The following is a 120,995-nucleotide window of genomic DNA, read 5'->3' on the forward strand; positions in this document are numbered from 1 at the left end:
CACAACCCACTGAGCCAACCTTAGCCACTGGGGACAGACACCAAAAACAATGGAAACTACGAACCTGCAGCCTGTGAAAAGGAGACCCCAAACACAGTAAGTTAAGCAAAATGAGAAGACAGAGAAACACACAGCAGATGAAGGAGCAAGGTAAAAACCCACCAGACCAAACAAATGAAGAGGAAATAGGCCATCTACCTGAAAAAGAATTCGGAGTAATGATAGTAAAGATGATCCAAAATCTTGGAAATAGAATGTAGAAAATACAAGGAACGTTTAACAAGGACCCAGAAGAACTAAAGAGCAAACAGACAGAGATGAACAACACAATAAATGAAATTAAAAATGCTCTAGAGGGCTTCCTTAGTGGTGCAGTGGTTGAGTTGGCCAGCCGATGCAGGAGACATGGGTTCATGCCCCGGTCCGGGAAGATCCGACATGCCACAGAGCGGCTACGCCCGTGAACCATGGTCGCTGGGCCTGCGTGTCCAGAGCATGTGCTCCACAACGGGAGAGGCCACAACAGTGAAAGGCCCGCGTACCACACACACACACAAAAATGTTCTAGAAGGGATCAATAGCAGAATAACTGAGGCAGGAGAACGGATAAGTGACCTGGAAGATAAAATAGTGGAAATAACTACTGCAGACCAGAATAAAGAAAAAAGAATGAAAAGAATTGAGGACTGTCTCAGAGACCTCTGGGACAACATTAAATGCACCAACATTCGAATTATAGGCATCCAAGAAGAAGAAGAGAAAAAGACAGGGACTGAGAAAATATTTGAAGACATTATATTGAAAACTTCCCAAATATGGGAAAGGAAATAGTTAATCAAGTCCAGGAAGCACAGAGAGTCCCATATAGGATATATCCAAGGAGAAACACGCCAAGACACATATTAATCAAACTATCAAAAATTAAATACAAAGAACAAATATTAAAAGCAGCAAGGGAAAAACAACAAGTAACACATAAGGGAATCCCCGTAAGGTTAACAGCTGATATTTCAGCAGAAACTCTGCAAGCCAGAAGGGAGTGGCAGGACATATTTAAAGTGATGAAAGAGGAAAAACCTACAACCAAGATTACTCTACCCAGCCAGGACCTCATTCAGATTTGACGGAGAAATTAAAAGCTTTACAGACAAGCAAAAGCTAAGAGGGGCTTCCCTGGTGGCGCAGTGGTTGAGGGTCCACCTGCCGATGCAGGGGACGCGGGTTCGTGTCCTGGTCCGGGAGGATCCCACATGCCGTGGAGTGGCTGGGCCCGTGAGCCATGGCTGCTGGGCCTGCGCTCCGCGACGGGAGAGGAGCACAGCAGTGAGGGGCCCATGTACCGCAAAAAAAAAAAAAAAAATGCTAAGAGAATTCAGCACCACCAAACCAGCTTTACAACAAATGCTAAAGGAACTTATCTAGGCAGGAAACACAAGAGAAGGAAAAGACCTACAATAATAAACCCAAAACAATTAAGAAAATGGTATTAGGAACATACATATCCATAAATACCTTAAAGGTAAATGGATTAAATGCTCCAACCAAAAGACATAGACTAGCTGAATGGATACAAAAACAAGACCCGTATATATGCTGTCTACAAGAGACCCACTTCAGACCTAGGGACACATACAGACTGAAAGCGAGGGGATGGAAAAAGATAGTCCATGCAAATGGAAATCAAAAGAAAGCTGGAGTAGCAACTCTCGTATCAGACAAAATAGACTTTAAAACAAAGACTATTACAAGAGACAAAGAAGGACACTACATAATGATCAAGGGATCAATCCAAGAAGAAGATATAACAACTGTAAATATTTATGCACTCAACATAGGAGCACCTCAATACATAAAGCAAATACTAACAGCCATAAAAGGGGAAATCGACAGTAACACATTCATAGTAGGGGACTTTAACACCCCACTTTCACCAATGGACAGATCATCCACAATGAAAATAAATAAGGAAACACAAGCTTTAAATGACACATTAAACAAGATGCACTTAATTGATATTTCTAGGACATTCCATGCAAAAGCAACAGAATACACATTCTTCTCAAGTGCTCATGGAACATTCTCCAGGATAGATCATATCTTGAGTCACAAATCAAGCCTTGGTAAATTTAAGAAAATTGAAATTGTATCAAGTATCTTTTCTGACCACAACGCTCTGAGACTAGATATCAATTACAGGAAAAAATCTGTAAGAAGTACAAACACATGGAGGCTAAACAACACACTACTTAATAACCAAGAGATCACTGAAGAAATCAAAGAGGAAATCAAAAAATACCTAGAAAAAAATGACAATGAAAACATGACGACCCAAAACCTATGGGATGCAACAAAAGCAGTTCTAAGAGGGAAGTATATAGCTATACAATCCTACCTCAAGAAACAAGAAACATCTCAAATAATCAACCTAACCTTACACCTAAAGCAATTAGAGAAAGAAGAACAAAAAAACCCCAGAGTTGGCAGAAGGAAAAAAATCATAAAGATCAGATCAGAAATAAATGAAAAAGAAATGAAGGAAGTGATAGAGAAGATCAATAAAACTAAAATCTGGTTCTTTGAGAAGATAAACAAAATTGATAAACTATTAGCCAGACTCATCAAGAAAAAAAGGGAGAAGACTCAAATTAACAGAATTAGAAATGAAAAAGGAGAAGTAACAACTGACACTGCAGAAATACAAAGCATCATGAGAGATTACTACAAGCAACTCTATGCCAATAAAATGGATAACCTGGAAGAAATGGACAAATTCTTAGAAATGCACAACCTTCTGAGACTGAATCAGGAAGAAATAGAAAATATGAACAGACCAATCACAAGCACTGCAATTGAAACTGTGATTTAAAATCTTCCAACAAACAAAAGCCCAGGGCCAGATGGCTTCACAGGTGAATTCTATCAAACATTTAGAGAAGAGCTAACACCTATCCTTCTCAAACTCTTCCAAAATATAGCAGAGGGAGGAACACTCCCAAACTCATTCTACGAGGTCACCATCACTCTGATACCAAAACCAGACAAGGATGTCACAAAGAAAGAAAACTACAGGCCAGTATCACTGATGAACATAGATGCAAAAATCCTCAACAAAATACCAGCAAACAGAATCCAACAGCACATTAAAAGGATCATATAGCATGATCAAGTGGGGATTATCCCAGGAATGCAAGGATTCTTCAATATATGCAAATCAATCAACGTGATACACCATATTAACAAACTGAAGGAAAAAAACCATATGATCATTTCAATAGATGCAGAGAAAGCTTTTGACATAATTCAACCCCCATTGATGATAAAAATCCTCCAGAAAGTAGGCATAGAGGGAACTTTCCTCAACATAATAAAGGCCATAAATGACAAACCCACAGCCAACATCGTCCTCAATGATGAAAAACTGAAACCATTTCCACTAAGGTCAGAAACAAGACAAGGTTGCCCACTCTCACCACTATTATTGAGCATAGTTTTGGAAGTTTTAGCCACAGCAATCAGAGAAGAAAAGGAAATAAAAGGAATCCAAATTGGAAGAGAAGAAGTAATACTGTCACTGTTTGCAGATGACATGATCCTATACATAGAGAATCCTAAAGGTGCTACCAGAAAACTACTAGAGCTAATCAATGAATTTGGTAAAGTAGCAGGATACAAAATTAATACACAGAAATCTCTGGCATTCATATACACTAATGATGAAAAATCTGAAAGTGAAATTAAGAAAACACTCCCATTTACCATTGCAACAAAAAGAATAAAATATCTAGGAATAAACCTACCTAAGGAGACAAAAGACCTGTATGCAGAAAATTATAAGACACTGATGAAAGAAATTAAAGATGATACAAATAGATGGAGAGATGTACCATGTTCTTGGATTGGAAGAATCAACATTGTGAAAATGATTCTACTACCCAAAGCAATCTACAGATTCAATGCAATCCCTACCAAACTACCACTGGCATTTTTCAAAGAACTAGAACAAAAAATTTCACAATTTGTATGGAAACACAAAAGACCCCGAATAGCCAAAGCAATCTTGAGAAAGAAAAATGGAGCTGGAGGAATCAGGCTCCCTAACTTCAGACTCTACTACAAAGCTACAGTAATCAAGACAGTATGGTACTGGCACAAAAACAGAAACATAGATCAATGGAACAGGATAGAAAGCCCAGAGAGAAACCCACGCACATATGGTCACCTTATCTTTGATAAAGGAGGCAAGAATATAGAGTGGAGAAAAGACAGCCTCTTCAATAAGTGGTGCTGTGAAAACTGGACAGGTACATGTAAAAGAATGAAATTAGAACACTCCCTAACACCATACACAAAAATAAACTCAAAATGGATTCAAGACCTAAATGTAATACCAGACACCTTCAAACTCTTAAAGGAAAACATAGGCAGAACACTCTATGACATAAATCACAGCAAGATCCTTTTTGACCCACCTCCTAGAGAAATGGAAATAAAAACAAAAATAAACAAATGGGACCTAATGAAACTTAAAAGCTTTTGCACAGCAAAGGAAAACATAAACAAGACCAAAAAACAACCCTCAGAACAGGAGAAAATATTTGCAAATGAAGCAACTGACAAAGGGTTAATCTCAAAAACATACAAGCAACACATGCAGCTCAATATCAAAAAAACAAACAACCCAGTCCAAAAATGGGCAGGAGACCTAAACAGACATTTCTCCAAAGAAGATATACAGATTGCCAACAAACATATGAAAGAATGCTCAATATCATTAATCATTAGAGAAATGCAAATCAAAACTACAATGAGATATCATCTCACTCCGGTCAGAATGGCCATCATCAAAAAATCTACAAACGATAAATGCTGGAGAGGGTGTGGAGAAAAGGGAACACTCTTGCACTGCTGGTGGGAATGTAAATTGATACAGCCACTGTGGAGAACAGTATGGATGTTCCTTAAAAAACTAAAAACAGAACAACCATACGACCCAGCAATCCCACTACTGAGCATATACCCTGAGAAAACCATAATTCAATAAGAGTCATGTACCAAAATGTTCATTGCAGCTCTATTTACAATAGCCAGGACATGGAAGCAACCTAAGTGTCCATCAACAGATGAGTTGATAAAGAAGATGTGGCACATATATACAATGGAATATTACTCAGCCATAAAAAGAAACGAAATTGAGTTATTTGTAGTGAGGTGGATGGATCTGGAGTCTGTCATACAGAGTGAAGTACGTCAGAAAGAGAAAAACAAATATCATATATTAACATATATATATGTGGAATTTAGAAAAAAAAATGGTCATGAAGAACCTAGGGGCAAGACGGGAATAAAGACGCAGACCTACTGGAGAACGGACTTGAGGACACGGGGAGGAGGAAGGGTAAGCTGGGATAAAGTGAGAGAGTTGCATGGACGTATATACACTACCAAATGTAAAACTGATAGCTAGTGGGAAGCAGCCGCATAGCACAGGGAGATCAGCTCGGTGCTTTGTGACCACCTAGAGGGGTGGGATAGGGAGGGTGGGAGGGAGACGCAAGAGGAGGTATGGGGATATGGTGATACATGTATACATGCAGCTGATTCACTTTGTTATACAGCTAAAACTAACACACCATTGTAAAGCAATTATACTCCAATAAAGATGTTAAAAATTAAGAAATTAAAAATTAATCTAATTAAAAATGGTTAAAATGGTAAATTTTATATTACGTATATTTTACCAAAATTTTTAAGATAAAAATACACAAGGATGGAATGAGTTTGGAGGTAGTATTTTATATGGAATGGCTAGAGAAGGCCTCACTGAGAAGAAGTAAGGTGGGGCCCTGTAGATGTCTAGGGGATGAGGGTTCCAAAGAAAGGACAGCACACACAAAGGCCCTGAGTCCCCCTCTTGCAGGGAGGGCCGTAGGGCAGTGTAGCTGGAGCAGAGAGAGGGAGGCAGCAAGTGGCTGGAGATGAACTCACTCCAGTGGGGTAAAGTGCCACAGTGGTGAATGTAGGTGAGGGTAAGATCTTCAGTGCCGCGCGAGCACACGTGCACAAACATACACACACACACACTCCCCTAATCATTTCCACACAAACCCCCTCACTCCATCACACTCAGCTCTCCTCATCGCCTCTTCTGTGCTCCCATCAGTAGCAGGAGCTAGGAATTGGCACCCTCCGGTGACGTAACATTGGAAATGCCCAATCCAAATGACTAACTGGATCCCAGATGGTGACTGAGTTAATGAGGAATCTTAGCCACCCATTGCAGGCCCCTTGCTTCCAAATAAGGAAACAAAAGTCCCTGGGAATTCCCTGGCGGTCCAGCAGTTAGGACTCTGTACTTTCACTGCCGAGAGCGTGCGTTCGGCCCCTGGTCAGGGAGCTAACATCCCGCATGCCACAGCACGGAAACAGAAGTCCTAACTAGGAACAGGACTCATCCGAAGCCACGCAGTGAGTAGTCAGCTAGAACCCCACTCCCTGGCTCCCACGCTACTGCTCCTTTGTGTAATCCCAGCCGCTGACCAATGGGGTGGGGGCAGGCTCATCTTCCTATTGGCCAGGCTGAGAGCTGCCTAGGGCAGGCTGAGCACACTGCCGTGACCTCAGCCTTGGGCCACCTCCAGGGTCTTTGTGAGAGCTGGGCAGAAAAGCACAGAAAACTGCTGGTACCCCATCACTTCTGCTAGGCTGGGAGAAGCCACTCCAGGAGGGCTGAGGGTGACAGTGTGAGAGGCAGAAGGTGGGAATCACAGCCTCATCGCTACTCTGCACCCCCTTCCCCAGAGCCCACTCCACACTCTGCTCCTATTGGCCACCTTACCAGCTGCTTAACTATATGACAGCTCTCTTTCCCCTCCACTAAATAGTTTCTTATGGGTAGGGACAAAATTTTTCTCAACTTTGAAAGTCATGGTGGGTTATAATTAGAAGAGTCATAGACAAGGATTTGAATTATAGCTCAGCTTTTATATTAATTATATTCTCACTGTGTTACCCTGGGCAAGTTAATTAACTACTCTGAGCAACTATGTCTTCATCTGTAAAATAGGCACAGCTTGGCTCAGTTCTTAAGATTAGAGATTCTGTCCTTGAACCATTAACATGTGCCATAGAGGCAGGCATTATGTACAAAGTACAGAACTGGTCCTGGAGGGAAAGTGTCAGGGACCTTTTTTCTGAGGAGGTGATATCTCTGCAGGGTTTTGAAGGTGCTATAGGAACTTTCCAGGTGCCATGGCTGCGGAGAACAGTCCATGCAGAGGCATAGAGGCCTGGAAGAATGTGGTAAGAGGATGCAAAAGCACTTGGTACTATGAAAGTGTGGCATGGTGACTTTCCACCGTGTCAGCTTAGCTAAGCTGGAACTTGGTTTTCCAGACTTCTCTTCCCTATGTGATTCCAAATTAGGGTTGTCCACAAGAGAACGAGGGAGATTTGGATGGCAGATATGAAGCGTCAGCCACGATGCACTGAAAATGTAGCAGAGAGCTGGATGCTGCTGCAGCACACACACAGTGTCCCTGGGCTGCTGGTTCCCGCAGTTGGCTCAGGGCGAAGACCATCCAGCGGCTCCTGCAGGTCCTCTTCTAGCCTCTCTGAGCCCTGGGATAGGTGTGTATTTACAATACATATGTACATATACGTGTGTATATATGTGTGCACGCACACACACATATTCCCCTCCAGAGAGCCGGTTGTTAAACCCTTACCAGCACACCTGCTCCAGTCCAGCTTCCCCAGCTTCTCTTGGACCATCTCCAGGCTTACTTGTGGGGATTTAGCCCGCAAATCTTTATTCATAAAATAAATAATAATCTTTTTATGGCCCATTTGAGAGCAAAGTATCAACAAAATCTTGGTGAGTCTTGGTCACAGCACTAGGTGGGCAGGCTCTGTGGGGTCCCCAGGGCCTGCCTTGGCAAGGTGAGAAAAGAGATGCATTCTGGGTGACCTCTGAGGGTCCCTTGGGTGCAGTGGCCTCAGAGCACAACAAAATGCTTGCCACTCACCAGGGTTTAATAAATTCTAACCAGCCCCACTAACAGTCACAATGAGAACTTGCATTCTTTGACCACCTCTAAGATGCCAGGCAGATGAGGTGCATGTATGTTACAACATTTCATCGCACAGCAATGTCACAAAGCAGATACTGATGAAGAATCTGAACTCAGATGTAGTAGGTAAGTTGCCCAAAGTACCAGAGTGATGATTTCAACTCAATCCTGGTTATGCAGTGCCACTCACTCTTCCTGCAGGAGCGTGTGGTCAGAGGCGTGGCCTGCAGGTACACAGGTACCTGGACTGCCAAGCAGGATGTTCATCACAAGGTGTCACCTACAGGGGGCTTGGTGGCAGGGGGATTGGATGTGGGGTAAGGGCAGAGGGCCAGGGAGATAGATATGCAGCCACCTTAGAATAGGGGGTAAGAACAGGATATTTGGGGCCACAGAGGAGCACAGTCAAGTCACAGTGTGTCAGGAAAGGTTGGCTACACTTAGGTTTTGAGGCCCATGCAGTCCAGACAGGAGCAAGTCCATATGCAGCTTCATGGTATTTCATTTATTTCACTCTTCACTAAAGAGTAGCTCTGGGGGAGGGCACACGCAAATTCTACCTGTGCTGTTATCTGCCAGCTTCCATTCTCACACCTGAGACTTCCTTAGTCCATTTCTTCAACTTCTGAGCTTGGTGCCCACCACTGTGCTGGGAACTGAGGATGCAGAGCTGGACCAGAGGCACCATCTGTGCCCGGGGGCTCACAGCAAGGGCCCAGCATCAGCTGTGTGGCTGGAGGGTAGGTAAGTACGTGGTGAGTTCTGGTTCCCTTACTACCTGGGCCCTCACCAGCATGGAGGCATTTGGTCAATTACTTCATCTCATTGTGCTTCAGTATCCTCATCTGAGAAATGGGACATGCTAGCAGTGCTTAGCACTGAGGGTGTCTCTGAAGTGTAAATGAGATAAACAGATGAGGGACTTGGAATGGTGCCTGGCTGTAGTAAGCACTCCGTGGGTGTCAGCAGGGATTGTCCCAGGAGAGTCTCAGTGGCTGGCATCTTCATCTGGGGTCCCCATTAAGATACTCAGAATCGCCCCGTCTGGAGGTGAGCCAGGCATCTCTGTGGTGTGCCTGGCTCTCCTGGCCTCCTGCGATTCCTGGGCTGATCTGTGATATTCTACAGCCCCCTGGTGGGCCTTATGGGAGTATAGCAACTAATTCAATAAACTCCATGATTCTGATTCTAGAGGGAACCAAGTCTAAGGGCTGGCATGGTGTAGATTTCACTCCCCATGCATTGCTCAGGGCCTATGTTATCCTCATTTCTCTTTAGTAAAGGAGAAACTAGTCAGCTGCTATTCCCTTGGCTTATCCATAGTGGGTGAAGACAGGGCACGGAATAAACCCTTCCTGTTCTGCTGCTTTGCTCAAGTTACTGCCATGCAAAAATAGATTAGGTGGAGAGGAAACATCTGGCTGGAACCAGGAGGCAGGGGAGGGGTCTCCACCAACCCCACCCTGAGTTCCAGAACCTTCCATCCAGCTCAGTGGCTCTCACTGGCCAGGGTTCCAGGGGTCCCAGCCAATCCAGCAGGGGGTGGGGGCACTCTGCAGCTTTGGACACCAGAAGCAGGGGACATCTAGGGAGCCACAAGCACAGCTCATCCCGTGGATGTGTTGACAACCGCCTGGAGTTGCCTTCTCAGTGGATGTTGGATATGGGATGCCCAGAAACCCCCCAAGCGGAAACCACCGACACCACCCTTGGACTTGTGCTTCCCCAACCAGGACCAGTCCCACAACTGCTACCGGAGCGTCCAGGGCACCGCGCTGGATCCAGCACATCAAGGATGGCACTTTCACACACTCTTGGAAGGATCAGCCCCAGCAAACCCCAGCCTCCCTTCTGCCAGGGTCCCCGCCTCAGTTACCCACTTCCACCCCCAATCTCTAAGCCACAAATAGAGTCATGTTATTCCTGCAAACACAGAAACCAAGAAATCACGTGGGAATAGAATACTTTAAAGTGGATTCTAAATGCACCAAGAAGTCTAGCCATCTAACGGCATTTACTAAACAATGGTAAATCTGATGGTCTTTTGGTGGTGAATGAAACGTTTGGGTTCTTTATTCAGATTATGGTCATTCATTCAGCCAATTAGCATTTATTTAGGGTTAATTCTGTGCCAGGAACTGGGGACACCACAGTGAACAAATACAGACAAAATCCCTGCTCTCCTGCAATTTGTGTTCTAGTGGAAGAGACAAAAAATAAAAAGTAAGGGGCTTCCCTGGTGGCGCAGTGGTTGAGAGTCCGCCTGCCGATGCAGGGGACATGGGTTCGTGCCCCGGTCCGGGAAGATCCCATATGCCGCAGAGCGGCTGGGCCCGTGAGCCATGGCTGCTGAGCCTGCACATCCGGAGCCTGTGATCCGCAACAGGAGAGGCCACAACAGTGAGAGGCCCGTGTACCGCAAAAAAAAAAAAAAAAAGAACACCACATAATGATCAAGGATCAATCCAAGAAGATATAACAATTGTAAATCTATATGTACCCAACATAGAAGCACCTCAATATATAAGACAAATGCTAACAGCCATAAAAGGATAAATTGATAGTAACACAATAATAGTAATACCACATTCTCATCAATGGACAGATAATCCAAACAGAAAATCAATAAGGAAACACAGGCCTTAAATGACACATTAGGCCAGATGGCCTTAATTGATATTTGTAGTACATTCTGTCCAAAAGCAGCAGAATACGCTTTCTTATCAAGTGCACATGGAAGATTCTTCAGGATAGATCACATATTGGGCCACAAATCAAGCCTCAGTAAATTTAAGAAAACTGAAGTCATATCAAGCATCTTTTCTGACCACAATGCTATGAGATTAGAAATCAATTACAGGAAAAAAAAACTGTAAAAAACACAAACACATGGAGGCTAAACAATATGTTACTAAACAACCAATGGATCACTGAAGAAATCAAAGAGGAAATCAAAATATACCTAGAGATAAATGACAATAAAACATGACAGTCCAAAACCTCTGAGCTGCAGCAAAAGCAGTTCTAAGAGGGAAGTTTATAGCAATACAATCTTACCTCACGAAAAAAGAAAAATCTCAAATAAACAACATAACATTACACCTAAAGCAACTAGAGAAAGAAGAACAAACAAAACCCAAAGTTAGTAGAAGGAAAGATATCATAAAGATCAGAGCAGGAATAAATGAAATAGAGAGGAAGAAAACAATAGCAAAGATCAATGAAACTAAAAGCTCGTTCTTTGAGAAGATAAACAAAATTGATAAACCTTTAGCCAGACTCACCAAGAAACAAAAGAGAGAGAACTCAAATCAATAAAATTAGAAATTAAAAAGTAGTAACAACTGACATCACAGAAATACAAAGGATCATAAGAGACTACTATAAAACAACTATATGACAATAAACTGGACAACCTAGAAGAAATAGACAAATTCTTAGGAAGGTACAACCATCTAAGACTGAACTAGGAAAAAACAGAAAATATGAACAGGTGAATCACAAGTACTGAAATTGAAACAGTGATTAAAAAATTTCCAACAAACAAAAGTCCAGGACCACATGGCCTCACAGGAGAATTCTATCAAACATTTAGAGAAGAGTTAACACCTATCCTTCTGAGACTCTTCCAAAAAATTGCTGAGGAAGGAACACTCCCAAGTTCATTCTTTGAGGCCACCATCACCCTGAAACAAAATCAGACAAAGATACCACAAAAAAAGAAAATTACAGGCCAATATCACTGATGAACATAGATGCAAAAATCCTCAAATCCTCAACAAAATACTAGCAAACCAAATCCAACAATACATTAAAAGGATCATACACTATGATCAAGTGGGATTTATCCCAGTGATGCAAGGATTCTTCAATAGCCGCAGATCAATCAATGTGGTACACCACATTAACAACCTGAAGAATAAAAACTGTATGATCATCTCAGCAGATGCAGAAAAAGCTTTTGACAAAATTCAAGACCCATTTATGATGGGTCTCTAGAAAGTGGGAATAGAGGGAACTTACCTCAACATAATAAAGGCCATAGATGACAAACCCACAGTTAACATCATTCTAAACAGTGAAAAGCTGAAAGCATTCCCTCTAAGATCAGGAACAAGGCAAGGATGTCCACTCTCGCCACTTTTATTCAACATAGTTTTGGAAGCCCTAGCCATGGAATCAGAGAAGAAGAAGAAGAAATAAAAGGAATCTAAATTCGAAAAGAAGAAGTAAAACTGTCACTGTTTGCAGATGACATGATACTATACATAGAAAATCCTAAAGATGCTACCAGAAAACTACTAGAGCTCATCAATCAATTTGGTAAAGTTGCAGGATACAAAATTAATACACAGAAATCTGCTGCATTTCTATACACTAACAACAGAAGATCAGAAAGAGAAATTAAGGAAACAATCCCATTTACCATCTCATCAAGAAGAACGAAATATCAAGGAATAAACCTAGCTAAGGAGGCAAAAGACCTGTACTCTGAAAACTATAATATGCAGATAGAAGAAATTGAAGATGACAGAAACAGATGGAGAGATATACCATGTTCTTGGCTTGGAAGAAGCAATATTCTGAAAATGACTATACTACTGAAGGCAATCTACAGATTCAATACAATTCCTATCAAATTACCAATGGCAGGCTTCCCTGGTGGCACAGTGGTTGAGAGTCTGCCTGCCAATGCAGGGGACGCGGGTTTGTGCCCTGGTCCGGGAAGATCCCACATGCCGCGGAGCAGCTGGGCCCACACGGCCTGCGCGTCCGGAGCCTGTGCTCCGCAACTGGAGAGGCCACAACAGTGAGAGGGCCGTGTACCGCCAAAAAAAAATTACCAATGGCATTTTTCACAGAACTAGAACAAAAAAATTTTAAATTTCTGTGGAAACACAAAAGACCCCGAACAGCCAAAGCAACCCTGAGAAAGATAAACGGAGCTGGAGTAATCAGGCTCCCTGACTTCAGACTCTACCACAAAGCTACAGTAATCAAGACAGTATGGTACTGGCACAAAAACAGAAATATAGATCAATGGAACAGGATAGAAAGCCCAGAGATAAACCCACGCACATATGGTCACCTTATCTTTGATAAAGGAGGCAAGAATATAGAGTGGTGAAAAGACAGCCTCTTCAATAAGTGGTGCTGGGAAAACTGGACAGCTACATGTAAAAGAATGAAATTATAACATTCTCTAACATCACACAAAAAAATAAACTCAAAATGGATCAAAGACCTAAATATAAGATTGGACACGATGAAACTCTTAGAGGAAAACATAGGCAGAACACTCTTTGATATAAATTGCAGCAGTATCTTTTTGGATCCACCTCCTAGAGTAATGAAAATAAAAACAAAAATAAACAAATGGGACCTAATTAAACTTAAAAGCCTCTGCACAGCAACGGGAACCATCAACAAAATGAAAAGACAACCCACAGAATGGGAGAAAATATTTGCAAATGATGTGACCAACAAGGGATTAATCTCTAAAATTTACAAAAAGCTCATGTAGCTCTATGTCAAAAAAGAAAAAAAAGCAACCCAATCAAAAATGGGCAGATCTAAATAGACATTTCTCCAAAGAAGACATGCAGATGGTTAAAAAGCACATAAAAAAGATACTCAACATCACTAATTATCAGAGAAATACAAATCAAAACTACAATGAGGTATCACCTCACACCAGTCAGAATGTCCATCAAAAACTCTACAAATAATAAATGCTGGAGAGGGTGTAAAGAAAAGGGTGTTACATGGTGGGAATGTAAACTGGTGCTGCCACTATGGAGAACAGTATGGAGGTTCCTTAAAAAACTAAAAATGGAACTACCATATGACCCAGCAATCCCATTCCTGGGCATGTCCAGAGAAAACCATAATCCGAAAGGATACATGCACCCCAATGTTCATTGCAGCACTATTTACAATAGCCAATATATGGAAGCAACCTAAATGTTCATTGACAGAGAAATGGATAAAGAAGATGTGGTACATATATACAATGGAATATTACTCAGCCATAAAAAATGAAATAATGCCATCGGCAGCAACATGGATGGACCTAGAGATCATCACAGTAAGTGAAGTAAGTCAGGCAGAAAAAGACAAATATCATATGATATCACTCATATGTGAAATCTAAAAAAAAAATGATACAGGGCTTCCCCGTGGTGCAGTGATTAAGAATCCGCTTGCCAATGCCGGGGACATGGGTTCGAGCCCTAGTCAGGGAACGAAGATCCCACATGCCGCGGGGCAACACAGCTACTGAAGCCCAAGCACCTAGAGCCCGGGCTCCGCAAAAAGAGAAGCCACCGCAAGGAGAAGCCTGAGCACCACAAAGAAGAGTAGCCCCCACTCGCCACAACCAGAGAAAGCCTGCGCGCAGCAACGAAAACCCAACAAAGCAATAAATAAATAAAATTAAATATTTTTTTAAAAATGATAACAAATGAACTTATTCATAAAACAGAAACAGACTCACAGATATTGGGAACAAACTTATGGTTACCAAAGCCGAAATGTGGAGGGGAGGGATAATTCAGGAGCTTGGGATGAACACACAGGCACTACTATGTATAAGATGGATAACCAACAAGGACCTACTGTATAGCTCAGGGAACTCTACTCAAAATTCTGTGATAACCTATATAAGAATCTAAAAAAAATGTATATATGTATAACCGAATCACTTTGCTGTACACCTGAAACTAACACAACATTGTAAATCAACTATAAGTCAATTTTTTAAAAAAAACCAAAAACTTAGTTTCAAGTTTCCAAAATCTGGAGAGGTTATTTTAGATAGACATTCCCCAAACGTAATTATTCCTGTAGAGTTTACCTAAAAACTTTTTTTCCCTTTCAGTCTTAGAGATCACACATGGTTAAAGTTCCTGAGAGCCCAGGTAAGTCATTTACATCTCAAAGGCACAAGAAGAGAAATACCAGTTTCTTCTAGAGCGGAACAAATTACTTAAACCAATTACAAAAGGCTCACTTGGATGCAATAGCAGAGCCATTAGGGGCCACTGTTCTCCACATCTCTTGGCAGCCCCCATTCCGCAAGGATAGCCACCACAAGCCCCACATACTGGTGGACGGCCACCCTGGGACTTCCCCCGCAACTTTCAGGATCACCCCTGGAACTTCTGGGCCACAGGAGTTAGGGGACGGCCCTTGCAACATTCCATTCCCCGTCCGGTATTTCCCCACATCTCAGCGCTCACAGGAGCTTCCTCGGTCTCCTGGCTGCTCCTCCAATTAATGGGCTGCACCCCGCGGGCCTACAAGGCCTGTACTCGCCCAGCTTCAAGACCGAAGAAAGAGCCCGGGGTCAGCGACAGAGACATCAACGGTTTAACCGAAGGGGGAGCTTACTTGTCTGGAGCAAGGTCCTGGAGAGACACCCCACCGTGTGCGACCAACACTGAGCAGGGCGGAAGCAGGCTGCGCTTCCGGGTGGGGAGGGAGACGCTGGTTATAGGGGGACTGACAGCAGGTGCGCTCATTGGTTACCAGGGAAACCGGCAGAGGGCACGCCCCTCACTGCCCCCTTGATAAGAACAATCCCCAGCTGGGGCCTGGGGCGAGTATGTAAAAAGATCAGTCAGGTAAGTAGAGTACAGGTGAAGCAGGCATTGGGCAAGCAGAGGTTATACAGAGATCAAGAGAACAGCCATCTTGGGTGGCCTGACCATACACTGGTGAATTATGAAGATTATTGTGAAGACTGCCTGCTAGTAAGATAGCTCATAATAAATGTTAGTCATGATTACTATTTTGCAGTGATACACTGGTGTTAATGTTTCAATTCCCCTGGGTTCCAGTGGTGTTTCTTTTACCTTCCCATAGTTCTGCAGACAAAAAAAAAAATGTTGCCTGCCATTTCAGTAAACAAAGAATGTTGCCCGCCATCAAGTCATCAGTCACTGCAGCTGACCCTAATTGTGAGCACTGAGGAGAATTCAGGGTGGAGGAAAACAGGATACTAGCTCTAGACAGTTAAGATGCCTATCTAAGGAATACTGTCAATGGAGCCCAGAACTTTTCATCTTCTCACACATAGAAAAACACTGAAATCATTACCTTGAGATGTCTGTTTTTTGTGATCAGTCAGTAGTAATCTTTTGATGTTGTACTACATGTTTTTTCCAACAAAAACTCGTATATACCCTGGCCCCTACCTTACCTCTTTGGAACAGTCCCTCAGAGCTATGAGAAGCAGGCAAGAGAAATGTAACTTTGCATTTATTATTATTATTGTTGGTCTGTCCCCCTCTCACCACTCAGCATTCTCTCCTCAGCACCTGGCTCACTGCTTGCTACTCCGTAGCTCAATAAATACCAGCTGAATGAATGAGAGGATGAAAGCTCCTGCAGAGAGAAATGGAAGAAATGTGGTACATTCTGGCCCCAGACTTGGCTTCCCTTGCAGAACCCCAGAGATGAAAACCGTGTAAACAAAGATGGCCTTGTCCAGGCCACTAGCCTCGCCCACCCTTTGTTGTTCTCTTCTGCATCCAGCCGTGCCTGGGGGGAGGTAGAGATGCATTCCTTTATTCTGCTTCCCCAATTCCTCTCCTGCTGGGTGGAGGCAACAGCTACCCCTTTCCTCTGCCAGTTCTTCCTAATCCTGAGGGATTCACCAAAGCTTGAGGCCTTCTCGGTGTGGGCTTCTCTGCGAGGGGAGCCTTAGCTGTCAGCCACCCTTGGAGACACGTGGGTGCAGAGGGAAGGGTGTCTTCCTGCCCTCCCCTTCCCAGTCCATTAATCCCTCCCCATCCATCAATGTCCACACAGAATCACACAGAACTAGGAAACTCAGGCTAGAATGAGAACCCCAACCAGAACCACCTAAACTGTGGGCTGCACATGAGCCAGGAACTCTTTGTTCCTGGTCCCTAACAAGAGCAAGTTCAGATTGAGGGTGTTTTGAAATGTTAACTGGGTAGAGTTCTATTATGACTATTGAATCTAATAATTGAATAAGGGGGTTGAATGAGCCACTGAGCCACCGAAAGATATGGAGGAAACAAATGCATATAGACGAAGTCCAAGAAGCCAATCGGAAGAAGCTCTCTGCTGTGTGCTCCAACTATATGACATTTTGGAAAAGGCAAAACTATGGAGGCAGTAAAAGGACGAGTGGTTGCCAGGGGTTCCAGGGAGGGAGGGATGAATTGGGGGAGCACTGAGGATGTTTAGGGCAGAGAAACTATTCTGTATAATATTTTAATGGTAGATACATGTCATTATTCATTTATTAAAACCCACAGAATATACCACACCGAGAGTGAACCCTTGTGTAAACTATGGATTTGGGGTGATGATGATGCATCAGTGTAGGCTGGATTATGACGCATGTACCACTCTGGTGAGGGACGTGGACTGTGGAGGAGACTGTGCTTGTGGGGGGGCAGGAGGTCTATGAGAACACTCAGTTTGGCTGTGAACCTAAAACTGCTCTTAAAAATAAAGTTTATTTAATACAAGGTTGGGGTGGGTTGTATTTTGTATGTCTTTTTTTATATTACGGTTATTTCTTTTTCCTGGCAAATCAGTGCTATGGACTGGATGTTTATGTCCCCTCAAAATCCGTATGTTGAAGCCCTAATCCCCAGTGTGATGGTTTTTGAATGTGGAACCTTTGGCAAATGACTGGGTTTAGATGAGGTCATGACGGTGAAGCTCCCATGATGGGATTAGTGCCCTTTAAGAAGATGAAGAGACCAGAGCCCTCTCTCTCTACCACATGAGGACACAGCAAGAAGGTGGCTGTCTGCAAGCCAGGAAGGTGGCTGTTCTCACCAGATGCTGAATCTTCCAGCACTTTGATCTTGGACTTCCCAGCTTCCAGTACTGTGAGAAATAAATAATTCTGTTGTTAAAGGCACCCAGTCTACAGTATGCTGTTATAGCAGCTTGAGCTAAGATAGCTTTTAGTCAGTTTGTTATAGTTTACGAAAGTTTTTGGTCTGTGACAGATTGGAGGGAAAAAAACTGATTCTTCATCGCAAATAGTGAGAAGCTCTGACCTGCACCAACAGCCCTAGTCCAGGAGCCGGAAGCACTGGTCTCCTGCTGCTGCTCTGTATTTAGCTCTCTGCCTCAGTTTCCCCATCTGCAAACTGAAGGGGTAGAGTGACCAGACCTAGCAAATGTGGCTGTTCAGCAAATGCTGGTTCTTTCGGTAAATATGGGCTACCTCAGGCAGTTAGGGGCCATGGACCCCTTCCCTACCCCTCACCGTTTGTTGGGACATTCCAGAGAAAGCAAGTCTTGGGGAAATTCTGCCAGCCAGACACAAAAGCTCACTGGCAAGTGTGCACGAAATAGGTTGTAAGCTTGGGCAAGACTTGCTCTGTCTAAGGACACTGGGACACACAACTTGCATGAAAGGCTGAGGTAGAGGCAACAGTATTCTGGAGGAGCAGCCTGTGTCCTGCTCCATGCCATGACAGTCTCCTGAAGTGGGGACCAGCCTCTCACTCCGCACTGGTGCAGAGGTAACACTGACTGTCCAGTGCTTCTAGCTAGCAAGATCTTGAACATCACTTACTTCCCCAGTGAAAACATATTCCAAACACCTCTCATACCAATTAGTCAACCTTCTGGTGTAATTTTTTTTTTTTTTTCGGTACGCAAGCCTCTCACTGTTGTGGCCTCTCCCATTGCGGAGCACAGGCTCCAGACGCGCAGGCTCAGCAGCCATGGCTCACGGGCCCAGCCGCTCCGCGGCATGTGGGATCCTCCCGGACCGGGGCACGAACCCCTGTCCCCTGCATCGGCAGGCGGACTCTCAACCACTGCGCCACCAGGGAAGCCCTTGTGGTGTAACTTTATTTACTTATTTATTTTTGCAGTACGTGGGCCTCTCACTGCTGTGGCCTCTCCCATTGCGGAGCACAGGCTCCGGACGCGCAGGCTCAGCGGCCATGGCTCACGGGCCCAGCCGCTCCGCGGCATGTGGGATCCTCCCGGACCGGGGCACGAACCCCTGTCCCCTGCATCGGCAGGCGGACTCTCAACCACTGCGCCACCAGGGAAGCCCTCTGGTGTAATTTTGATAAGTACCTTTGAGATGTTTTGTTACCACGTCTGGACTGGATTCTTAAGATGCTCTAAGTGCAAAAGAGCTGCCCTCCGTGGTACATTCAGTTATACATACACGTAAATAGCACATTATTAATGCCTACGTATTTTACAGTATATTACAGGGACCTATACTCACTATTTTATAATAACCTAAAAGGGAAAAGAATCTAAAAAAGAATAAATAAATAAATAAAGGGGACTTCCCTGGCGGTCCAGTGGTTAAGACTTCACCTTCCAATGCAGGAGGTGTGGGTTCAATTCCTGGTCGGGGAGCTAAGATCCCACATGCCTCACGGCCAAAAAACCAAAACATAAAATAGAAGCAATATTGTAACAGATTCAACAAAGACTTTAAAAATGGTCCACAACAGAAAAAAATCTTTAAAAAAAATCTATAACAATCGTTTTTCTATACACTTGAAATTAACACATTGTAAATCAACTATACTTCAATAAAAAAGTAAAATTAAAATTTTTTTAAAAATTAAAAATAAGAATAAAAATAAAATAAATAATTTTTTAAAGTATATTACACCCAGCAAATAGAGAGATGAATTGCATGGCCTCTAAGTTCCCTCCCAGGGCAAATATATATTGTAATTTATAATATATATTTTTTACTTTAATATTCCTTGAAGACAAAAGTCAGTTTTCTGAGTTCACCAATACCTTCAGACCATGGAAATACATGGGACTATCCCCAGGCTGAGGGACAATTCTTCAAAGCTGAGATAGGTCTTCACTTCCTGCTGATGGGCATCAGGTGATGCCCTCAGTTTCTGTGTTCCCCCAGAACACAGAGGCACCCCAGCTCTGTGCCTCCGGTCTTTCCCCTCTTCTTTACTCAGTGCCCTGACCTCACCCCAATTCCCACTCTGGCCTTGTTTGTTGTCTTGGAGCTGGGGAAGTCTGTGCTTCCACAGACCAAGCCAGAAGTCTGAGCAACCACTTTCTCACAGAAACATGAAATGGCAAACTGCTACTATTTGGGAGGTCAAGGAATGGAGTGCTTTCTGGAGACGGGCGGCTTGGGTGAGAATGGTGTCTCTAGCGCTTAACTTGTGAGTGATCTTGGGCAAGGTACTGAACCTCATTTTCCTCATCTTTAAAATGGGGACAATCACAGCTTCCACCTCTTAGGCTGTTGCGAGGGTGACATGAGACTGTCAAGCCCCCAGCACAGTACCCGGAGCCCAGGTGGTACCCGACAAGGACAGCCAGCTTCACAGTGTACAGCCTCTTTGTTTAGCTCCTCACTGCCACTTTATCCCATATCCTGACCTAAACTAGTCCCCACGTGGCATGGTGATCATCTGAAATATAATTAAATCTGCACTCTTCTGTTGTAAACTCTTCCATCATATCTCACTGTTAGAAAAATCCAGCCTGAGGCTCCTCTCACCTCTCCCCTCGCTCGGGGCTGCAGTTACCGTGGTCCTTGCACTGGCCATTCTCTCTGCCTGGAACAGTCTTCCCTGACCCTCAAAGTCAAGTCCAGTTCAAATGTCATTTCCTCAAAGAAGCCCTCTCTAATGGCCCCATCCTCCTTAGCACTAATCCTCAATCTGTAATCACTTTACTGATTTATTGCTCACGAGCCCACGAGAAGGCAGCTCAGGGAAGCCAAGCACTGACTGAATGGATGAAGGATGCATTGTTATCCGTGGGGCTTGGGTGCTTTTGAGATTAAGCTGCTTTGGTGGCCTGCCTGGACCTGACCCCCTGGCCACCACTGTTGCAAGTTCCAAACCCATTGTAAGGTAAGGCCTGGCCACCTAAGCATAAACAAATGTTGCACAGTGAGCCCGGAAGTCCAAGGTAAACACTTTTATTCTCAGTTCTGCCTTAGCTGTCTCTAGTTTTGCAAGCATGAATAAATGGAATCAACAAGAATCCTCTCCCTAAATGTCTTTCAATAAAATTTGTCACCAGACAAGTTTCCTGTCTTTCCTAAAGAGAGTGTGATTTGAAAGTGACCTCACACGAGGCTTGATCATCGCAGTACATCAGGGTTAATCATCCTGCTTCCGTGCCCGTTCCACTCTCACTTGGCAGCAAATAAAGAGCCGCCCCGCAGATCTGCCCTTCCAGCCAGGTAAAGAACTCAGTGAGGAAGGAACCGCGAGGGGCGCGGCGGGCACAGAATCCTGAGCCGTTTCCGCCCACAGCAGGGCAGACCCGGGCAGAGAAGGAGATGCGACTTCATTCACGGCCTCCAACTCGGCGCGTCCAAAAGCCAAATGGGTCCGGGATAACTTGTCATTCCCCCTCGAGTGCCCTTGGCCGGCATAAAGGGGAGCCAAAGAACGGGAATAAATGTTCTCCAGAGTGCCCCCCTTTCTGAGGAGTACCCAGAGGGGGACCCCTACTCCCAGCCAAGAAACTACAGGGTTAGGAAGGGGATCCATCCCCTCAGAGGCCCTGGGTGCCTTCCAGGGCCCATCTTTCTTCCTGCTCCTCAGAAGCCCGGGCCCCGCAGCTTCACAGGACAGTCTCTCGGATGACGCCAATGAGGCTGTGTGGCCTCTCAGCCTCCGCTCGCCGGGGCCTCCTCTCGGCTCTCGGCCTCCCCGCGGGGACAAAGGTGCTCAGGTCTCCGCAGCTCCGCAGGTGCAGCAGGCCAGGCTGTCTCCTCGAGGGCAGCACGAGGGCCCTGGAAGTGCTGGGCTGCATCGGGCCCATGATCTTTGGGAGAATAAACAGGGTGACAAAGAGATTAAGCTTCACCAGATGTGGTCCTCAGACCTGCCTCCTACATTAATCCATGTAATATTTAGTTTAGTCGCCTTGGGAGAGAAAAAAGGGTGTTTTCCCAAGGTGGAACCCACTTGGAATTCCAGTCTCTTAACATGTTGCCTCTTTCCTGAAGTTCCTAAGAAATACCCCAAATTTTCTATTGTTTCAGCTGTAGACCTACCATGCTTAACTCTTTGTCTGTTGCAATCTCCTGCTTTATATTTAACGTTCTTCTCATCACTTTTTCCCCAACTTCCCCGTGGTCTAAGCCACTGATTCTCACTGGGTCTGCACATCATGAGAGGGGAGGGGAGCCTGTCAGAAAAGTAGATTCCCTGCTCCCCCCTAGCAATTCTGACATGGGAATCTGGAACGGGGCTTGGGCATCTGTAGTTTTAACAAGAACTCAGGTGATCCTGATATACTTGAAAATTGTAAAACCACCGGTCTGCTTAAGTTTCTAAAATGTCAGCGAAAACTAATGATGCTTCTAATTGATCTGATAACTCTTCAATTAAGAAAAAACATGATAAACAACATAAAAACTAGGCCAATTTATTTGTAAAAGCTGTTAAGAATGTTTCTACTGCTAGATCTATTTTGCAATGCAGCACATTTTAAATATTAAAATTGTAAAACATTTTAAAACTTTAAATATATCATATAACAGCAAAAATGGGCAATCCCCGATCCAACTGAGATTGATAAGAGGAGAACTGCTGTGTACATACAGTTTTTAAAATTACACAGTCATGTCTGTATGACCTATATTGCTGTTAGCATGTTGGGAAAAATTCAAGTGATTTACTACCATCTAACAGCACAGAACGATCATTGGGATGTCTTTTTGTTTAGTTTCCACCATTCTGAGATTTTAAGGTCATTAAAAGGTTAATCCCCCCAAAAGATGGGACATCAAATTTTTCTAACACTCTGTTATTATATTTGTCTTTAAGGCTGTTTTTGTTTCCTGAGTAAGAAGCAAATTCCAACATTCATAGATGTCTACTGTTATTACATGGTAAGTTAGGACAAGTGGTTGGATATTGGTAAAAAATTAAAATGGATATAAAAACACATCCCAATAATACTAGAGAAGGTGAAAATGTGCAAAGCTGGGTAGAGTCAGAAATAAAAGCTCCCTTGCCCTTGTCCCTGCCTCCTTCTGTCTGGGGGATGGTGTGGCATTATGATACCTCACCACTGGGACCCAGTTCTGGAAGCCCCGGCAGATGGCCCAGAGTCTACTGCAACAATCCCTGTACCTGAATTTTGATCCAGTCTGTGCACAAAGACCTCGCAAACATTTATAGCGATAGCATCTGTTGAACCATAAGTGCTTGTTCTCTTTCCCCAAAGCTACTTTCCATCAAGCAAGACTTTGCAGAAGGTCCAGACCCACAGCTCTGCAGATGCTCCAGCTCTTACCTCACCAGAACTTGGCAGCTCCAAATACTTGCTTCTGTTTTTCAGGCAATTGGGGTGAACAGAGGGAAGGAGGCAGGGAATGACATCTGGAGGAGACCAGGGACATGTGCGTGTAAATCTCTCTCCTACACAGGCTACCAACTGGAGCCTGACCTAGGACTACTGGTTGACCACTTTTTTAGAAAGCAAACAACAAAAGGGCCCATGGTTCATGTACCTCTTCACACGAGTAATCAGACTGTTCTGCTCCCCACGGTCCCCTGAGGGATGGGACAGAATCTGGCTTCTGGCTTCCGTAGGAAGAGGCCAGCAGGTGGGAAGGGGAACAGAAAGGAAAGTGAGGTGGGGATTTGTTCAATCTGCCTGAAAAACGTACCTAGGATCCAGTATCTGGCAATGACCCTGAGAATCAGGCCAACTCCACTCAAGAAGTATTTGATGGGCACGTAATACCCACAGGCACAGCCGAGTAACCCCCGTGAGCCACTGCGCACTGAGGTCTCCAACGGCCACCCCACAGACATGGAGCTACAGAGCAAACACCCAAAAGGTAAACGCTGCTTTTGAAAGAGGTGGGCGAGGAAAGCTGCGACCCATTCCCACTTCTCGTCAGAGGGAAATTCCATTCACTCAGAGATACGGGTGTAGAGACCACCTAGTCCAACACTTCACTTTAAAGACGAGAAACATGACACGCAAGTGGAATATTTACGTGCCCGGTTTTATCTTTTCACAGGCTACTTGTTTGGGGATTGCCGTGTGTTTTTTAATAAATGGAAGGGAAAAGGTGTTCGTTCCTTTAAGTCTCTCAGCTTAGGTAATCTTGCCAAACATTTCATGGGAACGTAAATGGCTCCCAGAATCTTGCCAGTATTAAAATTCACATATGTCCATCATGGTTGAAGGGCTGAAAAAACATGCCAGATCAAGGGAAACGTTCAACTTAGGAAATGGAATGTTAAATGTACTCCACACTGCCCATAGCCCTTGCTTTCATCCCTGAGCTGCTCCCTTTTCTTTTTCCAAGCATGCTTCCATATCTCGGAAAAATCGGTTTCTCTTCTCTTGGGCCAAGAAGGCTGTGGCAAAGTCACATGTGAAAAGAAAGCACGCAACTTCCTCCTCTCCTTCCCCACACCTCCTAACCCCATTCCCCTTGATACAGTGACCATGGACCTTCTGTGCCTTCGACAGGAAACCAGAGAAGCCGCTTCAGCTGCTATGGAAACAAGTCATCGGATTCATGCCTGATATTAATAATAAAACTACCTGTTCTAGAAAACTGGCACTTGTGATGGCTTCCTCCATGTACTCCTCATCGGATTTCAAAACAGATTTAATGTTTTCTACAAGTTCATGGATGTCCGGGGTCATGCTGCAGGAGGACTGCTCCAGGAACCTCGCCACCAGCAACTTGGTGTCCATGTAAGATTTGTAATCTATTAAAGACCTTGGTCTGCATCTCGAAGCCCGGGATCTCAACCCTCTTCTCAAGGTCACTGAAGCCAGGTCTGGTCTTCCCTCAGTCTGAGTCGCGGCTTCACAGCTGAGCACGGGGACAGCTGTGGGCAGAGACAAACAACACGCACCTTTTGGCCAAGCCCCGTGAACACACATCTGTACTTGAAACAGCACAAACCACGAAATTCCATGTGGAAAACATGTGACAAATGCTGACGGCCATGCACATCTTGCTTTTCCTCTTGCAGGAGGAAAAAAAAGAAAAAAAACCCCTAACACCTACGACACGAGCTTACTCCTTGAAGTGTAATTTCAATAGGACACGTCCCCCAAATATTTTATTGTGCCACATAAAACGCAACCATCAAGGTAAAGAGAGATGACAGAGAAGAGCATCCAGAATGCAAATCATGATGGAGCAATGGTTTCATGGGGGTGATCACCAATACATAGGGATGGTTTGGGCAGGCAGAAAAAACACAGTTGACTGATGGAAGAATGTTCTGGGGAGAGGATGAAGAAGCCACAGGAAGAGAGGAACTGAGGAGAGATGAGACTTGTGGCATGAATGGAATGCTCTGCTCACACTGACTGTACCTTTGTCCTAAACATCCTCAGGGGCACTGTACTGACTTATAGTATCGACGTCACACCATGGCTGGGAGGCGGCGCTAGGGCTGACTATTACAGAAAGAGAAATCTAGTGCAGAAAAAGTACACGTCATTCTGGAAGTCAACAGAGGGCCTGGGAAATCCACCACAGGCTAATTTCCACAACTACTACTTCAGCAAGGGTATAAGGACTGGCAGAACATTACTGCACTGGCAGATGGGTAAAGTGAAATCAGGCCTGGTCTCCACATGTTCATAAGCCAGCCAGCAGCCTTCAGGGTACACGACACTGGAGATTTCAGTCTGTGAAGGTCTGACAAGCAGGAATTTAGATATTCAAGGAAGAAGGGAGGCAGGGGGTGGGAAAACAGGTGGAGGAAGGGGAGCATTCCTTTTCCTCTGGAGAAAGGCAGGCATGAGGAGTTCTAAACAGGGGTTGGCAGCCGTCTTCCTCGGCTGCCACGTGCACATCACAGAGAACCTGACTCTTCGCGGAACACTCACTACAGACACTCATGTGTGAGGACAGAGTCAGGGACTCCACTGTCGCTTGAAGGCGACCTGGTCCCTTCCACAGCAGAGGACTCCAACAGGTAAACACGTGTCATCCTTGCCCCTGCAGCGCTGCAGAAGGGGAGCGGGTTCTGGAAAGATCTCGTTAAGCTGTGTAGACAGCCAAGTTCCTGTGGAAGCTGCAGGTGGCCATCCTGAGTCCTCAGCTTGCCAGGTGGGGCAGAGAACCCCACGGTGAAGACAGGTTCGGGGAGCTGAGGGGCCAGAGGGCGCTCAGTCCCGGGCAGGACTCCTCCCCACTCAGAAGCCGCTGGAGAGACAAGAGGAGTGTTCCCTCTGGCTCCCACACGGTCAGTCCAGAGCTGTAGCAAACAACACAGGCTGTCAGGGGGACAGAATACAACTAGGAGGTGACGTGGGGCCCGGGACAGAGCAGGACCAGAGGGTCTGCAAAGCTGTATTTGCACAGAGCTTGAAAACAGCATAGGCAACTTGTTAGGACAAGTCACCGAAAGAAGCCTGTGCTGGCGGGATTACAGACTTTCATTTTCTTCCTTTATTTCCTCTATTTTTTTACAATTCTCTACAAGGAAGAGGTATTTGAAGATGTTCAGGCAGTCATATATTCAGAAAAGAAGATGCAATGTTATTTTCAGTTAAAAATTTTTTTTAATTAAAAAAATTTAAAATTATTCAAATAACATCTATACACAAACAAACTCAAAACAGAAAGGGAGAAAGATGGAGTGTGAGAGCTTTGCTCTATCCAAAGTTCTTAAAGCAAGGTCAGATTTAAATAATTCAATCTACTCATACACAGTAAAAAGATAACTAGTGTTGAATTTCAGAAGAGGGCGGTAAAAAATACACCCCTTTGACTTTTTCCTGGAGAGAGAATGTTCTTTCCCACAGGACTGGGAGCATCTAGGAATCAGAACTAGGTTTGCACTGTCTTCTTCGTGTGGTACCCAGCACAGTATCACGTGCAACCAAACGCTTCTGATGACAGTGACTTGACAAGAAAAATTCTTAGCAGCCTTAAAAGACATGGTAGATGTCTACCCTTAACGTGCATGCAGAATACCTGATTTTCCCAAGACCTGTCAGCCCCCCTCCAAGCTCTCTCTTGAACCCCAGGGCCTTGGGTGGCCAGAGCCACTCGGCACCTATAGGCGAACAAGCACAGTGCCCTGCGAAGAACTTGGGAAATGACATCACCTCTCTCTGCAGAATGATGAAGCACAGGGTCACTCTTGGATCTCGTCCTCGGGGGCTGGAGAGCTCTCCGGCTCCTCGCCGGACACAGCTGGCTGGAGCTGGGAGTTGAAATGGCTGCGCCTTCTTCTCTAGGTGTGTTAGGACTGTCCCCACCTGGTTTTTTTTAAAGAGGAGAAACAAATCACTTCTGTTCAGCTGGCACCTTCAACATGCTGGGCAGGAAACACCTGTGAGCCCAAACTTTCTGGGACAAGGGTAATACAGTTCATAATATTTGCTTAGGCTGCGGGCCCAGTAAGTTTTTATCTTGCAGCACCGTGAGAAATGCTGCCTCCTCAAACTACCCCTCCACACCTAAAACAAACGAACAAAAAGCTCTAAATCCAGGAGCAGAAAAAGAAGCCATGCTAAAATGCCTAAAGGTGCTTGGCGTCTTCTCCAGTGGAGCAGCCTCGTGCAGCATCGGAAAGGTCCTAGCCGTTTTACCCTTTCTGACAACTCAGGCTGACCTTGATTAGGTGGAAGGTGATGGGGGTACAGGCGGGGTGGCTGCCCTGGGGCTGCAGGCCAAATGCAAGCAGAGGGCGTGTCTACGGGCTAGGTTGGGAAACTCCCGGAAAGCCAAGTTAAAGAGCCAGTGGCCACTAAATGAATCAAAGCACTCTGGAACTGGATGACTGCTGTTGAGGAAAATAAAGTCCCATCACTTGTGAGCCTGACTCGTGGTTTGGGAAACTTTTTTAAGAAATGTAAGAATTAAAAACATACTTAGGAAACAGAACCCTGCTGCATAATTCTACTTAAGACGGAAGGTGAACAGAGCAGAAATCCATTCTAAATGGCGCTGCTGAAAAATTACCTCCACCTAAAATAGCTGAAAGTTGATCCATTATTTATCACCATTTGCAATTTTGTCCTGTGGACAGTTCTCTGGGCCATTTAAAACCTCTCCAAAGAGAGAAAGCAGTAACAATGTTCCCTTAGGTTACAAGGATAACTGTAAATGGACTCTAGTATTTAATGCAGGATTGCAAATCAGCATTCAGTACATGTGAAGGTAGTACGACCTGGGTCCTTAGTTATAAATCAGCAAATCACTCTGCAATAGGTAAAACTCTTTTTGTCTCTTTACAAGAGCTTATCTTATTTTAACAGGAGAAAAAAAATCTTAGATCAGAAAACACAGGAAAACCAAATTAAACTCTGTAATCCATTTCTGAAAAGTCTGGTTATTCATAAAAGATTCTAAAGAGATCTTTATTTCTGTTCACATATTATTTCCTACTTGTAAGCCCTAAGAGTTGATAATATTTTTATACCCAGAAAAAAGGATATAGCTTGAACCATTTGCTCCAAGAATATTTGACCTCCAACAAAATATCGTACAGATGATTATTTTACCATTTTTAGTCTACTGAATCATGAGTTTGGGCAGCAATAATGTATTTATTACCTTGAATCACTGGCATGCAGATCGGTTCCAAAGGGCTGGTGGCAGCTCCTGATCCTTCTGGCATTTGGAATGAAGATCCCTGCAACACAGGAAAACAGAGCGTTGTCTGCTGATATTCAGCTCAGCCATCATCTGGACTGGAGTGAACTTGAAAAGATCTACAGGGCATGGTCCCTTCCCCACCCCGCTCTCTGTGTGGCTGCTTTTCCTACTTGCCGTCAATGTACCAAAGAGAAACTCTATGGACAGTACCTGCTGCTGGTCCGTCTGGCTCACCACAGCTTCATAGGGAGGCGGGGGGTCCAGAGGACAGAACACTTCCACGCCTTTGATTCGCGCTCCGTAGATATGTGGCAGTGGTATAACATCAGGACCAACCATCCTAGGAAGAGCATCCTGGCATCAGGAAGCATGTTCTGGCCATCTGACGGTAGCGTCTCCAGCATACTGGCCTTCACCTCTAGAGGGTTATCCACTGACAATGGGGAAAATCACTCGCCGCTCCACGCTACAACCTCCTGGTCCAGGAGCAGGGGAATAACCTAAGCTGCTCTCGGATGGAGTGCCCAGAATTCTTAGGCAAGTGACAACATAGAAAATGCAATACCATCATTCCTTTTAAATTTACTAGTCAAAGAGCAAACAACAATCCAAAAGAGACAGAAAGCGAATTAGTGGTTGCACAGGGGCTTGGGGAAAGGGGGGGACGGGGAGTGACTGCTTAATGGGTAGGGGGTCTCCTTGGAGGTGAGGAAAATGCTTTAGAACTAGACGGAAGTGATGGTTGCACCATATTGTGAATGTACTAAATGCCACTGAATTATACACTTTCAAAAGATTAATTTCATGTTATGTGAATTTTACCTCAATAAAAAACAAACAAACAAACAAAGGATTCAGGGAAACTCAATTATTTGTTACATTAGTACATGACAAAAGTTTCTTGCCCGGGTTTCCCTCACGTCTGATTCATGGTAGAAACTCACTATTTGTTAAATAAATGTTTGAAATAATGAATACATTTTTCAAAAAAAAAGTGAACAACATCACAGCTCAGAGACAAAGCAGCAATGCTGCAGGAGGAATCACACAGTGCCTCTTCCTAAAGGTGGTCATTCAACAAACACTGATGGAGCGCTTGCTGTAGCTGTGGCTGTTGGCCTGTGGGTGAGAGACCTTTGATAGCAAAAAATAAAAACAGAAAACCCACAAGATTTTCCGCCAGCATTCACAGAAGGTTACACACACACACAAATTATCTAGATAACAAAGAACCTAAATTTGAAAACGACAGTTAAAAATACATGAAAGTTTGTACCTTAGGACAAAACTTCCAGTTATAAAATACACGCAGATAAATCCTGGGGATGTAATACACGGCATGGTGACTATGGTTAATAATACTGCATGGTGTATTTGAAAGTTGTTAAGAGAGTAGGTCGTAAAAGTTCTCATCACAAGAAAAAAAAAAACTTGTAACTATATGTAGTGATGGGTTAACTAGATTTATTGTGGTGATCATTTGACAATATATACAAGTGTTAAATCATTACTTGTTTACCTGTAACTAATACAATGTTATATGTCAATTATATCACAACTTTAAAAATACACAGAAGACAAAAAAAACTGTACTCAGGCCATGAAGTGTTGGGGAATGAAAAAAAGATAATAGCAAAAGTTTAACATTGGTTCTTGAAATGCAAAAATGGACATAAACTAAAGGAGACTGATGAAAAGACAAATTCTGGGACCAGTTGCCTACAAGGGACTGCTTTTGTTTTGTTTTGTTTTGTTTTCAACTGCATTTACGGTTGTTTCATTTGTGCCCATTTACAAAAATGCAATTGGTGGAAAAAAAAATTGAAAAAGATGTGATATTCTGTCTTCCTAACAATAAAACTTCTGGAGTTCTGGGATTTAGAAGGATGAGACTCCTACAGCCTGAATGAAAAAGTGAGAAAGTGCTCCCCTTTTTTCCTGCATCTTTATTCAAAAACAAGACTCTCAGCTCGTGCTTGACCTGAGAGGAAGGGAGAAGGTCACGTGCTGACACCCCAGGCAGGGATGTGTGCAGGCTCAGCACATCTGAGGAGAGGCACCTGCAGGAACGGTCCCTCCCTAGCCTGGCTGGGAGGGGTCCTGGTAAAGTCATCAAGAAAGGGATATTCTTCTCCCTTAGAGGAGGACTTGCCCACGGGTTTCACGCCAACTCTCCATTCCAGCTGAAGCTGTTGAAGAACTATAAACACCAAGTGACTCCAGGAATACAGACCCTTCGTGGACCTGACTTTGAAGACTTCCCTGACCAATGAACAAGGCAACTTGTTTTACTCACTGAGACCTATGCACTCCTTCCTTCGGCTCCAGAGGGCCAATCTTTAATCCTTAATTAGCATAATCCTGTGAGCATCTTTCCGGCATTTACAATCCCCCCTCAGCCAACTCCCCACGTGTTTCTTCACTGTGGTGTCCTTGACTGGAAAGTTCATCCCCCAGCTTTGCTTGTTAGCTCTGGTGCTGTATATTTCATATTCCCAACCCAGTGGCTACCTATATGTTCCTATAGAAGAGAGAGGGCTTGCTTAGGACCAAGAAGTGGGAGGAACGGGCTTCACTTTAGATCCTAAACTACTACAGAATCTCTTCAAGAAGGAAAACTGGGGGGAGAAAGGGGGTACACTTTATCTAAATTGGCTGAAAAATGAATGGCTTCTATGGTGGTTATTACAATGACCAGCAAAGCCTCATTTAGATGGAAGATGCTGCTAGAGTTGATGCAGCAGGAAAGTTCCTTTCCTACTAAGCAACTTTTCCTTATTTGTACCACTTTTGGGTAAATAAGGATCCATGGAGGGAAACAGGTCTGTTTGCTACAGGTTTTGTTCGTGATCCCTTATGGTACTCAACCCAGCTATAGAGCAGAATCACCCAGGAGGGTTCCTAAACTGGGCATGGCCCAGGCCTTACCTCTAGAAACTCTGCCCTAGTTGCCTGTGGTGGGGCCCAGGTATCTGTATGCTGTCAGTGCTCCCAGGTGGTTCCAAGGCACAGCCAGGACTGAGACCACTGCTAAGCAAAATGGATTATGGTGGTTGAAATCAAAACCCTGTTATAGCTGGGAAAGGTGATCAAACTTTTACTGAAAATGAGTGTCTTTAGAAAACTGTTGCCTGATAAGGTAGGGGTAAGATTAAGGGCTAAATGTTTCTTAAGAGTAAGAAACATGCCAAGAACATCTGAAACCATGCAACTAACAATGGTAGAGCACGGTGTAAAGCTTTTGCCTGTAGAAAGATTTTTTTAGCCCATTATCTCATAACAATCCTCTCAGGAGTCACATGACAAGGCAGGTGAGTGAGGAAACTGAGGCTCAGAAATGGTAAGAGATCCACCCAAGGTGACTCTTTTAAGAGACTCCAGAGCCTGGGCTTATTCAAATTCATCCCAAAGTCTCCAGGAAACCTTCGCTGGTTCATGCTCATGAGACCTCAAGATGAACAGGAAACCCAAACAGATCATGCAAAATACGTTCTGCTTTGATGCTACAAATAGGCCCTGAGAACTTATCTGAGGCTGATGGAGCAACTAATATGACCTTGACCAAAGAATGATCCTCCTCTGTGTGCTGAGAGAGCTTGGCCCTTCCACGGGGCACATGTTGGTAGGGGTGTGGGAGTGGGGAGTGAGGCAGGGTCGCCCAGCCCAAAGCTGAGCACAGAGTCAAGCCTAGGCATAGCCCAGCTCCACTTGAGTTTGGGTTTTGAAGTTCATTTGGAAAGGAAATGGGTGGGCCTTGTTGCTTTCACCTTTAAGAAACGCCCGGGTCAACCTGGCTCCCATGCGCTCATCTTCAGTTTTCTCTAGCAGGTAACATCCCCACAGTATAACCAGGTCCACATTCACGAATTAGGTTGGAGACTTTCCTTTTTGACTCCTGGCTCAAGCCAATTTCTGAGACTGGGGGGACTCCCTGGAGTAGAGGAGATGGGGTACACAGCCCCCTCCAGTACTTACAAATTGATTCACAAAGTAGATAACCATCTTTGGATAGAAGCCTTGACTGCAATCAGGCTTCTACTTATGAGAGTAACTTGAGAAGCCCTTTTTCAAGGAGATACCAATGCATGAAATGGTTGTATTTATAGAAGTTAAATAAATAAAGCTCTTCTGAGAGGTCCTAATACCTTACAGGAAAACGGGAGCCTATATTACGTGAAAACTCTTAACGTAACTGATTGTGGAAATATTAATGATAAACATCTGTTAATATTCTTGCCTGCCTGCTTATAAGAAAGAAAATTACCAATTGGGGTTAAACAGCTAGTGTCTATGATGTTGATTTATACTGAGAATCTAGCAAAGTCAGTCAAATTTAAAAATATCTCTGATAGAATATGTATCTAAAGGTGAATAAATTTAGCCATTTAAAAAAGGAGAAGTGGGCAAGGGGCAGTGGGGGAGACAGGGGCATGGGATTAAGAGACACAAACCACTATGTATAAAATAGATAAGCAACACAAAATATTGTACAGCACAGGGAAATACAGCCATTGTTTTGTAATAACTTTAAATGGAATATGACTATAAAAATATTGAATCACTATGTTGTACACCTGAAACTAATACAATATTGTAAATCAACTACAATTTTTAAAATATACATAAAATGTTAAAAAAAAAAGTGGCTGCATTCAGATATTGTAGAATTTTAGAAAATGAGGCTATTTGCCCATTGGAGATATGAGCTAGTGCTCCAGATATATACTTTAGGCCAAGCATTCTTGTTCTCTCAAGGGTGCTCTGCATAACCCCCTCCCCGACGTTCCTCTGGGAAGTTCTGGTTGGTAGAGCCCTTGATGACAAGCTCGTCTGTCTTCTTCCAGCTCAGACTTGGCCAGGGGCTGGCTCAGAGCTCAGAGGGGCAAATCCAGGGATGCACCCAGATCCTCAAAGATCCACAGTGATAAGCATGACTATGGAGGTGCAGAGAAGAGAAAGGAAAGAGAGAAGAAGGCCGGGGGATCCCACAGGTCAGCACTACTTCTAAACCCACATGACTTACTTTCCCTTTCTGCCACAGCATGAAATTAAATGTCTGCTGCCTCCTCTTAGGTCAACCAAGTGCTCACCCGCAACCTCAGAGAGCCAAGGAACTCTTCTTGAAGAGGGCATTTCTCTCCCCAACCATGAAGTAACAGGCACTTTTACTGTCCTTCAATGTGCACTCTGCAGACAGCCTGAGATTGGGCTACGTTTTTAGCAAACGTGTCCTATGGTACACAAAGAATATGTGTTTTGTTGCTATGTCCCTCTGGCCTCTGTAATTCTTGGCTCATTTCCTAAACAACCAGCGAAGCCATCCTGGCCCCTGAAGCTTCGAAATTCCAGCCCACCAGTCCCTGTACAAGAGGGAGGCTGAGCTGTCCCCCAGGCCATCTGTCCAGCCAGCTGATGTCCTTTCCAGCTTTGCGGTCATCTCTTATTTCCGCTGAGGTGGGTGGGCAGGGGAGGGGCTAGAGTGGGGTTTAGATACGAGTCTGAGGGACAAGTCAGGAAGATAACCCATTGAAAAGAACATTAACAGTGTCTGGGTGGTGACTGGTGAGCTCTTTCAAAATGACATGTGGCTGCCCTGAGCACTAGAAAATGGATTTCCAAAAACCCCAAGCCTGACATCAAATTTGTCTGACAACTCTCCACGTGTACCTCAGGGTTAAAAAGTAGAAATTCCAAGCCCTCTCAACAGCAAGGGAAAGACACTAGTCTTTCTTGTAGAATTCAGAGATTTGTTGCTTAGAAGTTTAAATGTAGGGTTTAAGTTTATATGTAGGGTTGCTTTAGCCTTTAAATTCGGAGTAAGATCATCACTTCATCCTGGAAGCCAACCCTGACCAGCTGACTCTTCCTTCAAGCTGTCTGCAGCCCACTCACCAGTCTAGGTTAGGAAGTCCTCCTCTTGCACTCAAAATCTCCCTTTTGAGTACTACTGTGATCCTTTCAACACTCATTTTTAATGACCTAGACTGTGAGCTCCTTGATAGGGGGAGGAAGTTGGTATAACTCATTTTGAATTCCAATAACCCAGCACAGTAACTAGTAAGCAGCAGAGGATGGAGTAAATGTTTGTTGAATGAATAAATGAAGTCATTCTTTAGAATGGTACAATTCTAGAAGTGGCTAACAACCAAATGAATGCATGCAGCACTTCATTCTACAAATAATGATTTCTGAGATTTAAGAAACAGACGATCAAATTTCGAGCTAGAATTTGAAAAGGAGAAAAAACACGGTATCTATTTTTTTTCTAGACCAAGGAGATGTAATTAATAATTAACCTTTTTTTAATGGCTGGGAAGAAGTTCATGATTTGAGGACCTGCTGATGGTTTACAATGAATATCGATTTGGCCCGACTGAGAGCGTTTCCAGGGCAACAGCAGTTTTCAATCATGTCAAATTACAGCAGTTATCTCACTGGGTGTCAGTTTTCCTAAGAAGCTAATTGAAATTGAAAAACTATATCCTTAGGTCAAGGTTTGACTTTCCTTTGGTTTCATGCAATTGGTCAGACCAAAAAAGAGAGAGAAAACCCGGACGATCCTGGAAAATAATACAATGTCTAGATTTTGGAGAGAAGTCAGAGCCCATGCTGTGAGTTCTGGAGACCCTTCGGCCTCAAAACTGAGAGCAGCCCAGAGACCTGGGCGGGGGTATGTAGGGAGGATACCTGCGGTTCGTCCGGGGTGTGCACGAGTAAAACGTGGCGAAATAGGAAGGGGGAGGCACTGGCGGCACAAAGTCGTCAGGGTCTGGGATGCGTCTGTGTTCCTCCACTTCTTCCGCAGAAATCTGTGATTCATCCTAATTAAACAGCACCTCGGTTAGTCAACAGCTCGGGGAGAAAAGCAACGGATGACACAACAATGTCCGAGGGTGGGATCAGTGGAGTCACAGACACCCTGCCGCCTTGCATGGACTTACGACGCAGGATCTTCTGGCTGCAAAGATCTGAAGGTAGCGAAGGGCGGCTGCCACCAAGCAGACGGTGGTGGTCAGGGCATTCAAGGCACACAGGGCGAAAAGGACTTTCTGGAACCAGGAAACAAGGACGCACCTGAGTACCTCAAAACTGAGGACCAGAACGCAACATAAAAACTTTAAAAAATAATAATAATACTGCCCCAAGGAAGACAATTCCCATGAGAAAATGCATGTAAAGGACTTAGATGGTGTTTGGCTCATGCTGGGTGCCAAACACACACTGGTTATTATTAACACTGTCATGCAATAGTGTGTACTTCTTAATTTTAAAAACTTATCTTAGAAGATTCCTGTTCCGGGCAGACCTGGTATTACCATATTTCTTTTTGCATCAGAATCCTGTCTGGAAATATCCCTTCCAGGAAAGTACTGAATTTCTCTTCTGAAGTCAGTGTACCCAGTGACAGCAAATCCCAACCTCCCCCCTCCCACAGACTCCCACCAGGACAGCACGCTGCTTAATTCGTGGCCACTGATTCTATTTCAGGAGCCACTGGCAGAGCTGCCCCGGGCACCCAATGAAGACAACACAGGGGGCAGGCTGGCCCGAGTGTCAACAGGGCTTGTCTCCTCTAAACACATGTCTCAAAATAGCAGCAAAGCCAATTCCAAAACTTTCTGTTGCCACAGTCCTGGCTGCTTGGCGGGGCTTTCCCCAAGCAAAGTCCTGGCTCAGAAAGCTTGGGAGTGACTCAGCTACCGAAAATCCAGAAGCCAAAGAAAGAAGGCCATTTTCACATCCTCCAAAACTCAGAGAGCTGACAGCTTCTCTCTCTTTGCTTAGAGACTCCTCTTCCCCACAAGAAAACAAACCCAAAACAAAGATCTAAAGAAAGCCATCAGTGACGGACCATCCAAAAGCTAGTATCTCAGGGTTCACCAACTGAGCTTGTCACTCACTGGGCTAACAGACCTTAAGTCAGGACGTGATTTTTATCCAATTCCCTAATAAAGGTTAATTTTGTATTTCTCTTCAGCTGGTATCATTTGCTTTTCATCTCTTTCGCTTAGTATAGTTGCGGCCTATTAAACAAGAGGTAGTGTCTTGACTTTCTCTTGTACTTTCTGGCCAATACATCTCCTTAGTCTATGTGTTTTAGAACGGCAGCACTCAACAGCCTACAGGATTCATTTAAGCCAACAAAGGAGCATTAGAACAATAACAAATGGGCATGGACTTTAGAGGTTCTGCTAAAACTACATCTTATATGTGTAGCGACATCATGGGTGTGTATGTGTGCATATGTGTGCATGTATATGTAAATTCACATACGTACACATATACATGTGTATGCATTTAGGCTCCTTTACATTTTTTACTAGCTTATAATTCTTGCGCACAAAGAAGCTATCCATTCATAACTTAAGAGAAACACAATAATCTGTGGGTTCTCAATTCTGTCTCTAGGTCACTGATAAGGAGTCTCTCATATCTGCTTTCAATAGGATTATTTGAAGGAGGTAAAAAAGGAGGAATATTTCAGGGAGCTTTGCCTTCCTTGGGGTCTCTGTGGTGTAGTTACTGGTGGGGGATGGAATCTATTCCAGATACCTTGAGTAGAAGGTGAACAGCACTACAAGGCTGAACTGGGAAGAGTTTCAAGGCATTTTCTTTGTCTGTGCATTTGGCTGGTTGAAATTCTTCACAACAGAAGCAAATCTTGCCTTCACCTAAGTCCACCTTAAGGGGAAAAGGCAGAACAACAATTTAATTATTAAGTAAGAATACACAGGCCACACCATGGAACACCAATCCTACACAATGAGATATGGCAGGGTTCAGTGTCAGGCAACGTCTACATCAGTCAGGACAGACTAGGGTATGCTGGGTAACAACCAGCCCCTAAATTTCAGTGGGTTAATCAACCAAGGTTATTTCTTGACTATGCTACATGTCCACTGCAGGTCAGCAGAGGGCTCTGCTCATCACATTCCCTTAGGGACCGAAGTTGATGGAGCATCTACTATCTGAGGATTGAGGGTCACTATGCTAGAGACATGGAGAGCACATGATGAATTGCACATCGGCACTTAAAGCAGGTTTACAAGGTAAAAGGTAGGACACTCAGTTAAATTTGAATTCAGATAAACAGGTCATTCCTTAGGGTCAGTATGTCCCAAATATTGCATGAGATATGTTTATAGTAAAAAACGATTACTTTTTATTTGAAATTCAAATTTAATTTGGCGTCCTGTGTTTTCACTTGCTAAATCTGGTCACCCTAGCTTAAATCTTCCTCTTGGAAATGACACTCCTCACATGAGCCCAGTTTCAGTTCCAAAGTAAATCATATGGCTCCACTTAATCCAAGAGGGCAAGGAAGTTCACTCTACCACGTGCCTGGAAGAAGCACAAGGTCTATTTGGTGAACAGTAGCCCTAAACCATGTAGGCTTAAAGAGATCTCTTAGTTCACATCTTCAGTATGTTCATAGATTCTAGTAGAAGTTTTCTTTATTTGAAGTGATACCATTACTGACGAGTAATCTCATATATTTTTAGTGAGATGCTTTGCAAACTTTGGGTCACTTTTCCAAGTTTCCATTGAGTCAGATTGGGAACATATGAACTAGCTGATCTGGGCTAATAAGACCCATAATTTGGGAGCAGAGGTTCATTCTTACTTGCTCTGCAGCTTGAGCTGTTAAAGTTGTCTATTCTATTTTGGCTAAACAGAAAGGCCACACCTCTTTCATACTTGTTCAATTAAATAGGCGGCTTTGACTTCACTAGCTGCAAAATTCTTCAGGAATCTTTAAGAATGACTGAACATTTACAATGCTTTTGTTGCTTAACAGAAAAAAAAAGCCTTTTTTCTCACTGAATTAAGATTCTTATCCTCTAGTCATAGTGGAAAATTTCATGGTAGTTTCCATATAAGGAGGAAACTTAGTTCCTTCTAATATAAGTTGACTAGGAAGCCAAAGGGAAAAATTTGTACCACTGGATTACACAATTTTTGGTTTGGTTTTCTTTTTCTTTTGAACTGCAATTTACATACACAAATCATAAGCATACCATTCAAGGAATTTAGAGCCATGCATATCCCTCTGTAACCCAAACCCTTAACAACATACAGAACATACCATCACCAGAGAGAATTCCTTCACGTCCCTTCCTATGGACCCCTGCCCACACCCTCCAAAGAGACAACCACTGTTTGGATATTTTTTCCATATAGATTAGTTTTGCCTCTTACAGAATTCCACGAATCCTAGAACATTTTTTATTCCTTGTCCTTAAATCATATTGAAAGGGACGCATTACTAAAATAAACACGGATGCCCAGATTTTTTATAAATTTTGCCTCTGATAAAAAGAATTACAACTAGAGTTACCTCGATGGCCTCCATAATCTATCAATTCACAACTACTTTGGTTTCTGTCTTTTCCTGGTTTGTCCACAAGAGATTGTTATCTCAGCGACGTCCCCACACCTAGATCCACGACTCCACACACAAAGGCACAAGGCTGTTTCTGTTTGAATTTTTCTTTCATTGTCTCACATTTTTGAAGGTACATCCTGCTGCTAATATCTAGATTCTTGGCTTCTAAAGGAAAACTTCTGTGGACATTCAGACAGGACTTCCCTAGGCAGGTGGGAACTATTCTTTCCCCTCAGGGATCGCTGACTTTCTCTTCGTTGCTCTTCCATAGTTAATCATATCCTTACACCAGGCTAAATTCATAAGGTAAATATTACTCCCAATGGGCTTCCTCCTTGAAAGTCTCCTGCTGAGAACTTCCTGTTTTAATACTAACAGCATTATTTAGTATAACAAAGAAGCACCTAATAGAGATGATTCATTCTTCTCATGTCTCCATTCTGTTCATGTACACAAGGCCCTCTCTCACCAAGCAGGAACCAAGCTCACGTTTTTCAACGCGACACAGTGCAATTTCCATTTCTTACATTGTATAAGCCTCAAGATCTTACCTGAGGACTTCACCTCCCCTAGGTAAGACTAGGTGTCATCTTACAAAGTACTCCCTTCCCACATGAGTCCATTCTTAATCCAAGGCATTATTTTAAGACAGAAACCAATCCTGTGTGGGCTGCACATACAGAAACCTCAGCTCTCTGGAAACTTTGGATGGCAAGATTTTCCAGGTAAGTGATAATTAATCCCTTTAAACAAAGGATCTTATCTGGAAGTTAATCACTATGCAAACAATAATGAATATCTATCACTGTGCCCAGCTGATATAGGAAAGCCCTGAGCCTTCGTGCAAAATGATTCTAGGCAACCGTGCCTTTTGTGTTCCTCATTCTTCCTGTTTCTGACCCTTCACCTGCCTTCTTAATCCCATCTGCCCAATATTTCTGAAAACTTATTCTAACTTCTCTTCAATGTCTTTAACCATCTGCAAACAACCCTGTCGAATCTCCCCATTCTTAAATGAAAAACATCCCTCTTTCATACTTGATACTATTACCTGAAGCTGTCAGATCCTCTCCTTCCTCCCGTCATCAATCACTATCATGGCTCTCTATCCTAGCTGCACATTAGAATCTTCTGGGAAGATTTCCCCAAAATGACGATGCCATCTTTAGCAACTAGGGAACTGCAAATTAAAGTAATGATGAGATCTTGACTTAGCCCCATCAGACTGGCAAAAAATTAGAGGGTAACACTTGTTGTAGGTAGAGGGTTACTGGTAGAAATGTAAGTTAAAGCTCTTTAATAAAGGAACTGTCCATACATTTTAAATTAAATATACTTATTCCCAACCACTTCGGAAAACCGTTGAGCAGTTTCTTTTAAAGTTAGACATACGTTTACCACATGACCCAGCAATTCCATACTTATGTATTTACTCAAGAGAAATGCAAACAGGCCCCAAAAAAACATTATACAAAAATGTTCACAACAGCTTTGTTCATAACACCCCTAAACTGGAAACAACCCAAATGCCCATCAACAGGAGAACTGATAAAACAAACTGTGCTATTTTTATACAATGAAATATTGCCCTGATTAAGAAAAGAGAGTGAGAAGGGAAGAGCAAACAACTGATATGACCCAAAAACATGGATGAATCTCAAAAACATCATGCTGAGCTAAATAAGTCAGACACAAAAAGGTACATGACTCCACCTGCACGAAGTTCAAGAACAGACAAAACTAATCTATGGTGAAAGAAACTGGAACAGTGGTTGCCTATGAGAGAGTTGAGACTGCCTGAAAGAAGACAGCAAATAACTTTCTAAAGTGATAAAAATGCTCTAGATTTTGTCTGGGGTGTACACATGAGTGTATTTGTCATGATGAATGTATACTTTGGTCAAAACTTAATGAACTGCACACTTGAGATCTGGTCATTTCGCTATAGATTTTATCTCAGTTTTTTAAAAAATGGATAGAATCATCAAATGGTTGAACGTGCTATAAAAAAAAAATGAGATAAACAGAAGAACAATCCTTGTCCTGGGAGCCTGCTCCGCTTAGGTCACAGCCCCGATGGAGATCTGCAGAATAGTATTCATAGCAGCACTGCTTCTATCTGTCAAAACCCAAACCACAACGGACAACAAGAAAATAGAGAACTGACTTGTTCAAAGGGAAAAAGGGTGTTAGAGCTGTACCTAATATATCTTTAAGTGAGAAAAGCAATATGCAGGGAAGTGGATACAAAAGCTCCCATTTCTGAAGAATAAGTAGTGAACAACCCCACCCCATACACATCTAATAAGGTTACATGAGCATGAAACATGAAAGGAAATCCCCCAGCTTGTTACCGTGGATTCAGGGTGACTGGTGTAGATGGTGAGGCAAAGAGGGAAGGAGAGAATCCCTTCCTCAGAAAGACTCCACTTGCCAAATACGTTCCCTAATGAAAAACAATTACAATATGGTCCTGTTGATGAAAAATTAGGTGTGTTTTTATCCATAAAGACAGTGCAAAAAACCTGTCAAATGGTTAACTATGATGTCCCCAAACAGTGAGATTTCAAATGATTTTTAAGTTCCATCCTACACTTTTATGGCTTGTCCAATTATATAATTAGAAACAATCCCAGAGTTGGTTTTGTGGTGGGAAAATTTTTTAATTAAAAATACACTTTAAAACTTAAAAAAATACTGATGCTAAGACCCCCACTCCAGGGCAGTTGAGAATCTCTGAGTATGGGGCCCAAGTCTGGGTATTCTTTAAAAAGTTCCCCTAGGTGATTCTAACAGGGAGTCAGGGTAGAGAAGCACAGAATTTCTCAGAAAAGTCAACCATATAGACCCTTATGCCTTGTAATTTGGCTTCTGTTTGTTCCAGAGCCAACAGTGATCTAACCACTCAGGCTAACTAACTACTAACTAACCACTGCCCTTGGAATCCTCTCCTCTCCTGGCTTCGACCCACTCCCTTTATTTATTTATTGTTCAAGGCCCATCTCAAATACCTACGTTCCAGGTATCCTTTTCCCATCTTCCCAAGAGTAGAAGTCCTTCTTCTTTTGCACCCCCAGAGCACTGTGTCTCACTCTGATGGCTGATCACAGACTCCTTTGCTTTGCAGTTGGGCATTTATTCATCCCCTCCACAAACACTGATCAAGCACCTGCCATGGTTATCCCACTCCTCTTGCTACGTGATAAACGTCTAGGTCAGAAACGATGTCTGACTTTTCTTTCTACTCTCTGCAGTTTCTAGCATGGGGTCTTGCATATAATAGATGCTACTCTTTTATCGAACTGTCTTTTAAAATATTATGACTTTTCACTTCTAGCCTGTCTGTTCTCTTTGCCCCTTCCAATTTTCTGTGTAATTAGTAACAGGAAGAACAAGCCTTGTTTAAAATTTATTTTCTGGGAACTCTATGTATGTAAAGCAGTCTGTGGGAGGTGCTGTTGAAAACTCCCAAGAAAATACAGAGCCAGACACTGTTCTTAGGAAGATTCCAGACCAGGAGAAGAGAGAAGAAAGGTATATGAATACCTTGAGTCCAAAAAAGGAAAGAGAAATGCTTCAGAGATGTACAGATAGGAATTCTGGAAGATTACCTTTCCTGGGGATCAGGGACTATTTCCTTAAGAAGATCATTGTTGAATGAGGCTTTAAAAGGCTGACACCATTTGGATGAACAGGGATGTAAGGGACAGGGAATGGTCGGGGGAGAGACAGCATTGTCAGAAACAGGAAAGTAGGGCAGGAGCTTGGGTAATGACAGGTGGGCTCGGGCTCCATTACAGGGAGTGTGAGTTGCTGCAGCAGGAGAGCAGGATGAGGGCAAATGATACAGGGCCTTAAAAACCAGAAAACATCGTGAGCCTGTGCTTCCAAAACTTACACTTATTAAGTGAGGGAATGGCAAAAATCAAACAAATTTGTGAAGGGTTGTTAAGGAAGAGCAATAGGTTTTTAGTGAGTCCAGGAGGAGCCTTCCTATCTGGGAAGGCCATGAGTTTCACTGCAAGGACCTGGTCACAGTGTTTTGAGAAATGTGGCAGCCTTCTTCACTTGCATCCTGCTGGTTTTGAAAGGGCGAGATTGCCATGGAACCAAGTTCCAAATAGATGAGGTTTACTACAACCTGTAAAGAGTCTACTTCTTTTGCTTTGTGCCACAGGGAGATATTTGTCACAGAAAAGTCCTCTTAAAAAGTTCAGAGATGGCCAACAATTCCACCTTCCAGGTACATATTCCAGAGAACTGATCCATTTCCGTGGCAGCATTGTTCACAATAGCCAAATGGTGGAAAGAACCCCAGTGCCCTCCGATGGACGAAGGGTAAACAAAATGTGTCCTCTATATACAGTGGAATAGTATCCAGCTTTAAAAAGGAAGGAAATTCTGATACCTACTACAACATGCATACATATTGAGCATGTTATGCTAAGTGAAATAAGCAATTACTAAAAGACAAATACTGTATGATTCCACTTATATCTGGTAACAAAAGCAGTCAAATCCACAGCGTCAGAAAGAGTGGTTGTTGGGCTTCCCTGGTGGTGCAGTGGTTGAGAGTCCGCCTGCCGATGCAGGGGACACGGGTTCGTGACCCGGTCTGGGAAGATCCCACATGCCGCGGAGCGGCTGGGCCCGTGAGCCATGGCCGCTGAGCCTGCGCATCCGGAGCCTCCGCAACGGGAGAGGCCACAACAGTGAGAGGCCCGAGTACCGCAAAAAAAAAAAACAAAAAAAAAACAACAAGAAAGAATGGTTGCCGGAGGCCAGCGGGAGGAGGGGATGGAAGAGTTCTAGAGATCGGTTGCATAACAATGCGAATGTACTTAACACTACTGAATGGTTAAGATGCTAAATTTTTTGCTACGGGCATTTTACTATAACAATTAAAAAACAGGAAAATAGAAATTGACATAGTACAGGTCCATAACCTCTTATCCACAATTCTGAAATCCAAGAAGCTCTGGAAACCAAAAATTCTGCATTACATTCTGTTGTCCAGACTCCACTGGGATGTTACAGAATAAACAGTAGATGCGTCACATCTACCTTCTAAAAATTGGAAAAACTCTGAGTGCTGAACACACCTGGCCTCCACAGGTTTCAGATAAAGGACTGCTGACCTAAATTCTGATAATATCCATTTTTCCTCTTTAGATGAGAGTGGATAGATATTGACTGTGGACAACTGATCCATCTATTCACTAACTAATGATGCATGTGGTTCTCCTGGCTGGTCCCTGCTTTGGAAAAAAAAATTGACAACCTGAGTAAAATACTTAGCAGGAAGCTCTTGGTTTTGTTTTCCTGCTTCCTTTGACCAACTTCAGGTTTCATTTTAAGATGCTGCCTGGTCCTGGGTGTTGCCAGCCACACACTGGCACCCGGGAAAGCCGGGCGGGCCAGGGTCGGCCCAGGCGCACAGTGATGATTCAGAACTGCTTACCAGATCACACCTGGGCACACTGGACACGAACTGGGCCCCTTGGCAGCCTAGGATAAATCCGGCTAAATTCAGAAGGACACACACCACAGAGAGCAGCACAAAAAGGTTCACCTGAAACAGCAAGAAAAGAGGCAGTTAGAAAAAAGACCGTAGCTAAATTCAGAGATAGTTTTGTCTGAGTAAAAAAAAACTCATATTCTTTCCCTAGAGGAAACATTAAAAAAAAGTCAGAACAATGTTTTTAATGTACAAACTTCTTTTTTTTCATTTTTTAGAATGTTTTAAATTGTGCTGAGGAATGTCCCTGACCCTCAAGTCTTCTCAGTTTCCAGTCCCTATTTTTCTTGCTCTTTGCAAATGAGGGAGTTCTGTTAGCTGTACACTACCTTAAGCCATGGCTATTTCCTCCTTGAGCCATTGTTATTTTTTTCTGACTTTTACAGGATCATGGTAACTAGACAAATGGAGAATTCTAGAATATAAGTGGAACCCAGGAAAATCAAGGAGCTCAGAGTCATTACCAGCCAGAAATCACAGTATGTGTGAAAATAAAGATGAGTCTTTTTTCAGTTCCAAACAGTGTTGGTACTAAAGAAAAGGTGTGCAGTGATTTTCCATGTACTTGTATCCAAAGTTAAATATTACAAATACTACCCTAAATGATTAAAAATCGACAGAAATCAACCAAGAAGCCAGTATTTACTTAGCGCAAATTAGAGACTACAAAGGCTTTTCAACCTGAGAACTCTGATTATTGTCAAAATCAAACCTTAATGTAAATATAAAAGATTGGAGCTAATGATTATCAGTGTTAGAACCAAGCAACATTTCAGGTAGCTGATATGTCAGAACTGGCTGGCAAATGAGTTCACACGTGAACTCTACTACAGAAAGCTCATCCTTTATTGCTGGTATTCCAAGAAGCTTGAAAGTATCTCCCCAGACCCAGGTTATGAGTCAATATTTAGTATCACATGATGCCACTTTTCTTAAGAGGAATTCTTCCTTCCTCTCCAAGAGGAGCTTATGAATTATAAATACCGAGTGACTCCAGGAATCCAGACCCTTGCTGGACTTGACTGAAGACTCTTTCCTGACCAATGAACAAGGCGACTCGTTTTTCACTGAGGAATCTGGCTTCTGCTTCTCTCCTTTTTTGTTAATTTGTAAAAGGACTGTGTGCCCTCTCATCAAATCTTGAGGAAAAAGCTGGAAGCGGCTACTGTGTTACTGTTTCCCAGGCTAGATTCTTCCAGGTCTGTAGTACTTGACTTGCACTGTGCCCCCTTGCAAGAGCCCCCTCTTGCACTGCCAAAGCTTTTGGGAAAATGAGAATGCATAATTGGCAAAAGACGGGACATGGTCTTCTAACATGGGCTTCTTTTATGCCCTGGCAGTTGCTGTGCAAAGAGACTTAATACATCTGGAATCTTCACACCCAGCAACACAATAATTGTTACTATGGGGAAGTCTTGAACTTGCCTTTAGAAAATTTTTTTTAATGAAATATCAGATGCCTTAAAAAGAAAACATGGTTATAATCCTTATTCCTACCAGCCCACCACTAATCTTCATAACTGAAACTTAGCAGCATCAGATATGGAGTGGGTGAGAGTTCATTACCCAACCCTGGACCCCAAATCTCTCCGTTAAAATCTTAAATCCAGCTCATCAAAAGACACCATTAAGAAATCAATACAGGATTTCCCTGGTGGTGCAGTGGTTAAGAGTCCACCTGCCAATGCAGGGGACACAGGTTCGAGCCCTGGTCCGGGAAGATCCCACATGCCGCGGAGCAACTAAGCTGTGTGCCTCAGCTACTGAGCCTGTGCTCTAGAGCCCACTTGCCACGACTACTGAAGCCCACGCGCTTAGAGCCTGTGCTCCGCAACAAGAGAAGCCACCACAATGAGAAGCCCGCGTGCTGCAACGAAGAGTAGCCCCTGCTCGCTGCAACTAGAGAAAGCCCACGCACAGCAGTGAAGACCCAACACAGCCAAAAATAAATAAATAAATAAATAAATATATATATATATATATATATATATATATATATGAGCTTTTTTAAAAAAAAGCGTAGTTGCCTGTTTTGGGGAGGAGGCGTGGAGTGAGGGGCTGACTGGGAAGAGATAAGGGAATTTTCTGGAGTGATAAAAATGTTCTATATCTTGTTTTGGATATTGGCTACATGGGTGTATCCAACTGCTAAAACTTAGCTAACTGAACACTTATGATCTGGGATTTATATAAATTATATTTAATATATATTTTTTAAATAAGGAAGAAAATCCTGAGTACAGCTGCCAAGACAGGAGTGTGAGATCATATAGTGAATACGATCTACTTCTAAAATGTCAGAACAACAAAACCAAGACGAGAGAAGGCCCCAGGGATTCACTGCCTGGTGGGCTTGGCTTCCCTCCTACACTGGAGGGGCTGCTAATGAGAAGTTAAAGCCACATCACCAGAATGCCGCCCTGCGAACCCCAGAACGAGGACATGGGCCAAGGCACACGGTTGTGTACAAAATAGCCGTGCACTGTTCCCCAAATTTATCCCTAAATTTGGCTTTTTTATTACTATTATTAAAACTCTGGCCAAACATTGGCCAAATGGTCATCTAATTACAGTAAGTCCCCTACATACAAATGAGTTCCGTTCAGAGAGCGTGTTGATAAGTCCAATTTGTTCGTAAGTCCAGCAGAGTTAGCCTAGGTACCCAACTAACACAATCGGCTATATAGTACTGTACTGTAATAGGTTTATAATACTTTTCACACAAACAATACATAAAAAACCAACCAACACAAAAAATAAAGAAAACATTTTTAATCTTACAGTACAGTACCTTGAAAAGTACAGTACAACAGCGGCATACAGGGGCTGGCATCAAGTGAACAGGCAAGAAGAGTTACTGACTGGAGGAGGGAGAGGAGGTGGGAGACGGTAGAGCTGAAGGATCGTCAGCCATAGGAGACGGAGGACAAGCTGCCATTTCACTCATGCCTGAATGCATGTTCGCATCTTTGAAAGTTCTCAACTTGAAGGTTCGTAGGTAGGGGACTTACCGTACTCTAGGGGACTTACCGCACTCTAGTGTAGACCACTGTGGTATATATCAGACATGTAGGATATTAGGATACCAAGCATATCTCTTTCAGAGGTTGGATCAGGCTCAACCGTACAAAATATTGGAGTTATAAGGGATTCAGGATATACAGGGACCTTCAGAATGGACCCCTCTGGCTTTCACCTAGTTATAATGGTATAACATCCAGGACTCAAATATCCATCCGAACCATCACCAGATGGCATCCCCTTAAACAGAAGACAGTGAAAAATCAGCTACTAGTGAAGAACATCATAGTCACAAAGCCCACAGAGCTATACCTGGAAAAGGGAAGAATTTCTTATATTTTCTTCTATTGTCATCATTCTTGCCTTTAAAAAAATCATTGCAGGTGATTTGAGTTTCTCTTTGTGAAAGACACCAAAATTTGGGATCAGGCCTTCCCCTTGCTTGCTGTGATATCTTAGACAACCTCCATGAGACTCACTTTTCTCATCTGTTAAAAAGGTCTATTGTCCTACTGGGAGAAAATATTTGCAAATGATGCAACTGACAAGGGCTTAATTTCCAAAATAAACAAATAGCTCATACAACTCAACAACAACAACAAAATAACCCAGTTGAAAAATGGGCAGAAGACCTAAATTGACATTTCTTCAAAGAACACATACAGATGGCCAACATATGCATGAAAAGATGCTCAACATTGCTAATTATTAGAGAAATGCAAATCAAAACTACAATGAGGTACCACCTCACACCGGTCAGAATGGCCATCATCAAAAAGTCTACAAACAATAAATGGTAGAGAGGGTGTGGAGAAAAGGGAATCCTCCTACATTGTCAGTGGGAATGTAAATTGGTGCAGCCACTATGGAAAACAGCATGGAGGTTCTTCAAAAAACTAAAAACAGAGTTGCCATATGATCCAGCAATGCCACTCCTGGGCATATTCTGGACAAAACTATAAATCGAAAAGATACACGCATCCCTATGTTCATAGCATCACTATTTAAAATAGCCAAGACATGGAAGCAATCTAAATGTCCATGGACAGATGAGTAGATAAAGAAGATGTGGTACATATATACAATGGAATATTACTCAGCCATAAAGAAGAATGAAATAGTGCCATTTGCAGCAACATGGATGGACCTAGAGATTACCATAAGTCAGAAAGAGAAAGACAAATACCATATGATATCACTTATCTGTAGAATCTAAAATATGACACAGGGCTTCCCTGGTGGCTCAGTGGTTAAGAATCCGCCTGCCAATGCAGGGGGCACAGGTTTGAGCCCTGGTCCAGGAAGATCCCACATGCCACGGAGCAACTAAACCCACGCACCACAACTACTGAGCCTGCGCTCTAGAGCCCATGAGCCATGAGTACTGAGCCCACGTGCCACAATTACTGAAGCCTGCATGCCTATAGCCCGTGCTCCGCAACAAGAGAAGCCACCGCAATGAGAAGCCCGCGCACCGCAATGAAGAGTAGTCCCCACTCCCTGCAACTACAGAAAGCCTGCAGCACCAATGAAGACCCAACGCAGTCAAAGATAAATAAATAAATTTATTTAAAAAAATAAAATAAAGTGAAATAAAATATGACACAAATGAACTTACCTACGAAACAGAAACAGACTCACAGACATAGAGAACAGAATTGTGGTTTCCCAGGGGGAGCGAGGGGGAGGGAGAGATGGATTGGGAATTTGGGATTAGCAGACATAAACTCAATATTATACACAGAATGGATAAACAACAAGGCCCTACTGTATAGCACAGGGAACTATATTCAATATCGTATCATAAACCATAATGGAAAAGAATATGAAAAAGAATGTGTATATATGTATAACTGAATCATTTTGCTGTACAGCAGAAATTAACACAACATTGTAAATCAATTATACTTCAACAAAATAGGTTAAAAAAAAAAGGTCTATCATCCTAGGTACCTCCCAAGATTAATGAGAGACTCACACAAAATGATGTATATGAAAATCTTCTGTATCTCGCAAAATGCTAGGCAACCAGTTTTACTATTACTAATAATAGGCATTTCCTCTTTAGGGGAGCACCTTTTTATTATAAAATGAATTTCATTCCATCTAATACCAGCACCTTGTATCTTACACTTGTGATGCACCTGAATTTGTGGCAGCTGGAAAGGATATATACAAACTGTAAGAATGACCTGTAGGTATATTGTTTCCAAAACTTCTCCATAATTCTTTCTGCGACCTGCTTTCGGAACTCACTCCACCACGCTGACCATTGTCACGTGTACGGGGTGTCTCCTGTTGGCGCCTCTAGATCCTCTCTCTACTCTTCACTCCATCCCCTCCTCCCATGGAGACTGACCCGCAGACCGTATCACTGGGGCTCCTTTGCCCTCTGGTGTCTGGTTTGGTTCAGCCAATGGGGAGGCCTGGCAGAAGATCCAAGGGAGGGAGGAGAGTGAGGCTGGGGTGTTCTTCTCCTGGTTCCCTCTCTGCAGCCTCAGGATGGCTGTGTTCCTCATGAAAAGCCACAGGTCGGGCTTCCCTGGTGGCTCAGTGGTTGAGAGTCCACCTGCCGATGCGGGGGACACGGGTTCGTGCCCTGGTCCGGGAGGATCCCACATGCCAGGGAGCGGTTGGGCCCGTGAGCCATGGTCGCTGAGCCTGCGCGTACCGGAGCCTGTGCTTCGCAACGGGAGAGGCCACAACAGTGAGAGGCCCGCGTACCGCAAAAAAAAAGAAAAGCCACAGGTCCTCTCAAGGTCTCAAGGGGTCCCTCTGTACATGATCCCGACTTCCGGATTCTGACCACCGTTCTCCCGTCAGGACTAGGGATGGTAACAGCTTCACTGTCCCCTACACCCTGCACAGACCTTTGTGAACAAGCCCGTAATTAACTGCTTGTCAAGTTATAGTTTTATTGCCATCTGTGTTTTACCAAGACCTTGACTAACAACAACTTCTCTATAAAATTTTTCCTTACATTTAACCTAATTTTTTTCTGCTGTTTAAGCCTAGCTCCTATTGTTCTCACTTCAAATTCAACATTACTTGTTCAATGAAGTGAACCCCGTGGGTTACAGCCCCTGAATTCTACTGAAGCCAATTCATCACTGGGTTTTACCATCAAGAAAAAGAAAAGCCCAGAGCTGATGGAGAAATGTCTTCCTAGAACTTGTACTTTAGACATGAAAGACAGTGGGACTCAGAAAGCAGAGAGCTTGCCTCACTGCATCCTGTGGCTTTTTAGGGTAAAATGCAAAATCCAGGATCCAAAGAGCTGGTCCTCTCACAAGGACAGGCAACATGAGTTAAGCCTTTTATGTTTTTGGTTTTATTGTTACTAACTTGAATCATGAGTATCTTCTGATACTTATATACCAGGTAGCTTGACACAAAAGGTATGTTTTTCAATTGAGTATTTGGAATTCACCTTGACACTGATCTCTTGCAACTGTGCCCCGAGTTCATTCCAGGTCTCAATTAAGTGACCCAATAAAAGAATGTCTGGGGAACCTGAAGCTATCCAAGAAGAAGCATCACCTTCAGTTTGCCCATTCCTACCTGCTAAGAAAGTTCCCCATAATCTCCATCACATAACATCATTAAATAATTATGCCTATCACAGCTTGGTATTGATGAGTGTCTTTTTTGATACAAGATTTCATTCTCTAAATAGACTGACCTTTCCCTGCTGCTTAAGGACTTCCACTTTGCTTTTTACTTCCCTACTGCTCCAAGCTCAAGATGCATCTGAAAAGTCAACCATGTATGTTTAAATAAGTAAACAGTTCCAGTAATTGCGTGAAGGTAGAGTAGCTTAAAAATGAATGAGTTTAGTGAACTTAAGCATTTAGTTCTACTAATTCCTGAAAACCCATTAAAATGGCAATAAAGGAAATACTTTAAATGCAGAAATCCATAAGGACAGAGAGAACAGAAAAACGGCTGTAAAATTTTAGAAGTTAGAAAACCAGTGGGCAAGCATAAATTGACTCAGTGGTCCTGAGAAAACTCAATCTCCTACAATAGCAATGAGGAAAGCCAAAACAGCAGAATTTATTCCTCAGAATCTCCAAATGTTCAGAAATGGGTGGCAGCAGATACCTCTGGATATGAAAGTGAGGCTAGAAAAGGACTGATTGTGAGTCTCAGAAACAATTAGAAAATGGCACAACCACTATGGGAAACTACTGGCAGTTTCTAATAAAGTTAAATATCTACCACCCTATGACTCAGCAATTCATTTTTAGGTATATACATTAGTGTATATGCCTAGAAAAAGACACGTACAAGAATGTTCAGAGCAACTGGTTCATAATAGCCAAACGCTAGAAACAATCCAAACGTCTAAGAATAGGAGAACAGATGAACAAATTGCAGTCCACTCATAAATGAAATAAAACCCACTGCTATGGTTTGAATGTTTGTGTCCCCCAAAATTCGTAAATTGAAATCCTAATCCCAAAGCGATGGTATGAGGAGCTGGGGCCTTGGGGAGGTAATTAGGTCACAAGGGCAGAGTCAATGGGCAAGCATAAATTGACTCAGTGGTCCTGAGAAAACTGAATCCTACACTAGCAATGAGGAAAGGCAAAACAACAGAATTTATTCCTCATGAATGGGATTAGTGAACTTGTGTGTGTGTATTTTTTTCTATTTAAATATCAAAAGCTCGCCAAATTCTTTCCTTTAGAAACTTCTCAAAAACTTTTAATTCAAAAAATACTACTACTGCCTCAGAATCCTTTTCTTTCACGCTTTCTTTCTTCTTTTAATTTCCCAAGAAAATATCACTGCTACCTATTTAGTCACTATGCCTTTTTTCCCCCACAGGCACTCTTTTGATACTGCTCAAAAATAAATGAAAAACAGAATACACTTTTCTCCAGTGGGGCACAAAAACAAGGTGGTCTTAAATATTACTGAATGAATGAATGAATCAATCAATCAATGAACAAATGAAAGAAAATTGATTCTTATTATAAACACTATATGGAGGTATCATGCATCCTTACTAATATTCTGCAACATATACAGACAGGCCTTGAAAGGCAAACACCAGATTAACTATCACTGCTTGCATGAAAATGGCTACTGCTCCTGGTGGGAACTCACCCCTTTCTGGGGCTGGAAGATGGGACTTCTGTCCCAAACCTTTGTAGGAAGGAGTTGGGGTGGTGGGTGACTGGGTGGAAGAACAAAGCACCCAGTCCTTAGAATTCAGGTTACATTTTCCCATTGAAACAAGAACATTCTGTGATCTGGCTGGGAATGTGACCAACATTCTAACATTTATGTTCTCAGAGTCAAGAAGTCCAAGCTCCAAACCACTGATCAGTCACCGGTTAGTAAGACGAATGTCATAGGACCCATGACAATGAACATAACCACTTATTTGACTCTTAACATTTACAATTTTAATTCAGTTTGGAGAAGCACGTTAATACAAAGGTGTAGAATCATGAGCAAAGTTATCTGAATACAACACCAATGACACCAGGAAAAAGAATCCAAGACAAGACACCAAACTAAAACCTTTCTGAACTAGTTTAGCAAAATGAATCTTCTGATAGACCACTCAGCACCACGGCAACCAACAAAACATAGTAAATCACAGCGACTCACAAAGCCCAGCCTCCTGCTGCTCTAAAGCTGTTTCAGGAGCTCACACATGCGCTGACTCGGTTTGCCAGGGCGCCTTTAATCCTCAGATCCCAAGAGAACCTGCTCCTGGGCTTCACTCCCTTGACATCTTTTAAACTTCCTCCAGAAGCTTGGCAGATATATTACCAATGTCCAGACTGGTTCTCTCTGCCAACAAGCCAAACACAGGCCTGTGGCTGTGAACAGAACCAGCTGTCTCTCTTTCCTCTCAGAGATGTTTAAGTGTCAGATTTACTCATGTTATGGCTAGCCCAGATTTTCTTTTTATAAAATATTTCAAGTGTAATAACATTTATTTTGAATTCCTTTTTCAACAGTAGTGAAGGGCTTCTTCCTCTCCCCACCAGAGTGAGACACAAATTTTCACTAGTTTGGGACACAGCTTCGAGGTGAGCTAAAAGCACTTATAACTGAGAGGTGCAAATTCCTGAGGAAAATATACAAATCTCAGGGTATTTTCAAGGCTTCAGCTTGTGAGAGGAACTTCTGCTTTACCTGGGGTCCTCCCCTGCCCTGTTCTCTTGCAGATCCCCCATCCCCCAGGGCTGCCTTTCAGCACATTGCACCCCTCATTTCTCAGGAAAGTGACTCTTCTCATGACCCAAGCAATCAGGAGTAGCAGAGAAGGGGGTGACCTCATAATCTGTCTGGCTCCATAATTCCCTGGTACAACTTAGGCAGCTCTGCCACTCTAAATTAATATATTCTCATCAGGAATGTGGCAGAGGACCAGGAGGAAAATATCCTAATGAGAGCCTCAAGAGAAATAATCAGAGGATGACACGACACAGGGGATGTACTCTTCAAACAAGGTGAGAGGGTCAGGAACGTGGTCTGCTCTGCCCCTGGGGAATAAGGTGGCAGAAGTATATTTGGATTTGAAGATAAGAAAGGCAGCAGAAAGTTTTAAGGAAAATTGCAGATCTATGATTCTTAAGAGTTCACTTTCTTTCTAAGTTATTCTTCTCTTTCATCTGTGCATCTCTACTCTTCGTTCTTTCCCTGCTTCTAGCCCCTTCTCCAGTGCTCTTAGCTTCTCAAGGTTCAGCAAATTAGAGGGTCAGATCTTAACGACTTCCCACAATGAAGATCGAGGCTCTTGAGAAACTTTCCAGAGCCAACAGTCCTCAAAGACAGCTGCCGTCAAGTCCTTCCCTCTGTACTTTACAGGCTGTTCCTCACGTCAAGAGGTGAAGACTAATACATACAATGGAATATTATCCAGCCTTAAAAAGGAAGTACTGACACATGGTACAGCACGAATGAACCTTGAAAACAGTATGCTAAGTGAAATAAGCCAGATACAAAAGGACACATATTGTATGACTGCAATTCTATGTAGAGTCATCAAATTCATAGAGACAGAAAGTGAATGGTAATTACCAGGGGAGAATGGGGAGTTATGGTTGAATGGGTGCAGAGTTTCTGTTGGGAATGATGAAAAAGTTCTGGAAATGGATAGGAGTGATGGTGGCACAGTGCTGTGAATGTACTTAATGTCATTGAACTGTATACTTTTAAATGTTAAAATTGTAAAATTAAAAATATGGGGCTTCCCTGGTGGCGCAGTGGTTGAGAGTCCGCCTGCCGATGCGGGCGACGCGGGTTCGTGCCCTGGTCCGGGAGGACCCCACATGCCACGGAGCGGCTAGGCCCATGAGCCATGGCCGCTGAGCCTGCGTGTCCGGAGCCTGTGCTCCGCAGCGGGAGAGGCCACAACAGTGAGAGGCCCGCGTACCGCAAAAAAAAAAAAAAAAATTGAAAATATGTACATTTTACTCACAAAAGAAAAAAAAAAAGAGGAAAAGAGGTAGAGTCCAATTTCCAATTCCCCTCCCCTTGATTCTAAGGTGGTCTTGGGAACTTGTTTGACCAAGAGAATGCAGCAGGAATGACATTCTGGTACATCCAGGCTAGATGGTAAGATGACGCCTGGGCCACCTGGGCCTCTTGGAACACTCATTACAGACAGTCCCTCTCAGAACCCAGTCTCCATGCTGGGTGGCTGTTACAGGAGGAGGTCACATGTCCATGCTCTAGTTAACAGCCCTTGCTGGGCTCCCAGCCATGTCTTTTATATATATGTACTGAAATATTGAAGGAGGAAATGTGAAGGCTGGGATTTATGTGAAAACAACACAGTGGTAAGGAAGAAGAGAAATGGATGGTTAGGGGTGTAGAGGAGACAATCTTGAACATGTGTAGCTGGGCAATGAGTACAAGGTGGGGGGTTGCTGTGTTTCTCTCATATTAAGAGTATATTTGAAATTTCCCATATCAAAGGAAGAAAAGGAGGACGTGGGAAGGAGATGAGGGGGGAAAAGATAAAGAAACCAACTGGACTCATCTCTTCACAAAGTCAATTCCTGGAAAAAGAAAAAAAAAGGGGGCAGGAAGAGTATTCTAGAATACAGAAGACTAAAGAGACAGCATAGTCAAATAAAATGACTGAACCTTGACTGGGTCCTGGATTTTGAAGAACAGAACAGGGTCACATAGGAGTATTCACTTTTGAATGATCCGTCAAGCTGTACACATATACATACACAAATATGCACAAATCATACTTCAGTTGAAAAGCTTTTTGATGAATAAAAAATTATATAACATTTTGGAATAATTGGGAAAGTTTAAATATGGGCTGAATATTAGATGACATTAGGAAATTACAAATAATTTTCTTACTTATGATAATGTTATTACGGTGAGGTAGAAGAATGTCTTATTTTTAGGAGATGCCTCCTAGAGCATACAGGGGTGAAGTACCATGAAGTCTGAAACTTTGAAACACTTCAATGTAAAATATTTATATATAAACATAGCAAGTAAGGCAAAACATTAAAAGCTATTGAATCCAAGTGGAAGGTATATGAGAATTCATTATTTACTCAACTTTTCTGTAAGTTTGAGAATTTTCATAATAAAACATTAAAAAAATATTAAAGAGGCTTTTGCAGGTGCAAAAGTAACAAGAAGCAGAAGCATGTGCCCACCAGCTATTACTAATGAACTTCTTTATAAAAGAGCTGAGTAATGTGCCTGGGGATACAGGGGTCCTGGTGGAATAGTCCCTCCAAGTCAAGTCTTCTTTTTGGTATAACAGTCATCTACTTCTCTCAAGCACACCTTAAAGTAAAGCCTATCCATCACAAAGGCCCGCTCAGCTGCACAGAGCTCCCAGCAGCCCTCCCATCCCTTAACAGACAAGCTTGCTGTGGAAACAGACCCACAAAAACAAGGGTAGTGACTAAGAATATGGACTCTACATAGAAACCACCTGAAATTGCAACCCAACTCTGTCACTTATAGCTGTGTGACCTTGGGCAGATTACTTAACCTCTCTGTGCCTTGGTTTCCTCAGAAGGAGGATACTAATAACATCTTATAGGATTAGTGGGTTAATACACGCATCTTACTTATGTGTTTACTATTATTACTATTCTTCTTCTTATTACAAATTATTACAAACATTAAAAATATTACCAACCTAGTTCTTCAGTCACAACTAGAATTTATGAATAATCAAGGAACAACAGACATTCAAAAATCTAACAGCACCAAACAAGAAGGACCAAGATGTCAACCAGAACTACTGACTCCCATGGAGAAAACACTGATTACTCAGAGAATAGAAAAGAAAAAGACAAAGAAATAAAAAGTATAAGACTTTGAAAAGTTAAGAAACAAAGATGATCAATTCAAGAGGTCCAACATCTGACTATTAGATGTTCTAGAAAAATAGAGCAGAGCAAATGGAGGGAAGGAAATAATCGAAGAAACAGCAAAGAAAATTGCTTGGTGTTTAAGAAAGACACATGTCTTCAAATTTTAAAAAACTCAAATATTCAATGGTAAAAACAGTCAAAAAGTATGAAGGAAAAAAGACCCACACCTAAATATACCTTCATGTAATTTCAGAAGACTGTCAGAAAAATTATCTGAAACTTGCAAATGGGCAAAAGAGATTACTGGGTATTCCATTTACTTATTTAGTTATTTGATCAGCTATTTTATAACTCTGTAGAGGCAGAGTTTAAGTTGCAGATTTTTTTTTCAGTAAAGATGGAAATAAATTCTGTCCAATGGAACAGAAAACCTCAAAAATTACTGTTTATGGCTCTACTGGACATCAACCAGTTTTGTATCTATCCCAGCAATCTTCTTCTAACATCACCTATAAATACTTAGCTCCTCAAATGTGCTTTGAACCAGTTTTCCCTCATTACTGACACGTTCGTTTTATATTTGCCTAAGAGTCATGATTTTATCTTTTTGAAAATTAAACTTTATCAATACGAAGATAAAGATCCTAAAAGCTTCCAGATAGAAAGAAAGGGGCTGCCCACTAAGGAACAAGAATCAGGTCAGCATCAGCATCAGTCATCAAGCACTGCCTTCAAATTTTGGAAGGAAAATCATCTTGAACCCCAAATTCTATACGTAGCCAAACTATCATTCAAGTGGGAGGGCAAAACAAAGACACATCAAGACATTCAAACCCTTAGAGAGCTCGCTTCCCTTACATTCTTCATGAAAACTTTTATTTGAGAATATTCTCTGGAAAAATGAAAAAGGAATTCAAGAAAAAAGAATGCATGAGGCTTGAGAGCTAAGAAACAATGGCTCTAATCCAAGAATACCAAGAAAAGAAATATTTAGATGACATCTGTACAGGAGACCTAGAAAACAATTAAGTCCAAACTGGAACAGGAAGTTAATAGTCTTAGAAATGTCCAAAGGAGAAAGTAAAACAACTAGTAAAAAGTATGATTAAGAAGCTAGATAAGTAAAACTCACACTTAGAGTCAGCTGATTTTCAACTAGGGTTCCAAGATAATTCAATGAGGAAAAAACAGGCTCTTCAACAAGTGGTGCTGGGACAACTGGATATCCACCTGCAAAAGAATGAACTCGGACCACTGACACACCGTATGCAAAAATTGACTCAAAATAGACCCAAGTATAAGCTAAAACAATCAAACTCCTAGAAGAAAATATAGGAGTAAATCTCCATGACCTTAGATTAGACCAGCCTTCTTAGATATGACAGTACAGCAACAAAAGAACTTCATGAAAATGAAGAACTTTTGTGCTTCAAACGACGCCATAGAAGAAGTTGAAGGAGAACCCACAGAATGAGAGAAAATATCTGCACATCATATATCTGATAAGGGACTTGAAAAGGGAAATTGGGTAATTTTGTTAGTTGTGATAATGTTACTATGGTGAGGTATGGTGAGGCAAAGGATCTGAATAGACATTTCTCCAAAGAAGACATGCAAATGACCAGTAAACACATGAAAATTCTCAACATCCAATCAAAAACACAATGAGATACCACTTCACACCCATAAAGATGGCTATAATTAAAAATACAATAATAAGTATTGGCAAAGATTCAGAGAAATTGGAACCCGCATACACTGCTGATGGGAATGTAAAATGACACAGTTGCTTTGGGAAACTGTTCTTCAAAATGTTAAACGTGGAGTTACTATATGACTCAGCAATTCCACCCCAAGGCGTATAGCCAAGAGAAATGAAAACATGTCCACAAAAAAACTAATGTTCACAGCACCATTATTCATAGTAGACAGAAAGTGGGAATGTCTATCAACTGATAAATAGATAAACTGTGGTACATCCATCAATGGACTAGTATTCAACAACAAAAAGGGGGAAAAGTACTGATACATGCTACAATATGATGAACCTTAAAAATATTGTGCTAAAAAAAAATGCTAAGTGAAAGAAGCCAGTTACAAAGGATCACATATTATATGATTCTGTTTGTTTGAAATACCCAGAATACACAAATTTATAGAGATAGACAGTGCATTAGTGGTTTCCTAGGGTGGGAATATGGAGAGGAAATAAGGAGTGACTTCTAACGGATACAGGGTTTCTTTTTGGGGTGATGTGAAAATGTTCTACAATTGATGGTGGTGATGTTTGTGCATATCTGTGAACATGCCATTGAACTGTACAGTTTAAATGTGTGAATGTTGTGATATGCCAATTACATCTCCATAAAGCTGTTTAAAAATACAAGAAGGGCTTCCCTGGTGGCGCAATGGTTGAGAGTCCGCCTGCCGATGCAGGGGACACGGGTTCGTGCCCCGGTCCGGGAAGATCCCACATGCCGCGGAGCAGCTGGGCCCATGAGCCATGGTCGCTGAGCCTGCGCGTCCGGAGCCTGTGCTCCGCAACGGGAGAGGCCACAACAGTGAGAGGCCCGCGTACCGCAAAAAAAAAAAAGAAGCTACATGATCTCTGAGATTAGGTACCTTTTTTGCCAACAAGAAAAAGAAGAGTCATTTAGAAACTCTAAGAAAAACGTCACTGTATATATCAGTCATGGTCCAAAGCTGAAGCAAACTAAAATATGACATGATGCTGAGCAAATGACAGAGAATAAAAAAGAATAATAGATTTGACTTGGCTGCTTGAAACTGTTCTCTCTCCAGATCCAATCATTCTTCCTGGTGCTACAGAAAATAATGCAGCTGATCCTCTGAACAAGCAGGACTCACGGCCATCAACAGAAAACCACTTTGCTTCCACCCTCACCCCAGCGATGTTGTTCACGCCCACTTTGTAGGGCTAGCTCTTCCTGAACCCTTAGATGAAATCTGAGGCTGGGCCCATGACTCCTCTGGTCAACATCAGATACAAAAAGTCCTCCAGTAACTTCAAGTCACAAAAAGTCCCATTTTGGTATTTAAAATGTCCAGACCTGTGTCCCAGTCAAAACTTGAAACTGCATTTAAATTTCACCTTCTTTCCTTCTCATCAGGCTTCTTCTTGTAGGGAGCAAACACGTCTGCAGTGGGAAAGGCAGTGAAAAGACATAATCTCCTCTACTTCCTTGCTTTTTGTGTCCACTTCTCATGAGCCTGCCAGCCACAGCCCTGCCACTCTGGAGAGGAGGGAGCAAGGGGGAGGCCAGGCCAAGTGCGTAAACAAGGTGGGGGGCAGGAAGAGTTCCCTTGATTGTTCACAACCGGCCTTGGCAAGTGTTTACAGGAGACTCTCCTGAATGAGGCTTCCATTGGCTCCTCTGAGATACCCATTCTTGAACTTGCAGTTCCCTTAATGTGGGCATCTGTCAGGGCAGGCCCGGCCTCTCTCTGCTCTGGTCCCCTCACTCCTCTAAGGGGCTCCCTGGGGCAGGATATAAGCTCATCCCAGGCCTACTCTCTCTCACAGAGCCCACCCATCTGGTCAGCTGGAAGTACACTTCTTGGGCTTGGTCTGTGAAAGTACAATTATTTCCCAACTGCAGCCGTTAACTCTCAGGTCACAAGGACTCCAGCCAGCCCTTTAAATTCCCCAGGCAGGAGTCTGACACCAGTCCAGTCAACCACTGTGAGACCTGTCTCAGGTTCTCCAGTGCTTATCTTTAAGCACCGCTCCCCTCCCCCATGCAGAGGTGGAACTTAAAATGCCACAGCAATTCAGTAACTTTCTCCAAACATTTGTCTCTTTAACCCCTAATCCTTTTATAGGCTGGGGGATGGAGATCAGCTAAAGGCTGCAAAGCTAGTTTCACCCAGAAGCTTTACAAGTCCTGCTTAGATAGTCTAACACACACTGGAACGTGGGAGCTGTTGGCATGGGTTGTATTTTGGCTTCAGGTGAATCTGGAAAGCAAGAATCCAATTCTAACCTCCTATTTCAATCACATTCATATAATGAAAATACTATAAATGCTATTATCGGTTTTCACTCTTTTAGAAACAATTTACAGACAAAATCTGAATGGTATGACATAGTTTAAGAGTAAAATGTTAATGTTAAATCACTGACTATATAAAGGAAATGTTACCATCAACAGGAGGTAAAAGGGGGAAAGAAGCAGAGCTAACTGCTAATTTCTTCATCTTATAAAAGAGAGAATCAAAAGATACTGTCCAAAGTTAATGAATTAAGAAACAGAACTTTATAATATTATTTAAAATTATAAAGCCATCAATAGGAGAAATAAAGATTATTTTCAAATAAAAATAACTTCAATAGGAGAGAATGTGTCACCCATGCCTCCCTTTTAGTGAGATGGAGACAACTGCCAGGGGCACTAAAAGCAGAGAGAAATTAAAATGGTTAATTTGGGGGAGTGTGGTCAGGTTTGGATGCTGGGAAAAATGCACAGAGGTCTAATTATTACTTTCAATAAGAATAAGAAGGCTAATGAGCTCCCCCCCCTTTTTTTGGAGGGGGGGGTTCGTGGCCTCTCACTGTTGTGGCCTCTCCCATTGCGGAGCACAGGCTCCGGACACGCAAGCTCAGCGGCCATGGCTCACGGGCCCAGCCGCTCCGCAGCATGTGGGATCTTCCCAGACCGGGGGACGAACCTGCGTCCCCTGCATCTGCAGGCAGACTCTCAACCACTGCACCACCAGGGAAGCCCAAGCTCCCCCTTTTTTAAATAAAAAAGATTCTTTTCCTCTTAAAAGGTACTTAGTAAATTATAAAATGTCTCAATGTCACAGTGGTATGTTTGAAATATATATCTATGGCACCTATGTATGTGTGTGTATATATCATATACACACATATGTTTGATACATATATATATACTGTGTCATGTATGTATATCATATATAAATAAATATATCTTATAGATATAGAAATAAATAGGGAAAAGTCTCAGAGAGGTGATTTATTTATTATGCCCTAAACTATACATCTAATTATGGGACCCCAATCAGATCCAGGTCTGACTCGAATCTACACTCCATCAACATGCAGAATACCTGCTAATACACAATGTCCGTTTATAAATTATTCTTTTCTGTTCACTAAAGAGCTCTACAAGGCAACCCTTTGTATCCTCATTGAGAAGTGACAGCTAGGCAGACCCAATTCCACCACCACCACCCCCGACAACTGCCCCCACCAGCTCATCTACCTAACACTTTCCACCCAAGTCAAGAACAAACCATCAATCAATCTAACTTGAGCACCCACTGGATTTCTTGTTCTTCAACTGAGTTACCATAAACGAGCAAATGTTTAAAATGAATCTATTTTTGAACTGGTTTTTTAAAAATTCTTGTAAAAGTAACATTGGCAGAAGAAAAAAAAAATCATGGTCCCACAGCAGTCGGAGTTCCCGATTATGTTATGAACAACAGAAATCAACTCAGACTAAATAAGCAGGCTATCGGGTAGTTCACAGAATCCACAGGAACCAGGCTCACAAATCTGGGAAGGAGTCCAGGGAAGCTGGGTGCTGGGACCTCTACCAAGGTCATGCCACAGGAAAGCCAGGTCACTGGATGCCAGCCTTGGACACAGGTTGCCTCTTTTGCCGAATGAATTCTAAACTGCCCCGGCTATTCTGCATCAAGGGCTCCAGCTTCCAAGTCCTGGGCCGGAGCTTCAGTGGTGAGGAGGTCATGGCTCACACCCTGGCTGCCGGCATGCAGGAGTGTAAGCATCTAGCCTCAGAAGCTTCCAGCCAGAGACAGGATCCTGCCTCTCATCAGGACACACAAGGGCAGATAAACAAACCCCGGAGGAAGAGAGTTCAGATATGTAGGTACCGACAGCCAGAACCCAAACAAAACAGGGAAACTAAAACATCCTCCACTTCACACAACACATGTCCTCTCCAGACATAAAGTGGAAAGTCAGTCTCCTTCCCTCCCATTCCCACTGCACTCAACAGAGGTGCCTACTGTGAACAGTTTCTTGTATGCCTTTTCAAGAATTTTTCATGTAACTACAAACACACGTATGATCCCCCCAATGTTTTTAAAAAACACAAGGGGTACCATACACATTATTCTGCAACTTTTCACACGACATCTATTTTAAGATGCTCCCTGATTCAAAATGGTCTCCTCCCTTGCCCCAAATCATTCACAGTCCATGTAGTTGTCTCAGAGGCATATTCAGAAATTGATCACTATGGCCTGCTGGGCTCAGAATGCAGGATGGTTAGAAGGCCCTTCGGCAACCCAGACGCACACATACTACAGTATGTCTGAAATACACCTCCAAAAACTTCAGCACAGACAGTGTGATATCATGTACATATTGACTGGTCCAAGCTACACCCTCAGGACGATTAAGAATTCAAATTCCAGGATACTCAGCATTTATGAAAAAAGCCATACTCCAGAAGCTGCTGCTTTTATCTTTATCTCCCAACAACATCCAAGCAGCTTTGCTAAATTAGCAGAGTGACAATGGAAATAAGTTGTCCGATTGATGAAATTATTTGTTTGCTTAATTAGCATAATGGATGTTAAGAATGGGTCCTCCGGGGCTTCCCTGGTGGCGCAGTGGTTGAGAATCTGCCTTCTAATGCAGGGGACACGGGTTCGAGCCCTGGTCTGGGAAGATCCCACATGCCGCAGAGCAACTAGGCCCGTGAGCCACAACTACTGAGCCTGTGCGTCTGGAGCCTGTGCTCCGCAACAAGAGAGGCCACGACAGCGAGAGGCCCGCGCGCCGCGATGAAGAGTGGCCCCTGCTTGCCACAACTAGAGAAAGCCCTTGCACAGAAACGAAGACCCAACACAGCCAAAAATTTAAAAAAATAAATTAATTTTAAAAAGGCTCAACGTTAAAAAAAAAAAAAAAAAAAGAATGGGTCCTCCAATCCAAAAAAACATGGTTCTGACGAACCTAGGGGCAGGACAAGAATAAAGAAGCAGACGTAGAGAATAGACCTGAGGACACAAGGAGGGGGAAGGGTAAGCTGGGATGAAGTGACAGAGTGGCATGGACGTATATACACTACCAAATGTAAAATAGTTAGCTAGTGGGAAGCAGCCGCATAGCACAGGGAGATGAAGTCGGTGCTTTGTGACCACCTAGAGGGGTGGGATAGGGAGGGTGGGAGGGAGACGAAAGAGGGAGGGGATATGGGGATATATGTATACATACAGCTGATTCACTTTGTTATACAGTAGAAACTAACACAACATTGTAAAGCAATTATACTCCAATAATGATGTTAAAAAAAAAAAAAGAATGGGTCCTCCATGAAATTTACGATGAGAACTAAAACCAACATAATTTCCAGTCCCTGTGCTAATTCTGGGACTGGCCATACTCTTCTGACCCTATAATAAACAGTACTGAGAACAAGCAAAGATAACTGAGCTACTTGCTCCGAGAAATACTTGCTCCTCAAAGGTAAGATTGTGAACCAACTAAAATAGTTATCAAAACTAACAACTTACTCATCAAATTTGCTTCAAGGCCCTCCCCTCCATTTGCCCACCAATCCAAAGCTACTATCTCATAGGTTCTGCCCAAGTCCAGTCAATTGCCTATCTTGCAAGACTCACCTTAAAATCACTCAGCCGGGGTCCTAAAACTCTATAAATATCCTCTCTTAGACTCACTCCTTCTGAGAACTATGGGTAAGGTGTTCTCCCTTACTTCAGCAGGTCCAATAAACTTAGCTTTGCTTGATCAACGGGATTTCAGGGAATCAACAGTGGTATTCAAGACAAGGGGATGCAACAAATACTACAGGTAAAAAAAACCCTCATTTTATACCTGCAGAAATCAAGAGATTTCCCTGAGATCATCCAATAATTAGTGGTAACATGTCAGCATTAAAATGCAGGTTTCTTGAACTCTCAAACCAGGGAGCTCATTCCAAATGACTGACAACCATGAAATATTCCTGAAAGAACCAGACTGCACAAGCCAGAGCTTCAAAGTTCCTTTTATAAATGTACAGATTCCTAAACTGTGCCTAGGTAGTCTGCTCCCTCCTGTTCTTTTATCATCAGGAATGAAAGGGCCACCATCTGTCCCACGGCATAACCCACCTGTAAGTATTTTCTGACTATCTGGTGAGACTAGTTCCTCAATCTCTTTTGACAAAGTGTCTGGACATTTCATGACCCTCCCTTTGCGGCACAATAAGATGGAAAGAACCTGGATCCCCAAATGGAGTGGGACCATCTTACCAGCCTAGCCTACTTAAACTGTTAGCTGAGGGGTAATAAGATATTCGTGTATCATACTGAGGCCATTTTTTAGTCTCTTTGGGGAATGAGGGAGGCTTTACCCTAAATACTATAATCTTGAAGTTAGAAGAGAAACTGATGGATCATTTTCTAAAAACAGCCAATTCATCTACCTCTTCTGTTCTTAGTCTAGGGTTCAAATCAACAGGACCCGCAGTTGAGAATAAACCACATATGTGACCCAAGAACATCACCAGGGAAGAACCTTCATTCTTTGTGCTAAAGGATAAAGCTGTCTTTTATCAGCTTGAAGGTCATATTCATCCCCTCTGTTCCAAACTGACAAGAAAAATAAAAATAACTATAGCTCAAATTACCACTTCATAAGCAACCAAAACTGTAGGCAGAATGCCTGGCTGGGCTTTCACAGTGGCAATTCTTACCAAATGTACCACCAAAGGAACACATCTTGTTACTGAGGCTGTTGCCCCAGAATCAGACCCCTGCCCCTCCCTCAAAGAGAAACCAGTTAGTCTTAATCTAAGCTTCAGGAGGAAGCTGCAAAGAAAAAAAAAAAAAGAACTGGTTAGAACCAAATAGGCCCAAGATGACGGAATATTTGACTTCTAGTAGATCTTCTCACTGCTGTGGCCTCTCCCGTTGCGGGCTCCGGACACGCAGGCTCAGCGGCCATGGCTCACGGGCCCAGCCGCTCCGTGGCATGTGGGATCCTCCCGGACCGGGGCATGAACCCGCGTCCCCTGCATTGGCAGATGGACTCTCAACCAACTGTGCCACCTGGGAAGCCCGACTTCTAGTAGATCTTGAGCCTCATTATACGTTCTTTGTAATACATTAGCAGGTTATGACACACTCACCAGCACCATGACAGTTGACGATTGCCATGACAACTGGAAAAGCCCACGTAAGGACTGAAAAGGAGAGCTGCATCAGTTCCAGGTCCAAACCACACTCTGATTCTCGAATAACTCATGAGTGTTCTTCCCACTCTTTCTAATTCCCTCCCTCCTTTTACCTTGACCCTCCTATATATTTGGTGTCTCTCCCCCAAATTGGGTTGAGAAGTGGATTTGAGAACTAGGTTCCCTCTTCTCCATCCTTTGGCCATCGAATAAAGCTTGTGCTGTTCCAGGGTGGGAGGGAGGCTCAAGACGGAGGGAATATGGGGATATATGTATACATACAGCTGATTCACTTTGTGATACAGCAGAAACTAACACAACATTGTAAAGCAATTATACTCTAATAAGGATGTGAAAAAAAATAATAAAAACATCTTTATAGTTAAAAAAAAGAAAAGCTTGTGCTGTTCCAGTCTCAGCATCAGTTTTGTTACTGGCTGTGCAAATCCAATAGGAGAAAGAACCTTCCTGGCAGAGACAGGGGGTCTCCACCCTGGTTAGGACACCAGCCCGGGTCCAGTCCACCAATTCAGTAACTATCTTATCAAGACAATTCTGTTTTCCAACTGAGGTGCCTAAGTAAGGCAATCTTTGAGGGCATTCCCAGCACTGAGTCTGTGATTTCTAAACAAGTCTAAAACATTTCATTAGAATGAAAACTGAATGATATCTAGAAAATATAAGGAACATTCTTTTAAAATGGAAAATGTTTGGGCTCCCCTGGTGGCGCAGTGGTTGAGAGTCCGCCTGCCGATGCAGGGGACGCGGGTTCGTGCCCCGGTCCGGGAAGATCCCACATGCCGCGGAGCGGCTGCGCCCGTGAGCCATGGCCGCTGAGCCTGCGCGTCTGGAGCCTGTGCTCCGCAACGGGAGAGGCCACAACAGTGAGAGGCCCACGTACCGCAAAAAAAAAAGGAAAATGTTTGCTCTTGATGGAAAATACACAAGTATTCTTGATAGAATACCATACACACACATGCACACACCCCCAACCTTAATCCCAGTCACAGCCCAAAATAGCTACAAACATTCACAAAGTGTCTCCCAAAATTATTATTTTGTTCTGGACACCTGAGTATTCTATCAGTAGAAAGAAGAGGACCCAGTGAATGAAATCGTCCAACTCTGAGTTTCCATGAAAACTTGAGTTTGAAGGAACTAGGTCAAACTGACCTTCTTTGTTCAAACCAGTATAAACCTGATGTAATCACTGAAACAAACACAAAGAGGGAGCACAAATGTAAACGCTCTCAAAAGGAAGTGTTCAAATGTTCTAGACACCCAACAACTCAAAATGAGAACAGCTTGCCTCTTGAAAGCCCCTAAAGAGACCAACTAGCCCCCTCCCAAACTCCACTACCAAAATACTCTCTAACCACCCTGAAGTTAAAAGGTGGTAAATACAGAGTTCAAGTGAACAAAAACAAGTGAGAAAAATTTAAGACAAAGGTAAAAGAGAAACTTTGAGAACTAATCCAGGATCTGAATTTCTTATTGGTTGCCAAATTACTGCCACCGTTCAAACCTAAGTGTGTCCTGAGCACAGTGGTCCTGGGGAGAGACCCCTGTCCTCACAGAACTGACTGACCATCTACTGGGGGAGACAGGTGAGGCACACTCAGGCTACTTACAGACCAAGAAGAAGCCAGTATTCAGTGCTGGGACCCGGTGAGGGGCAGAGAGGAGGGGTCACTGCAATCAGGGTGGTCAAGGAAGGTCTCTCTCTTGAGATGACTGCTGAGCTGAGACCCAGAAGAGAAGAAGGCAGCCAAGCAAACAGCTAGGGAAAGAAAGTCCTAGGTTTGTGAAGGACAGCCTGGCTGTGTCAGAGTCAGAAGGCGCCCCTGTAGGTAGAGTGTGGGACGTGAATGGCGGTAGGGCTGTGACTCTGACCAGCCCAGCCCGGGTCTGCAAAAACACACGGGCACTTCTGGCTTCTCTAATGAACACAGCCTCCCACTCAAATCATCTGATGGCAGATTCCCTAAAACTCAGAAAGGGGGATGCGTGGGGAACCAAAAAAAAAAGGTAAAGTATCCATTGAGGGTCACTAGATTATCCTCTGTTCAGAAAAGAAAACTAGACTCAGAGAAGCTAAGTGGCTTGCACAGTGACATAGCTCTTCCGTAAATGAACTAGGACTCAAACTAGGAGTGTCTGACTGGTGCGTCAGTTTCTTTCATCTGGCTTTTTAACATAACAAAAGCATTTGGCAGAGGGTATAATGATATACTACTAAGATTCCCATGGACTGTTTTTTCCTCTATGATACTGACTAAGGCTCAAATGACCTACTGATATACTCAGAAAGTTTTCCCTTGCACAATTCCTGCCAATTAATTTATCTTCTTTATAAACTGATGTTAATTAACATTTCAAAATGATCACTAAATGACCTTCTAAATACATAATTCATAACAGTCAAAACTTCGAAGCTCAGATGTCCAACAGGCTTAGGACTGATGGTAATATAGAAATATGACAAAATGCTGCGTAGCAATTCTAAGTGATAGGCATGTGGACTCCTCGTACAGGGAAACATAATAGCTACTAATGTGAACTTAATTTCATATTAAACAGAAAAAGCAGAGCACAACATGGTATGTACAAACTGGTTACAACTTTGTGACAAAGTACATATACTTAACAAGGATGAGAAATACATTTTTATTAAGGTCATTTTCATTTAAAGTTGCTTGAGCTCACATAATAAATTTACAAGGGCACCTTTCCAAAAGAAAACAATGTTAAAGAAAGAAATATTTTAAAAGGTGGACTTTCTTAATATCTATCTAGAACAAGCACTCATATTCTCTTCACCATTTGGAATTTTAAAAGTACAAATAGCATTAGATTAGATAGTTTTCTGATTTTAAATACCTGAGGTTCGTATGACTGAGCATTTCAATATTGACCCAATGGAAAAGGACAGTGCAAAGATGATGCCTATAACCAAATATTAGTATAAACATTGAACACCATCAAAAATTTTTCTGCAGTGACTGTAAACCTAGAGTTGTAAAACAAACCCCAAGCACTCATAACACATGCCAGAAGACTCATCCAAAGCCTCATTTTCTCCTATCCTGATGTCTAATATATTAAAATGCTGTATCAATCATTTACTCCTTCTGGAAATATTAACAAAGTTTCACCAAATGCAATAATTGATGGACCTGTAAAATGTTGCCTGCATTGTCTTGTGGGTCTGAAAACTCTTCAGTTCAGTTTTTCAAGATCGTCAACACAGTATTGGGCTCCATTGTTCTCACTGTATCCTGAAATGTGCTTCATCTCCTTGTATTTAAGAATTTAACTAGTTTTATATTTGTTACCCATCACTTAGCAAACAGTGGTCTGAAGGACAGCCTGGCTGCGTTATGTATATAAATGGAATGAATTCAGAAAATTATTTAACCCTATTTCAAAATGGATGGGAGAAACATAAGAGATGCTATACAGAAAAATAAATTTTTTTAAGCATACTTCAAATTGAATTTCCTAGATCCTCTACCTCATCCTTGTAAGTTGGCCTCTCCATTGGCATTTGTCTATTTTTTTATAGTATTCCCTGAATCAAAAGGACATAAATAAAAATAAAGGATGGGAATTTACTAAATGCCATCGAATTGTACACTTTAAAATGGTTAATTTTATACTACGTGAATTTTACCTGAATAACTAAAAAAAGGATAAAGTCAACAATATATGTCTCTATTACGATGAACATATAATATAGGTGTGATAAAGAGAGAATATAGGAAGTCTAAGCAAGGAAATTCTGAGATTGCCCAACCAAAGTACTGTAACAATAAAAAACAATGTATTTATGATTTAAGCTGAGATTTGCTTTAAAAGAACGTGGAAGGGGTGGGGAATGGGTAAGGGTCTAACTGAACAAGATTGGCTAAGGATTGATAATTGTTGAAGCTGGATGATTGGTACAGGGAGTTCATTATATCATTCCCTTCACTTTTGTGTATGTTCAAAATTCCCAGAGTAAGCCGTTTAGTGGGGGTTTTTTTAAGACTATTTTTTAAATTAATTAATTAATTAATTTGGCTGCTTTGGGTTATTACTTGCAGCACGCGGGCTCTTCGTTGCGCCGCACAGGCTTCTCTCTAGTTGTGGCACGCAGGCTCCAGAGTGTACAGGCTCAGTAGTTACAGCACATGGGCTGTTTCTCCACAGCATGTGGGATATTAGTTCCCTGACCAGGGATCGAACCCACGTCCCCTGCATTGGAAGATGGATTCTTTTCTTTTTTTTTTTAATTTATTTATTTTTGGCTGCGTTGGGTCTTCATTGCTGCGTGTGGGCTTTCTCTAGTTGCAGTGAGCAGGGGCTGCTCTTCGTTGCAGTGCGCAGGCTTCTCATTGTGGTGGCTTCTCTTGTTGCAGAGCACGGGCTCTAGGCATGTGGGCTTCAGTAGTTGCAGCACATGGGCTCAGTAGTTGTGGCTTGCGGGCTCTAGAGAGTAGACTCAGTAGTGGCACATGGGCTTCGTTGCTCCGCAGCATGTGGGATATTCCCGGACCAGGGTTCAAACCTGTGTCCACTGCACTGGCAGGTGGATTCTTAACCACTGCGCCACCAGGGAAGTCCCGGAAGGTAGATTCTTAACCACTGGACCACCAGGGAAGTCCCAGCTATTTAGTTTTGTTTTGCTTTGCTTTTGTTATATCTTTACAATAGATCTAATCCTGGAACTTGAAACACATGTATAGAACTGGGTATATAAGAAGCTTAAAGTGAATCAGAAAAGCAGCAAAATTATCATCTTACTTTACTGTCATGAGAACATCTGGCTTCTAATATTGTCCACTGTTAACTTCTTTTTTTAATGAACAAGGAAGCTTTAGCACTTCCTCAACAACTTATTTCAACTGACTTCATAAACAGCACATTTTACAAAGGATAAAAATTTGTAAGATCAGTACATACCAGGAGTATCATAGGCCGTTTCCAAGTTGTTAATCCTATGATTCCAGAGAGTATCACCTACAAGGATAAACAGGATCATAAATCTAGAAAAGGGACCAATTCCAATAAACTAATCCCCAGTCTCTGAAGTATATATTTTTTAAAAATACTGAAATTTCAAAGGCTTCTAACTCAAACATTTAATATTCCTGTTGATTACATGAGCCCTGGTATATGGTTTTAGACTATCTTTCCTGGTATATGGTATATGGTTTTAGACTATCTTTCCAAGTTCCGGAAACTTTTTCACTGACTGCGTATGTTTTTTCTTAAGGTCAGTTAAGAACATACAAACAAACTAGCCTATCCTCTGAGTTAAGGAATCAGTATTTCCTATCCAGGTTTCCTGCCCCCAGTAGCACCTAATCTGTCACCAGAGTCAGCCGCATAAAAAGAATGTCTGGCTGCAACCCTCCCTTCATTTGGTAGGTACCCATCCTTCACGGGACAAGTCAATTCCTCAAAATGGTAAACAAGGCCTTCCAGGATCTTCCCCTGCCTACTTCTCAAGCATGGTTTCCATGTACTCCTGACCCACCCTCCTTCCAGGCATACTTGTCCTTCCTCAGACTGGCCAGGCTCTAGACATTCCAGGACTTTGTGCTTCTCTTTGTCACAGAGTCCTCTCTTCTCAACTCCCCTCCTAGCTGCCTGAGAACTCCTATGCATTCTACAAGGCCCCAACACACAGTCATCACCTCTGATAAGCCATATTAATCTTAACACCCCACACTCCTGTAAGCCCTCTACATATAACTTTTTCCCCAAAAAAACCTCATTGCATTTTTGTCTTGCCCACTGACTGTGAATGCCTGTCCTGTCTCTCTGAATCCCCAGCTCCTAGCAAAGTGCTTATCACATGATTGGCAATTAGTAAATGTTCCTGAACCTTTATTCCTCAAAGGCGGAGGGACTACAGTGAGAAATATCTCATGTTGCAAAATGACACGTCAATAAACAATAACCTAAAATCCTCAGTAAAGAAGAACCAGCATTTTGCCAAAACGTAATCTGGAAGACAACATCAGCCTTTTGAATAACACAGTTCACTAAGCAGTTAGGAAAGGATAAGCAAAGTAATTATTCAGCCCAGGGTCACTCTGATGACCTTTGTGTACGTAATAAAGTGCATCTACTGAAAGCAGTTATGAGGATTTTCTTTCAAGGGCACTTTTCACCAAAATCACTCAAATGCACCATTTCACAATAACTATTTATTTAACTACAAATCAGTAAGGATTACAGTGCTACTTGAAACCCAAAGCTCACAGGCCTACCTGCGATACTCTCTCTTCTCCATTTATTGACTGAGGGTAATCATTTCACAACAAACCAGTAGAGGACAAGTCTACCCATTTATATCAAAGACCAAAAAACATATATGGGGCTTCCCTGGTGGCGCAGTGGTTGAGAGTCCTCCTGCCAATGCAGGGGACATGGGTTTGTGCCCCGGTCCGGGAGGATCCCACATGCTGCAGAGTGGCTGGGCCCATGAGCCATGGCTGTTGAGCCTGCGCGTCTGGAGACTGTGCTCCGCAACGGGAGAGGCCACAGCAGTGAGAGGCCCGCGTACCGCCAAAAAAAAAAAACACACACACACACACAAAAAACATATATGGGCAGACAGGAGACAATTTCTTTGTATCACGTCTATGTTTAAACATACTATCAGCTGCCTGCTCACTGGGCACTATATCCTTTCATCTTCTTAAATTCAGTAGGATATTTCCTTCCTCTAAACGATTTCTTCCTGGAAACACACTTGGTGGGGCTTGTCTAGAGGGTATGGGTGACATCTACTTACAAATTGGAACTTGGAATCCATGACATCTTGGGGTCCAGGTTCCTTACTTGGCTTTGAATTATACACACACATGCACAGGGGTATGATATTTACAAAAAAAAAAAAAAAGAATCATAAAAGATACTCTTCCTCCTCTTCTTTTTCTCTCTCAACAAATACTTCACTGGAAATCACTTCATGTTTACTGAACTAGCTCTCATTCATTTCCATTTAATGGTTACATAATATTCCTTTGTACAACCACTACCTAATGTATTCAATCATTTCCATATTCATGGGTATTCACTCTTTTTCCAGTTTTTTGCCCCCAAACAATGTTGCAGTAAACATCATGGCCATATAACCTTACAAACAAGTGTTTTTTATTTCTGCTGAATAAAGTCCCAGGAGTAGCGTTGCTAAGTTGAAAGGGGCATGTGTATAATAAGTACATAAATAAATAAAATGTTTTTAATAGATCATGACATATACAATTATCATTTCAAATGAAGGGTCTCTAGGACAAAAGAACTAAGCTTTCTTTCTTTCTTTTTAAACTCAAGAATTTTATTTATTTATTTATTTTTAATTTTTATTTATTTATTTATCTTTGGCTGCGCCGGGTCTTAGTTGCGGCATGCAGGATCTTCGTTGCCACATGTGGGATCTTTAGTTGCAGCATGCGGAATCTTTAGTTCTGGAATGCATTATCTTTAGTTGTGGCATGCGGAATCTTTAGTTGTGGCATGCGGGATCTAGTTCCCTGAGCAAGGATCAAAGCAGGGCCCTCTGCATTGGGAGCACAGAGTCTTTTTCTTTAAAGATTTTTTCGATGTGGAACATTTTTAAAGTCTTTATTGAATTTGTTACCATATTGGTTCTGCTTTATGTTTTGGTTTTTGGGCCCCGAGGCATGTGGGATCTTAGCTCCCGACCAGGGATCGAACCCGCACCCCCTGCATTGGAAGGAGAAGTCTTAATCACTGGACCGCCAGAGAAGTCCCCTAAGCTAGATAGTCTTCTTCCTCCCTCCTTCCCTCCCTCCCTCCCTCCCTTTCTCTTTAGAGAGGACTTTGCATATATGAGCAAACTAAATTTAAAACGTAATTGTTGGGACTTCCCTGATGGTGCAGTGGTTAAGAATCCGCCTGCCAAAGCAGGAGACAAGGGTTCGAGCCCTGGTCTGGGAAGATCCCACATGCTGCGGAGCAGCTAAGCCCATGTGCCACAACTACTGAGCCTGCACTCTAGAGCCCGTGAGCCACAACTACTGAGCCCGCGTGCCACAACTACTGAAGCCCATGCACCTAGAGCCCGTGCTCTGCAACAAGAGAAGCCACCGCAATGCGAAGCCCACGCACCGCAAAGAAGAGTAGCCTCCGCTCGCTGCAACTAGAGAAAGCCCGCGCACAGCAACGAAGACCCAACACAGCCAAAAATAAATAAATAAAAAATGAGATAAATTTAAAAAAAAGAAATATCAACAATCTCAAAATATATGTGACAAAGAAACTTAAGACCTCAGTAGGAAGAAATATAAAGCTTATTGATCAATATTAAAGACCCAAATAAATCAAGACATATACCACATTCATGGGTTGGAAGATAAAATACTTAAAGATATCATTTCCATTTGAATTGTTTTGTAGACTCAGCACACACAAATGTTAAATTTCAACAGGATTTTTGTAAACCACCCTTCTTTATAGGATGCTTCAAGAAACTACATTCTAGTTGTAGGTGGGAGTTGTAGTTACATCCACCTCAGTCCTGAGCCCTGCCCTCCCATTCTTCAAGATTAAGTAAGCCCAACACACTTGGGGAACCCCGTGAGTGGTGAGATAAGAGAAGGGGAAGCAGAGGAAGTAGGAAGCCTCTGGAATGTGGAATAAAAGTGCTGCAGCTGGGGATGAATCGTTTAAGAGCTCAAGACTGAAGGGAATGGAGGTTCACATTTCGGGGAGGGGTGTGCAATTCATGACTGGGGAGAGAGGATGGGGAAGTGAAAGAGGAAGAGGCAGAGTATTCAATGCCTCCGCTTCCATCAATGGCAGCAGCAGCTGGAGCTCCACCAGAAGGGACTCAAGATCCCTTAACACTGGCCTTCCATTACCCCATAATGCTATTCCTTGTTCAATTGTGTTCTACACTCACTTGCAATCTCATGAGGGCTTGGATCTCTGAATATTCACTCAAGTACCACTAAAGGCTGCTAGAGGCACTCAATTAGTTATGGCAAGAGTCAACGAACAACTGAATGGATGATGAATAAATGAATGAATGAAGGTCAAAAACAGGAGATGAACTTGCTCAAAGATGACTATGTAAGCCTAAACATATTTTTCACTCCCGTGCTTCTTGAAAGAGTACATCAACAGCAAAAAGCAACTCCATCAGCATTCTTTCCACCCAGTGCAAGATGCAACTTGCTCGGAATAAACAGGCGAGAACCTATTTTCTAACACCAAATTATCTCTATATCACTATAATGAGATTTATTACAATTTTGGTTTCACTCACTTGTGACCCATTCTTTGTAGCTTATGGGGAAAAGCAGAGGCCTTTCTTTTTTTCTGATATTGCAAAGAAGGATTCTACGATACTGCAGGCAAGAATCACTGTTACCCACCATACGTGGTGAATGTGCCTTAACTTTCCAGCTTAAAAATCAAATCTTTAAAGTCAAAAGCATGTAATTCTACTACCTTATTTTTCTGTGTTAATCCATTAACATACCTTAGGGCAAAAATGTTCTGAATTGTTTGTCAAAAGTTGCCATATCTAAACATAGAGTTAAAAAGAGCCATGTTATAGGTGTCCCACTTCTTAATAACCTATCTTGCCCTATAGCTTTTACACTGGATATATTTTTTAAATGTATGTGTGCATGTATCTTTCTTTATCTGCCCAGGGTAACTCAGTAAAAGATCTGACAAAGTGGACAACTGGGTATTTCTCATGTATGCTTGTCGGTTACCACAATGTCCCACCAAAAAACAAACAAACAAACAAAACTAGCCTGTTCACCTTATCTTAATTAAATATTGCCTTGATGTTTAAAAAACATTGATAGAAGTTCTAGTATGTGCCAGGCCTGGGGCTAGGACTCAGCAACGAAGCATTTTCCTAAATGTTCTCTAATTACACTCTCACAAAATCAATTCTGAGGCAAGAATCATCCCACCCATTTTACAGATGAGTAACTGAGGTTGAGAGGCTCAATGACCTGCTCAAGAACTTATCATCATGGATGGACCTAGAGACTGTCATACAGAGTGAAGTAAGTCAGAAAGAGAAAAACAAATATCATATATTAACGCATATATGTGAAATCTGAAGAAATGCATACAGACGATCTTATTTACAAAGCAGAAATACAGACACAGACGTAGAGAAGAACAAACATATGGATACCAAGGGGGAAAGGGGGTGGGGTGGGAGGAATTGGGAGATTGGGATTGACATATATACACTACTATGTATAAAATAGATAACTAATGAGAACCTACCGTATAGCACAGGGAACTCTACTCAGTGCTCTGTGGGGGCCTAAATGGGAAGGAAGTCCAAAAAGGAGGGGATATATGTATACGTATAGCTGATTCACTTTGCTGTACAGTATAAACTAACACAATATTGTAAAGCAATTATACTCCAATTAGAAAAAGAACTTATCATGTGACTCTGCTGTTGTGTAAAATAAAGGACCAAAGAAAATTAAATTCATCTCAAAAGGTATACTTAAAAATACTCCTTCAATATTAAAGTAGTATTTGATGATTATGATAGAAAAAAATGTACTTACTGTTGTTTAACTGGTAGAGACTAGAATTTTTGTGTTAGTTTCCACTCTGGACCATTCATTCTTTTTTTTTACACTCTGTCATTGTAAATTTTTTTTAATAGGTTTACCTTAAGGTTCACCAATGTCTGTCTCTTTATAAGGAACTGGAATCTTGCCAAAGAATCACAGACTCAAGGGAGGGGGGACCATGAGTTCAGGTCAGTGACTTCAACAGAGAGACATGAATGTATGTAGATGATAAAGGCTATTAGGGCCCCCAGAGAAAAACAAAAAACAATAACTAATTCTCTACCACTTGCCTGAAATATCTCCAAGGATCATATACGTCATCAGAGTCAGGAATTTTGTTTTTTGAGGGAGACACGAACCAATGCAACTCTCTCTACTCTTCCATTAATCTAAAACAGTGTGGTAGGCTGGTCTCCCGTAGTCCCAGTGGAATCTAACTACTATTAGCTAACTATGCCTCCAAATCAGGAGCCAGGATAGCGTGGCCTGAACACGGACATGGAGATCCTCCCTCTGCCCTCACCTGGGTCAAACTTCAGCATGTTTTTAAAGTGCCTACTCGGGAATAATAATAGATTGAGTCATTAACCAAGGACACCAGCAAGAAAATAAATGATCACAGAGTGCTCAAAAACAATGAGCACATTAAAAACACTCCCTTCAAGTTGTTGAAAGTATGTAAAGTATGGGAAAAGAGTCTTTATAGGACTTGTTAATTCCCAAACATGTATTACAATAGATAAAATACACCTTCAAGGTTCAGACAAGTGAAGGAAGACTCCAAATCTTGGGCTCAAGGTGAGAATAACACTTACAGCGGTATATATGGAAAAATATTCTTGAACTATAGTGTGTTTAACAAAATAGTCCTTTCAAATGAATATATTTGTCCCTTATGAGCAAAATTTTTACTGCAGCCAAAAGATTTGCTGACTTAGTTGATACAGCAGACTCAGGCATATAATGGTCATTCAAAGCTTGAAATATGAGGATATCCTTCTACTGTGTTCCTACGTGGGTTTGAAGTAACCTTAGACTTAAGCTGGCACTGCCACTCAACTACCTACTTTCATATGCCAGTCAAACTTCTGAGCGATAAATAAAACATGGTATAGCAACACAATGGGATCTCATTTGTCCATAAACAGGAATGAAGTAGTGATACATGTCACAACATGGATGTGCCTTGAAAATGTTATGCCAAGTGAAAGAAGCCAGTCACGAAGGACCATTTGTTGTATGATCCCATTTATATGAAATGGCCAGAATAACAAATCCATAGAAACATAAAGTAAATTGATCAGCGGTTGCGTAGGGATAATGGAGTAAGGAAGAAATGGGGTATGACTGTTAATGGGTACAGGGTTTCTTTTGGGGGGTGATGAAAATTTTCTAAAATTGATTGTGGAGATGGTTGCAAAACTGTGAATTTAATAAAAATCATTGAACTGCACACTTTAAATGGGTGATATAAGTAGATTTAAATGGAATGTGAATTATATCTCAATAAAGCTGTCATTTAAAAAAAAATTCTGCAGTCCTCAAGTCATAATTCTTAAGCTTTTCTCATAAAAACTTTAGTTTAGCTGTCTTTAAATTAGTTACAACGTGCTATCAAGCCCCTTCCTGTTAACTATTAAGCCCCCTTCTTTTAGAAATACATTCTGAAATATTTAATGCTGAAACTACAATACTGGAGATTTGCCTTAAAATAATCCAGTGGGTGTTACCAAGGGGGAGTGGGTGTGAGTATACAGTGACCATGTAAATGTTGATAACTACTGAAGCTGGGTGACGGGTCAATGGGGGTTCTTTCTATATGTGTTGAGATTTAAAATTTTCAAAATAAAATTTTAAAGGTAGAGTGGGGTTCTTAAGACTTCCTGGTCACTTCTCTGCTGTCTCTCTAGTCCACTTATATTTTCTTTTTAAAAACATACATGTATTGAAATATTTACAGGTGTAATGATGTGATGTCTGAGATTTGTTTCAAAATAACGTGGGAAGTGAATCTGACAAATGGACTAGAGGGCACGCTGAAGCTAATTTCTACCCTGCTTAGAACACCCATCCTTCTGGAGTTATCAGAACACATAGAGGGAATTCCCTGGTGGTGCAGTAGTTAGGACTCTGCGCTTTCACTGCCGAGAGCCCGGGGAACTAAGATTCCACAAGCTGCCCGGTACAGCCAAAAAAAAAGAACACATAGAGCCGGCAGCAGAGCCAGAAAGAGGTACAGGAGATAAAACAACTGTTAGAGCTGGGTGAGGGCTATATGAAGATTCATTGTACAGTGTTTGAATAAATTTAAAATTTTCCATAAAGCAGAGTTTAAAAAAACCCATCTCTCTCACATACATAAACTCAAAAGGTATGGTACTGCTGAGACTTTCTTCCTGCAACACCAGGAGAGTCATGGGGCTTGACGCCACTCTCAAATCCTATTCAGTTGTTCTGGACATGTACTATCAGTTGGTTCTGTTGTCACTTTGCAAATTGTGAAGACAACCTCAGAAACAGACCACAACAAATAAGAATAACAAACAGTTGCAAGTTTGCGTATAGAGTTGGGGGCACAGTGTGGGAAAAGGACCCTGTGGAAGAGACTTAGTTCCAAATCACTCATTCTTTCCCTGCTCTGGTTTACTGGGTCCCACAGACAAGGATGTGCCCAGCCAGCAGGCCCAAGCTAGCAGCCTTTATCTTCTGGTTGATTCCTCTTTTTTTTTTTCTTTTTTAATAGTTCATCAAATCTAACTATGGCTTGACTGCCATCTAAAGTGTATTGACCTCTGAAATAATTCACAATAGTACACTGATTTAGGGGTTTAATTTTAGGAGAGAAAAAAATAGTTTTCAATAATCCTAAACTAGCTATCTTTGAGAAGACAAGAGATTATGATTTTACAAAGAGCAAATCCCTAAAAATGTATGCAAGAGTCACTTCTGCCCCATGGTATTTAGAGAAATAAAATGCAGCCACCATTTGGCTGAATTTAGTCTGACAAGCGGACTAAGGAGCATAACGGATCTAATCCCTACCCTGTTGGGAATACTCCTCTTTCTGAAGTTTTAAAGGACTCCCAGAGGCCAGTGGGAGAGCCCAAGGGTAGGGCCAGGAGGGTGGGATTCCTTTTACACGATGCACAGATTGTGAATTCCACCCACCACAGTAAGATCATCCAGCATTAAAGTATTTCAAAAAGAACAAACTGGCATCAGTTTAAGCATAAAATGCCAGGCCAGGCTCTAGGTACCTAATGTTCTTACAGTTCTTTCAAACAATTACTTTGGGTTCAATTAGTTCTCCCTATATTCTTAAAATTTGGTCTTGAATCTGGGTTTGTGTGGACCTGCAAGGCCAATTTTCAGCCATTCAAAATATACATTCATTACAGATCTTAGTAAAAACTATAGGCATTGCCAGGCTTTTAGATTTAGTTTAGAGAAAGGCCGTTTACTTTAAATATTCATCTTCCACAATCATTCCACGAAAACCTATTTCCAGGTCTCTCAATCCTCAGCAAACCTCAAGACGCAGGATGCCTTGGAAGCTGTGAAATCGTTAGGAGGCAGGGACGAGCAGCCACCAGTTTCCATAAACGCTCGAGGGCAGCAGCCTTTTGCCCCAGAACAGCCTTCCTGTCCGAGGAGGCAGGGCCGGTAGGGCCTGTATCGGAGCGGGGCAGACATCTCCCGCTACTTGGGACTTCGGCAAGCTCATCCACGATGGGTTCGGGTTCTGGAGAATTAAATTCTGCCCATCAGTCTGCGTGGCTCCAGGAACCTAGTGCGGGCTTAGGGCCCTCCTTTAATGACCAAGTACGTGGGTGCGTTCACACACCCTGTTATTACCTCCTGAACTCGTCCCCAGATACAGTGGAGCTAGCCTACACCAGACACTTAACATTTACTTGTGCCTTAGTCCGGAATAAAAACAAGTGACGTGCGCCAACCTGTCACTTCATCCATCCCACAAATACTCCTACTATGTGCCAGGCACTGTTGATACATCAGTGAACAAAACAGATCAAGATCCTTGCCCTCCCCGTGCGGACGTTGGCAGCAAGTAAATACTCAATAGCTGAAAGAAGTTTATTCATTTTCTTCCCGCTTTTTTGTCACCCACCCCCATCCTTCCAATCTCCCAAAGAGCCGGAAATCGGGTTTATTCTATTAGTTTGACAGGAACAACAAAACCCTTTAGCCTACAAGGAATAGACACTGTCCAGGTGCAACCCAATTCACCCCAGAATTCCTCTCTCTCTTACCCCTTTATTTTTCCCCAGCCTCAACGCCTCCAAAAACTTCAACTGGCCTGAAGGGCTGTGCTCCCGAAGGATCAATCACGGGGCAGTGGAGGCGAACGGCCTGAGCCCCCCTGCTCCCCGGGTGGGCCCTGCCGAAGTGAGCGGGGCACGCGCGGCACTCACCGAAGAGCCGGCCCAGAACGGGCACGAGTTCTTCACCTGCGGGGAACTGCTCAGCGACAGCGCCCCGAAGCTGAGTGCCACCATACAGCAGCCCAGGATCAGCTGCAGCAGACCGAGCGACAACAGCGGGCGAGCGGGCAGCAGCGCCGATCCCGGGGCCGCGGCGGCGGCGGCGGCGGCGGCCCGGCGGGAGGAGAGCGCGGGCGGCGGGGCCAGCACCCCGGCGGCGGCGGCGGTGGCCGCGCAGCGAGGCCGCGCCGGGGGCTGCAGCGCGGCCCGGGGCCAGCGCGGCCGTAGCGGCGGCAGCGGCGGCTCCTGGGCGGCGGCCGCCGCGGCGCCCGGGCCCCCGGCCTGCGGCCCGCCCGAGAGCCCAGCTACAGGGCAGCAGGAGCCCGGGAGCACCACGGGCAGGGACATGGACGGGCGGGGAAGGAGCGGCCGGTGGCGGCGGTAAGAGGACGCGGAGCGGAGCCGCGGGCGCCGCGCACTGGGCAAGAGGGCGGGCTCCGAGGCCCAGGGGGAGGGAAGGAAATACGCACGGCCCAACCACTTGCTGCTGTTGCTGCCGCCGCCGCCGCTGCCGCCGCCCCGACTCCCGCCGGCCGCACCCACCTGCCAGCCGGCGGGTCCGCCTCCGGCCGCCCGGGTGCGCCCCACTCCCACCCGGGCACACCCACGCGCGCCCTTCGCTCACGCCGCGCAGCGTCGCCACCCTTTGGGGTCCGGCCGAACCCACGCTCGCTCCCCGGTCTCCAGGAAAGGTGCCCTGCCCCAGTATTTAAAATTGGTCCCTCGGGCTAGGAGGGAACGGCAGTCTGGGCGCGGAGGTACAGGCAGCCGACGGTCTGAGACTGTCCCCACCCGCCAAGCTGGGGCGGGACAGGAGCGTCGCCGAAGCGCTGTGGACCCTCGGCCCCTTCAGGTCCAGCCCAGAGAGCGACTCTGGCAACCTTTAATACGAAGGGAGCCTGGCTTTAAACTTTTTCCCCCGGGGAGGGAGGGTGGCAGGAAGAGGAGCTGTGGGTGACTTGATGGGAAAAGTCTAAGGCTCAGGGCTTCGGGGAAGCACAACGCAGAGCCAAGTCACTGTTCGCGTGGGGCTTCCGGGCGCTGACATTGTGCTGCGGCCCCTCCGCCTGGAAGTTGAGGCGTGGCGGTGGGGGGGGGGGAGTGCTTTCCCTGCACCAGAGTAGGAGCGAGCAGGAGCCCAAGGTTACCTTGGAAGTATCCCGCCTCCAGAAAGAAAGAAGCGGGGGCGGCCCGGAGCGCGTGGCAAGGGTTACACTCTGTGGCCGACTCATCTTGACTCATGAGCTGTATTAGGCATCACCTGGTAGAATGTAGAATCCCAAACTTCCAAAGAAACAGCCTAATAAAAACATAATCTGTTTTTGGTAATTTGTAAGATATATTTAGAGCTTAAAAAACTGACTCGCCTTTGTAAAATGATTTTACCTAATAGTCTACCCTTCCCTCGGAAGAATTCTTATGTGTTGAAAGTGTTCGTATACATAAAATGATCATAATAGTTTTTTTTTTTTTTCCCCAGGTTAAGAACCAGAGCAGTGTCGCTTTGCAGTAAGACAGCCTTTGTATTAGGCTTCTCATTTTATCAGTAAGGTGAGGGTATTTTATATCCTCCTGTCCAATAAACCAAAGGAAATGTGTATCCGTTTTTATGCTCTGCTTGCAAAGGCTATATTTATTTTGCTCATTACTTACTTCAGCCCACAGTGTGATGCACTGCCAATGTGCATGTGTGTTTACATGTACACTTTTTGAATAATTAAAGCACCTGTGACAGGGAGATCATTTCGGTACTTTGTGACCACCTAGAGGGGTGAGATAGGGAGGGTGGTAGGGAGATAGATGCAAGAGGGAGGGGATATGGGGATATATGTACACATATAGCTGATTCACTTTGTTATACAGCAGAAACCAACACAACATTGTAAAGCAATTATACTCCAATAAAAATGTTAAAAAATAAAATAAATAAAGCACCTGTGATTAATAGTACCAAGGACTTCTTTTACAAACTCCTCTTGAAAATAAACTTCAAATCCTGGAGAAAAAAATGGACCTGTCTTTTAAAATAAACATTTAAAGTATGTTGTTTCATGCACTTTAAAACATTTTACAGTACATATTCTTAAATGGCAGGTGATGTTAAACTGAAAGCTTCTTGTGTGCTAGTTTGTACATTTTATTTTATGCACAAGCTTAAAGGTATTTAATTTTTAAGATTCTACTATATTGTGAAATATAAAAAAGTCTGATTGAGTCTTGGGAAATTCTCTCAGCTTAAATCTATTCCTGTGGTCAGTCCCTGACACCTGAAATATACTGTCAAAAATGTATTATTGGGCTTCCTTGGTGGCGCAGTGGTTGAGAGTCCGCCTGCCGATGCAGGGGACACGGGTTCGTGCCCGGGTCCGGGAATATCCCACATGCTGTGGAGCGGCTAGGCCCGTGAGCTATGGCCGCTGAGCCTGCGCGTCCGGAGCCTGTTGCTCCGCAACGGGAGAGGCCACAACAGTGAGAGGCCCGCGTACCGCAAAAAAAAAAAAAAAAAAAAATGTATTCTTTGGGTCTGGGTAAGTTGGTGCTAGAAGTCAGATATCCTCTTCCGTTGGATGGTTAATGGCTGGAAAGGGAGAGCTCCAGGGGAGCTGATAACCATCTGCTTCTTGCTGTGGGCGACAGTTACATGAGTGAGACTCATTTTGAGAAAATTTATGGAGTTACATTTTGTGCAGTTCTCTGCATTTTATATTTGAACACTTTAAAGTATTTCTAAGTTCTTTCTTCTTAAATTTTTTGTCTATTTCCCTATACAGAAACGATGATAGCCGAGGGTAACTTAAATCCATAGATAGTTTTATCCAATAGCTTTACTTATTTTTTCAGGCCACTAAACGTTTTTCAAAGCTTCTAATTAAGAGTTGTTGTGCAGTAATTTTATTTTATGTTGTTGTTATTGGCCACATTTATAGCTGTGAAGATTCTTTTTCATAAACACAAATCCATAAAAAATTGCTCCAACCTTTAAGATTATACCAAATAGCACTCTTGAGTATTTGAGCTTTGACTTTTATAACCCAGGCTTGACTCTTTGCATCTGCCAAGCAGTTGCTTACAGTAAGTCCTTATTTATACGTGATCAAGCTGAGTTGTATGTAACTAAATTCTTATATGATGATTCAGAGCCATTGATTTCAGGTTGGCTTTAAAAAATTAAGTGAGGATTTTGGAAAACAGTCTGGCAGTTCCTCAAAAAGTTAAACATAGTATTATCATTTGACCCAGTAATTCCACTCCTAGGTGTATACCCAAGAGAAGTGAAAACGTATCCACATAAAAGCTTGGACACAATTAGCTTTATTCGCAATAGCCCAAAAGGTGGAAGCAACCCAAATGTGGATGAATGAATAAACAAAATGTGGTATTATGGATGAATTTGTTTATCCTGCATAAACAAAATGCAGGATAGCCATGCAATCGAGTATTTTCAGCAATAAAAAAGGGTGAAGTAGTGGAACATGCTACGACGTGAATGAACCTTGAAAACATCACGCTAAGTGAAAGAAGCTCGTCACAAAATACCATATATTATATGATTCCATTTATATGAAATCTCCAGAGCAGACAAATCCGTAGAGAAAGAAAGTAGATTAATGGTTGCTTAGGGATGGGGGCAGAGGGGGTGTGTTAGAGGATTGAATTGGGGGAGGGTTATAGCTAAAGGCTCAGTTTACTTTTTCAGGTGAAAAGAATCCAAAATCTATTATGATGATGATTGCATAACTTTGTGCATATACTAAAAACCATTGAATCGAACACTTTAAATGGGTGAATTGTATCTCAATAAAAATTACATGTGAATCTATATGACTCAATAAAGCCCTTACCAAAAAATATTAAAAGTAATTAAAGAAGAACACATGGAAAATTTGACCAGGCATCTCATTATGTAGGTGAAAGTTCAAGGAAACAACGATTGTAGTGTATTGTTGGGTGGAACCCAGCTGCCAGCTTTCCTCGATATCAAAGCCAAATCCGAGGAGGAGAAATTTCCATCAACTCTTCCCTTCCCTCTACCTCATTTTCCACTCCCCGAACTCAAAGACTTTACCTCCCAGGAATTCAGGTTCTCTCACTCAGGTTACGCTGGGCACTTTAACACAAACTCTTCAGTTCTTCCCACCATTTCTCAGAAGCCCCAACGTGTCAGCTAATTACAGGAGGTTATTCCCCGTTAGAGTGAGAGCCGTTGCAGAAACTCCTCAAAACTTGTTCCCTGGCAACCTGCCTCCAGTGCTTGCATTTTACGAGAAGAGCTTCTCTGAGTAAGGCAGAATGGAATCTAGAAGTCCTCATTCAACATGGCTACTCTGGAGCAGCTTCGCAGAGTTTGGTGCAAGGACTAAATAACCACTCGGGAAGCAGGTCAAAATGCAGGTTCATGGGCTTCCTCCTCCTGCACGGAATCTGACACTCTGGAGAGGATGGGGAGCCTACATTTTAACAAATTTTTAAAAAATGTTAATGGATGGTAGTAGCCAGACTCGAGAATCTTTGCCTGGGGATTTTTATATGGGAAGGGACTAAGAAGTAGCAAATTAGCTGGAAGGGGAAGACAGAGGATTTGGCTTGAAGACAAACTGAGATGTAAATATGTTGGAGGGAGGAGTTTGGCTGGTCCCCAGGCAGACACCGCTGCTCAGGTGATTCTAATGCACAGGAAGGGCTTAGACCACTGGGTTCTAATGGAAAGGGGACTATATTAGGAGCCAGACATCCAGGGCCCTAGCCCCTCCTCCACTCTGTGATCTTTAGCAGCATCAAGCTTCTCTAGCCTCAACTGCTTCATCTGTCAAGTGCAAATTTGTGATGCTTCATCCGCCTGAGGCTGGACCATGTCATCACATGGAATCCCCAAGGCCTGCATTTTGAAATCAAGCCATTCTCATCACCATGATTTGTCAGGTCACCAGTAAGAGAGCAGAGACCAAGAAAAGCAGGTGAATTGGGGTGCAGAATGGTAAACTTTCAGACCCAAAATACCCAGGCAAAATGAAAAGTCCTTCATTCTAAACTTTAAGGCCTCCAGTTCCATGGTCTCCTGGTTTTCCACGAGGTACAATTTTGTACAAGGATTGTGTCCAGGAAATGGAATGGCAACTTCCATAATAACAATTCACTTCGCAAGGAAAGAGCTATGGAATTTTTTTTTTTTAATTGAGAGAGAGAGAAAGGAAGAAAAGAAAGTAACCCTGAGCAGAGCTGGACAAACCAGGCACACCATTTTTCTGAAATAATGGTGCAGACTGGTTGTAAGGATTTCTAACGCCACCGGCCCCAAGACAGACTTATTTGTTAAACGGGAAGGGCTGCAGCCATACTTTTCACATTGCTGAAATTAAATACTGAAGAGCTTCTTATAACGCAAATCTCACAAAATACAATTCAAGTCAACTGCCGTAAAAATTATTTATGGCTTATAACTTTCTAAGGGAGATAAGCTACACAAATATATGTAATAAAATGTGTTTTATAAGTGTGTGTGTGAGAGAGAACTTGTGTATTTGTGTGGGTGTGTGTGTGTGAAACCTTGTAATACCAGAGCTTCCTGCAGGTTCAAGTTTCTGTATAAGTCAAAGCTGTAATTAATTCATCTTTGAGTGGAGACCATCCCTTTGTTTTAAAGAAATCTCTTGAACAAGACTTTTAGTTATGCAAATGTGAAGCCTAGAACTTTTAGGAACAAAGATGTTTAGGAAAATGCTGTAGGATAACAAGGTAGGCTGTGTTTGCCAGATGTGAGCAGACTTCATATCCTCCACTAAGGGGCTCTTGGTCTGGGGTGACTGTCAGACTCACTAGGGGAGCTTAAAAAATATATCCAACTTGTCCCTCACCTATTCCACTCATCCCACGTCCCCCCTTCCCCCCTGGAACCACCTCTGTATAGAAGAGGAGATAAAGAGATACATAATTCCTGGGATTTCCCTGGCGATCCAGTGGTTAAGACTCCATGTTCCCAATGCCAGGGGGATGGGTTCGAGCCCTAACTGAGGAAATAAGATCCCACATGCCACACAGCGTGGCCAAAAAAAAAAAGAGGTACACACTTCCAGTTATAAAATAAATAAATCACAGGGACTCTAATGTACAGCACAGGCAATAGAGTCAATAATATTGTGATAACTTTGTATGGTGACAGATGATAACTAGACTTATCATGGTGATCATTTTGTAATGTATAAAAATATTGAATCACTGGGCTTCCCTGGTGGCGCAGTGGTTGAGAGTCCGCCTGCCGATGCAGGGGACACGGGTTCGTGCCCCAGTCCGGGAAGATCCCACATGCCGCGGAGTGGCTAGGCCCGTGAGCCATGGCCACTGAGCCTGTGCATCTGGAGCCTGTGCTCCGCGACGGGAGAGGCCACAACAGTGAGAGGCCCACGTACCACCAAAAAAAAAAAAAAAAAAAAAAAAAAAATATTGAATCACTATGTTGTACACTTGAAACTAATATAATATTATGAGTCAATTGTACTTCAATAAAAACAAAAAAGAAATAATTAATTATATATATATAATTTCTAAGCCCCCAGTTGCTGAGATACTGATTTATGAGGTGTGTGTTGGGGTGAGGCCCAAGCATATTTATTTAGTAAAAGTTCCCCAGAGGTTGGAGATGCCCTCAAAAGCTATGTCTCAGAGACCAATATACCTTTCCATCTGTGTGTGTGTGTATGTGCATGTTTTCTTCTTTCTAGCAACTATTCACAGAAGACAAAACCTCGGGCCCCCAAAGAGAGTCAGAGGATGGGCATTCCTGCCCATCAAACCAGAGGAGAGAGGACGAGAGGGATTTGGCCTGGGCTTGGTATGGCCCATGTAGACGGAGCTGTGGATGTCCCCACATATTGGGTTTTTCAAGATTGACTACCTATGGGAAATGTACAGATTCACTGGATTTAAAATGCGTTAGCCATTGACCTACTGAAGACCACTTGGTCATCCAGGGAGAAAGAGGTGGGGTCTCCCCCGCATGGAGAGGGCACAACTGCTGTCAGTCATCCTGTGAGAGGATGTACCTGGGACAGGAACTGAGAATGAGGAACGTGGAGCTTAAGATGCAGGAAAAGGAGCAACCTTGTGCTTTCTCTGAACCTCCTCATAACACTAGCTACTGGTCTTGGCAGTCTGCTATGACCAGGCTTTGTGTGCGTTATTTGGAATACTCACATCTCTATGAGGTAGCTCCTTAGCTGAACTGAGCCAAAAAAGAAGAGGAAGAAACGAAAGGAAAACTATTCATCTTTGGGCCTCTTGTGTTCGTAGTCACTGTGTGTCTCTCAACAGTCCATAGCACAAAAATAAAGTTGCTCTCCATGAAATGGTATGATACTGAATCACTCCCGCACCTCTTCTGATTTGAGAAACAGGCTGCCCTTGATAGCAGATGTGAGTTCTGTGCCTTTGAAAGCCTCTCACATGCTCGCTTGCACGCCTTGCTCTGATTTTATAAATTGGTATCTTGACATACATCAGTCTCTTATCCCAGGCTCATTTTTACTTTGGGGCTTTTAAATGTGCTGTTCCCTCTGCCAAAAATACTGTTGCATGCTTACCTCCTTGGTGCTCAGCCTACCTAACATTTTCCCAGGACACTCCTACTCACCCCCAGTTACAGACTGGAGCTCCTGTACTCTGGAAAGTTGTCCTCGACACCCCCACGAGGCCCCCCAGAGGCCAGGTAAGGTGAGCCTGCTTGGTGCTTTCTTTCACTCTCTACTTCCCAGCATGGTCTTCGCCACACCGTATTGTGATTGCCTGACATCTTGTCTAGATTCCTGTCTAGACTCTGCACGTGGGAGACACTCCAGAAAGGTAGCTCATATATTTGTGGCATCGTCAAGACAGGATCATTTTTGAAACACGGGAGGACTTCGGTTTCTGCTCAGCACTGGCAGTGATTACCAATGAAGAGCCAGCCATGTGTGCCCTTCTTGCCAGCTCTCAAGACTAAGTCCACCCAGACCATCTACTAAGTAGTAGGTTTGGCTATGAAGGAGTTGGCTGTGTATTTGTTCAGATTCTTACCACCAAAGCTCAACAGGCTAATCCATAACAGTTTGACCAGAAAGGGGATGTAAGGACTTCCCTGGTGGAACAGTGGTTAAGAATCGCCTGCCAATGCAGGGGACATGGGTTCGAGCCCTGGTGCGGGAAGATCCCACATGCCGCAGAGCAACTAAGCCCGTGTGCCACAACTACTGAGCCTGCACTCTAGAGCCCATGAGCCACAACTACTGAGCCCGTGTGCTACAACTACTGAAGCCCGCGTGCCTGGAGCCCGTGCTCCACAAGAGAAGCCACCACAATGAGAAGCCCGCGCACAACGAAGAGTAGCCCCCGCTCGCCCCAACTAGACAAAGCCTGCGTGCAGCAACAAAGACCTAACACAGCCAATAAATTAATTAATTAATTAATTAATTAAATTTATTTTAAAAAAAGAAAGGGGGTGTATTGTGGCCATCAGAGACAAGAAACAGGGATGCAACCTGCCAGGACCATCTCTCTACCTCTTGTCATTCTACCAGGCTTGTGTCCATGACAGCAGACATGGCTACAGGAACCCTGGCATCTCATCTTTCCAGTTTACATCCAAGAAAAGAAGAATCCTCCCATCTCTCTAGCGAGGAAAGTCCTTAGAAGGATCATGATTGGTGCAGCCCAGCTTCTCTGCCCATTCTTTGAGCAATCCCTGAGGCCAGGAAAATAGAGCACCATAACGGGCCATCTTGGGTCACATTCCTACTTTAGTTTAGGAAGTAGGGTCTGCGCTAGGAATGGAGAGAGGAGGGACTGCGCTAGACAGACAGAACAAGTAGCTCCCATACTGCCATACCAAACCTCGCCACAACCCATCTAGTTGTCATTTTGGTTTGCCGTCCGTCCTTCCTGCAGCAAAACCTTCACATCACCCCTTGACGAGCCGTCACCCTGGTCAGAGGATGTCTTAGGGACCCCTACTCCCTGCTGATCCCCAAGAATAAACTAGCATACTGTATTTGCTGGACCCTTCCATGGCACTCTAGACTCTAATTTGGGGGATGGTGGGTCCCTGATGAAAGGAAAAGAAAGTACTTGATACTGCATATATTCATCACTCAATGCTAAAATAATGTTGTGAGTCTAACAGCCACACAATTTCAGCATGGAGCCCCATTTCTTTTCTTTTTTTTTTTTTTCTTTTTCTTTTTGGCTGTGTTGGGTCTTCGTTGCTGCACACGGGATTTCTCTAGCTGAGGCAAGCAGGTGCTACTCTTCTTTGCAGTGCGTGGGTTCTCATTGCGGTGGCTTCTCTTGCTGCTGAGCACGGGCTCTAGGCGCGCGGGCTTCAGTAGTTGTGGCTCACGGGCTCTATAGCACAGGCTCAGTAGTTGTGGCGCAAGGGCTTATTTGCTCCGCGGTAGGTGGGATCTTCCCGGACCAGGGCTCGAACCCGTGTCCCCTGCATTGGCAGGCGGATTCTTAATCACTGCACCACCAGGGAAGTCCTGGAGCCCCATTTCTAAGCACCAGCATACAGCTCAAGAGGAGAAAGCTCTACTGAGAATTAAAATATATGTGTACCTTTAGGAACACTACCTTTTAGAATCATAGAGGATTATGTCTCAAGGACACTTTAGTCATTCTCTAAGGCCATAATTCCCCACCTGTAGCTCAAGAACCACTTGGACACCATGCCTTATCTGAAGACGGAATAAATAATGTTTCATATGGATATTTTTCCAAATGTACACAGGTATGTTCATAATTAATAAAGTCATTAAAAGCATAATGACTCCAGGATCTAGGGTTAACAGATACTAAAAATAGCTACTGTCACATGATTTTCTGAGAAATACCTGAACTTTAAAAAAAAGCTCAGACAATTCAACTTCTAAGTATAAACACTAAGTAAAAGAGAAATGAGTTCTTATTGTCCAAACAAAAGATGTGCACAAGCATGTTCATGGCAGTTTTTTCAATAAGAGTCCCAAACTGGAAACGATCCAAATGGCCATTAACAGGACACTGCAGAAACAAAATGTTATATTCATCTAATGGAACACTGCACTGCAATGAAAAAAATAGCTACTGCTACTCTCAATAACATGGACGAATCTCAAAGACACAATGCTGAGGGAAAGAAGACGGGCACAAAAAAAGTGCATCCTGGGAATTCCCTGGAGGTCCAGTGTGTGGGACTCCACACTTTCACTGCAGGGGGCTCAAGTTCGATCCCTGGTTGGGGAACTAGGATCCTGCAAGCCACATGCCGAGGCCCATTAAAAAAAAAAAAAAAAATGGTGCATCCTGTATGAGTCCTTCCACATGCAGTTTAAGAGCAGACAAGCTTAATATACGCTGACAGAGGTCAGATGGTGATCTTTGCCAGAGGGGAGGGTGGTGTATTGGGGGTGGAGGGGAATGGGGGAAGATACATAATAAAGGAAGCTTCAGAGACACTGGAATGCTCTACACCTTGATATGGGTGATAGTCACAGATATATACATACATAAAAATTCATAAAGCTGTGCATTTAAGATTCGTGTATATCTCTGTACTTAGTTATAACAACCACAACAAGAAAAGGTCAGGATACATGAAAATTGGGTACTCACTCATTCTAAAACTAAACATTAAATTTTAATTAAAATTTTAAAAGCAGGGCTTCCCTGGTGGCGCAGTGGTTGAGAATCCACCTGCCAATGCAGGGGACATGGGTTCGAGCCCTGGTCCGGGAAGATCCCACATGCCACGGAACAGCTGGGCCTGTGTACCACAACTACTGAGCCTGCACTCTAGAGCCCGCGAGCCACAACTACTGAGCCCACATGCCGCAACTACTGAAGCCCACGCACCTAGAGCCCGTGCTCCGCAACGAGAGAAGCCACTGCAATGAGAGGCCCGCGCACTGCAGCAAAGAGCAGCCCCCGCTCGCCGCAACTAGAGAAAGCCCGCATGCAGCAACGAAGGCCCAACACAGCCAAAAATAAATTTAAAAAGAAATGTTTTTAAGCAACAATCTGATCTTCCAAGAGGGCTTGACCTAGATGACTCACTCAATAGAACAGGTCTCCTGATCCCCAGCTCAGAGCTGTTTCTATTATGTTACACTGAGGTACTGGGTCAATGTTGTACACATGGGGGACACAAGTTCTGTTCCAACCCAGGCAGCATGGTGACTCTGGGTTTATATAGTCATCCTCAAACCTGGACACATTATGTGGCATGAAGTCCCTTGGGACACCCCTGATGACTCAGTGGCAGTGTGGTTTGATGAAGGAGCTCAGGATAGCAAATCTAGACATCTTGGTCTTATTGGCCTCCTTACTGCACCAGGGCCTTTGCACTTGCTGTTCTATCTGGAATGCTCTTCTCCCAGAAGTGTCTTGTTCCCTTATTGTAGTCACTTTTTAGGGAAACCATCCCTGACCTTCTTATCAAATGTGGCACTTCCCCTCCTCCTTCACTCCCTATCTTCATATTCTGGATTTATTCCTGGTACTTAACACCATCTGGCATTACATTGTTTATTATCTCCATGGAGATATGACAAATGTAAGCTCCACGAGGGACTTTGTGTGGAATAAGCCTATATTCTCATCTCCTAGAGCAGTGCCTGGTAAATAGGAATCAATAAACTTTTATTGAATGAATGAATGAGTAATCTTTGCTTTTTCTCTCACTTGCTGTGTGATCTTAGACAAGTCACATCACCTCAATGAGCTTCAGTCTTTTCCATTAACGAGGGATGGGAGAGAGATGGGGCGGGATTTAGACTGGATCATGTACAAGGTTCTTTCCAGCTCTGACATATAATTCTAAATTCAAGCATATAGAATTTCTCTCTTCTCCAGGTGCCTTGGTCTCCTTTGAAGAAGAATATCCTGATTATGAATCATCTCAATGGGAAACTACAAAGAAAGGTGCATGTGTGTGTGTGTGTGTGTGTGTGTGTGTGTGTGTGTGTGTGTGTAAATGAAGCTGAAAGACAGGCCAGGGCCCCACAGCCCTGGTGTCAGGCTACCTGCCACCCACATATCAGGTGTCCCACTTGTGGTGGCTATGTTATGTGTCAGCCTCAGAACGTAGCTCAGAGAGCAGGAGCTGTGCCCCTCTTCAACTCATAGCCTTTGCAGCTTAGAATATGACTAAGGATGAGCTTGTCTATGACAGACCTCTGAGGGGACTGACGTAACCAACGACCAAACCATCTTTGCTGGGATGGAGGGGGTGAGTGGAGACCTAAAGTGGGAGTGGGGTGGGAGGCAGTGGTGCCTGGTTTTCAGTGTTCTTGGAAGTGTGGATGGATGCAGCCTGGGGAAAACCTCTGAGGACCCCAGAGGTCACTGATAATGGGCCTTATAAACAGAGACCCCCAATGGCAACATGCACTGGGGGGGGGGGTAGACGCTGCACTTAACCAGAGTTAAACCTGAAATAGCTCCAGGAAGCAGTGGGCTATGGAGCAACCTTGCAGGATACCAAGAATCAGAAAGAGTGAGAAGACAGACACTGGACACTCATACGTCTCACGTTTGTGCAGATCTTTCAGTCACATCATCTCATAATACACCAACAACCATGCTGGGTAGTAAATTTTCACTCTTTAAATAGATGAAGAACTTGAGGTTCAGAGATATAGAGGGATTTCCTTCAAGTCAAACTGCAAAGTCAAAGGAAAAACCTAGGCCTCTGACTTTTAATTCAGTCTCTTTCCCGGTATACCACAGCAATATTTTGTGCACCACATTACAGATGATTCAGAAAACATGGGAGAGGGCCCACAAAGAGCTGAATTAAGGAAGCATCTTCAATTCTCTCTGTCCTCATTTCCAGGGACTGTTCTTTGCTTTACCACAACCATGCGTTCCCAGTCAGGGCTGCCTTGTTCTTGCCTGACTCCACCCCCATCTGCAGATTGGGTATGGGGCAGGCACCTGATCTGAGGGGACCCTCCCAGCACCGCCCTTCAGGACCACAATTGGTTGGTCCATTTCAATAGAACAACCTCATCATTGTGACTGCAAGTCAGACAAATCCATATGAAATGTCCAAATAAAGAAGTAAGCTATCCCTCTAATATTTCCTAAAAAGATGTTTGATCAAGTTCAGCATCTATTTCTCTAAGTGAAAGAAGCCAGTCACAGAAAACCATATATTAGGGCTTCCCTGGTGGCACAGTGGTTGAGAATCTGCCTGCCAATGCAGGGGACACGGGTTCGAGCCCTGGTCCAGGAAGATCCCACATGCCGCGGAGCAACTAAGCCTCTGCACCACAACTACTAGAGCCTGCGCTCTAGAGCCCGTGCACCACAACTACTGAAGCCCACGTGACACTACTACTGAAGCCCACGTGCCTAGAGCCCGTGCTCCGCAACAAGAGAAGCCACCACAATGAGTAGCCCTTGCACCACATCGAAGAGTAGCTCCCACTCGCCGCAACTAGAGAAAGCCCGTGGACAGCAACAAAGACCCAATGCAGCCAAAAATAAATAAATAAATTTAGTTTAAAAAATTTCTTTTAAGGGGATCAAAACCATGGTATTAATACTTTGGTGTTTAGAAAGACTCTGAATAGATTTGATATCCTATATGTTTGTAATATTGAAGAGAATTTGTTCCATTAGAGTGACAGCCTTGTAACTCCAGTATAAAACATTCAATTGAATAAGTTAGACTTAAGATATTATGTTGAAATCCTACCAAATTCAGGCACAGAACTGGAACACTTATGAGAATTTTAGGTTTCCCTTATTTATAAGGCTAATTTACTGCATTTCTAAGAGTTATTTAACTCTTCAGGAAGATTGGCTTGTTTGGTCAAGCAATTAAAATACTTTAAAAGAAAATCAAATACATTAAATTGATAAAGGATGTTTGAAACGTTGAAACAGTTTCATTAACTGAGTTTTCAAACAGACCAAATGATATTTAAAGCACTTAAAAAGTGATTAACAACTGCAAGATGATAAGTAGAATTAAAAGTTCTGCAAGAACTAGAGCTATAATACATTGAGAACAACTTGTTTAAACCCAAAGTAAACTTCTGAAGAGTCTTTTTTACAAATAAAACCCACCCTCAGTGTTACCAGAAAGCTTGTGCTGACTGTCCAGAGGGGCACATGACCCCAAGTGGCCAATCAGAGATCTTACCTAGAACTTTTTCAAACTGGAACTGGGGAAAAAGAAGAGTCTCTGGTGTGAGCTTGGAGTCCAGGGTCTTGTGAGCTGCCCATAGTCTTTTTTTGCTGTACGCGGGCCTCTCACTGCTGTGGCCTCTCCCGTTGCGGAGCACAGGCTCCGGACGCGCAGGCTCAGCGGCCATGGCTCATGGGCCCAGCCTCTCCGCGGCATGTGGGATCTTCCCGGACCGGGGCACGAACCCGTGTCCCCTGCATGGGCAGGCGGACTCTCAACCACTGCGCCACCAGGGAAGCCCTGCCCATAGTCTTGTTGTGGGCTTCGTGGAGGAACCCAGCCTGCATGGAGAGTGGAGATGACGGGCAGAGAGAAATGGAAGTAAGACCCAGAGAAAGAGCAAGAGTGAGAGCGAGAAGAGGGGGAAAGGGTAGAGAGGAAGGGAGAGAGCAAGAGAGAGAATTGTCCTAGTGGTTCAAGTCCTAGTTCCAGCCATTCCTCCGGACCAGCTGCACCTCAGACGTCCTGCATTCAGGGTCTTCAACTCTTCCTTCCGTTACATGAGGTACCTTGATATCTTTCCAACAAAATCGCCTTTTCTGGCTACTTTGATTTAGATTTCTCCCTCTGGCAACACAAACATTTCAATATTCCCAGGGACCTTGACAATTTCAGGTAAGAGCTGTATAGCAGGAGAACCCCAGCTCACAGAGGGAGAGTTGTGTCATAGTCAATATCACCAAGTTGTTAACAATGAAGAACCTTGGGAAATGCTGCAATAAGGAAACGTGTATTTAAGCTGCTTGTCGTGTACAGAATATTAAACTTGCACAATACACAAAAATTACCTCATAAACCTAAGTGTAAGAGATACAACCATAAAACCCCTAAAAGAAAACATAGGAGTAAATTTTCCTGACCTGGAGTTAGGCAGTGATTTCTTAGATATGACACCGAAAGGACAAGCAACAAAAGAAAAAATAGATGAATTGCACTTCATCAAAATTTTAAAAATTTGTGCTTCAAAGGACACCATGAAGAAAATGAAAAAACAATCTGCAGATTGGGAGAAAATTTTCACAAATTATACATCTGACTGGTATGCTAAATAACTCAATAATAACTCTTACAACTCAATAATAAAAAGACAAGGAACTCAATTTTAAAATAGGTAATGATCAGAATAAACATTACTCCAAAGAGGATATACAAACGGCCAATAAGCACATGAAAACATGCTCAACATTGGGGAAAAATCATGAGATACTACTTCACACCTACCAGAATGGCTAGAATAGAAAAGATAGGCAATAACAAGTGCTGGAGATAATGTGAAGAAATTACATTAAGAAAAGCTGTGAAAGAATCATATGGCATGAATGTATGGTACAGGTGCAACCCAGTTTGTTGTATAATGAAGACAGAAAATAAGCCATTACCACTTAGATAGTCCTATCCTCCCCTCTTTTATGTTAATAGCTCCTGCTGGAAGAATACCAGAGCTAATCAGTTAGCCAGGTGGCTCTTTCTCTTTTTTTTTAAACAAAAAAATTTAAGTGAGTTATATCACCCTTCCTATTGTTTGCTCCCTCCATATAAGTGCCAAAATGTTTGGTTATGTTCTGCTCCAAATTTCACTACAACCACTAACAAAGTGCACACACAGAATTAACTGTTTCAAAATAGTTTTTTCCTTACAGCCTCACTCTTCTTGAATTTTAAATCTCTATTGAAAAGAGCCCTCCAGAGTGTCTATTTTCTGAAAACAAGCTGAAGAGCAATCACCTTGCTTTTCCGAAGAAGCCATACTGCGTTTGGTTTTTTCATTCCAAAAAATAACGGAAAAATTTGGAGGAGGTTACATAGCAGGGAACCAAGCACTGGAATGCAAAACCTTCCTGTCGCTTGTGGAAGGCTCTTGAGTCCTTAAGTAGTTACATTCCAACATCACAAGGAAGCTGAAGAGGACAAATGCAGTGAGGAGAGGGTTAGAGGCAGCCCTGGCATTCCTCTCCAGGGAGATACCAAGTTTGGTCATGCCGTAGAGACGTTAGGGTGCTCTGCAAGAGGTGTTGCCACCGCTATAGTCCTGGAGGCTACCTGGAGGGAAACAGCGTCTTCTCCAGGTTCTAATCAGCTGCATACAATCTCCTGAAACACCCACCTGGATGCTATCCTGTTTTACTCCTCACTCTCCTTCTCCATAGAATTACAAGACAGCTCAACTTTGCTACTTCACCTAGGGACAAAGATGCAGATGGACTTTTTCCATTCTCTTTCCCACCAATCTTGCTCCCCCCTTAAAAATGGAAAACACATAGATCAAATGTTTCCCTATTTTCCTTAGTTTTTAACAGTGCGTAACTACGCTAATTACTCCCTGGGCAATCCTTCCCTCTTACCTAATTATTATCTTTATCCAGTGTTCCTATACCTGCCACAGCCTAGATCCAATTATGTCATTAAAATCTGTTTCTCCGTCTGTTGGTCTCCTCTCCTGTTTGTGAATGAGAAATAAATAAAAGTAAGGATCCTTTAAGCAAATGGTGCTGGATCAACTGGAAATCCCTGGGGAAGGGAGGAAGGAAGGAAGGAAGGAAGGAAGGAAGGAAGGGAGGGAGGGAGGGAGGAAGGAAGGAAAGAAAGAAAGAAAGAAAGAGCATTGACCTAAACCTCACACCTTATACAAAAATTAAGCCAAAATAGATCACAGGTTTATATGTAATATTAGAGTTATAAATCTTTCAGAAAAAATAGGATGAAATCTTTGGAATCTAGATCTTGGTAAAGATTTACTAGTTCTGACACCAATCATACAATATATGAAAAGAAAATTTGAAAATTGGACCTCATCAAAATTAAAAACTTTTGCAAAAAGCTGTTAAGGGGACATGAAGATAAGCTATGAATTGAGAAGAAAATTTGCAGTTGTGTATCTGACAGAGGACCTGTATCTAGAATACATAAAGAACTCTCAAAACTCAACAATGAAAAGACATACAATCCAATTAGAAAATGAGCAGAAGACATGATGTGATGTTTCACAGAAGAGGATATATATATGACCAATAAACACATGAGAAGGACAGACAAACTGACCACAATATAAATTACCACGAGGTGTTTTGCAGCACGGGAGAGGAAGGATTGGACAGAAAGTGTCAAAATACTTTAGGAAATTAAAGTCACATATCAAAGAGGTAACATCAGCAAGATGGTAGACTAGGAGGTCCCAGACCTCATTTCCCCAGAAAAACCAAGATTTAACAGTTTTTGTATGTGATTGAAGTTCAGTTGTTATCAACTTAAAATAGATGGGTATAACTACAAGATATTTTAATGCAAGCCTCAGGATAACTACAAAGAAAAAACCTATAGACAGATACAAAAAAGACAAAGAGAAAAGAATCAAAGCAAATCACTAGGAAGAACAAAACAAAACAAATAACAAAGGAAGACAACAAAAGAAGAAGAGAGGGGCAAAACAACTGCAAAAAAGATAGAAAACAGCTAACAAGATGATAATAGTAAGTCCTCATCTATTAATAATTACTTTAAACATAAATAGATTACACACCCCAATCAAAAGAATGGATGAATGGACTAAAAAAAAAGATCCAGTGATGTGCTGTGTACAAGAGACTCACTTTACATTTAAGGACACACACTGGCTGAAAGTGAAAAGATGAAAAAAATATTCTCTGCAAATGGTAACCAAACAAAAAAAGGGAGAAGTGGCTACACTTCGACAAAACAGACTTTAAATAAAAAGCTCTCTAGAGACAAAAAAGGCTATTATATAATGATAAAAGGGTCAATTCAACAGGAAGATATAAGAATTATAAATATATACTCACCGAACATTAGAGCACCTAAATATATAAAGCAAATATTGACAGATCTGAAGGGAGAAACTGACTACAATATGAAGATAACACATATTAACGAGAATGTGGAGAAAAAGGAACCCTTGCGTAATGTTGAAGGGAATGCAAATAGTTACAGCCATAATGGAAAACAGTATGGAATTTCCTCAAAATATTAAAGTAAAACAATCTTACGATTCAGCAATCCCACTTCTAGGTACATATCCAAAGAAAATGAAGTATCTTGAGGAGGCATCAGCACTCCCATGCTCATTGCAACATTACTCACAATAGCCAAGATATGGAGGCAATCTAAGTGTCCACTGACCAATGGACACACGTTATATATACATTGTATATATGTATATATTTTTGTATATGAATATGTGTGTACATATACTCACAATGGGCATTTTGATACACAGTATGCAGATTGTATACATATATACACACACATATATATCAATATATACACAATGGAATATTATTCAGCCTTAAAAAAGAAGGAAATTATGCTATTTGAGACAACATGTACAAACCTGGAGGACATTAACCATGGATGAACCTGGAGGCTAAGTGAAATAAGCCAGATACAGAAAGACAGAAAGATCTCACTTATATGTGGAAACTAAAGTAGTCAAACTCATAGAGGCAGAGAGTAGAATAGTGGTTTCCAGGGGCTGGTAAGAGGGGAAATGGGGAAATTGGTCAAAAGGTACAGTCAGTTGTGCAAAATGATTAACTTCTGGAGATGTAATGTATAGCAATGTGACTATAGTTAACACTTCATTGTATACTTGAAATTTGCTAAGAGGATAGATTGTCAGTGTTCTCACCACACACACACCAAAAAAAAAAGGGGAAAGAGAAAGTTAAAAAAAAAGAAAATGGTAAGTATGTGAGGTGATGGATGACTGTGATTGTTTCATAGTGTACACATATATCAAAACATCAAGTTGTACACCTAAATATGTACATTTACAATTTGTCAATTGTACCTCAATAAAGATGGAAAAATAATAAGGTTGTATATCAAAAGTCAACTTCTGGGCTTCCCTGGTGGCGCAGTGGTTGAGAGTCCGCCTGCCGATGCAGGGGACACGGGTTCGTGCCCTGGTCCGGGAAGATCCCACATGCCATGGAGCGGCTGGGCCCGTGAGCCATGGCCGCTGAGCCTGGGCGTCTGGAGCCTGTGCTCCGCAACGGGAGAGGCCACAACAGTGAGAGGCCCGCGTACCGAAAAAAAAAAAAAAGAAGTCAACTTTTTTTATTAAGCAAGTTAATCAGAATTGTACCTGTTTAAATATATTGAAGGTTGTGACTACAGATGTTTAAAGTAAATGTACCAAAATTTTCATGTGTTCAAATAAATGGTTTTTCTTGAAAACGGGTGGTTTTGTGAAGTTACCACAATGAAACGTTGAAGTGATGCTTCCATGCACAGAGCTGAGGTAAGTTGTTGATAAATGGAATATTCATAAATGGAATGGAATATTTATAAATGTAATATTTCCTGCCACATCAATGAACAAAGGATGTCACAGCCACCAATGATTGCAGCCCTCCAGCGTGAGCTGGCGAGCCGTGAGGAAACTCAGGGCTGAAAAGAATACCTGCCATCTAGCAGCCATCAGACTGCAGCCACTCCCTGCGGTGAGCCCTGAGGAAACTCAGGGTGTGAAAATACAGGCCCCAGAGAGCTGAGGTGCATATCAAAGGAATGATTTCAGTGAGCCCAGAGTCTTGCATCTTCCCATACGTAGAAAAGCGCTAAATTCCTTAACTTGAGATACCTGGTTTTCTTTATTTAACAATAATCTTTTGATGTTCCCAATTACCTGCTCTCTGTTGCAAAACTCCTATATATCCTGGTTCCTCCCCTCGCCTCCTGGGAGCAGTTTCTCAGAGTTATGTGAAACAGTCTCCCGGGCTGCAGTCCTCATTTTGCCCCAAATAAAACTGAACTTGCAACTCTCACGTTGTGCATGTTTTTTTTTTAAGTCAACATCGTGTACAGACTCATCTGCACAACTCCCTCCTGGCCACCCCCAATCCTCCCTTCCAAAGAACGAGGGGCAGGTCCCCATATCCAAGAGCTTCGGGAAGGGGCTGAGAGGGGACCAATAGTGTGGTTCCCACAGTCCTTTGAGGGACTCCGTAAGCCCATTGCATCTGCCAGAAGCCAGCTGTGTGTTCTTTGATTAGACCCAATATCTGCTGTAGGGGAGGCAAAGCTCCCCTTTGAGCCCTTCCCTTCAACTCTTGGAAGTCCCAAAGACGAGGCAATGCCTGTTGATGAGGCTTCTCTGGTCTGGGCTGTTTAGGATCCAGGATCAGGATTCTTTAGGGAAGATGTTCCTCCTACGTTGTGCCTGGCACCCAGAGAGCCTGTTGCTTCAAGCGCCTCCTGGTGATGGGTGGTATCTGGTCATTCTCTCCCTACCACTCAGAGCCCACGTGGGACACACAGGATCAGGCCCATAAAAATAGCAAGTGTGCAGGGCTGAACAAAGTGCCCAAGTGTGGCCCTGTGTTGAGCTTTTGTTAACGACTACTAATCTATAAAACACCAGTGAAACCAAAATTGAAAACAAACTATTATTTCTGTTCTGGATTTTGCACGGAAACATTTTTGTCTAAATTGATGAAGGTGGTAGGAGAAAAAAACCTCTACAGTTTATCACTGCCATAAACATATCTGCTCTAGTTCCCAATCAGAAGGCTTTTCTTTTATCACTTCCACTGCCGGGAAGATAACAAAGCAATTTAGAGCCTAGTGGAGGAAGTAGATTCGACCTTGGCACAAACCTTTTTGTCAAATCAAGAGCTATAGAGGCTGAGCATTCTTTGGGAAGTGTCTTTGAATATCTAGTCAACAGAGGATCAGGCAAATGCAAGAACTGCTAGCACCAGGACCACTACAGGGACAGGACTTCGGGTTCATGAGGGTTCGCCCCACAGGGTGTGGGGGAGCCTGGGACAGTACAGTGTGCAAGAAAGAGAACCAGGTCACAAAAGCTGTATGCAAGGTTTTCCACACCCAGAGGGAGGGTCCAGACAAGGATCAGATGCGAGTTCCATAGACAAGTCCCTGAGTCAGTCAGATGGGTCTCCCTGTCGTCCAGATTTTGCCAAGGGTATTATTATGGGGAATAATAGGAATGTTACACTATCTGCACTCCACTTGATAGCCCCAAGTTAACCTTGACTTTCAACTGTGTCTGGTCATCTGAGAGCTAAACACCTGGCCTGCACCCTTCTGCCCACTTCTGGAGGTTCCTTAACCTTTACTTCTGTGTCACTCCTTTCTCACATGGAATACACATACAGAAACACAGGACGTGTTTCAATGGCACACTGACACTGCCTACTGTTTCTGCTGCGGGGGTAATCATGAGGATACTGTCCCTTACATCATGCAGTGCTTCCTGGCAGTTGTAGGAAGGGAAGTTCCAGGAAAAGTTCTGCCTCTCCCGAAGAGCTGATTTATTTTTGTTTTAGCAATTGTGATTCTTGTCATCGATGGCACTGCCCACTTTGTTTTGGCTGCCAAGTAGTTCAGAATCCAGTTGGTATTGTACCACCAGCAGAGAGTGTAGGATCCCATGGCATGAAACGTGTACACCCAAGTCATCCCTGGGAACATCTTTTTTTTTTCCTATACCAGGCTTTCTTCAGCGTGATGGTGTCAACTTTTTTTTTAACGCTATTTTACTGTGACATCTCTGCAAGCCACTTTAAACACCCTGTAGGGGAGAGAGAAGGTATGAACAAGTGAAAAGACAAATCAGACGGGTAATTGGCAGAAACAACTTGTTTGAAAATACGTTCACCTCCCTTTTTTGGGGTAATCTTGCCTTGCCTGTCTTTCAACAGCTCTATTTACAAAACATTTTCCATCCCGAGGTGTAGCATATGTTTTTCAATGACCTTGATATTTTTAACTTTTGAAGAATTTATTCCCATGATGGGTCTTCTTCCAAATGATGTGTCATAAGGAGCTTCTACTGAGTTCTGCTAGAGCATTCTGGGAGTATTTTTCACGACAAAACAGACTTCTAGCTATTCAGAAAGCACCGGCAAACCTGGGCAGTGGTGAAAGTCAGCACAGCCAGGGGGAAGAACCCAGAGGTCTGACGTCACGTGTGTGATGTGCAAAGAGTAGGACAAGGTCACACTGGTCTGTCCCTCCCCACAGCCTCCTTCCTCTGGCCACAGTGAATGAGCCACCTTCCTCCTCCAGGCCTCAGGTTTCTCCTCAGAGAAATGAGGAGAGTGGCCTAGTGGTTCGGTCTGGTGAGGAAGAGAGAAAGGCAGGAACAGGTCGGAACACCCTCTGAGAGGAGAGGGGAAGCATGGATGAGAGGCAGGCGGAGGAGAGCGCCCTTGCACAGTTTTGTCTGTGACTGACGCTCTGTGACACCTCATCTCCTGATTCTGAAGCACCGGGACTTTGGGGGAAAAGGGCAGAGCAGGAGAGTAACCCAGAGCATCTGTACAAGGAACAGATGGATGGGTATGGATGAGGATGGAAAGGGTTACTACTGCTTTTATTTTATTACTATTATTACGATTATTATTTTGGCTGAATGGCACGTGGGATCTTAGTTCCCCGACCAGGAATGGAACCTGCGCCCCTGTGGAGGAAGCGAGGAGTCTCAACCACTGGACCACCAGGGAAGTCCCTACCGTTGCTTTTAGAGATCAAGCAATGCTTATGACGTTCACATATACTTTCTGTTTTTCCCTGTCTACTTCTCTCTCCCTAGGAACACTTTTTAAAACTAGGCATGTCTTTTCGTGTGGTGCAATATATATGTTTCATATATATGAAAAATGGTTAAACTTTACCATTTTAACCATTTTTAAGTGTACAGTTTACCATTTTAACCATTCTTAAGTGTACAGTTCAGTGGCACTAAGCACATTCACATTGTTGTACGACCATTACTGCCACCCATCTCCCCAGTTTTTCCCATCTTCCCAAACTGAACTCTATACCCTTTAAATAACATTTAACATTCTCCCCTCCCCCAGCCCCCGGCAACCACAATTCTACTTTCGGTCTCTGTGAATTTGAATACTCTAGATATTTCATATAATTACAATCAGACAGTTTGTCCTTTTGTGTCTGGCTTATTTCACTGAGCATAATGTCTTCAAGGTTCATCCATGTTGTACAATATGTCAGAATTTCCTTCCTTTTTAAAGCTGAATAATGTTCCATTATATGTATATAATTCCTTTTGCTTATCCATTCATTCATCAGTGGACTTTTGGGTTGCTTCCTCCTTTTGACTACTGTGAATAATACTGCTACAAACATAGGTGTACAAATATCTGTTCAAGTCTCTGCTTTCAATTCTTTGGGAGTATATGCCTAGAAGCAGGATTGCCAGATCATAAACATATATTGTTTATTTATTTAGGCTGCACCGGGTCTGGGTTGCGGCATGCAAACTCTTAGTTGCAGCATGCGGACTTCTTAGTTGTGGCGTGCATGCGGGATCTAGTTCCCCGACCAGGGATGGAACCCGGGCCCCCTGCATTGGGAGCACGGAGTCTTACCCACTGGACCACCAGGGAAGTCCCTAGACATATCGTTTTAAAGTATTTTTATTATAGAAAATTTCTAACATTCACAAAAGTGGAGAGGACATTATAAGCAGCCCCATGTACCCATCACCCAGTTTCAACCACTACTGGCCCATGGCCAATCTTGTTGCATCCATGCTCTCTATTCCCTTTATCACTGAATTATTTTAAAGCAAACCCCAGACACCTGTCATTACATTTATAAATACTTCAGAGTCTACTTCTAGCAGAAATGATCTAGATATTTTTAAGGGAGTAATATACATTGTGAGCACCTAACTACAAATACCAATATGGGTAAATACTTACTGAATATTAACCATTGTTTGGAACTTTGTTTAAAGTGGCAGCCTTTTAAAAGAAATGTTTTACGATAAAAAATTTGAAACATACTACAAACTGGAGAAAATTGAACAAGGCACCCTCATGTGCCCATCACCCAGCTTCACTGACTGTCAATAGCAAAATGGTACTCCTTTTAAAAAGGTAGGCATAAGGTTGCTCAAATGATCATCTGACTCTTTATTCCTCTGGAGGAGAGAACAGGAATTGGAATGGAGTTGACAGCAAGAAGAACCCTTTTAATTCTCGGAAGGTTTATTACTCATCACTTAAGCACACATTTTTAAATGACTGAATCTTGGCTATAAATGCTCAGAGATATCAGCCTGAGTTCTCAGCCACGGTGTGATTCGTGGTTTATCTGAACTCACTTGTCTTTCCTCCTTGGCCTAAATCTGGGCGACTTTCAGATTTTTCCAATGTAGATGGTTATTTACAGAAAGAACAAGTTGCCATTTAAATAAAGGCAATGGCTAAGAAGTCATTTCTCCTTTTCTCATAAGCACAGAAAATGTGTGTCAAGAATTGAAGCTGTACACATGTCTAACTTTTATTTAATGAGGAATTTGTATAATTTTAGAGACAGATGCATTTCCTGGTTAGTCTTATAAATGATTGTATCACTAAGCTTTTGTTGCCTAACAATCACCCCCAAAATTTTGTAACTTAAAACAACAGTCATCAAGATGGAAGGATTTTTCTTTGTTAGACATCAAAACTTACTGTATGTCATTGATTCTAAGACACACTGTATTATCTTTGAAATTAGGCTGCATGGATCTAACAATCTATGACATTGCGGAATTACTCTTCACCAGGCAGCAGTCAGGACATATTTGTTGCTACCTTCACAAAGACTGAACTTGGTCATGGCTGTTCACATTATCATCACCTCATTTGAATAGAATGCATTATTGTATGCATGTGTTGAGTTAAGCGATCTTCAAAAAGATTGCACTAAAATTCAGCATGGAAATGAAACGTTATTGTGTGCAGAGAAAGGTGCTGAAACAGATCAGTTGCATAGAAAATTGATATTAGTTAAAGAAATTTTCATTGTTGGAGAAATGACCTTGATTAGATAGATATGCCCTTGCAGGTCTGTGCTTTATGAGACCTAAGAAAGGACTAGATGACACTGTGTTATATTTTGTGACTAAAATGCATGCAAAAGGATTGCCCATCACATACTAAGAAACTTCTCAAAATGGGTGTCAGAAACTTGGCCAAAAATTCCTGTAAACAATAGTTCAGCACTCCTTTAAGAAGTACTACATCTTCAGTGCTCTTGATGACTGACAGAAAGTCCAAAATACCATTGGCTCAACAAACCGTAAGTTTTTATCTCTGAGATATAAAAGAATTCCAGGCGCAGCCTGTACAGGATGGGTAGATAGCATCACAAAGTCATCAGGGATGTAGGTTTGTTTGATCTTGCTGTTCTGCTATTTTCTGTACATGACTCTTGCCTCATGGTATAATATAGCAGCTTCAGATCCAGACATCAGCTTCATATTCTAGGAATGAAGGAAGGAATGCAGAGGGAGCAAAGGGCAGGTACCAGCTGACCTTCTAGAGGAGGATATGCTTGTTAAAGGAAGGGAAGAAAAGTCTGCAAAGCCTGGGTCTCCAGGCGAGAAGCACCCTTTCCCCAGCCATCCACTCTCATCTACTTTTAGGTCCTGGCTGTTATCAGCAGGTAGTTACCTGAGAGTCACAGTGCTGGGAACCCAGAAGGGTCCTTCTATGTGGGCCCTTCACCAAGGGGTAGCCCAGAAGTGCTAGTAAAAGGAAGGGGGCAGAAGTTTCAGCCTCAGTCTCCTCTCCTCCCTCTCCTTCGGGCCACCTCTCCCCCATCCTGCTTGTCTCTCGTTCTTCCTTCTTTTGTTTAGCATTTCCCCATCAGACTCTAGAGCATTGTTGGAGCTACAGAGTCAGTAAAACACAATCTTACCTGTATCCAACATCTGGTGCCTAACAGTCACCCAATGAATCCACTCAGAGTATGCAAACAGAGGCAACTGGTCCTGCCCCCTCTCAGCAAGGACTGAATATCTCATGAAATCCTCTGCAACTTTCAGGTGGCTTCCTGAGGAAACGGGCATGAATGAAGAATTGGGCCCCAAAGTACATACAAGGCTTGAGGGTCCTCTTCATAGAGCACCTCAGAGGTTTGCAATCCTTTTGCCACCTTTGGAAGATCAATACATTGACAGCACGAGTGCCCCCTTAGGACATTCAGAATGTAACCCTACTGGTCAAGCTAGGGACATAATCTTTATTCCCAGATCTTCGCCAACACCCAGCCCTCCCCAGGGCCCCCTTGTCCACACACGTTGCCAGAGCTGTATGTGTGAGGCTCTTTGAACACATCTTAGAACGAGGCCGACGTAGTCTCTGCCTTCACAGAGCTTTGTCCTTCAGGTTTGTCAGAAGATTCAACTGTTTAAACTTAAGGTCACTGTCATGGGGCAGGCAGTGTGTTTCAACCAATCTGGTAACCACTATTTACCTAGGCTCTTTGCTTTGGCCCTCCTTTTTCTTGGATTTGCTCTCAGGGGTCTCTCAGGAAAAGTAGATCAAACATCTATCCTTATACATATATATGTATAACTGATTCACTTTGCTGTGCAGCAGAAACTAACACAACATTGTAAATCAACTATACTCCAATAAAAATTAATTTAAAAAAATAAAAAAAGAAATCTATCCCTGTTTGTCACAGAAGAGCCAGCCATTTACTCCTTCCCAACACCATCACCTTTCCATATTTCAAAATGCAATTATCCAGTCTTGGAAGCACCTTGGTGGAAGCTCCTTAGCGACCTGTATGTAAGTGTGGCAGACTCTATTTTCCCAAAAAGGTCACAGCAAAATTTCCAGTCCCACATTCTTCCAGAACCTTGCCTCTCTCCAAGAAGAGACAGATTCTATTTAGTCTCCCCTTGAACCTGAATGGGATTTGTGACTGCTTCAGTGAAGAGGATGTGGTAGAAATTATTCATGACTTGTGAGGCTAGGTCAGAAAAGGAGATATAACTTCCTCCTGGCTCCCTCTCTTGGAGCACTTGCCTTCAGAACTCTGCCGCCATGCTGTGAGGAAGTCCAAGCCAACTCTCACAGAGGAACCACGTTGGGAGATCTGAAGTGGAGAAGAACTGAGGCTCCAGCCAACAGCCGACATCAACTGGCAGATGTGTGTGTGAATGAGCCCTCAGATGATTCCAGCCTCCAGCCTTCAAGGGCTCCACCTGAGGTCCCAGACATTGTGGAGCAGAGACACAGGCTGTCCCTGCTGCACCCTGTCCAAACTCCTAACCCACGGAATCCATGAGCATGATAAGTGGCTATTTCCACCACTTACTTTTTTTTTTGCAGTACGCGGGCCTCTCACTGCTGTGGCCTCTCCCGTTGCGGAGCACAGGCTCCGGACGCGCAGGCTCAGCGGCCATGGCTCACGGGCCTAGCCGTTCCACGGCACGTGGGATCTTCCCGGACCAGGGCACGAACCTGTGTCCCCTGCATTGGCAGGCAGACCCCCAACCACTGTGCCACCAGGGAAGCCCTCCACCACTTACTTTTAAGGTAATTTATTAGACAGCCAGAGTAACTAGGACAGCAAACCAAGCATAAAATGTGAAACCTTCTAAGGTCCTTACCTTGGCATCTGCAGGCTCCTACTTGTCCTGTGTCACAGTAGCAACGCACCGAGACTGGAGGGGTAACCACAGGGAGGGTTCTGCTGCCACAGACAGCTCGGCCACGAGGGAGGCAAAGACATGAAAAATGGGAAGAGACCTGCAGAAGCATAAGAATAATTGGGGGGGCTTCCCTGGTGGCTCAGTGGTTGAGAATCCACCTGCCAATGCAGGGGACATGGGTTCGAGCCCTGGTCCGGGAAGCCACAACTACTGAGCCTGCGCTCTAGAGCCCGTGAGCCATAACTACTGAGACTGCGTGCCGCGACTACTGAAGCAAGCCTGCGTGCCTAGAGCCCATGCTCCGCAACAAGAGAAGCCATCACAATGAGAAGCCCACGCACCGCAACGAAGAGTAGCCCCCGCTCGCTGCAACTAGAGAAAGCCTGCACACAGCAACGAAGACCCAACACAGCCAAAATTAAATAAATAAATTTATTAAAAAACAAAAAGAATCATTGAGAGTTGACTGTACACTGTATAGAATGTAATTTACCCAATGCTGACCATTTCTAACCCTGATGCTGTGTCTGCTAGAACTTTATTTTTGGCAGTGGCATTTTATAGTCACCCCTACCCCACTTTTTTTTAAGAAAGAAGAAAAGATATATGGGCAGTGGGGCTTTGAATCATTTCATTCCCCTGGGCTTTTTTTTTCTTTTTTTCTTTGTGGTACGCGGGCCTCTCACTGCTGTGGCCCCTCCCGTTGCGGAGCACAGGCTCCTGACGCGCAGGCTCAGCGGCCATGGCTCACGGGGCCCAGCTGCTCCGCGGCATGTGGGATCTTCCCGGACTGGGGCACGAACCCGTGTCCCCAGAATCGGCAGGCGGACTCTCAACCACTGCGCCACCAGGGAAGCCCCACCTCCAGCTTTTTGGCTTCCTCCAAACCCTCTCTCCCGTTCATACGCGTCTACTCATTATTGCTTAGTTTGCTAAAAACAGAATTTGTGGAATTTAATGAGCAGAATACCCAATAGTGGCGGCACCATCAGCAATCCTCCCCCCAATAATCCCCAATCATCATAATCATTGTCAACATTGTTGTCACCATTATCTTTGTTATGACCAAGTAATGCTTAATCTTATGAAAAGTATAACTCCAAACCACTTGAGTATATTCTGCTGTTTTTTATTCATCTGTAGCTATCTCACCCTGGGTCCCCCAAGCAGAACCCAAGACAAGGACCTATGTGCAGGTGGTCTATGTGGTAGGAGATCCCAGGGAGCCAGAGTGAAAGAGAGGGGAGAATAGACCTGCAAGGAGGAAAAACCAATAAAAGCGTACATCTTTGAAGTTGCTACTCTAGATCGTGGAGCGTGATTCCATGAGACTTCCTGAGAAGCATACGGAATTTCTCCACTGTAGGATAATATCGGCTAGTATCTGCTGGGCATTGATTGTGCTACATATTTCCAAACACAGTTTAATCACCACAACAACACCGTGAGGTGGGTTTTAATAATCCCCATTTTATGGATGACAAAGCTGAGGCTTAAAAATCTTAAAACTGCCCAAGGCCACAGAGCTAGGCAGAGGTGGAGCCCCACCCTCTACCTTTAAAATCTTTTGCCTCTTTAGAACCGCTTCTACTGTGCAAAGAGGGCAGACAGTTTCATTGGTCTCTCTCAGAAGCTCTTAGAAAATGCAAAATTATCTTTTTTGGCCTCAAATCAAAAGGCCTCTGAGGAAAAAGTCCCCAAATGTACAACAGGAATTGTGTGGCACATTTACACCCAGGGCTCCCAGCTGCAAGGCGACCTGAGAAGGAACATTCTCTGAGAACTCTGATAAGCCTCTCCAGCCCATGTTATTTTTGTGATGATGCAGCTGATAAGATTTCACAGAAACATGTGGACAGCAAACCACAGACTGATGGAAAACCTAGGAGCAGAGAACAAAGCTGAGTTTTAGGTCTTACGGAATCCCTGGCAGGAAGCAAGCAAAGCTCCTCGTGGCCCCATCGCTGTCGCCCTTCTTCATCAGTCACAGTCCTATTCTTAGTTTGAGGTATCTCAGTGGTCACCGAAGAGAACTCTCAACTGGCTGAATAATTCCAGTGGCTCAGAATAGCACATCTGAAGCCGGGAAGAGCGAGCCAGCAGGCACGCTGCTACATTGTTAAGTGAAACTGGGTGGGGAGGAGGGAGGTTCTGTGGACACTGAGAGCCAGGTCAAAGGGCCTTTCTTTTCACTCAGGGAAAAGGCCGGAATAGCCGGTTTTGTTGCAAAAACAATGTTTTAGGGGAGAAGAAGTAAATTCAAAGTAGAGAGCTAGTACACAAAGGCCAAAAAAAAGTCTTCATTCATTTAATGCCTTTTCTTCATTTTGCCAGATTTAAAACATGGAATTAACTTTGTTGTCTTGCAGTTATAAAATCAATATATTCTCATTGTAAAAAACAAAACAAAAAAACACAGACATACAGTAAAGTATAAAAATGAAAGTAGGGACTTCCCTGGTGGTCCAGTGGTTAAGACTCCACGCTCCCAATGCACAGGGCCCGGGTTCAATCCCTGGTCAGGGAACTAGGTCCCTCATGTGCAGCTAAGGGATCCCGCACAGAGCAACCAAGATCCCACGTGCCGCAACTAAGACCTGGGCAAAAAAATAAAAATAAATAAATAAATAATAAAAAGGAAGTGAAAATCAGCAGTAATTCCATTATCCAAAGCTCAGAAATACAAACATTATTCACTTTTTTTTTTTTTTTTTTTTGGCGGTACGCAGGCCTCTCACTGTTGTGGCCTCTCCCGTTGTGGAGCACAGGCTCCAGACACGCAGGCTCAGCGGCCATGGCTCACGGGCCCAGCCGCTCCGCGGCATGTGGGATCTTCCCGGACCGGGGCATGAACCCGTGTCCCCTGCATCGGCAGGCGGACTCTCAACCACTGCGCCACCAGGGAAGCCCCAAACACTATGCACTTTATGGTGTGTTTTGTTGTTGTTTTTGTTGTACGTAAACAACTGGTATTTGCTACCCAGGACTTTCCCTCTTTCTCTGGGCAAAATCCGCCCAAATTCCTTTGGCACCTGTTCTCTCCCTCTAGTTCTCAGCCTGGTGGTTAGGGATTGCCTCACTCTCAGTTCCATTGTCCGGTCCTTAATGGCTTCAGCTCACCACTGTAGCCCATTTCCGTGGCCAGATAATTTGGTTCAGCAGTGGTTATGTGACCCAAGCCAGACCAACCCCAGTGAAGTGTGCATCTTCTAGGACACTCAAACAAAGATTTTCTCTATGTCTTACTGGAATTGAATGAGGAACCGTAGCCCCAGGGACCGTTGGCAGCTATCTTGGGATTATAAGAAAAGAAGCAACTCCACAGAATGCAGAAGAGAGAGAGAGACAGAAACCAGGCTCTCTGGGATGTCACTGAGCCCCGGGCAACCCTGCCTTTTCAGTTACAGGAATCAACTGACTTCATTATTAAATCAGCTTTGAGTTGAGTTTTCAGTTACTAGCAGCTGGGAAAGGATCCTAATCAATGTCAGTTTCTTTGGACTTCTTTCTGGCATACACACTGACCGACTCCCACACATATGGCTTTATGAAAAAAACAGGGATTGTACTATCTTTTCAGGTCAAGGAATATAGGCCTACATAATAGTGATTTCTAATGCCCTTCTTGCCATGTAAAACTCTACTTAAATGTCATCTCAGTCAGGCTTCCTCTGACCTACTTAAAGTAGCCCCATCCCTAATCACTTTTTATCACAACACCCTTTTCATTTCCATCATAGCACTTACACACCCCAGCTTAAAAAAGTTTTTATCTATTTATTCCAGGTCACCAACCCTTAAAATGTAAGGTCCATAAAAAAAGACAAAAAAAAAAAAAAAGACATATCTGTATCCCTAGATTTTACAAAGATATTCTCACAATGTATGTGCTCAATGAGTGCTTATTGAATGAATGACTGAATGCCTGAATAATATTTCATGTATATACCATAATTTATTTAAAGCAAGTTCCTATGTTGAATATTTAGGTTGTTTCCAAGTTTATGCTCATAAAAACAGCTATCTTCGTACATTTATTATTTTCTTAGTATAAATTCTTGAAGTGGAACTGCTGAGCAAAAGCAAACATGTTGAAGGGTCTTATGTATATTGCTATGTCGACCTGCAAAAAAAATGTGTACCAATTTATACTCCAGTTTTGAAACATGAGACTCTAAGTCTCCACTTCCTTCCCCACAGATGAAAAATAGTAACTCTTTGTTGTCTTATTTTTCATGCCGTTATTAGTGGAGTTGAATTTTTTTCATATCTTTATTAGCTATACGTATCACTTTTTAAGGAAACTTTATCTTTTGCCCATTTTTCTATTGGGCTTTCAGCTTTCCTTACTGACTTGAAGGAAGGTTTAAAAAAAAATAGGGACTTCCCAGGTGGCGCAGCGGTTAAGAATCCGCCTGCCAATGCAGGAGACACGGGGTTGATCCCTGGTCCGGGACTATCCCACATGTCGTGGAGCAACCAAGTCCATGCACCACAACTACTGTAGCCACAACTACTGAGCCCACACACCACAACTACTGAAGCCCGCGTGCTCTAGGGCCCACGTGTCGCAACTACTGAGCCCGTGTGCTGCCACTACTGAAGCCAGTGTGCTTAGAGCCCGTGCTCCACAATAAGAGAAGCCACCACAATGAGAAGCCCGTGCACCGCAAAGAAGAGTAGCCCCAGCTTGCCACAACTAGAGAAAGCCCGTGCACAGCAACAAAGACCCAATGCAGCCAAAAATAAACAAATAAATAAATAAAATAGAGTGAGAGCACTAACCCACACATTTATATTCTATCAATATCCAGACATCTATATCTGAGCCTTCAGACATTCTTTTGAGGTTAGAAAGTGCAATTTCTGGTCCTTTCCTTGTTGGTGAGCTTCTCAGGGAGGGAAATGACGGGATCCCGGGGTAAGTCTCAAAGACATGGTGGGCATGCCTATGGTAACAGGGAGCAGAGTGGATCAGTAGTCAGCAATCCGATCTGCAGAGATCTTGACGTGGGCTAGTTGATCATGGTCATGTAGATGGCTAGGCTTCAAAAGTCTTATTTGATTTGTATAAGCTGAAAAACTTCAGGTTTGGGAAGAGACTTGCATGAATCGCAATGAAGAGGCATGGCCCCTCAGTCAATTTCCATTCACACACGAGCCTCCAAAATACTACGCTAAGTGAAAGAAGCCAGAAACAAAAGGTTCCATTTATATGAAACATTCAGAATAGCCATCTCTATAGAGACAGAAAGCAGACTCATGTCTGCCAGGGGCTCGGAGGCAGGATGTATGGGAAGTAACTGCTTAATGGTACCGGGTTTCCTTCTGGGGTGATGAAGATGCCTTGGAACTAGATAGGAGTGATGCTTGCCCAACACTGTGAATGTACTAAATGCCACTGAATTGCATACTTTAAAATAGTAAATGGTTCATTTCATATTATGTGAATTTTACCTCAGTTTAAAAAGAAGAACTTTTGCATCTAGGTTTCTTTGTTTTTGTTTTTTAAGGCTTACATCTGTTGAGCACCTACCATGTGCCAGGCCCTGTGCTAAGAAATTAGCTGTATTATAGCATGTAACCCTCACAATCAGCCTCTTGAGATAGGTGCAATTTTTAAGCTTAGTTTACAGATGAGGAAACTGAGGCTGTAACAAAGAGGTTATAAAACTAATCAATAGCTTTCAGAGAGGGATTCAAACACAGGTAGTCTGCTCAGGGGCCAACATCCTCAATCACTGTGCTTTGTGAATTCATTGCCTTCAGAGGAATTCTACTCCCTAGACTTTCTCAAAAAAGAAAGGAGGTTGACATACATTGGTGGTAGGTTTGGGCTAATATTCTTGTAGTGCCTACCCTGGGCCAGTCCCTTAGGTAGGCTCCTCACTTAATTCTCACCATCACACTTTGTAGAAGGAACTACTTCAACCCTTATTTTGTACATGAGGAGCCTGAGGCTCAGGCAACTTACCCCATGTCCCAGGACCAGTGAGGCACTGCATCCAGATCAGCTGAGACACCAGCCCTTGCTCTGAACTGAGGATGGATGGGACTAGCTCCAGCCCAGCCTCTGAGGTTCTCTCTCACAGGACTCTTTTCCTCTTTCAGCTCAGTCAGCTCAATCATCTGTGCAGCAGATAAGAAAGTGACAAACAGGGAGAAGGCACTGCCTCTGCCCCCCATCTCACAGAAAGAACGTTACCATCCTTCCGTCCAGTTAGTACAAATGCACAAGGCTGGAGAGCTGGTTCCCATTCCCCTCTGTCACATCCATATCTATTAATAGGTAAGTATTGACTAAGTTAGGAAATGTTAATTCATCTAGGCCTGAAGAGGAATACAGGCCCAGGGACAAGTCCAGGAGCTGGGCCTAAAACCATTATCTAATCTCCTGTAATGCCCTGGACTACATTCTATTTCTATAGAGAAGTTTTCAGAATGCATTTCCCCAGACCAGCTCCACAAATGTGACCTCTGCAATCATCCTGCTAACAAAGGTGGACAGCCATCCCTCTGAAATCCCATTTGGTCCTTATTCAGCAGAGCTTTGGGAGCTAATTTTCTAAGCAACAAAAATATATTTGTCACCTTCTCCCAAATCTCTATTTCTTATTCCAACACATTTCAACTGTAGTAGACACAGAGAACAGGACCTGAAGAGCTCTACTCATGAGTTCTTTCCAGAGCCAGGTGAAATTTCTGGCCCGTCTTGTAGAGTAAGTTACAAACCATGCCAGGGAGCAGCAGAGTTCCTTCTGCGCGTTCAGAACGCTGGCATCCCTTGCAGTTGCGTGGATGATGCACACTCAGCAGCCATGGTGGGGAAGGGATGCAGGGAAGAGGTAAGGGAGGGTTGCAGACTCAACGCCCTCTCACCTGTCATGAAGGTCATATTAGTAAATGAGCCTGGGTGGGTTCTATATGGGGCAGCAAACACCCAGCCCCAGCCTATGGTTGCCATGCAAAGATGTGCGCCCAGAACTGCCACATCTACCATTTTTAAAAGGAAAGCCCCCAATCTGGACTTGTACGTAAAATCTGCTGATTTTTAAATTAAAAAAAAAAAAATTTCATCACCCTGTGCAGGTCAAACAAAACATGTTTATGAACTAGATTAGTTCCATAGCTTCTGGCAATTTGCAGAATCGGCTTCAAAGTGCTTTTTAAATGTTAACTGTAAATAGAAAACAATACAACATGATCAACAAACTATTTTGAGAGATCCTATAGAAGCGGACTCTAGAAAGAAAGACTGGAAGACTGGATTCACAAGCAGAAAACTTTGTTTTGAACCCAAACTATACATGTTTTTTATCAGCTGAAGGATTCTGAACAAGTTACACAACTAAGTTATAGATTACTTATAAAACTGGGATAGCCACACCTGCCATTCTTACTATGCAGGGCTGTTGCAAAGAACAGATCAGATTATCCATTTAGGCATTTCTCAGGCAAATGAAGTAATTTGCAATGTAAACCTCTGAAAGGCAGAGAATAGTTCATATTCAGTACATAGTGCCTGTGTTTATCTGCACACAGACACACTCAATAAATATTTTTCATTGACTTAGCTTACCGAAATTCCTGCTATAATCCAAATTTAGAGAACTAATCTTTCTAAGGATCTACAAAATATTTTTGTGTGACTATGAAGCATAATAATTCACATAGTGACTGATGATGGCTAAAACTATTGATCAAAGTTCCCAGACAGGGTCAAATTACACGCTAATGTGTAGATTTTTGTCTCGTAGAGATGCAAATAATTTCTGCCTGGTGGAAAAGACAAAGACAAAGGTTATCATTTCCTATCCTGTAGGATATTAACCAGTTTTTATTTAACTCTGAATTCTTATTCTAATATTACTTAATTAATTGCTTATCTATAACTAGTTCCTCAGATGTTCTTTAAACCAGTCTTAATATCTTATTGGTTCCCTCATAAAGTAATGGGCTGAAAAAAATCTTTGACAAGGATTCATTTTATATTTGCATGAGAATCATAATTTTATCCTTTTGAAAACTATACATCGTTATTAGCCTGTCTTTTGCTAGCCAAACTAAGTTCTTAATAGTTTTCCTCAACTTGTTTTACTAAAGTTCTCCAGTTTATATCAGAGCTATCAGTGTTGAAGTTTAAACTGGGCACAATGTTAGAAAATCTTATGTCAATGACATGCTTTTGTGACAAAACACAGACACTGCATTTAATTTATTTCTCCCTTCATTCATTCATTCCATTTTCCAACAAACATTTCTGGAATATATGCAAGACACTGAAGAGTATACATAGATGAATAACACACACACACACACACACACAAACACACACACACACACACACACACACACACACACTCCTTTTAAGGGAGTTTAGAAGTGAGTGGTGAGCAGTTCTGTACATTGATAACTAGAATATCAGAGAATATAGATGAAGGGCTATGGAAACTTGTTGAAGGAGTCAGTGTTGAATTGGATTGGGGGCATCAGAGAAGGCCTGCCAGAGAATGGGATATATTAGCTGATTGGAAAAATCCTGGAAAAATGCCTAGGATTTTGAAAAACAGTGAAGAAAATGGAAAGGTATTCCCAGCGGAAGAAACAGCAGAGAATTCAAGAAATGCAGTGAGGACAAGTCCTCCTATGAAGTTGGAACATACATTACTTTGCAGGAGAAAGTTACCTGAAAAAGGATTTGGGGGTCTATTGTTACAAAGCAAACTACCCCAAACTCAGTGGCTAAACACAAAGCTTGTGTAATATTTCTCATATATCTGCTGATCTAAGCTGGGGTCAGTTAGCATGTTTCTATTCCATATCCCTCCACCCTGCCTGGGCCACAGCAGGTAGTCTGAGGAGTTCCCTGGAGGATGGCAGAGGCGCAGGACAGCAAGTCATATGGTCAATCCAAAGCCAAGGAGTGGGGAAATACATTCTGAGTCTTTAGAGGAAGGAATTGTAAAGTCACAAGGCAAAGAACATAGATATACAGAGGGGTGAAGAACAGACTCACCTGAATGCCATGATTAACAATTAAACTTTGTTGCTAAGAGACTAGATCTTAATTGTTCTCACCTCAAAAAAGAAATGATAATTATATAATATGATAGAGGTGTTAGCTAACATTCAGGTGGTAATTATATTGCAATATGTAAGTGTATCGAATCAACAAGTTATACACCATAAACTCGTGCAATGTTGTATGCCAACTATATCTCAATAAAAAAATGAAAGAAGTAAACTTCGTTCTAGGCAAGGAGAAGTCATCACTGTTTTTTTAAGTAGCAGGGAGACATTCTCAGAGCTATGTTAGAAAGATGATCATGCCTGTTGGCTAGTGGAGGATTATTTACAACCAGCTGAACTAGGGTAGTGGCTGTGGGAAAAGGGACAGAGAGACAAATTAAAAATAGTTCTTACGTAGAATAAAGTAGGTCATCATTTGGATGAAGAGTGAGAAAATCAGACACCACTCAGATTTCTAAATTGATATGGGAAAACCACTGGGAATTAGACCACTAGCTACTTTTATTGAGCATTTATTTTGTGCCAGCTACTATTGCAAACATTTTATGCAGATCATTTGATTAAAGTGCCACATAAAACCCACAATACAGAGTTATAATTTTCTATCCCTATTCTATAAATGCAAAAACTGAGCCTTAAGATAGTTGAGTAACTTGCCCAAGGTTCTAAGCTAATACCTGACAAAACTGGGGTTTAAACATAAAACCATTTTGATTCCAGAATCTGAGTTCATAACCTATATGGGCTGCCTCAGCAGGATAGGGATAATGAGGGAACCAGCTCTGGGGGGAACTAACATTTGATTTGGGGAAGGGACTAGATTACTGACTTTATATCCTGGCCATCATAGTATTTTTGAGTAATAAAATGCCAGTTTATTTATTGGTATAAAACATCATTTTGATATTTTAAAATGCCTGAAGTTTGAGTCATTTACATTTTGGCTCAAAGGTGCATTCATTTGGAAAGATTCAGAATCCATCCCTCCGCTCTTTCAAACCCTTCCAAGGTATCTTGCTATAATTCCCTCTTCCTGGGCTTCTAATGAGGTTTATGTGTATTCACCATTTGTTTCTCACAGATCCTTTGCTCCATCTATACTTACAGCAGTCTGTAATGGAGTTATTTTAGAATGGCGGGGGCGGAGGGGGGGGAGGAGAGGGTTGTGGAAAGCAAAGAGAGCATTCAGTGGGGGATTTGGGAAGGAGGAGAAAGGGGGTTTGGGAAGTTTCTAGTCCAGCTCCAGCCCCCCCTCATTTTTTCTACTCCTCTCTTCTCTCGTCCTCAGAGACAGATCTACTCTCATTAACTCAACGCATCTCTCCCAGGATGATTTATATCAGTCAATATCTTTTCCCCAATCATCCTTCCTGGAGAGACTTAAGCTCAGAAGGACAGAGGAACCTGGACTCTGGCCCTCTCTGAGGTGGAATAGCATCTGAGGACAATGTAGAAGCAATGAAACCACATCTCACTTTTTACTGCACAAAATAAATACCAAAATACTATATTGCCATTGCAACCAATAGTTTGGGGAATGTAGACTGTGCCAATTTTATACCTATGTACATATAGGCATGATTTAAATAAAAGGCAGGGGGCCTTCCCTGGCGGTCCAGTGGTTAAGACTCCGCACTTCCACCGCAGGGGGCGCAGGTTCCACCTCTGGTTGGGGAGCTAAGATCCCACATGCCATGTGACATGGCCAAAAAATTAAAAAATTTAAAAAGTAAAAAAGTAAAATACAAGGTAGGATGGCAATGGGTTGTATTTATCTCCCTATTTACTCACATATATTTTAATTGCCATTGAGCCTTTTATTTTAAATCTCATTTCACTACTTATTATTTATTTAATTTAAAAAATAAATTTATTTATTTACTTATTTTTGGCTGAGTTGGGTCTTCGTTGCTGCACACGGGCTTTCTCTAGTTGCGGTGAGCGGGGGCTACTCTTTGTTGTGGTGCGCGGGCTTCTCATTGCAGTGGCTTCTCTTGTTGAGCACGGGCTCTAGGTGTGCGGTCTCAGTAGTTGTGGCATGTGGGCTCATTAGTTGTGGCTCGTGGGCTCAGTAGTTGTGGCTCGTGGGCTCTGGAGTGCAGGCTCAGTAGCTGTGGCGCATGGGCTTACTTGCTCTGTGGCATGTGGGATCTTCCCAGACCAGGGCTAGAACCTCTGTCCCCTGCATTGGCAAGCAGACTCTATTATTTGAATCCTTTTTATTCGTTTTGTTTCTCATAATTTTTTTTTTTTTTTTTTTTTTGGCTGTGCCACACAACTTGCAGGATCTTAGTTCCCCAGCCAGGGATTGCACCCAGGCCATGGCAGTGAAAGTGCTCAGTCCTAACTACTGGACCGCCAGGGAATTCCATTTTCTCTTAATTTTTAGGGCTTTTCTACTCATTAAAATTAAATTAACTCTTCTTTATTTAAAACAAAATACAAGTACACATATAATATATGCATATGTGATTATATAAATATCATATAAAATCTATAAAGATGTGTAAATATATGTACTTTTCCTTCTTTTGGTCCATTCAGTCATTCGTTCATTTGTTCATTCATTCACTCATGCTTTAACACTGGACAAGAAGCACAGCTGCAGGGGTAGCCTGTAAGGATACCGAGATGATTAATTTTGTGTCTACTTGGCTGAGCTATGGTGGCCAGATTATTTGGTCAAAGGTTATTCCTGATGTTTCTGTGAGTGTGCTTGGGGGATGAGATTAATATTCAAATCAGTGGATTTTGAGTAAAGCAGAGTGTCCTTCTTAATGTGGGCAGGCCTCATCCAGTCAGTTAAAGGCCTGAATATAGGACAACTGATCTTCCCCGAGCAAGAAGGAATTCTGCCAGTAGGCCATCGCCTTTGCACTCAGACTACAAGATTCCCTGGGCCTCTAGTCTGCCGATCTAGGATTTACCAAGCCTCCCTAGCGGTAAAAGCCAATTCCTTAAAATAAATCTCTATTTGAACACACACATCCTGCTGGTTGTGTTTCTCTGGAGAACCCTAATACAGGTACGCAGGCTTTCCTGCTCCACTCTCCCTAGCAGATAGTTCCCTTGTTCTACTCATGTTCTCCAAGCCCATTCTAAGACACTAGACAGAAAAAATCCCTCACCTTGGAGGGCTCAGTAGA

At 43.0% G+C, this 120,995-nt stretch overlaps 1 protein-coding gene and 1 long non-coding RNA gene across 4 annotated transcripts; both read right to left on the reverse strand.

Moving 5' to 3' along the window:
- Positions 1 to 20,990: 20,990 nt before the first annotated feature.
- On the reverse strand, positions 20,991 to 81,523 carry ENTREP1 (endosomal transmembrane epsin interactor 1). Of its 3 annotated transcripts, none has more exons than XM_060154997.1 (11): positions 81,107 to 81,523; positions 71,038 to 71,094; positions 44,490 to 44,600; positions 37,195 to 37,323; positions 35,583 to 35,690; positions 35,329 to 35,462; positions 28,852 to 28,981; positions 28,600 to 28,678; positions 27,147 to 27,299; positions 24,612 to 24,904; positions 20,991 to 21,863 (listed from the first exon to the last, which is right to left on the reverse strand). In XM_060154997.1, the coding sequence occupies exons 1-11, from the start codon at positions 81,521 to 81,523 to the stop codon at positions 21,660 to 21,662; spliced, it is 1,815 nt and encodes a 604-aa protein (XP_060010980.1). In that variant the 3' UTR covers positions 20,991 to 21,659. The 3 variants fall into 3 exon arrangements, with proteins under 3 accessions (XP_060010980.1, XP_060010983.1, XP_060010982.1); XM_060155000.1 differs by lacking the exon at positions 81,107 to 81,523 and adding an exon at positions 80,945 to 80,961; XM_060154999.1 differs by lacking the exon at positions 71,038 to 71,094 and having other exon boundaries at positions 81,107 to 81,307.
- A 21,196-nt stretch (positions 81,524 to 102,719) lies between these two features.
- Positions 102,720 to 110,827, reverse strand: LOC132522878 (uncharacterized). The gene is made up of 3 exons (XR_009541366.1): positions 110,739 to 110,827; positions 108,778 to 108,916; positions 102,720 to 102,927 (listed from the first exon to the last, which is right to left on the reverse strand). It is a non-coding gene; the product is annotated as an uncharacterized LOC132522878 (long non-coding RNA).
- Positions 110,828 to 120,995: the final 10,168 nt, after the last annotated feature.

This window comes from Lagenorhynchus albirostris, chromosome 7 (genome assembly GCF_949774975.1).
Source record: "Lagenorhynchus albirostris chromosome 7, mLagAlb1.1, whole genome shotgun sequence".
NCBI lineage: Eukaryota > Metazoa > Chordata > Mammalia > Artiodactyla > Delphinidae > Lagenorhynchus > Lagenorhynchus albirostris.

Bases quoted from the DNA above. Each gene is read 5' to 3' on its own strand.
- ENTREP1 (XM_060154997.1), bottom strand. From the start codon at position 81,523: ATGTCCCTGCCCGTGGTGCTCCCGGGCTCCTGCTGCCCTGTAGCTGGG. The intron at 27,300-28,599 runs GTAATAAATACA...AAAAAAAACCAG, and splicing joins CTGCATGCCAGTGATTCAAG to GTGGGGACAGTCCTAACACA. The intron at 24,905-27,146 runs GTGATGTCATTT...CTCTGCCCACAG, and splicing joins TCATCATTCTGCAGAGAGAG to CTGTCCCCGTGCTCAGCTGT.